The sequence below is a fragment of the Symphodus melops genome (assembly GCF_947650265.1).
Source record: "Symphodus melops genome assembly, chromosome: 1".
NCBI lineage: Eukaryota > Metazoa > Chordata > Actinopteri > Labriformes > Labridae > Symphodus > Symphodus melops.
In genome coordinates, this window is record NC_136691.1 from 36,100,000 (window position 1) to 36,239,100 (window position 139,101).

Consider the following 139,101-nt stretch of genomic DNA (forward strand, 5'->3'; position numbering starts at 1 on the left):
CATTTAAGATTTAAGACCAAACTTTTCTGGATAGACGGGAAAAAAACATCTTCATTGACCTCTGCTTGTCAACAAATGCATGTTATCTATGAAGGGGAGGCGTAACAGCTCTATTAGCGTTTTATGACAGTGTAGTTGTACTCGGTGGGTGTTAAAGTGCACCAAACTGAACTTGCACATAATGTTTCTTCAAAGCGTTCTGGTTTACAGATTCTGTTACCCCAGTTGAAACGTTTACACAAAGCTAAATGCTATATCTTACACTATGTAGATTTGGTAGGGAAATTTTGAAGTTGGAGAAGTGAAACAATTCTATAGTTTCTGAACTGCATACACAACTCAATTTAAAAAAAAACACTGTTTAAAGCTGAAAACCGACCAGGAGAGTTATGGTTCAGGTTGCGGACCTCCCACCATAACTTCTCGCGTTGCATTTTATCTCCAAACAGTGTCACAGTGTTACCACATTTTCCTCTGAGGACAGTGTGTGTATGTAAGAACATATACCACAGAATCTGGACACTTCTCCAACTTTCACATTTCTCTTCCAAAACTCCAAAGTGCACTTTTAAATAAAATGGGTAATTATCTTGTGAAGTTATCCTTAAGATTAAATTGCTACAAAAATTCTCTTTAATCACACACAACATATGAGTGAGCCTTTTTGTTTCCACTTTTTGCAAAGCGTGTGAACTTAAAGTCGGAAAAATTACTTAGATTCTCATAATTGCAACTTGAAAAATAATAAAGTGTTGCATTTTTCGTGATTCTATTGTTGTTCTTGTGGTCACAGTATTCAGGTGATATGCTTGGATTTAATGTGACATGCAGCAAAGTCACATTTAATTGAAACCCTATACCATAGAGTTTCTGGAGCTGAGGTGAGACCACCTCTGGAGATAAGTACCACCACTTCCCTCACTGTTGTCCACAAAAATGTTCATTAGTACTTCAAATTACACAGAAGATGCAAATTAAGTGTTCTAAAATTGTAACATACACACACCAGGAAGGAGAGGCACCGTGCAATCTAACTGTTAAGGCTTATTACAAAGATAATGGTTTAGGAAACTGCTGATTTAGTGTGATTATGTGCAGGAGGCAGGTGGAGTTTGATTTGATTCATGAGGACAAGAAGTCTTAAATCCACGTTTCGTCTGAATCTAGCTGCTTAAACTTTGTGTTTTCATGTGACTCATGGTTTAAACCAAGATTCTTTTAAGACTTCTTTTAAAGAAAAAAGTTTTTCTCTGGCAGAAAATTGCTGAGTTGCCACATGAAGATGAGGGAGGGGAGCATGCATCTGTGTGTCTGTGCCACAATCATTCTCAATCTGTCAGTCAGTGGCCTGGAGCACTGTTGTCTTTGGAGAAATGTCTTCAAGGTACAATAGAAATGCAATATTTCACCCGCAGCACAACATACTCCACAAGATGTCTGACACAGTTTGATACGGTGATGACGCAAATGAGGGGAGCAAGAGTCATAATAAGGCACACATGACAAAGCACTCCTGCTGCAGCTGTAAATCACTTCTATTTTTAATCAGACAAAGAAGAAAAATGAATTTCCGCTGCCAACAACTGCACATATAATTCATTAAGCGAGTTCTTACAGTGGGGCAACAAATACAAAGCTGCATTTAAAAAGTAATTTCTTATTACATAAAACATAAAACTAAAGCTGTCGTTTGAAATCAGCCCTGTCCCATTTTGTCTGTGGTATTTGGGCTTTGTGAGGGATAAAAGCAGCTGGTGAAAATGGATGGGGGATAATGGAGCAGTTGGCTGAAAGAGAAGCAAAAAGAAACACATCAGATCTAAATCCCTCCTCTCCAACTCAAATAAGGCCGGGGGGTTTAACTTGCCACAACAATCCAAGCCCTTTATAGCTTACATATGCACATTTTGACTTGGCTCTTTGGATGCTCAGGGGCAAACGGACACAGTCAATGTGAAAATATGACCTATCGGAGAGAACTAAACCGTGAAGGGCCAACAAGGAAGCAGCTTCTATCTGAGTTGCTTACCCACCTCTTTGACTTCTTGGACGTTAAAAGGAGGCTAGTAGCTGTGTGTTCTACCGCTGTTGGCTGCTTGTTTAATCCGCCCACAGGTCAGTCAGGTTCAGTTTAGACTGGTGGGACAGTCATTAAGACTTGACTTCAGCCCAGCTCTGCACAGCTGAACAGACTCCCATGCCAAAACCAAGTTTTAGTCCTAGTGCGAAACCCTTATTTCTGGACCAAAGCAGTATCTCCGACGCCCTTAAAGAAAGGAGGATAAAATTCATGCAACAGTCTAGACGGGACACTCGAAGATCAAGTTTTAATCAAGTTGAATAATATTTCCAGAATACTCTTGGCTTAGAGTTGGTTCACCAGATGGTTTGCTACTGTGCGATCTCTACCTACAGATTCCACATGTGCATTTTGAATTTGTAGGTGCAGGACCAGATTTTGGTCCACAACTGTTTCAGCGGGCATTTGGTACATGCTGGAACACAATCACGCAAATTGCTGTAAAACAATCCCAGAATTTACCGGCAGTCATCTGACAATAATTTGGTGCAATTGATTACCTTAAACAGATACCTGCATAACAATTCAGTCTTGTGTTGTTTCTCGACACCATTTACCTTCTTGATTCTCAAGTCCCTGGTCTGACTGTAAAAGCAACTGATGAAAAAAGGAAGCAGTAGAAAGTCCTTTATATTCTGAGACTATGTGTGTGTGTGTGTGTGTGTGTGTGTGTGTGTGTGTTTGTGTAGTAATCTGAAACCACAGTTATGCAGTATCTGGTACTGAGATTGCCAGTCAATGAAAGAGTTTGATAACTAACCATCTTAAAACTAACCACCTATTTTATTTTATACTACTATTATGTATCATTTTAAAATGCACTCATACAGAAGGGGTACTTGGAATATGCCAGCACTCAAGTCAAGCCCCACCCTCCATAGTTGCTGTTACTAGTTACTAGATCAACACGAGTCAAATCTCTTCTCAATCAAACTGAAATCCAATTTTCTATAACAGTCAAAACTCCTGTTGTTCTGGAGCAGGTAGTTTTGGAGATTATTTTACATCACCAACAAATTGAGGCAAGATGGAAATGTATTGATAGTAAAGTAAAACCTAGTGCCAGATTGCTTATTTACAGAAACAAAAACAATAAAATCTAGGAGGTCAAATATGTTGAGGCCGTGCGAGTAGGACTACACAAGCGACATGGTTGGAATTGGCTGTAAAGACACACTCTCCATGACTGACCTGCTTTCAGGGAATAACATCCTGGAATGTGGCAGCTACACTGACAAACTGCTATATATATTTCACTTGTTACAGAGACAAGTCAGATGACTATATATACATGTTATATGTTAGCATTGGAATTGTATTTCCTTTCCACAACTTCAAAAACCAAGCCTTTTGACCAGATGTTATTTTATCAAAGCAGCAATTATATCAATTGCTTACATGATGTTGTATATCTCTGAATGCAGATGTGCATTATTTTATTATATTGTACTTGAGTGCAACTGTGCAATTTCCTTCACTGTGACAAGTCATGGCAAGAGTTTGGTGTGGCATTGCAAATACTCCCACTCAGCAGGGTTTGTAGCCTTTCTGTGTATGTGTCCTAAAGTTATTGTGTGTGTGTGTGTGTGTGTGTGTGTATGTGTGTGTGTGTGCTCATGTGTGTGTGTGCTCATGTGTGTGTCTGTGCACAAGTTGAGACAAGGGCATCTAAACACAACCTGTTTACCCACAGCTGTGTTGAGCAACAGTTCAGAGATGTGTGTGTGTGTGTGTGTGTGTGTGTGTGTGTGTGTATGCACGTATGTTTGTGAGTATGTGTGTTTTGGAGAGTTTCCTCGCTAAAGCCTGAGGCAAGACAGTGGCTGCAGAAAACAAGAAGCGCTGTCAGAATGTGTCACGGCAGACGAGTCTGACTCACAAGTCTGCCATCAACAGGAGCCTTTAGGCACTCTGAGTGATGATACATTTTCCAATCATTTCACAGGCCTCTCTGAATTTTTAAAAGATTTCCATCGAATGCATGAAGAGCTTCTGAAGCACCATTTAGCTCTTCAGCAGGGTGAATCTTTCAAAAGATGAAGTGGTTTTCACTTTGGATGCTGGAGCAGAAAATATAATGGGATAAAATGTGAAGAATTTTCCTCCCTCTCATTTCCAGACACTTTCAGTCCTTCATACAACTGTAAAGCTGGGACTGAAACTGTATCTGTACTTGTCCTCTTTCAGATGTCACACAGGAGGCATGAAGTTTGACGTGCTGGAAACAAAGATGGACGCACGGATGTTAACTCTCTCAAGCCTAATATGGCAACCTACTTCACAAGACATGTCTCTGCCAGGAAGGAAGAGAGCGAGGAAGGAAACATCAGTCAGTGGAAAGAGGTCCATCTCTAAAAGGTCAGAGGTCGACACTTCATTGAAGAGGTAATGTCAGACTGAAGATGGAAAAAGAAGGTGTGGGAGTGTGAAAGAAGTGAATGAGTGAGTGAGTCCCTGAGGAACTGGATGAGTGGTTGGGTGAAACTAAGTGACTTCATATGAGAATCTGAATCTGAGAAGAAGTCAGATTTTTTTTTACTTCAAGCTCCTGTGAGGAACAACAATATGACTTGTCTTTTTGTTGTAACTAATAATGAATGCCAACTGGTAACAAATATGATTCTGCAGTGTTTTGTTTATAAATTCATCTGACACCTGCCCCCCAGCTGCAGCTTCAGGCATTAATTATAACAGTATAGAAATAACCTGTCTTGCTGCTGTCTTCTATTAGTCATGAAGCAATATCAGCATTCATTTAAATTTGGTGCTTTTGGTGCATTTATTTTTTATGTATAATTATGGAGAAATTACTGAAAAACAAAACTGTAAAATTTGTATTAATAGATCTACAAATGTGTGCAAACATTCACCAGTGGTGCCCCCAGAAGACTGTTTTAATATTTGAAAATAAGGCAACAAATAAAGAAGGGGGGGGGCACATTTGGAAACTATATGAGATATTTTCAAGCCATTTTTGACAGAAATATAGATTTAAATGCCTGAGAAATGTGTTCATCAGTAGGGGAATTAATATTAAACTCACCATCCACATTCACACAGAGACATGACAACTCCCCGCAGGTTATCTTCTTCTGATTCTGGAATGGGAGCATTTAACAGATTTTCTTCTCAATTATCTGATAATCACCCGTTGTCATTCCATTAAGTAACATTAGCTGGTCTTGTGGGGTGTTGGTTTCATTGAAATTTCTTTTCAACAAGTGGCTAACAAGTCGCTGGGCATATAAAAGCAAACCACTGTTAGCCTGTGAGCCCAAGCTCAGGACAAAATAAGATGACAAAAGTTGCCACACACATTTGTGGGTTGCCTTAACTATTTATGGATCACCATGTTTGTTTCTGGATCTGTACACCTATTTGTGGCTCTTACAGATGCAGAAATGTAGCAAAAGTCACGAGTAAACTGACCACCAATAGAAGTGACAGCCATCGCTATTTCAGATCTGTTCACACTTTCTTTAGCTTCGATGGAGGACTGAGTTAGTGAGTGGGTAACTGATTGAAGGGCTGAGTGAAACGGAATGGCTTTGAATAATGCAAAAAAGGATCAGAGACAGAAGAAGGACGAAAAGGACAAATTAAGATTGAGAAAAGTTTGACTACTTATAAACTTACAAACATCAGAAATTCCTTGCAGTACAAAATGAAAGTCTGTAAATTAATACATTTAGAACATTTTAACACAGCTTCCTGAAGTGTGGGGAAGCATGAAGCTCCCCACACACAAGGCCTCGTGAAAGCCTCACCCAGGATGCTCAAGAAGTTGGAAACACATGTATGGCTTTGACGCTGCCGAAAGAAACACATGGGCAGCAGTTTGTACCACTGGAAACGAACCGAACCAGGAAGTGGGTTTCTCATCAGGCTGATGCAAAAGGTACTCTGTATAGTAGATCTCCTGACTCCTGGAGAAAAGGCACTGTCAGTGATTATAGATCCTCCGTGTAACATTGTACCCAGTGAAAAAATAATTTGTCAAGGTTCAGTCTGAACTGAGATCATATTGTATGAATTATTTCACTACCAGTTAGCAGCCTCACTTTTGGTCAGCTCTCACTTTTGTGAAACCCCCTTCTGCTGAAAGTAAAACACAAACAAATGGCTAATTCTTTATACCACCATGGCTTTTACACTACTTTACATACATAGTATATAAACAGTTGTAGCAACAATATGTCCCATCTGCTGCACAGAGGGTAATGCAGCAGCTGACAACTGTGTGATACTTGAATGGATCAGAAACATGGACCACAGCAGGAACCTGAAGGCACCAGAGATACATCATCAGAAATGCCTGCATTACCTGCAAATATATATATATTTAAACACTTTTCAAAAAGTGTCCAAGTGCTGCATCAACATTGAAATTACCTAGAGATCATTGTGATTTTTAACTATTTAGACTGCTGAGGACATTTTCAGAAATGTCACAAAGAAAGTCAAAATGACTGTCGGCCAGGAACACCCCCATGTCTGAATGTTTGTTGCAACATTGTGTTAGTGAAAATAAAAAGATCAATTATCAGTTATTATAGCGTAATCACTGTTAGTTACTCTAACAGCCTTCAAAAATAAAGGTTCATCACATTGGCTTAAGAGCAAGCATGCCAAACATAAACTTGAGCTTAAGGTTTTTCACACACATGCACACAGACACACTGAAGCTGGGGGAATTCCTTAAATAACATTGAGGCCAAAGCAGACATGGGTGGTCCACACTTGTCATTTTATCCCTGCAGGCTAGAAGGCAAACACAAAGCACCATGAGAAACACAACCTCCCCTGATGACTGGGAGTAAGAGCAGCTCTAAATCTGACAGAAGACAAGCCATGAACTCTGAGTGCAACACAAAGTACCTGGAGATGAAGGTTAGGTCTATGAAGTAGTCAGCAATTAAACTCTCTGGCGGGCATAGAGGACACTTCATTGTAAGAATATAATGTGAAGAATAAATCTTTCTGTCACTGAAGAGGAAGTCACATCCTGTTTGTTCTTCCTACAACAGTGCCGGTCATATGGTGTAATTGCAGGGTGATAAATATTGTGTTTCTGTGGTTAGCAGCCATCATGTTGACATTAACCTAATTTTTTTTGTTTTGTTCTTAAGCTATAGGTTCCCAGCTAACACTCAAATCCAAACCCCAGTCCTGAGCAAACACCCTGAGCAAACAGGTCAGGCTGATTCAGACCCCAAAAGTGGGACTTATTTATGCTTCACACCCACAGAGAGCAGGTCAAAGGGCAGGGCCTTTTCTCCTTAAGTGTAGAGATGAATCCATCTCAATGGAGATAAATGGGAAAAGAAACAAACAGTTCTTATCTCAGTCCTCTACCCCTGATGTGGCCTTTTCCCGTCTTCTACGTTCACTCAGATGGCCATGTGTGTTCCTCTGCTGAGCCTGACTGTCCCTGTGACCACTGTACACTTTGTTTAGTCAATAAATAACACTGAGAATTGACGTACTGAAACAAAGCACAGACTATATTTACATCCACGTTTCATTTTTCTCAGGATTCAAACTGTTGACACTCCCACTCCCTGATATTTGTCTGACATCTGTGAGTCATGTGCACCATCCATATCTGCAGCAGCGGCCGACTATTGACCGTCTGCACCGAAAGTCGATTGATGGCCTGACTGAGCATGTCATGAAACCCTGTTATCCACATATCTGACTGTTACACATTAAACAAAAGCCATTCCTGTGTTTACCTATTGACGGGTCACACAAAGCTGTAAGGAAGTGAAAATGTCAGAGGAAGCATGTGCAGGTGAATCACTGATTACAGCTCAGAGTGAATGAGCTGCTAACATGCGAGGCTAACAGCTGTGCAGCCTCAGGGAAGTTTCAGTGAGAAGGTCGCAGTGTGTGAAAGATACGTTAAGAAACACATCATATTCTGTGACAAAGGTTTACACAGGTAAAATGATGGAAAACTGGCCTTCATGTTTCATCAATGTTCAGCAGTGCATCAGATTAAAAAAATCAGAAACAAGTTTTTAGCCAAAGGGGCTAAAGGAACAGTTTTGGTTTCAATTTGCATCCAGAAAAAGGCGCTTTTAATAAAATACAACAGAGCGTAAAGTTTTGGTCTTAATTCGTAACCAAATATTCAATTTATAAAGGCCTACAAAATGAATAGACCATAGGAGATCGAAATGAATCTTCCCCAGATTTCTGCGAATTTAAACTTGATTTCAATATTTCATTCTCAAGAGCCAGTGTTTCTGCGTCGCTATTTTAGTTCAGTTTGGTAGAGCAGGCACGCCACAGACACTTATCACACTGGTTTTCAGGTTTCACTTTAAATCCTGACGCCATTCATATCATCCTTGTACTCTGACGTCCCCCATTTCAGGCCCGTATTTTCAAATATATTTTTGGTAAATGTCTTTTTATATCCATCAGATATAATCAATAAATTAAATACATTGTATAAGAACTCAATTATACTGATCTGAAAGACCGTCTTTGACCAGAACATTCATATTTTCAAATAAAATATGAAATCACTCCAAGTATTTTGGAGGTTTCTTTTAAAGAGGACATAGAATCCCCCCTTTTTTCAATTTTCAAACAGCCCTCTGTGCTGTGCTTTGGTCCAAATATAACATGAATCAAGCACCAGAGGAGGTTTGTGACCCTCTATAAACCAGCTCTCTTAGAACGCTCCGTTTTGGTGTGTGTGTCTCTTTAAATGCAATGAGACCCCCCAGAGTTTTCCCAGAAGACATCACTCCTTTGCTCACAAGAATAAGAATGGCGGACTTACTCAAAAGTTCTGTTCCAGGCTCGGAGGGGAGTCCATGGGTGGAGATACCAGGGGAGTGGAGGTTTTTTTTTTTTTTTTTTTTACCAGAATCCCACTGTGACATCACAAGGAGAGTTTTCTCTGTGTGGTAAGACAGATGACAAACAAAGGACTGGATGGGTTTATTTTACATTGTGTGGGTCGATAGACACTCAGGATAACCAAATATCTGTTCACAAACACTGTAAAAGTGACATTTCATAATATGTGTCCTTTAAATAAATGTAAAGATTGACCAAAAGCAAGGGGGTAAGTAAATAATCAAAAGTGCACGATAAGAGGTGTTTCATGAAGAGAGAAAAAAGTCAGTCAATGACTTGTTTTCAGATCAAACCATGCCTGGGATGTTGTGATGGATGGAAGCACTGGACCAACTATCTCCACAAAAGAAGCTTTTGTAAAGGACTAGAAGAGAGAAGGCAAAGACCTACACATATTAAAACCAGATGCAGCTGTCTCTCCAGATGAGAGGAGCATTTAAGGCTGAACCTGAAGGTCTGGATGGCATATTAAGAATCTGTCAGACTCATCCATCATCAGGTAAAAGCATGTTCATAAGTCTTTTTCAAACAAGTCAAGAGGGAAAAGTGCAGAGGTTTGAGGGTCAGGTGAGTGTGTTTATGTGTATGTTGTGTGAAAAGCAAACTGGAGAATGGTCACCTATCTGTGAAATGGAATAGATTCATGACTGGGAGTCTGAAGAAGAGGATTGTGTGTGTGTGTGGAGACCACAGTGACGTCCCCGTGAGCTCAAAACAACCTCCCTGCCAGGACCGGCCTCTCTGTGGTTTGTTTACATTGAGAGCTATTCCAGACTGCACATGCACACGCCTGTGTGCACAACACAGCACACACACCAATAAAATGCCTGAAACTGAAAACACAGACTTCAGAAATCGGTCAAGGGAGCGAAACAAGGGTACTGTTTTCTGTGTGTTTGTCTCACTCTCTCTAGCACGCACAGAAAAAGACACCTGAAATACACTTCTTCATTCAATACGTCTGGCTTGGTGAGCTACAGAGTGCAGAGCAGGAGGGCTCAATTTCTCTCTTTGGATGTGTTTTAGAGTCAGCATCTTTGAATACATGTTTGTGTCCTCATGTTTTTCTCTGTCTTATTTGTGTGCACGTGTGTGTGTGTATGTGTGTGTATGTGTGTGCGTGTCTGTTAGTGGCAGGATGTGAGCTATCACCCTGTGAGGGAGAAGGATGATGAGGCACAAAAATATGAATCATCAGCAGACGGCCAGGCAGTGCTTCCCTCTCTGTGCCTGTCTCAAATCCTCCTGGGAGCTCAAAGCTCTCAGGATCCTGATTGCAGATCTCCTCAATCAACTCCCGCACTACTGAGGCAGATTCTTTTCCATAAGGTTTCTTAATGACCTTTCATGATAAAAAGGTCAAAGGTGTCTAATACAACTTTAAAGTAACACTACAGAATAAATGAGAAGAACAAAACAAGTATGCTAACAGCCATGAATGATTGCAGTTTGTCTAAGAATATTTAATCTCCTATAACTTGTGTGAAAACATGGGGAAAGCTTTAACTGAGCCCAGCTAAAATAGGATTTTCTTGTTTATTAAACAAGTTTACTCTCACTAACCTTTGACCATCAGAACAATGTTTATACATACGTATCACATGCAATCACATGTTGACTTTTGGCTCTTTCTGTTAACAGAAAGAGAAAAGCAAAACCGGTTGTGATACCAGACGTGTTAAAGATTGAAGGAGATGACCCAAGGGAAAAATAAGAGTATGAGATGTGCCAAATATAAAATTATGAATTATAATAGTTGGGGGGCGTTTGGTTTTTCTTAATTGGCTGCAACATCCCAGATAGATATGGCTGGCTCTGCCTGAACCAGCCCCTAGTTATACTGCTAGACTGCCAGGGGATCTCGCAAACTGAGCTGCTATGTCTTCCCGATCTCTCCCTCTATCTGTATGGATTCAAATCACTTTACCGCATGTCACTCATTTTAAGTCTTCTCGCACCATTCAAGTTTCTAACCATATCTTCATGAGAGATTGTGAGCCTGCCTGTCTCTAACTGCTACACCTTTCAGTATCACTCTCTACTATCATTATTACACATTTTACTGTGAATCAGATCTACTCAACCCCACCTGCTTTATATTTAAACTCGTTAGACTTCTTTTTTATTGTCATTATAATTGTAAATGTTAATATTAAAGAAATCAGTCAAGTATCAAATATAACTGTCCTGTAAATAACATACATTCTGTTAAGATAATAACATGGCATTGCAGTGAAACCTTCATTTTATTTGTTGTTCCTGTTTGTTCGTCTCATTCTGAGCCCGGTTCTGCTTGAGGTTTCTGCCTCATGAAAGGATGTTTTGTTGAATGCTACAAAGAGCTTTGCTCATGACGGATTAGCATTGGGTCTCAGTAAACAATATAACAGAGTCCCTTCTAGACCTGCTCTTTTTGTGTCTTGAGATAACTGTTTTGTTTTCTACAAATTCTGTAATCAAATACAGATTTATTGAGTGATTTACTTCTGTGTGATTATTTTTGGAGATGACAATAATGTATCTTCCCTGCAGTCTGCTGATGGGTTGGGAGAAAGTTGGTATAATAACAGATGATAAAGCCTGAGAGGGTTTTAAAATCTGGGCCATGCAAAGTATCAAAGACCGGGAGGGGAAACCTTAAAGGTCAAGGCAAAAAAATCAGGTTAAAAAAACCCAATGTGCAATACAATGCTTCAAAGCAAACAAAACAAACTAGCTGTTTAATTGGCTATCAAAATGAATTCCCAGCATGGTCACTCTAGTCATTTTCAGAGCTCTCTGGGTTCTCCTTCAGTGATGATGAAATTAAGAAACTTTCCAGTCTGCATGCCTATACCCACAACACACTCATCATCTGTGTCCCAGTATGTTTTGGCTAATCTGTACCAGACCTGGCCTATAATCCCTTGATTGCCCGAGGATCAACATGATGGCCTCTTTAAAATGATGACACAAAAACGCACCTGACAGAAGGAATGGCAGTAAAACTCACACTGCACTCTACGACTTCCTGCTGCAGATTTAGAACAATAAGTCAGAGGAGGGAAAACATTTCTCAGCAAACAGGATTACAGCTGCACAAGTTTAACAGACATGTAATTGAGGATATCTTCCAGACAACAAAGCAAACACAGTGTTATCTTTGAGTTTTTACAAGAGCTGAGAAAATAAAAACATCATGCTTGATTCCTTGGCAATCTGTGGTAATCACAATGGAGAGCTGGTGGACCATCAAAGATACAATCAAGTACTTTAGACACACAGTCAGCTCTGTGCAGCTCTTATTTAGGCTCTCTTTTCTTTTTTGGCAGAGCTGCTTTTTGTAAGATTAACAGCATGAACAGCAAGAACCGGCGTTATTTAAAGGGAGCGATCAAAAAGGAGTCAATTCTTTCTCTTCCGCCTGCTGCGATGGCTGCTGACGGCTCACTCAGGTCTTCTGCGACTGCTGGCTGTGAGTCTGTGTGTGTGTGTGTGTGTGTGTGTGTGTGTGTGTGTGTGTGTGTGTGTGTTTGTCTAACAAACTCTGGTTTAGTTCTGGTGGAAGTGCAGCGATCCCACCCATCTCCACCCAGTCCTGAAATACACCAGGCAAGATGGTAACAGACACCGATCCACTGACAGACTTCTTGAAAGTAGCTGTTTAAATCCTTTAATAATCCCTTTCGAGATAAATTACTTTCTAAACCAAAACGAGTGTATCCACATAGGCGACTGACTTGTGATTTAACAAAAGGCTAACAGTAAACAAGGAGCATTATCATACTATTACAGGGGTAGAAAACGCTTGGATAAAGACTTATAACTTTCAAATTGTTACTTTTAGGTCATACTATTTCTCAAGATGAAATCTATCCCCTTTTGAGTTATCATACTTCAGCCACTGTCGATTTTACAAAAAAATGTTGACGTGAAAAAAAAAGTGAAGGTTGTGAATGATAGAAATTTGGGGGTGAACTTAATTTTCCCAGACTTTTTAAAGGAATTTAATTTAGCTGATTTGAATGTTGTGTACGTATATCATGTAGTACATAACATCCAAAACACAACAAAAAGTTCATATTTTTAGATGAAATCGTGTCAACAGGACTTAATTACTGGGGTCCTTTCAGTGTGCAATTTAAGTTGCATTAGAAGATTCCTCAAATCAGCAACATGGGAAATAGTTTTATATTTGTGTATACACATATAGGCCTATGAGATATGCAATATTGATGATTGAAAATGTACTTTCTACCTTTAATATTTGTAGTTATGCTGATGATACTGTTTTGTATAGCTAGGGTGCTTTACTCAGAAGGAGTAACCTACTAGCCTACTCCTACTTGAGTAGTCTACTCAAATCGCCTGCCTGTGATATTTATGTTATATTTACATGTTTTTAATTCCGGACTGAATGCATAATGTACCTAATGATAACAAAATAAGATGTTTTATTTGGTCATGGTAGAAGTGAACCAACACGTATTTAGGATATTGGCACAACTCCGGGGACTCTAGTTGTTATTTTATTAGAATGTTTCTGCTCCACATCGAGGTACCGGTAAATCATTCGCTTACAAGTTGAATATGGAAGGTGCGATCTGACCAATAATTGCATTTTGGTTTTCACTCAGTTGTAACCAAAAGTGGCCTTTTATTCACTGCTAATCTCTAAATTAGGCTAATGGCTTGACCTGCATGAGAGGTAGTATTTTGCTTTAAGCCTTTTCAGCATTGATGCTGTTTAAAAAAAACACTCACGCCACCGTACAGCAGGAGCTAGGAGGACGTGCACGCCGCTGCTGGTTGTACATGGAAGTGATCCAAATCATGAGGGCTGGACTGGATCCAGGTGCAAAAAAAAAGAAAAAGCCTGGCAGGATCATTAAGAGGAGACACACACACACACACACACACACACACACACACACACACACACACACACACACACACACACACACACACACACACACACACACACTGAAACACAGTCAGAACAGAGCAAGAGCCGAGCAGAGCAGAGAAAGGCTCTCTCAAGATCGGTGCCAGACGCACGGAGGACTTTTGTTTTTGCGCGACCAGATCAACCTTTATAAAATAGATATATGTATATAACAATATTGAGAGTAAAATATAATTTACTCTGGTGTCAAGTGTGGGCTTTTTTAATTCTGTTTTTTACGCTTATTTGGAATATTAAAGTTGGATACTGTCACGACGCGCAGGTAGGGTACAGTTTGGAGAAATAAAGGCTAGGATCATATCACTTTGTGGAAGTTTTTATCCACAGTGAGTGGGCAATGTATATACGAATATTTTCTGATTTTTCCTTATCTTCTTTGCTTTCAGAAGTCATCCAAGATAAGTTCCCCCAAGGATTGTGTCTTTTCGACCGAGGAGCGCGCAGCAGCTGCTCGCCGCGCTTCAACAGCGAGAGATAGACTTGTCAGTGCGACTTTGTCCGGGCTGATTTTATTGTACTGAGCGGTCCCAGAAATGGTGGGGCACCTACATTTACAAGCGATGGATGATAGCCTGAAAGGAAAGAACCGAGAGGGACTCCTCGACAGTCCGGATTCGGGTCTGCCCCCCAGTCCCAGTCCGCCCTTCTGCTCCCTTTCTCCGGGTCTGATCGAGTCGCGCTCCGGCAGCTGCACGACGCCCGTGGAAAGCCATCATGGATTTTATAAAAAGGAAAGCAGAGAAGGCAAACTGGTGAGAGACTAATCGTTGCATTTATTCTCTGTTTTCAAACATATTTTGGGATCTGAAGCAGTGCTTCTGTTCTGCTTTATGTCCTGAATAATTTCGTCTTCAGTCACTTATTTGACAACCAGAACGAACGGATAAAAATATTAAAATAATGAAGCTGCCGTGAGAAAAACTGAAAATCTGAGAGCAGTTTAGTCTTAGCAAGAAACAGTTTAGGCTTCAAACCCACTCACACCACATCTGGAAGCTCTCTCTCTCTCTCTCTCTCTCTCTCTCTCTCTCTCTCTCTCTCTCTCTCTTTCTCTCTCTCTCTATCTCTCTCTCTCCTCTCTCTCTCTCTCTCTCCACTAAATTCCTCAGCTGCAAACTTTAGATGTTGCACTTGTGTTAAAGATGCCACAGAGTCCTTATAATGATGATAGAAAAGAAAAGATTCACTCTGCAGCATAACTGCTCGGTTTCAGAGGGGTCAGTGGGTTGATTAGGCACAGTTGAGTTTCCAAGCAGGGGTCCAGGGACTCCCAGGGGTCTTTGCCAGGATTCAGGGCCCCACTGCAGGCTTATTACAAGTGGACTTAATCAACCCAAGTTTGTAATGGTTGTTGGCATGTCTAAGAGTTCAGGTACATAAATATGAGCATGACTATTGTGACACGGTAATGGTGTTTGATTAACATGGGGACTGTTCAGCTCTGGGTTAGTCTCTATGGTGTGTCATTTCAGTCATATCGATTAGAAGACTGAGTCTCAGTGAAGTTATAATCAGCACTAAGCAGGACTTTCTACTATCTTTAAATAAGCCATCTGCTGCTGATCACTCTCTTGTCCTCCTTAGAAAAAGAAGTATGCTTAACTCTTAATTATTAGATCAGTAGACTAGACTGTATAGCCAAGTGAAGCAATGTTGATGTGTAACACCTTCTTCAAAGCGTTCGTATGTGTTTGACTAAACTTGTAAATATTTCATCAATAAAAGTGAGTACAGGCGGGATTGACTCCAGCCCCCAACAACACCAAACGAGAACAACTGTAGAGATAATGTAGCAATAACAAAGTGATGAAAGTCACTTATTAATCACCTTGTAATCCTTGCTGGAGCCTGTCTGAGTTGATGTTGTTGCATGATGGTCCTCATGTGTCTCGCTCAGTCTGTAAACATCAATATTAAAATTCCTCGATAAAAAAATGCTGAAATAAAAGTGCAGGAAGCAGAGAATCATTGGCTCGAAACAAATGATCGACCACAGCTCAGCAGCGAGATGCCAGGATCATAAAAGTATTGTTCAGCTCACTATGACAGTGGATGGGTAAACAAAGTAGAGCAAGACCACCAATCAACAAAGAAAAGTGCCACTGTTCTCAAATCCCACCACAGAAACGACTAATTTCAAACATAAAAATGAAGCATTTTGATCAATATATGGCTTTTCTTTTAAAACCAAATAGATTCTTTAATAATACCGTGTCAGAGTTAAAACTGCTCAATATCTCCATTCATTTGTGCAAAAAAACTTCCCATTAAATGGACCAAAGCAACCCAAGCCATTTATGGAGAGCATGACAAATCACAAAAATATAAATGATTCCACAGAAATGAATGCTAATGAATGCTGCTCCCAACCTTCTACCTTTCTTACCCTGCAGTGATTTTTGTGGCTCATGTCATAACGATGCTGATTTGAGTGAAAATAATTTCCAGGTCACTCCCATCTTCAAAGTCTTAAGAACATGTCTGCACAGGTCAGGGTGGTTTTTAAAGTGTCTGAAGGAGGCCTCAGAAATGCAGTGCTGCATCCTGGGAGTTGCGTGACATTTGGTGTGCTGAAGTCTGAGACAGAAAGAGGGAGAAGTCCTCTAATCCTCTGGAGGTTCAGAGAAGGAGGACTGCCCTCTTTGTGGTTTTCCCTTTTTAATGATCAGATCTGATAGAGGTTTGTGTTTCTAATCCTGTCTGTTTGCACGACAAGAGTCAAACTTTCCACCCTTTTTTGTTTTTTTAAAAGTTTGCTTGGTATATGTTTCTGTACATGTCTGTTTGCAGCGTGTGAGGGAAACCCTATATGTGATTATTTTAATCGCAAATATATTTTTGTTTTGTTTTTGTATGCCACCTAAGAACAATCCCCAGGGTCTATTTCTGGGGTGTGGGGACTTGTTAGGGCGGCTGTAGAATATTGCATAAGTGTTTGATGACCTCTCACTTCTAAATTAGACCTGGATAAAATGCTCAGACGCTCTGTCTGTTTTCAAACATGGGTAAAACTTATGCAGGATAATTTATCTAATATAAGCCTTAACATATCAAATAACAAGAGTGGTCAGATACATGAAAAATATGAGTGTGGTCATTTCATCTCGGGTGTTTCAGTGCTTTATAAGGTTGTTAACGTGTCCTGTTTAAGGATAACGGTCAAGTGTCAGTGGATTAGACAGGAGGATAGATCTCATGACTCTTCTTAAAATCTGCCTCTCTGGGTGATATTGATGCTGCAAAATTAATGTCCTTGCAAACTCAGGATGTTTAAATTCTGAGGCTTCACTTTGCAAACAGGCAGCAGTTGGAGGAGTTGTGTTTGTGTTGGCGTTCGTCTCGATAGCTCTGCATTGTGCTTTGTACACTGTGTGGGTCTCTCAGCTGCAGACTGTTTTTACAGGGCAGAAATGTGCTTCCAGGGGGGTAAAGCTTTGTGTGCACACCAGGGGATCCTAGAGGTGACCTGCCAGCAATTCACCAGTGTTTGCATTGCAGAAGTTGCCAGAATGCACTGTGAAGAAATACCGGTGATGCTCACCATGCCCGCACAATATCAGCAGGACAGACAACAACATATTTGTACAGTTTCTGCAGGACATGAAGAAGACACAGCAGAAAACCAACAGCCTGCAGATGAAGTGTTTAAGTCCTGTATGGTGAAACTAGCAGCTGTGAAAGTTCAACTCCACTGTGCTGATAGTGTGTGTCAATGATCAGGTTATAGGTAAGACGAGCCGCCATGCCCTTGGCCTGTTCTCGCTCGTTCCATGTAGTGGCATGTGCCTTCGACTGCGGCCAAACCACAGCATGTGACAGCCTCCTATGTGAAATGTGAGAGGGGCCGGAGCTGTGGACGGTGGGCCATTTGATTCACAGTGGCCAGTATGTGGAGACTAACGTGTAAACATCACGATCCATAGTGTTGGAAAGGTTTTTTTTTTCTATTGGTAGAGGTCTGTTTGTCAAAGATCAGGGGTGGGTACTTGGTAAACAAAATTGGTACATACAGTTTCTTCGGTGCTGATATTATCATGAATAAAACATATTGTATCTGCTGTCCGCACTGCTTCAAACTGACCCTCTGAATCCCCTGAATTCATACAAAGATCTGTTAGAGCTGAAACAAATAGTCAAAAAATAAATCAGTGATCAGAAAATGTGTTGCACAATGCAGATACAGCCCAATGAATAAACAGAATGGCTTTTTTTTCTAAATGCATTGAAAGAGAAAAGAATCAGCAGATTAATCAATTACGCAAAAAACCTGTATTCGTATCCCTCGGTCATATTAACAGGAGCCTCCGTCAAACAGCAGCGATATCACAAACACGTTCATGTTTTTGTTCTGATTCTATCTAATGTGACAAAGACTCAGCTTGTTTATGTGATTTGAATTATGTAGTATGTTCCCATAAGATCTTTGACCTCTTGGCAGAACTGAGTGCTAGACAGGAGCAACACAAAGATCCACTTCAAACATGAATTATAAGGTAGTTTAGTAAATCAAGATGCCCACACGTCAAAGTCCTCTGCACCTCTCTCCGTCTGGTCAAAACAGTTGTAAGATTATTTTCACAGGCAGGCAAAAAACACTCGGGTGACAGTCGAGAAATGTTGAGTCATTAGCTCTGCCAAACAAGTGGTTATGGTTTTTTACTTTGTCCAGCCATTAATCCTTCACCTATTCTTCTCGTCCTGTTAGGGGTTGTGGGGGTCTGGAGCTTACAGAAGTTGTCTTTGGATGAGACCTGGACAGGTCACAAGTCAACCACATGGCTGACATATAGCTAGTCACACCCACATTTACACCGATGAGAAATGTAGAGTGACTAATTGACCAAACAAGTATTTAGTTGGGTTGTGGTCGCAAGCCAGAGTACCCAGAGGGTTTACAGTGAACGCACAGAAGGAACATGCAAACTCCTCACAGGAGGGTTCTGCTCCAGCAACGAATTTGAACCAGGAACCTTTCTGCTGTCCAGCAACCTGTCTGCCTGGCTACCCTCCATTTAAATAATTTTACCTGAAAGGGATGAATTAAATGTAATTTACAATGCATCAACACTATTTACTTCAAAGTATTCATAACAGGAAACTTGTTACAGAAAGCATAACTAATGACTACTAAGTTGCCTTTTTTTTAACATCATCTTTTCTCAGTTTGGATACAGCTGCTCTGTAGACTCATATTTTAACAAGTGTGTTTTACTTTTCTGAAACTACTGTGGACCCAACATCTGTGTCTACACACACACTGATACTCCGGCTGTGAGGGTCACACGTCTCCAGCCGGCCTGTGCGGCAGTGAAACCTTGCAGGAGAGACATTTACCACCAACATGCCATTTAACTGGAACCACACAGCGTAGTTATTTAGATTAAAATGGAAGTGTTGCCCCCACTGCTGCATTTTTCTGTCTAATTGTTGTTGTAGAAATTACCATGCGAGTTCTGATGGGGAGCTGATCAAGGAGTGTGTTTTTCTGTCGCGGGAGGGGAGCGATCTGTTTTTCATTTGTGCTGCTGGCTCAGCTAGAACCTGTTAAAACACTTGCATTTTTATTTATTTTTTTTGCCTTTAACGGGAATTCCTTGAATGGACACGTTGGCACGCTGATTACGTACAGTTCAGCAGTTCATTGAGGTGTGTGTGAGATTGTGACTCTTGTGTTTCTTTTCTGCACAGCTGCCCTACCTGCTGCTGAACTCCACAGGGACAGACCCAAAGACTCGCATGCACCCTGTGTTCTTTGGAGAAAGCATTGAGGTCAACCCCAAACCAGAGCAGGAGATCAAGTAAGAGAACTTTGACATATAAAATGAAGAGTTTGTTTAGCGTGGCGCTTGTTTTGATTAATATTTTCTTGTCAACACTGCCCCCTAGTAGTACACTTTGGAAGTTTTCAAAGAGCTGCCACTTTCTTTTCTCCAGGTGCAACTCAGAGGTCAAGTACGACTCTGACAAGCATTACCGGGACCAGGTCTACTGTGCACCTGTTCCAACTGCGACTTCCTTCAGTGAGACAGTGGTTGCTGTGCGAGACTGCACCTGGAGGAGCTACAAGTCCCAAGTGTACCTGGAGCCACGGCAGAAGCCCATCAGCTACCGGACCACTACCATCATCTACCCGAAACACGCAAAGAACACTTACCGCACTACGCTGAACTACAATGCTACTGGGTCACGCCGCTGGTTTGTGTCCACGGTGCAACTGGAGTCAAGCGAGGATACAAGTCCCTGTATTATCTACACAGAGGACCTGTAGAGCCCAGACTAGAGACAGGATTTCCAGGTCTTCATCTTGCTTTTTTTTTTTTGGAAGACGAGAAACTTTGAAGGCCCGATTTGAAGGGGAAATACTTTAAATAACATCTGGATTCTCTACCCTGTTGATTACGGAGGAAACTCTAGTAACCCTTTAGTGATTCTTCACCTGAGTATATTTAGACTCTCTTCTGATGCAGTCTTTAAAAAGGGGAGGAGGTCCTCGGTCTGTTTCAACAGTTAATGTCTTATTTAAAACAAGAAGTGACAAATTGGTGGTCTTTGCTTTCCTTCCAGTTGGAGTGTGAGGGCAGAAACAGATGTTTTAATATGGAGAAAAGTCATTATAGTATGCGTTGTGGATTTAAGATGAGTCACACCAATGCAAAGCTTTCTAATGTGGCTTTATTGCACTTGTTTTCTGAATATCAGCAGTCCTCTCAGGGGACTCGACATTGCAGGAGATTATTTCAGTGCTGCATATGAAAAATTGGACCAAAGATAGTTTGAACAGTATTGCTTTTGGAACATCTCGACATACCGAGACACAACACTTTGAATCAAACATTTGACTGAGCTAAAATGCATTTTTCAATTCTTCCACAAGCAGAATAGTCTCCAGGATTAGGACTGGTGTTTAATCAAAAGGATGAAGCAAAATAAAAGATTGCATTGAAAGTGACTGAAAAAGAGAATCTTTTCTATCCTGTAAAAGTTTTCAACGTTTCAAATCTTAAAGGTTCAATGTGTTATAATTAGATCTATTTGTGAGCTGAATCATTATCTTTATATGTTTCCTTTGTGTATAATCAGTAGTTGTTTGTAATATTGTTCAAAGAAGCCTTGAATGAACTTTAAATTTAACAATGGTTTAAGTCACAACCTCCTATAGCCATTAGTGTCTCTCTCTCTAACATTGAATATTAAACTGGGTAAGATAAACTTAACTTATATTTAACACTTTGATTAAGAGACTGTTACATTTAAGGCTGTTCTTGTTCAGAGGGGTTGAAAAGCAACAATCAATGTAGTTTGGGTAATAAAAAAACAATCTATTCTTTTTATTTATTAAGAGTTAAGACATTCAGTTAATCTGCTTAATTGGGGCTTTGGGGGGACTTAATCCTCTGCAGTTAGAGGATGATGAAAACAGTTTTTTTTTTTTTGGGAGGGGGGGGGCTTTAATGATGACAATCTTTACTTTCTTTTTCAATCAGATGATGGAGCTGATCACATAAAAAAATGCCTGAAATTGTGGGAACTATCAGGGAAAAGTTGTTTTTACTTTTTAATACTTCTTTGTTGAACACAATTTTTATTGCAGTTGGATGGATTAGTTGTACAAGTATTTGATGACAATCTGTTTCAACTTCAAAATGATGTGAAAACTGTTCTGGAATAAGTTTGCACCAGCTGTATGTGAAGTCAAGTTCTCTTCAATGTCATTTCAATCAACAACAAGATGAGATGAGATTGTGTTCTGTTTGTGTTCAGTCTGTAATGCTACAAACTGTAAGACTAAGAATTTAGAGGTAGATACTTGAGATTATGAAGTGACAAGAAGGTGGTTACAACTATGGTAGAAAACAAACACAATCACAAATCACAAACACAAGACAAAAACAGACGAGGTGAAAACAAAGAACAATTTAGGTTGAAATAAACAGTTCAAGTGACACGTTGTCACGTAGCTACAGTTTGTGCATGGTAAAGATTAATCAATAGTTTCAGACTGTGAAGATAAAAGTTGATACACAAAACATAAGAAATGTTACAGCCAGTACAGACTCCATGAACTCATTACGTTTATGCTAAGCTATTTAGCATATCAATGTAGCAATTTCCTCCATAAATAAGACTTTAAGGAGGCAAACAATATATAAAACTGAAGTATCTGTTCTTCTTAATGTACTTTTTTTAATAACGAATAACGTGTTGGAGTTTAAGCTAAACGAGCTAACATCGTTTTTTTTTTGTTATATTTGTAGAACAAATTTTTCCTTTAACACACTTTACATTTAATATGTTTGCGAGCTAACATTAGCTTTGTCATTTGGTCTTGTCAGTGTAGCTAACACCTGCCAGTTATTAACAACAAATACTTATTCATTAGAGCCAATATCTATTCATCTCTGACTGGTCGTTTGGTTTGAACTTAGCTTGAAATTACAAATAGCTGGTGCAACTGATTGGTGAATTTGTTGTTTTCAAGTACCAACAGGTCATCACATCAGGCAGTTTCTACTTCAATGAATAACTGACTTGTAAAAAGGTGAGCAGTGAAACCTGAGTTCCCTGCTGAAGATGTAAAATGGATTTTTTATTGAACGTTTTCATGACTTTTAGTTGGGTCTCTCTTATGCACTCCCCAGACACTCCATGAGCTACAACTGTACCATTTCACATTTAAATTTAAAGAATTTAAACTGAAATACAAGCACTGCAGAGAAGGAATTCACAGCAGAGCAACTCACATCATTAAATTGTCCATTGGAACCTAATGAAGTAGTTGGAGATATATACCGTTTATATATAAGAAATATGATTACTAATCATGGCAAATATTGAAACTTTGGAATTTACCTCAAATTGTCTTAGATATGAGTTTTATTTCTTTACAAACGTGTTTCCTGACTTTCACTCTTGGTCTTGAGTTTGAGTTGGTGTTGTTTTTCAAGATTTTAAATGCCCTGCGGTGACACAAAGATGAGGTGATGCATCAGGACTGTAAGACAAGATGCTGTTTAAATGAGGGGAAATGTAAGTGAAGATTAAACAAGAGCAAGAAGGGAAAAGCGAGATCAGCTGCTTCCGAAGAACATTTGGAGTTAATTATTTGTTAGAAGGCTTTTAATGATAAAATGGTTACGTTCTGGGTGAAGTGATGGAGAAGGTGATGTTGAGAATTGTTGTGTTGATGGTTTGTGAGATGTCGGAAAGTGATGAGTGAAAGTTGATGGGTGTTTAAAATGTTGGTAGTTTTATGAAAGATACTTTGTGTTTCTGAACATTTTTGTAACTGTAAAATATTTTCCTCTTGTATATGTGGCATCGAGGCACTTCATAATTCTCTTTATATTTTTGTACGTCAATCATTGCTCCTGTTCTGATCCAAGGACATAATTTAAAAAGATGTATATCCTTATTAAATAAAAAAAAACAATTCCCAAACTCTAAGCTTCTGTGTTATGTGCATATTTTGTTTTATTTTGATGACAGGACATTTTCTTTTTCTTTTGAGCACAAGCTTATATTTTATTGTTTCAGAAAAAATGGGAAAGAGGAAGTTCTTCAGACATAGCAAGGACCTCTTTTCTTTGGTCTGTTCTTGTTATTTAAGCCAAAGCCAAGTTCAGATTTATTGAAACACAGTCCTGGAGGCACCCTCTGTGGTTTGGCCAAACTTTTGCGGTCCAATCAAAACACCTGATCAGTTTGCAGTTTACAAGCAAGAGAGAAGAAAACATGTCTATTAGGCACTTATACATCTTGTTTAAAAACAGCTAAGTAAGACCATTTAAAGGAAGAACACAGAGTACTTTTGGGGTTGGAAGTAGGGTTAAATTAAACTATGTAAATGTAGAAGAGAAGCCTAATTAAGTTCTTCTTATACTTTCATGTGTACTTTTTGTTTTTAAAAGGCAGAAATGTGTCTTTGACGTGCATGTGCATACATATGCAAAAACATCAAGTTTACATAAACACTGTTTATCCATTACTACTTTGGATAAGTATAGCGTTATATTATGTATGAGGTAGCAGGCTGACTCCAAAACCTTTAATGGCAATAGGGACAGTTTTTTATATATATTTTTTAAGGGGACTCCATTGTTTTGAAGGCAGACGTGGAAAGCAGTGATATAATGGATGAGTGTGGAACTATAAAATATTACTACTTGTACTTATGTGTTGAGAATGCCTTTTCATGAATATGGGTCATTCTGTTTGCAGCCCGTGTACTATGCTGCTTCATTTAACCACCATGTAAAAGCTTTGCCTGACGTAGTTTTAGGACGGATAATAATGGACCCTTTTTAAATGCATCTGCATTTAGGCATCTTATTTTGACCCTTCTGCTTTCCACGATTACATGCTGCAAAGAATCCAATTTGATCAAATACATGATAATACTGCCCCCTGGTGGTGCTTTACTTTCATTACTTTGAACCTGTTTTTTCCCAGGAGGATAAAATAACGTTTTTATAAATTTACAGACAAGAATAAATAAGACTCAGAGACTATGAATGGCAATAAGCTTTTTATTTAAACATTAAGGCAGTGTCTTTTTTGTTTTCATTTTTACACTGCTATCCACAAAGCTTGCTGGTGGGCATGTAGAATTAAACCATGTGAATATTTCTTTTTCTGTTTTTTTTTTTTTTTTTTTTTTTTTTAATCGTAATACCAACCTTAAAGCAAGCCACATAAATATTTACATCTCTTCAGTTTTATATACAATCCTTGCTATTATACAGTGGGTTACATTTAAAAAAAAAAAATCATTATGCACAAAATGGTTGAACAATGTTTACTGTTTATGTCAATCCCACCCTACCCCCCCGCCCATCTTTAGACAGTCCAGAGAACACGTCAGAAATCAAGGTTCACGTATTGAATGACTGTTTCTGATTGGTGACATGACGGAAATCAAAACAAGCTGTATGCACAAACACAAAATGATGCATGTTAAAATCTTATCAGTGTACTTTTAAAACAATGTACTCGTCTGTCATCGGTTTAGGGAGCAGCTGGATATGGCTTAGTTTGTTTAACGGTCACATTCTTCAATTTGATCATGGATTATTAAACACTAAGAGATCGATGGACAAACCTGGCTGTGCTTTTCCCTAACTGGATGAAATAACAAACCGCCTACAGGGGGATAAAATTCAGACCTAAAAGCGTTTTCTGCAGGTGTGGCATGCTTTATGATCAACGATAGGACAGGTTTGATGGAAGAGGGAGAGGAGGTAGTCGTATAACAGTCATGTTTGTGTTATGACAAAATTAACTACAGATAACAGAGGTTAGTCTTTATAAAACATGTTCTCAAACATTGTTTCAGACCGGTCATTGAGAGGACGAAACCTGTCCCAACCCGTTGCACAAAGTCAAACGTTAATCTGCAACATTAAAATAGAGAAAAAATTTAACACGTGCCCAAATGTTTGATCCGAAAACAAACAGAGAGAATATCTTCCCATTAACATCGTCTAACCAGAAGAAGAAATGTGCAAGATGTCTCAGTGGAGATAACATGAGATGCAGGCCCTGGTTACTGTGATACAGTATTAGTTTGTTTGAATTAGAAATCTAAACAGTTTAACTTTTAAAATCTAATGATTTGATAATGGGATGACAAAAATGCACATGACAAACTTTTTTTTTTAAAAAGTGGACGTTTTGTTTACTTGTTTTCAGATTTCCCTGCATGGATAGTTTTTGCCCCGTCATGAGGGGCTTGAACAAAAAAAAAAAAAAAAAAAGGTTGTGCATCACTTGATAACTTCAGTTCTGTATATGTAAGATAAATGGCACTTAACACTAGGACTATCTCATAATGTACAAAAACCTGCCTGAATAAGGAGTAAGGTCTTAGCTCCTTCCCGAGGCAGTAAGAGGTTAAAGTCGGAACGTCACAACGGTTCCTAGATGGGATTCCAGCAAGCTAGCTGAAGCCGATGTTGCTTTGGACCGAGAGTTATAGACCGATGGCTTTTTTTTTTTACGTCACCACTTTAATGCGAGTAGACTCCAAGTGCTGCTGTGGAGTTTGTAAGCAGCTTTAAGGTTGCTGTGCACCTGCTATTGTCGCTTTGAGCGAGGGAGCTGTAAAGAGCAAAATTAAACCGATAGGTGTGGTAGGATATCTCTGTGATGAGCTTTCTATTCTTAAATCCATTTTCTCACCTGCCCCAGGAAACACAGTCTTAAAAATGCCATTGTGAACAGATTGACAACTAAGTGCTTAATAAAACGGTTTCAACAAACACAGACATGGTTAATATAAAAACAGTGAGAAAGTGTCACTGGTTTCAGTGCCATCCATCTGGCAAATCATCTCTCCCCGCATGGACGCCTGAAGTCAACAGGTCTTCCCCGTTCCTCAGGACCCCTCCCTCCCCTAATATATGACATCAGCATGAACAGCATGTTTACCCTGTAAACCATGATATGACCCTCCCGCATAACAATCTCTGACCCCCGTCCGTTTCCCCCCAAAAAAGATACATCATTGCAGATAATAGACAACAAATGACACCATCAAAGGTTCACCATCAAAATGTACGACAGGTCTCAGCTCACGTTCCAAACACAGGACTGGACTGAATCGAAAAGAAATAACCAAAACACAAAAAAAAGGAAAACAGGATGTTAATTCTCCTCTCGTCCACTTGACTGAATTCTTGTAGTGTGAGCAGCGCGCAAGCCGCCTGCACCGGGAGTCCACTGTGAGGAAACATGAGAGGGTCCACCGCTGTGTTGGTCCGATCTGCGCTCGAAATCTCACTCGAGCCGTCGTCGGGTTCACGATCGGACCAACAACCCGACCTCAGAGCCCCCTACTTGCAAAGTGTCGGCACATTAGAGCGCTACACCTAAAAAGTGCAGGTCCATGTGTCTTTATTGTTAAGGCCAGTGAGGAAAAGTAGTAAAGTTAAAAAAAGAAAAAAAAAGAAAAAGAAAAAAGAAGTGATTTGTCCTTTAGAGTAGTTCTGGAGTGAATGCACAAGTGCTAACACACACTCGCGCACACACAGACTCACACCTTGAGCAGCAGTGTTCCAGCTCAGTGTTGTTGACATGATGCTTGCTTCATGCCTGACAGAGGAAATTCAGAGGAGTGGAATGGCGCAGAGAGGTTTGCAGGTGCCAGCAGGTGTGTGAGTGTACGTGTGTACGTGTGTGTGTGTGTGTGTGTGTGTGTGTGTGTGTGTGTGCGTGTGTGCGTGTGTGTACGTTGCTGCAGCAGCAATGAGTGGATTGACTGTTAGCAGGTCCTGTGGTACGGCAGATGTTCGGGTCACTCGCTGTCAGACAGGGTCTCATACTGAGACATGAGCAGAGGTTTTGGCTCCTCCTCCCAGGAGCGGCCCTGTCCAGGTGCTAACCCAGCTCCCTGGCCACCCGGCTGCCCCGAGGAAGGAGAGGGAGCGGACACTGTGCCGCTGGGGAAACGCATTATCAACGGGTTACACGGGAATGGGGTAGGAGTTGAACCTGCACAGAGCAGAGTGGAAGAAAGGTTTGATATGTCTTCACAGTTTGTCCTTATTTTGAACAACAACTTCGATACACAGATTCATCAAAAAGTGAAAAGGGGAAGTGAATCGAAGAGTCTGATAAAAAAAGGTTTCTTACCGGTGGACGAAGGCCGATCCTCCCACACACGGTTTGTGAGAGGAGTTCGTCTGTTGCAGTCTCCCTCAGAGTGGACAGAGGACACGGAGGACGGTCTCTCCCCCCCTGACAGGCCTGGTCCTGGAGATTTGGCCTTGCGTCCATTTGAGCGTCCGCTGCCCTTCGAGGACTTTCCCCCACCTGCAGACAGAGGAGTCGGAGGTTAAACCCACAGTGAAAAACACACCTGGTGGCTCAGTTTTAGAGCTGACGCAGAAAGAGGTCGAAGGACAGAAGAGTTACTTTAATGTTATGTGCAAACTCAGTGAAGGCAAATCATCCTCAGTATTTCATTTTTGAACTGTGTAATAAGTAAGTTTGACAGAGCTGTTAGAAAAGGCTTCAAAGACCACTTAGAGGCATATTTGCTAAAACAATAAGCTGTCTGTCTTTACGTCTATAAGCGACGACTCTTTGACTTTTTAAGTAGAAAAAAAAAAATACTTAAAAAGAAACGCTGAGTAGACAGATCTGATGTTTTCAGGCAGATTACGAAAGGTTCAGTTGTGTTCTGCACCTAAAAGCCAACTGATCCGAGGCGAATGATCTGAGGATCATCACTGAAACTCAAAGCCTGGTGAAACCAGAGGAACTTGAAAAAAACACTTTAAAATACTCCAAATGTCATTTCAGGATGATTTGAAAAAAAGAAGAAGCTCAAAACAGGCCGTGTTCGGAAAGACTACCCTGGTGTCAAGATAAAAAAACGAGCGTCACAGGAGCTCTCACCTTGTGAGAAAGAGTCTTCACCGCGTCCTTCAGGCATATTAGAGGACACGCTGGAGCTCATCATGCTGGCAGCGTTGGATGGCGGCCGTTCCTCAGACTGTTCATCATATTTGCCCATTAAGGCTTTTCTAATGATGGCCTCAAGGCCGATTGAGTTGCCGGGGGTCTCTGGGGTCGGGTGGCAGCGCACACTCACAGGTCCTATGAAAACGAAACAAGTAAAAAAAAAAAAAAAAAAAAAGTTAAAAGGAAGAAAGCGAGTACAGAGAGTGTAATCACACAGACAGGGTGGGAAGGGGGCGGAAGAGGCAGCGTTACACAGTGAGTAATGACGGTCACAGAATTACAGAGGAGTCAAAAGAGAGGCTGAGAGAGAGCGGAGTCCATGGTGAGAAGCACAACATAAAACATCCATATCCTCTACACATGAACACATGCTGAGTGTTCATGCTGTGGCTTTGGAAGCAGTATACGTGGATCTACGGTTTTTCTGTTGATGACTGTAAACATTGTCATTAACATTGCTGCCTGCAGATAAACATTGACAACACACATCATGCTGATTTATTTTAGCTTCTTTTAAGCTCTATGCTGATGATCATCACTGAATTGAAATGGTAGATTGGTATGAGGATGATGTGTTTCATCACAAAGTGACAGTTACCTTATATAACAAACAGTTAGCAGGAAACACTCAGTGTTTTATAAAGGGATCCCTGCTGAGGTGTAAAAAGAAGATTACCTGCAGTCGTAGACGCTGGCATGTTGAAGATCTCTGTTCCAGGCTGACCTGCATCTATAAAAAGGAGAACAGAGTTCAGAGTCCGTTTAGAAGTCAACTCTCTCCATCGAATCAAATCCAGCATCAGCCATCGTTCTGAAATGGTCACTCTGTGGCGTCTGTGCTGAGCTCAGACTTACTGAAATCCCCCTCATTTCCCACCACAGTCATCTTCTTGCTCATCTCTTGTTTCTTCGACTTGACAATTGCTGACGTGTTTTCAGTCAGCTTGCTGAAGAAAGCTGGAGGCTGCGAGGTGTTGATAGGGGAACGGGAGCCCATCCTGCAGAAGTTGAAGGAGAGCCAGGCGAGTGAGTAAACACACTAACAAAAGCCTGAGATATCCCAATCGTTTATTCAATGTATTTACGATGTTAGGATGAAGCATGTTCTGTAAATCACTCCTGACCAGAGGCGACAGTTGGAGCAACAACTGGCGGGTAAAATGAAACTTGCAAAAAATAGGACCGCCTCCTGACTCCCACCCTGAAGGAGGTAACAGAGCTCACCCTGCCTGGGAAAACGTGTCTAAGGTTTCTCAGTGGGACAACTTCATACTGACAGCACCCACTTAAGTTAATACAAGCAATAAAAACTATTTGTGGCGAGCTCTTTCTGTAGACATCTACAGTAATATAAGCTGTTAGTTACCCCTGATCCCCCTGCTCGTTGGGGTAGGAAGCCCCTCCCTGGACTTCAGGCTCAGAGTTTGCTCCAGCAGGAGACACGGGTTCAATTCCGTCATTTGAGACTGGGGAGGACTTGAGCTGAGGGGGAGATCTGCAAACAGAGACAGAAACACTTAGAGAAAGATTCTCCTGTACCCAAATCAGGAGACTTGCCTGTTCAAGTGACAAAATTTTGACTTTTAGCATCCTTGCTTTCCAGTTCAGAGCTACACAACAAACGCCTGAATCAGCCTACAATATATTTACCAAACATGCAGGCCTCACTGATAACTTTCTAATATTTCATCAGCATATGAGATGAAGTCTGTTTGTATCTACTCTCTAAGTGTCAGAGAGACTGATTTTTCTACTTGAAACTACAATATTCAGTGGTTCTTCTTGGTTTGTTTTGGAGGCTTTGAGACTTCTTAGAGAACACTGACCGTGTTCAGTATGAGAGCTAAATGAATCCTAATCAAAAAGACGAGTTTAACAACCTCAAGAACAACAAGCTGGAGATCCTCTCATAGACATTGAGCATCAAACTTTGACTGTGAAACTGCAACTATTACAGATTTTACTGGCTATAATCACAAGATCCGAGTCCATGATGACTGAGCTAAGAGTGCAATGATTAAAGAATTTGCTCGTACGATTACAGTCTGAAGAATGATCTCGGTCTCACGATTGTTATGCATTTAATACCACTAATGTTTAAAATCTCATGGACAGACATTTTAATCTCAGTTATTGCTGCCTTTAGAAACAGAACACAGTTGTCAATAATATGTGTTTGTACAGAGTTCTGAATAGGTTGCACAAAATATAATGCTCTGTCCCCTTTTTCTTTCTAAACAGAACCACCTGATGCAGCAGAGCCTCTATGGTTAACTAACTGGGATGCTTTAAACTGTGGTTAAGAGTGTAACCAGTTAACCTTAACATGCCCAGACTGACAGCGCTCCCTCAATGTGACAAACAGATGTTTCTGTAGATTAAGAATGGATCCCCACCGTTCTCTGATTCGATCTCCACCAAGGCCGTCCACATATCGGGGCCCTGGAGCGGACTCCTGTGAGGTGGGAGGGGGCTGGGAGGCACTGGGAGGACGGGTCAGGTCCAGGACAGGAGAGCCGTGGTAGCTCTGCTGCTGCTGCTGTTGACTCTGTCTGGTGTAATCTTTAGTTATCACCTCCTGTTTACGTAAAGACAGACAACATCAACATTTCATGAGCAAACCTGTTCAGCACTTTAAATACTGACTTCTCCATTACTAATACAGTATCTTGACTCTTGGTTTGTTATCTGTGACACTTTGGTCAGTGGGACGTACGCTGATGTGCTGTGCCAGGGTGACCACTCTCTGGCTGCCTTTCAGATGGGGAGATGGAGGCTGCTGGCCTGGAGACAGTCTGTCCTCAGGCGGAGGACCATAAAGACCATGTGGCTCCATCTTCGGCTGACCTGAGAGTCAAATCCACACACACACAAAGAAACAACAGCCACACAATGATACAAGTTAGATTGTTTTTCACTCTGTGGGGACACAAAGAGCTCTAAAATATGTTCTTGTAAAAAATGCAGAATTCAGAGATATCTGTCCATCCATCGGGGCTCAAGGCAGATGGGGAACTTAAAACTTGTTTCATGTGGCATCATTACATGAAAACTACAGAAATATTATTCATTGAATCAAAAAAGCTTCAAGCGTCTCCAACACAGACGATCCTACATTCACGGCTGTGCAAACAAGTATGTTTCAGACCTCTTTTATTTATTTGTTAATTGCCATGAGAGAGAGAGAGAGAGAGAGAGAGAGAGAGAGAGAGAGAGAGAGAGAGAGAGAGACTCATCTCAGGAGGTGATGATGTAAGCAATGTGTGTGTGTGGATGGGGAGGGTTGGAATTAACTGTATGGACTCTAAGGAGGGAGGGGGGGGCGGTCCCCGAGAGGACAGGGTGCTGTGGTAATTGTTGTTAGCTAGCAAAATCACAAGATACTACAAGGTTCATTTCAACAGCGGCTAACAATAGCTTTCATTTCACTGTGATTTGTGATTGCATGCCAACAGCAAGGTGATGATGTCCTATTAAAAGGTTTGCCTAGCAGTCTTGTCTGTTATGAGAAGCATGCTTCCTGTTGACTTAAACCACAACACTCATCTGGACTTAGCATGCGGTTTGTACTCGCCCCCAGAGGCTTGTCATTTATAGAAATTAAACGCGTTGCTCTAAGAAGCAGAAACAACAAAACAGAATCACATTCCAAATGACGGACACACTCCCAAAAGGCTTGATTGAGAGAGATGTGTTGAGCGTGTGGCACGTGTGAGAAAAACAAAACAAAAACTATCAGCATAATTTACAGTGAGCCATAAATAGGTACATGCAGAGACTTGTGTGTATGCATGCGTGTGTGTGTATGCATGCGTGTGTGTGTGCGCGCGCGCGTGTGTGTGTGTGTGTGTGTGGGGATGCTGCAGGACCCCTCTCCACCTGGATGGCTGGAAGTCTTTTTCCACGTCCCCTTTCCCACCCTCCTCCTGTGAAACACCGGTGCTCTCTTGGACGCCGGGGAGTCGGTTGGGTGGTTGGTAGTGCTTTCAAAGATGCTAAATAAAAAGGGACTCGCACCAATTCTCTATTCTACTTCAGACTTCTGGGTTAATAAGAGCCAAAGAAGGGCCACCGGAAAATTCAAATATGCCTAGGAGTATAGACAGGAAGGAGTGCCTCCGTGTCTGAATGACAGGAAGTCTTGTTTAACATCGAAAGAAGCTTCCGGCTATGAACTGCCTTTAAAAAGAGTGTGAAACATTCTGTCATTGCATGTGGAGAAATATTTGTAAGTATGCAGCCGAATGGGAGGGAGAAGGGGTGCTGCATGTTAAATTCAAGTCACATCCTCTACAAAAAGAAAACCAAAATAAGCAGCAAAGGATGCTCTGCCTTGAAGTCCCACCAGCTTTACTACCTTAAAAAAGGGAAACTTAAAGGACACCTAGGACCTTCTTCATGGAAAATATTTGCTTTTGAGTTATTCAATATCAGCCAGTCAGGTCCAATTTGAACTGGCTAGGTTTGGTTTTCCAGAGGGCACCCTTGGTGGTCTTTAAGTCTGTAAATAAAAACTAATAATACAACTGGAATAAAGCAAAAAAAAAAGTATAGCGTTGAAGGAAAAAAAAAAAAAAAAATGTAAATGAATTGAGCTGATTTGATAATGCCAACCACCACAGCGTGCAATAGGCCACAGACTGACGGGGGAGGGTCTTGGTGATGAGAGGGGGGGGGACCCTGGGATCCAGAGCGTCTTACCATCAGTGGCGCTGCTGGCAACAAGCGAGCCCGTCTCTGGCATCCCCGTTTCACAAGAAATTTGACGCATAATTATCGCGTTTATGAAGTTGGCCGCAGTCATGGTGGTCTTACCGAGTGCTCGGAGCTCTTGTTCCTGAATGGACATCGGTTTGTTTTGAGTCTTTTCCCTACTAGGGGTACCGCTTTCTCCACGGCCAGATGGGTTATCCAACTGGTGGGGTAGGAGGTGTTGTTGCCGGCCTGAAGCCGAGGGATAGGGACCCGGGTACATCCCTCCTGGACTTGGGCTGGACAGCTTGGGGTCAGATTTGCTGGAGGGCCCGTGCTGGTCCTGTACATGCTTGGGTAGACCTGCCCTGTTTTTTCCTCCATCCCGACTCTGCTCTTTGGCGACACCTGAGTCCATGGCAGATGGGTAGGCCTCAGGAGGCACACCGGTCCTTTGGAGGTGGCCGGGGTAAACTTGGTAGCGGCCCTGCCCAGAGGACATGGTCCTGGAAATCAAACAAAACACACTAAGGAAACAAGACCAAAAAAAGAGCCTCCGTTTTGAGAGTCCCTGGATCCTTGTAAATGTACCAGTGATACAAAAACAGATTTTACCGAAACACAGAAGAGCTGGGGTGCTCGCTGACGGAGAGACTCTTGCCCCCGGTGTTGTGCAGGACGCTCGGCCTCTGCTGCACGTTCTCCTGGGTGCGCGGGGACACTGGGGAGTGCTGGTGGCTGTATGGCTGGGAGGAAGGTCTCACACTGGCCAAGCTGTGCTCTGTACCTGAGAGGCACAAACAGGTTCATCCTATTACACAAATCTTTATCTCTCCATTAAACTGGTGTTTTGCTGCTGGTTTGTTTCTTTGTAATTTTAGATTAAAAAAAAGAATAGTCTGTGCCGTACCTGGTCTCCAGATTGGTGCATGCTCCACATTTCCAATAGACCCGCCCTTCTCTCTGTCTCTCTCTCTGTCGCGGTCCCGTTCCCTCTCCCGCTCTCTGTCTCTCTCTCTTCCTCGATCTCTCTCTCGGTCTCGCTCACGCTCCCTCTCTCTCTCCCGTTCCCGTTCACGTTCCCGTTCACGTTCCCGTTCTCTATCTCGGTCCCGTTCACGATCGCGATCCCGCTCCCGCTCTGAAGACGAGGACGTGCCCGGCATCTTGTTCATGTGTGACGACCCGACTGGAAGAAAAAGCAAGGAGAGAAAACAACATTACAAACGATCTAAAGCAGGGCCAACATTTTAAGGCTCTCGAGCAGTTGCTGGTGAGAACTGAACTGTACCTGGTGAGATGGGGGAGGTGGTGTACGGCCTGCCGGGGAAGGCTGCGCTTCCCCCGGGGATGTAGGTGATGCGGTCCATGGGGGAGCCGGCTGCCCCTGCAGAGGGAGGGACCAGGACAGGTAAGTGTGGCACCTGAGAAAGATCGATGATCCCTAGAGAACAGAAAGAAGGCACTGTTGAAGGGAACAATAAGACAACAGCTGCTTTTGTTCGGGTCTCACAGGATAAATGATTACAGCACGAGATATCTGTTAGTCATTAGGAAGGATATGGTCTGAGTTTAGGCCATGGTAAATATGAAGTTAACAAAAAAAACCTGTTTCGTATAAATATCATTAAAAATCAAATTTGGAGTAAAAAGAAATAATGAATCACCTCCAGGGAAGAATGTACCCGCTGGTTCAAATATGGAAAATGTTTGATCAAGACAGAAAGATGAAGAAACAAGATGGAAGTGAAAACAGAGGCCTGTTTGATACCACAAGACTTCTCTATAGTGAGTGGTTCAAATCCAAGATACTAATGTCACATGCAACCCATGTTACTCTTCATCCTTACGCTTCCAGTTTGTTGACGTCCATTAAACTTAAATCTAAACTCACTGACCCTACCTGAAAACATCTAACCAGGCTCCACGCAGTTCTTTCACAAATGACATCTATTGATCCAAAGCCCAAATAAAGGCGGACAGTGACACTGTGTTATTTCTGTCCAAGGCTTCTTCTTAACTTTACTGTCACCGCTTGATTGTGCCAGACAGATACAAATCCATTATGGACATGCCACATGCAGATTAAGAAAGACATTTCGATTCAACCAAGAATGAAGAAACAATGGCTCATGGAGCAATGCAATCAAATATCTATGAAGCTGAATGCATCAAAGTTGGTGGAGAAATTTTACAATGTCAAATAGAAATCCTTGAGAACCGATGATCCACGTTACTCGCGGTGTTAGGAAGAGCATGAGCAGCACTACGCTTCTCTGTGATTCAGCAAACAGATGCCTCGATTATTATAAGAAAAAGCAGTCAACATGCACCGCTGTGCTCTGACTGAGCTCCCTCTGCAGGTGTAGCACGCTTCAAGTCTGTGCTGGAAGTGTTTGGCATCGATCAGATGATCGCAAAATATCACAAAAAAAGATATTTTTTCGCCCAAAAGTAAGCCACAATGTGAGTGGAAGATGCCGTTTGGATGGCTGCTAGTCTTACCACGTGGGGCTGCAGAGTAGGGCATAGGGAGTTGCTGGTCTCGAGGTGTAAGACCCCTCAGCAGGTCTGAGCGCTGGGCGGCCATGGCAGCCGCTGCAGGCCACTGGTGCATCTGCTGGGAGGTGATGTAGTCGTTGAGCAGTGTCTGGCGGTTTTCCAGGGCCGCTGTGTCGGGAAAAATTCGGGTGAGGTACGGGTAGGGATGGGGGTACGCTGGGTTGGGGGCGAGGTGACGAGGCAAGTAGTAGGCAGCTGTGTGATGAGAGAAGGAAACGTGTGTCAGGACATGTAGTGTCAAACATATTGAACTTCAAAAATCATTCGACATGCTTTCCTTATACAGATGTTTTCTCATGCCTGTGTGGGCGGGACAGAGTTTGATTGACACCTCTGTTAGCTACAGTTTTAGTAAAACTAAATGAACTGCCAAGAAGATGAAAAAATAACCAGGAAGTCAAAGTTATGTACTCTTTTGATATGAATGACTGGTCAATGTGGTGGAATGCTAGAAGACCATACATTATGTTAAAGTGAAAATAAGACTGTTTTTAGGTTTCAATAAAAGACAGGTTGCATTTTTTTAAAAGCAAGTTTTACTCTTTGTCTTTTGGATCATTAAAACAAAGTATTTTGTTGACTTAACATCTACTTCTACTTCACCTCCGCAAAGCATCGGTCTGTCCATGTCAGAATGACCATCAACACGTCATGAACTTCTCACGTGGCTGTTGCGCAGAAAAGGGCTAAGCTATACTGATATTTACTTTGCTCAATTTGGGATGTACCTGGGTCAATGGGGATGCCGCGGGGCAAAGACGCAGGATCAAAGGCCAAGGGGATTTGACGGTACACGTCCGCTGCTCCAAGATTCTGCAGCAGACGCTCGTAGCTCTGCTGATCAGTAACACCCTGTAGTGGTGATTTGGTAGCAGTCATTTCTCTTGGGGATGGCGTAGCTTTGCGCTCCTGGGATGGATTCTTACTTGAGCCTGCAGTACAACAATTACGTTAGACCTCTAATGTTAGACATTTTTTAAACATTTTAGATGGTATGGTTATAGTAAGAAAGACAACCACAATAAACTCTTAACTAAATGAGCGGCACCCACCATCATGCTGCCTTTGGCTTGCCTCCCTGGAGAGGGGGGAGCCTCTATGCGAGGGCCCAGGGTAAGGGGCCCTAAGGCCACCTTTGTCATCATAGCCAACCGGACTATGATGGGCTTTGCCTCCCTGATCGGACCCCAGTGTGAGTGGAGAGGAGCGGGCGATCGGGCTGGCAGTACTAACAACAGCACTGGGCCTCCCTTTAGGTGCCTCTTCATAGCGTCCTCGCTCTGTACGCATCTCCAGGTGGGAGGGGCTGTTGTGATAGGAGCGTGGTGAGCTGGCGATGATGGAGCGAACGTCATGGCGTTTCCCTGAACCGGCTGCCTCCTGCTTCATGGGTGTTCCCTAAAGAAAAGCAAAAAAAAAAAAAGAATGAAAAAAGAGTGGAGTCTAGAGAACACAATACATTTGAATGAATCCAGAGGCCAGCATGTATTGTTAGTGTGAAGTTGAAGTTGACAACCTTATCTCTGAAAGTAAACAACCTGTACAAACATTAATGAATTTGTTATTAAATCTGTTGGAGAACTTGCCGATTATTTTACTCAAACTGTCTGGGTGATTGAAACAGCTACAGATAGCCAGGATTTGAGAAATGTAAATACGGATAAAGGGAACTTGGTTGGACCATTCTCCCTGGAACTCAAAAAGCATTTGATACCATAGCATTTCCAAACTCGTTCACTTTCAAGCCGTCAAAAATGGCTGCAAAGAGACGGACCGAAAAAAAGAAAAATAATCGTAAGGGTTACAATAGGGTCCTTCGCACTGGTCAGTGCTGCTCTAATTAGAGTTAGCTATACATGCTGTGGTACAGTGCATTGGAAAACTGCTGTTTCATTATTTATCTATACTGCACCTATCTTGCCAAACAAGGATTGTATTTGTTTCTATAGATACCTCTTTTCCAGGCTGTCTGAGCTCCTCTCTGGGAATGAGGTGGATGGAGCGCCCGGCCTCCTTTACTGTCGGCACCATGCCCTCTCTGCCCTTCATCGGGTCTGACAGTGAACCAGGGCCTCGGAGGGGGGAACCTTCTCTCTTCATCTGCTTAGCCTCCCTCCTCAGGTAACCATCCTGAGAGTCCAGATGACGAGGTATGCCTGAAAGAAGAGGAATACATCATCGTCATACATCCTTTACCTTTAAACAAGAGTGTGCAGCACATTTCAGCTTTCTTGAATTCCAACAGATAGGAACGACAGGAGACAAAGAAAGTTTTCCGATATGATCATATCAACCCAGCTGAACAAGCAGCTTCATCTTCTACTATCTCTGGTGAGATAAGACAAGATGGTTATCTGACGTTTGCTGCTTTCAGATAAACACCAATATTATCGTGCAGTTTCCAGCAGGCCAGGTCTGATAAACTGGTACAATCTGTTTCCTGAAAGGAAAAATAAGATAGAATGCAGCTGCAGCTCCGTCAGAGAGTCAGAAAAAGAAAGAGCACAATGACTAAGGACCTTCAGGAGAAATACAGAACACAAGAATGCAAACAGAGAGGAAGCAGGATTTTAAACAGCGCTTTCTGGCAAGCAGGAAGGATTTAATCTTTGAGTCCTGTTGTATCACAGATCAGCTTGGCCTACACCTTATATTATCTCTCAGTCAACTGTCTATGAGTCAGTGATACCTTTGTCTCCATGTTTAAATGCTTTTTCATTGAACATTCAGTAGAACAAGGTTTGATTTTGACACTTGTTAGACACAACAGGAAATGTGTGTAAAGTCTCCTATTCCATATAATATTCAGTGTTTCTCTTTGAGATTTCATCCTAACCTACCTTGTGATATGGAACCACGGATGTGATGAGCGTCCTTGAAGGGTGCGTGGTGCGGACTGTCCCTATCATGAGGCATGGCTCGACTAATCAGACCTGAGGTAGAGGAGGAACAGTAGATGTTTCATTCAGGAGTTTTTCCAGTAAAGGTGTTTTTTTTAACAGGGTGTAAATTCAGAAACTTTTCACAGAAGCGACGAGAGGCTTAACGGGATTGTCTCTTACCTTCACAGTTGGGTGCAGATAGTGAATCCCTCAAAGGCAGTCCTCGAGAGATGCCTCCTTCCATGACGTCATAAGGACGCTTTAGGCCAAGAATTTCCCCAGGCTGCCCGGAGCCTCGGCCCTCATCTTTGGGGGTCTGGGAAGCTGAGCCTACAAATGACAAATATGTCATTACAATGACATAAATCAGAAAACCCTTTCCAAAGGGGAAACACGGTATTTGTATTTTCTGTGTGTCAGTTTTAGTTTCACTTGTTGATATTCATGCAGGTATACACAAAGCTAAAGTCTGAGACGTATTCTTCACTCTGTCTCAGTTTTTCATCCATTTGTTGCTTTGTCGGGTATTTTGTGGGAAGCACTTTGTGTTGCAATAACCTTTGCTTGAAAATTGCAATCCAATTAGAATCTGATTATTTTGATTTGATTAAGTTTTGTTGTTGCAAGTAAAAATCATTGACTTTCTTGAACCAGTGATAAATAACATTGATAGCTACCTTAGCATGTACTGTAGTCAAGCTGCTGTACTCACGGTCATGGTATGTGAAAATCTGTCCGCTGATGCCCTCGTAAACCACATGGCCTTTCGACAGAGCCTCATCCCGCTCCCTCTCAGCTCGGCTGGCGCTGTCCTCTGTAATCAGACGGGTTATGGTTCCCTTATACAGCACGTCAGCCGGCGTCCCCTGTGGAGAAGAGAGGGAGAATGACACCTGCTCTTTTTCACTGCAGAGTGCTACAGTACAGAAAACTCTAAAGTCTGATTATGACGCATTTTATTTGACAAATTGTCAAAGACGTACAAGAGATGTCAAAGACTTACAGTCTGCACCTTTTTAAGCTTTACTTCTTTGACACATTACTTCATTCGTGAACCACCCTTTACATACCAAATATTCCAAACAGATAACTGGACAGACTCCGAGCAGCAAGCAGCTACCAATTTGTCCGCTAACAACTACATTTTAACTTTCAGTTGCACATGAACTTAGACACAATGACCTAAAGTGATCTAAAGAACCTGAAGAGCCAGCAGAATAAGCAGTGAGTAGTCTAAGATAAGATAAGATAAGAATCCTTTATTCATCTCGCAAGCGGAGACATTTACAGTGTTACAGAAGCAAAGCAGGATCGCAGAAGAAAATCACACAAGAATTAGAATAGATACAAATATAAGTGTAGAAAGACGCATCAGAAACAATAATCAAAGAGCTAGTAAAAAAATATGCATCAATTAAAGAGCTAGTAGAACTAGATGATTTTACTCTTCTTGTCTATAGTCCTCGACTAAAACAGTTTCATGTCAACACGGCTCGACAACAACACAGCCAGCGTCTTGCTCATCATAGACAGTCATGACTCAGGGAAACATTTACAGAAGATATACTGGACTTCTGTTGTATTTATTTACATGCAGAATGAATTAAACTGCAGGTGATAGTAAAAAGTATTGTTTTTTCTGACTGTAATGTAATTACAGTTTATTAGAATGCATATCAACGATCATGTTAGATGCAAAGCGTGTAACGGATCAAACAGATCACGTAAAAGAAAACAATGGTAACAGCTGACGAGGACTCCCCCCCCCCCCCCAAATACACAAACAAACACAGCAGTGACAAATACAGTCGGAGTCCCAGAAGAAGCGGGGGAGAGACAACTTGGCAACACTGAACGACAACGCAGCTTTGTGAAAAAAAAAAAAAAGAAAAAAAAAAGCTTGACTCACATCACTCGTACCCTGACTATGAGTAATATTTCTATACCACTTTAGAGTGAGAGCGGAGGTGGAGGGCTGAGTGGGAGACAGAAGTGCCTGAGATCACATTTCTCATCTGTTGACTGCAGCTTTTTCCAAGAAGACACAGCTAATGGTTGGACTAGTACAGGCTTATATTTACAGGATCAGATTGCCCTGTCCAAAGCAAACGCAGTCCTCGTCTGCCCCTGACATTGCCATATTAAGGCGTTTACAACAGAACTGATCATGTTTTTAATGCTCTCCCCTTTCATTTCTAATCTATCATGTTGGATAACAGCCCTCTAAATACTTGTTTTCTCTAATGCCAGTTGGAGGTGATATAACAGTGGGCATATCAATGACTGGATTTGGCCGGAGTCTAGAGTAAAAACATAAATTAAAGAGGGAACAGATGCGGTACAGTGTGTACCTGTTGCTAAGGCGACAGGGCCACTCAGAGCTGTGGTTATGTCACAGCAGCAGGGAAATCCAGCCCTTACAGCACTTTGCTCGCCTAATGACGTCTTTATAGCTTTCTTTCATCATAAGTACACACAGCCAAGGCCAACACAAAGAGTGATAGTTTGACAAGAGGGGCTATATAAAAGACAGAACTCATATGAGCCAAATTGCTTTAACCAGCAACAAGGTCAGGAAATTGAAAAAACGCGGGCTGTCTGTGTACCAGCCATTTAAGCTTTTACGTCAAACCTTGACGCAGTTTGTCAAGCCGTCAGTTTAGCAGGGCTTCATCAGTCTCCTGCAGCGTGCACTATTAGTTGCATTTTATTTCTCGTTATTATGAAATAAGCAAAGAAACAACAATGCACAACAATTCTTTTGTGTTAACAGGCAGCACTTCGTCACTCAGAGTTTGTACATTTGACCCGTTGGATGGAGTTGATTGGCCACGCTTTCACAATATTTTGATGCAGTTATTTAAGCGAAGGCTCGCAATCAGCTCCCCTAATTTTTGCAAAGTAGAAGGAAAGTCTTGCTCTTCAGTCAATCTACAATCGGATGTCGAGAAGGACCTTAGACACTCAAAAAAAAAAAGATTCAGCAGAGTCCGTTTCTCAGACAGGATCCAAAGAGAACAACATTTTTGCTGCACACAAGTCATTTATTGACATAAATACATGAAGTGATTTGTGTGCTCCAAAAAGGTTTTGATGTGGATTTTGTCTGGGAGAAGGAGTCCCCTGCCAAATAAAGTAGTGAAATTAAATGCTGTGAGAAGTCAAACATAAATATGAAGTTAAAGCTAATTACGCTGATTATTTTTGGTTTAATTATCAGACTTTATGGCTTACATTGATGTGCTTGTGTTAAAGGGCATGGCTTTTTTTGTTTTCTCTCAAATCGTGCAGGCCTATCTCTAGACAAATGCAATCACATTAAGTTGAGTGTGCAGCACCTGAAAGAACCTCTGGATCAAATGTCACCTGATCTATGAAAACAAGCGTCTCCTGTGAATAGCAGCTCATCGACAGCAGCTCATTTTCGAGCCTTACTTATTCTAATGAATGTCAGGAGGTTGTTCAGAGGTTCTCCAAATAAAGAGGAAGATAACGGTTTACAGCTGCGTGTCGTAATGCACTGCTCAAACTTTAACACCGTCAGCAAGATATTCATAACTGCATGCTGTTCTGCACACAGAGCAGCCATGACGATCTGCACAAATATGAGATCCTCCTAACGCCAGAGAACAGATAGAGTGGCAGAGAGAGAACTGTGATTTCAACAGCTTCCTCCACTATGCCACCGACAACAATGTGAAAAGAGAAGAGCCCCTGCGACAAGAAACTATGATATTATTATGAAAAACAGTTAGCCTTTAAACTTATCTAGACTTGATCTAATGTAGATCTTTATGTATGAAGTCATGTGACATTGTGGATTCTCCATTCTCCTCGGACAGGGATCAAGAGAGTAAGCGGACAAACAAACAATGAAGACCGTGTGACGCGGTAAAATGACGGTTGTCCGTGCTCACTTGAGTAATGGAGCCCCCTCTGTAGGAGATTGAGGAATCAGGGTGCATTCTGGTCCCCGGGATGCCCTTGGTGATACTTCCCCCCTGGACGGCTGGAATAGATGCTGTGAAGAGAAAGAGAGAGACTTTGACATTTGTAATACAGGTTTGCAGAAAAGTCTGCTGAATTGGAAAAACTGCCACCGACATAAATTCTTGGTTTAAATATATTTAGAGTTGTAGTCATAATTCTGTCAGTCATTGCTGGCAGCAATTACAGCCTTTGATCATCTTGATTTTGGATCTAGCAGCTTGGCACACAGATTTGGGCAGTTTGTACTTTTCCTCACATCCTCTCGAGCTGTGTCAGATTAGATACGCTCCGGTGAACTCGACTCCCCACCGATTCTACGCTGAGATTTAACTCTAACCCTGGACAGTCAAGTGCATTTGGAGACTTGTTCCGGAGTCAACCCGGTGTTGTCCCTGCAGTGTGCCGGTGGCCACTGTCATGCAGCGCAGGAAAATGTCATCAGCAGATCAAAACATGGGGAAAAAAACCCCCCCATGATCTGACTTTATCATTCTAAATGTGGACAACTTGACTGATGGGGAAAATGTGAAAGGTTTCACATAAATCTGTGATGCAACACAACTTAGACTAAATGATTCTGAATATTCTCTAATAGGGCTTACACACTTCTGCCAGGCCCCTGGTATTTTTTCCGCAAAAAAAAAAGTCCCAGTGAGTTGATGTGAGAACTCAGCAGGACGTAATCCAGAGAATTAACTTCAAGCCGGAGAGAGGGAGTGAAGACATTTATATCCTATGACTAGAGCATGATGCACGCGACCACTACGATCTCTGTGCAGGCGAATCAACTGCTGCGATAGGCTTTTAGTTCAACAGTGTGTTCTTTCTTCTTCACTCTTTTGTTGACAGTGTAATTCAGTTGAAATACGCACAGCATTGATATCCAGGTAGACTTTCCCACTATAGTGTCTTACAGCGCACTCTGTTGTTTATGGCTGCCACTCCCGTATCGTTTTATTAAATTATCTCAATATTTTCAGGATTGAATTTGTGAAAACGGTTTCATATGCATTGTTATTATTCTCATAAAATACGCAGGACACTAGAAACACAGTGGTAAAGAAGCTACACCGGTTTAGTGTACTGTATATAGAAATAAAGCACAGGTGAGTAACCCACCGCGTCCAGCTGCACCGTCATGAGACGGCCCCTGGGTGGACAGGTTGTCCGGTTGGGATGAAGAGCTGCGAGGGGACAACTGTTCCTGCTTGACCACGGGGAAAGGTCCTCCTGCAAAGCGCGGACATTTTTGGAAAAGCATTGGAGAAACACATGTGAGAAAACATGAGTCAAGTCTGTGATGCAAATGAGGAGGCCTCAGAAACAAAGTGTGAGAGCTAAAAATAGAACATGATGACTCTGTCACTACTTCCTCCAGGCAACTTCACTTACCCACTTTCCTTTGGTCCATCCAAGACAGACCCATCTGTGTGGGAGGTATCTTCCCATGGTCTAACCCATGAGCTGGGCTGTGCAACTGCACCGGGGTGCCCTTAAAAACAAAAAACAAAACAAAAAAACATTATCATCATACTGTTTCTACAGTGCACAATCGTTTGTTTTTTTTCTTGTGTCAGATAGTGTAAATTTGTTATCAGCTGACCTGTGTGATGGAGCCTCCTGGCTTGGAGGAGGAGATGAGTGGTGGGGGCTCTGGCATGGTGAGCGGCCTCACTGCTGCTAACCTACCACTGTCCTGTGGCAGGCTGGACAGTGAAGGGTGGCCTGTTTGCTGGAACGCTGCAAGAGAGGAAACGATACGAGATTCAAATCGGACTATTTCCATTTTCTGGATTTTATTAAGGAGAAAAAGAATACAAAGACACGACAGAGAGGAGGACTCACAATTGAAGTGGAGCAGGTGCTGGTCGTGACTGATTTTGGCCATGTCTCGTGGGGACATGGGGTAGGGAGAGAGAACTTGCCGACCCAGGTTGGAGGTCCTCAGGTCATCAGGGCCCAGCGCTTGCTTCTTGGCTTCACCGTGTGGAGAGAAATCCCGGGACTTTTCTGCAACAACAAAAACACACAAACCGAGTGCAGGTTAAAGCGCAGCCCCTTCGCGAAGCGTGAACCAATCAAAAAGCTGTCCTCCAAGGCACTGCTCACATTTTTTCATCATAATCATCCAAAAGCACATAACACCCCCTTCAAAACCCTTCCCAGGCAGGGTGATATCATCCCTTAATTATTACGCAACATACACAAAAAAGCCACGGCTAAAATTCATTGGAAAGTAAACACAGTGAAATCCCCCCGGGGCTGGTGATCACCCTGCAGTGTGGTTAAGGTGCGATTATAAAAAAGGGAATGGTGTGGCAACTGGTGAACCTACTTAATCCCTGCAGGAGGATCAGTAACCACCTCTCGTTGCCTTCCAGCTCTGAAGGGACACAAACACACCACAGATCATCGCATCCTTCTCTACCTCAAAAAGCTCTAACATCATAAATACTTTACGACTAATACCACATTTTGCCTGACTTTCCTCTTCAACAGCAGCACAAGTAAAGGTTACGTGTAGCTCGTAAGTCTGCTACATCCACCTCTGTGGCAGGCACTCTATGAAATGGGTTTTTGTTTTTTTTCCTTCTGAGTTAAAAAGTGGTTGCCATATTTCACAGTCCACAGCTGCTCTGCCAGTTGGTTATAAAAGACCTTACCTCTGACTGGTGTGTTGCTAAAAAATCCTACTCCGTGTTCTCGCATCCCGCCAGCTCACAGTAAGTGCACTGAACTAGACTGTATTCCCTTCTGGGTCAATAGCGATACCAAATCATTTATCAGATCTCTCTCCAAGAGTGTCCCAGAAACACCTCAACACCCTGAGCACCGGAGAAAACCGGCTCAAGGTTAGCGCACGTAGCAAGGACCAACTAAGTTTAACTAGATCAAATGCTGCTAAGACTGTGCAATATAGAACACTTCTGTCCACCTCCGTGCACGTTTTCAGCATTGCAATAAGCCTCAGTTACAGTTTTCATCTCGTCTCCTTGAACCCATGCGTTGTGCACAGGTTAAGAGCAACAGCAGAGTGCCATGTCATGCACACATGCAGCCTGCGCGATGGTAAAACAAGGGCTCATACGGCCAACGATGGGGCGTGAAATGGAAAAGAAATAAAGCTTTACATTAGACAAGAAAATGCTGTGAAAGAGTTACCCTTACAGTTTGAAGATGATTTACTACTCTAAACACAATCTTTCTGGTTATGTAACAGCATGACTGACAAGGTGAAGATTGACGGAACAATTTCAAAGTTTGTGACGGAGGCGTTCATACCATCCTTGTCGCTGGCGGAGGGGCTGCGTGAACAAACACGAGGGCTGCTGCTGCGAAGCGCTTCCCTCTCTCTTTCTCCCTGGGAGCTGTACGGCTGGGGTTTGCCTGGCTGGCCTGAAAGTTGCTGCTGCTGTTTGACCTCCTGAGAGGACTCCCCATGAGCCATGGTGATCTGCTGCTGGTACAGTGCCAGTGCGTGGGGGGGCAGTACTGCCTTACCGCCCCCAGCTCGCTGACCAGCCTGCACTGAGGCTTCTGGCATCTATGAGAAGAAGAGAAGAAGAAGGGAAGGTTACAATCACATTTTACACATAACACAAGCTGACTCCAGCCTGGTGTTTGACATATGGTTAATCCACATACAGTATCTCATAAACATGATATCTAATAAACATCTCTTGTTTCCTGGTAAGCCAACGTTCCCCTAATGCCGGGGATCTTATTTCTTTCCCATGCACTGCATCTCAACAGCCTCCATCTGGCCTGCTTATCTAATACAAATATGACTTAACAATTTCACCTACTTGATTGTTCTCTCTGTAAGCACGGAGACAACATAGCATTGATACTACTGCAAGAGAAGAGATAGTGTGTGCAAATGTAACAATGTCATCTGAGCGAATCAGCCTCCTGTTACAACCCCCCCCCCCCCCCAGACTTAGTAAAAGATGCATTTGCAAGGCTTCACTTTGCTGTTTATTAAGATGCATGCAGTTGAACTTTTGCCTCACCATGGACGGGATGGCAGCAGCCCTCTGCTTCAGCTGTTTCAGGTCCAGGGGCTTCTGCAGCGGCGAGGATATGACCCCATCGTGAGTGTAGTTCAGCAGGCTTGGCCTCGGTGAAGTCATCCTATGGAACCAGATGTACGTGACGTCATTCTTTCATTCATGAGCCCATGGTACTTTTCTGATAATCTTGCCATGTTGAGTCGAAGCAGGGCAAGTGATGTTTCATGTTCACAACCAGTGCATTCCCTCAGGAGGCGTTGGCACAATGTCAAACTCTCACTTCCTTAAATACTCAAATATTGGGGAAATACATTTGGTGTACGTTTGTGTGTGTGTGTGTGTATTTTGTGGGGTTATACTCTTATGTATTGTGTGTGTTGACACAGAACTTATACTGTGGAAACAAACTGCAAGGAAAAATCCATATCCATGTCTCGCGCATCTGTCGAAAGCGCAACCATGCACCGAATCACCGACGGCCACATACGCACTTCGATGCACACGACACAAAAAGTGTGCGCACACAACTAATACACACTCGCTCACTCCCTTTTGTTTGCTTTGGCAGAGAGGGCAGCGTTTCCCTCGGCTCTGCCAGTACATGCAGTCTGCTGTCATGGAAAAAAAAAAATTGAACAAATACCGTGCAAACACGACTAATCACTCCTCCCACGCACTTTGACACCCATTTCTTCTGGTCTCATTCATAAACACTCGCAAAACCTTGGTACATGCTTGTGTGTGTGCGTGTGTGTGTGTGTATATATGGATTTCTACATTAACTTTCATAAAGAGTACAAATAAAATCACTGTTTGATAGAAAAGAGATCTCTGTGCTGGAGATGTAAGTGGGCTGACAAATAAGGCTTCAATGCTTCACTGGGTAGCTAGGCAACTAATAACACTTGAAAACGGTCGCTGCTTTGTTTTCTGATGTCTGCAGTGTAGGACCAGAGAAGTAGGACATCTATTAAACCACTGCTCAGAAAGCACAGGACCTTTGACACTAATAATCTCCAGCAGATTGAATGATGTCATCCATAATACACAGAACAGGACACTTCATTAAATGAATAAGGTTACGTTTAGTTTTTTTTTTTTTTTAAGGGGAAGATGATCGAATTTCAACCTCATGTTTTGCCATGAGTTTCCTACCTGCTCTTCTCTGTGCTTTCCGTTTCCTCCACTTCATCGGCACTGCAAGTGGCACTCGAGTCGCTGTCCCCATGCGAGTCTTTTTTGGCCCCGTGCTCCTTCTTGGAGCTCTTGGTGGAGGTTTTGACATCGTCTGCCTCTGCCGAAGGAGGTTTTTTATCTGTGGCATCGCTGGGTGCTGTTGGCTGCTCTTTATTGGGCTCCCCCGTCTCGGTTTTTATCTCCTGCTTGATTGCTAAGTCCGCATCTTCCTTGACAGGAGGTCTGTCGTCGCCTGGCTGGCCCATGTCGGACCCGCTGGCCTCTTTGTCGCCGCTGTTGGAGCTCGCCTTTGACCGGCTGGAGCCTTCCTCCTTAGCCTTGCTGTCCTCTGACGAGTGTGGCGAGGGCAGGCTCTCGGTGTCAGAGCTGTTGTTGGCTCCACCTGGCATTACAAAAGGACACACAGATCAGAAGACAAGACTGCGCTTACACTACTGTAAATCATGTTACATGTCCCTGTCCTTTTTTTTCCTCCATCTTTATCTCTTTCTGCTCAACCAGATTCTTCACAGTGCCAGTCTTCTGCCTAATCAGGTTTCAGTGTACAATAAGGAGGAACACAAAACCAATTGGGATGATGGACGAAATCCCCCGGGGCTTCAGCGCTCTATTGTGGCAGTACGGCCTACACAGTACACTTCTATCAGGATACTTTTCTGTTTCTGTCATTGCAGAACATGATTCTTCAGGCTAACGGGGAGCTGCTACCAACGCCACACATCCACTCAGTCATGAATGCTACGTTTACAAAGATGACAGTGACCAGGTGGAGCACGCTCGTCATCCGCTACAAAAATCAGATGTTAGTGAATTTAGACGTATTCAACACACTGCCGTACAGTGCAACAGGGCGGCGCACTAAGACTTCAGTAATGAACATTCAGTCGGATTACGACCTTTGGCTAAAAGCTACATTTTGTAGAAGTCGAGGACTAAGTACATCACATAGTCCAGATTTGGGCTTCACTAAAAAGAATCCAAAATATTAAAAAAGAATTTAATTCTTCTTACAGCATTTAATGCTGATAAACTAAACTATTAGGACACTAAGAAACCCTAAAACGTTCTTTCTACCAAAATAAAACAGCAGCATCATATTATAATCATCTTGAATTTCCCTCGGGATCAATAAAGTATCCATCCATCCATCCATCAATATATATATATAAAGAGTAAAAGAACAGAAAACTCCTCCTTCCCTATGCTGGCATAATATGGCTCTTTATTAAAACAAGGTTGGTTTTCATGTTGAGTTCATAGCTCTTTGGAGTACCTTCTCCATCTTCAGGAGCCTCGTCTTCGTTGCCACTTGCTCCTGAACCTTCCATTTCCTCCTCCTCTGCTGCATACGTAGCACTGGTCTCCTCATTCTGGGAGGATTTGCCCCTGCGACGGGCCTTTCGCTCTTTCTCCTGGGTCAAAACAAACACACTTAACAAAAACAGCCCACGGAACCAAAGGGCTTAAGGAACAAACCTTACACAGCTTGACTGTGCACAAAAAAAAAAAAAGAAAAAAAAAAAAAAGTAGGAATGGCTTTGATTTTCCTGCATCAAGTCTCCCTGTGCTTACCGATTTCATTTTATGCTGCTGCAGAATCTCATCCAGTTTCTGCCTCTTCTTGTAGTTGAAGTAAAAGTTCTTGCACTGCGACACAGTTTTGGATCCCACCATCTTGGCGATGGCGGACCAATTCCTACCATACTGGAGAAGGCCTGGAATAAGCAGATGGACAGGCAGAGGAATTAAGACGAGGAAGATGGATGACGTCGATGTCATCTTGAACAAATTCTTCATATGAAATTATGTTCTTCATTCATTTGTAAAAAAACAAACAAAAAAAACATGTAAGCTTTGCAAATAGCATGTTGTAAAGATTGTGAATTTAAGAGGTTGTTTTGGTTTATATACAACAAACAATATCTCCAACTGCAATCTCTGGGGGCACACAGCATGAAGATCCTCTCAAAGCACATCAGTAATAAGAGTCGTAGAACAGTAAACATCTGTTTCTATACAGCAGTCGTAACTTTAGCACAGCCTGGGAGTCACAATGCTGCGTAGACACACTCTCCCAGCAGCAGCAGTGGCGGCGGCGTGGCGTGGTGCCACATGCAAGACAGGAAAGAGTTAGAGAGTGTAAGAGAGAGTGGAGCAGCGGCTGAACGATCAGGCCAATGACATCACGAAAAAACAGGGTCACTCTGTGTCAAATTCTGACTGACTTTGATGTGACCCACTTCCAAGAAACCTTGGTCCCTCACCCAGTCAACCACATGATTGTGCCTTACACAAGAGTCTACATGCACCCTCTGGGGCTGAGCTGTGATAGATCAACCTGTCAGGAGAAACACACACACGCACACACACAAGCTCAAAGTATGTGTGGTAAAAGAAGACATGTAGAGAGCAGTCTCTGCGTAAGAGGCAGTGACTGAGTATGACAGATTTTGCTCTGGTGTCCCCCCCCCCCCACCAGAGTCTGCTGTTAGCTAAAGGCAGCTCATTAACAGTGTGTGTTGTAAGAGGCTTAGCTTACACCACCCACTTGTTTCCTGTGCCAGCCTGACAGGTCCTGGCAACAGGACAGCCTCTCAAAGGGTTGTCAGGGAGGGTGGTGTTATTAACGGGCAGAGAGCCAACATCTCCACAGGATAACCTTGGACACGGGTTCAGAGGTCTCTGTCTCTCATCACTTAATGGAGGCAGTGGGACAAACAAGCACAAGTCCTAACCCTGGCCAGGAGGACAGGACAGCTGTTTACAGCCCTGTCATTTCAGCTCCTCTTGTTAATCAGAGAGGCTGACTCCGACTCCAAGAATTTAACGAGTTATGTTATTAATGAGTAATAGCCGCAACTAAGGCTGCTCTGTGAGCTAATTTCAAGAGTATTAATCACGCTTCTTAATTTAATCACGTGTACAGGGACTCTTATGATCAAGCTAAAGGGCGAAGAAAAAAAAAAAAAAAAAGTATCCCATGATACCCATGTATCTCGACGAGTTACAATTCAATACAAACATTACAGCCCCATACTTTGAACAAGGCAGTATAATGGCATTTAAAGGAAAGTGTCATGGGGTCAAAATAACCTTTTTTGATGTTTTAGGAAAACTTTGTATTCATCACAGCCCTTGTACTATCCATTATCGTAGCATTACTTTGTGCTCACTTTGAGAAAAGGATTGAACAGTTGGCCATTTTAGAAGAGCCCGACCGATAAATCGGCCAGCCGATATTAGCATATCCAGTGACTATCGGTATCAGCTAACTTTATCGCAGACAGCAGCTCTCTTTCACCAGAAGAGTGCGTTATCTAGATTACAACAAACATCGTCACTCTCCAAAGGCGGTGATACATCCACAGTTACTTTTTAGTTGGTGACCATCAATGCAATAAATGTGTATCTATCTCTACAGGTCAAACACACATGTCAGCTTGGAAAGATATCGGCCAATATCTTTGTATCTTATTTTTTTCCTCCCCAATATAGCATCTGTTCAATTTAAGTATAGACCCCAAAAATCCCATATCGGTAGGAAGAACCCCACATTCTAGTTAAGAAATTAAATCTGGGCTTTTCATCTTTAAGTAAAAATTTCGTCTTCTTTTAAGTTGACAGTGTCGCAAAAAAAAAAATCATTTAGCAATATCAAAGTGTTTAAATATTTTCTCACACCTCCGTTACTACGACGATACGCATCAAAAAAACAAAACAAAAAAAAAAGGAGCTACCAAAAGACATTTGGCACTCTAAAACCGCTCAAATGGAATCATCGGCTATGTTCATCATTACACAGATATAATTCAAACACTTCCCCTGTCACACAAATCAGGTGATAAAACAAAAAACACTTTTTCCAAAGGAGCTGGAAAAGCTCTCTATCATCCAGCAGATGTGAGATGATGAATAATATTCACAGTCGTGCTGAGATTTTAATCCTGCCAGTGGAAAAAAAAAAGAAAAAAAGAACAACCATAACAAGCAAAGGTGATCTTCCACTCTGGGCTACTGCTTTCTAAAAAAGCGACTGCACACCTACAACCTGTCAAGTAATAAAACTTTGCTCTTTTTTTTTTCCCACCGCTGAGGCTGAATGCATCGCTAGGAAGACTTCCCAAAGAAAGAAAAAAAAAAAAAAGCAGACGGGTAAGCATGATGAGCTCCAAAAGGACTCAGACACGTGACCGACACCTATTAACCTTTTACAGCTGCCTCACAAGAAGGGAGGAGGCTGAAGGCAGACAGCCCGACAAGTCAGACTCCCTCTGACCCGTCAGAGTTCACATAAACAAGCTCTGACAAAACAGATACAAGCAGTGGTCACACACATTGAAAAACCTAAGATCACTTTGCTGCACCCACTGAACCTAAAGCTGTAAATGCAAATCATTTACAGAAAGCCACTTTGTTATGGCCTCTTGCAATATCTAGTTTATTCCATCACATGCAAGCTTGTAAAAAACAAAATCCAAAGTAGCTCTGCTCGACTCTGGGCCTTAGTCGCAGGAGCAAAAACACATGGAACAAACGGCCAATCAGCAGAAGCAATACTAAAGCAGGTGGTATCCTCACACCCAATCAGGACACTGTATTCCCGTTAGCTCCTCCCCTGGAAAGTGCAATCAACACCTGGTGCAGCCAGATAGTGGTTGTTCCTGTCTGTCACATGCCTGTCACTGCGAGCGCCGTGTCGTGGCCCTGTAATGGATAACACTATCAGACGGTCTGATCTCTAGAGGGCCGGCCGCTCTTCAGGGCTGGGCCTTCCGATCCCGAGCAGAGGAGATGAAAACAGCTCAGTCTCTGTGCTCTTCCTGCCAGCTGGCTTGATACTTGAGCCGGTGTAAGGTTGACATGCTCCAAAACAGCACATGCTCTTTTTTTTTTTTTTTTTTTTTGCCTCTCCCCTCCTTGTACTCTTCTCACTCTGTCCTCCCGTGCCTCAGTTCGCGCTGCTCTGCTCTTCTCTTTGCCGTGTCTCTCCCCAATGGCGGTCGTCTGGGAAGACTTCCACAGGAAAGTGGGACTGTGGGGCGGCGCTATGTGCTCTGCCTCTCTCTCTCTCTCCCCTCATCTGATCTCTCCTCTATCTCTCTCTTTTTTTTTTTTTTTCCCTCCCTCCCTCACTCTCTCTCCGTCGGTCCGTCCCTCCCCCTACTTCACTCTGCCAGCAAGCACAGCGGCACGAACACACGCACACACAAACGCATGAGTGAGTACACACACTCACTGGAACCCTCCCCTCCCTCCCTCCCTCCCTCCCTCCCTCCCTCTCTCTCTCTCTCTCTCTCTCTCTCTCTCTCGTTAATACCCTTGCACACAGACGCAAACGCACACACTCAGGCAGTCTAAGAGTAAACAGAGAGCGAGAGAGATAGAGAGAGAAAAAGAGGGAGGGAAGAGAAAAAGAGAGAGAGAGAGAGAAGAGCCGCTGAGCCAAAGAGACAATGGAGAAAAGGAAAGGATACAGAAGTGGAGAGTAAGCGAAGAGAGAGAGGGGGAAGAGGGGGTGGGGGGGTGTTTGATGTTGATACCATGAGAAAGCATAAAGGCTTTCACATTTTTCCTGACTGACCTGCTTTTCATCTTGAATGTGACCTCTCTCCAGTCTATAACAACACCGAGAGAGGCGAGAGACAAAGTGAGTGGGGGGAAAAGAGGCACTTGCCAAATCTTCCACAGCTCTTGCCAACCTGGACCGCTGCCATCTCCAATCCCGGAGAGACGGACAAACCGAGAGACGCAGATAGAGCAACAGTGGAGGAGAAAGACGGCGGAAAAGAAAATAACGTGGCTTTTTTTTTTTTTTTTCTCTTCTCTCTCCTCCTCTACCTGCTGCTCTTTGAAAATGGGTTTCTCCAGCAAGCAGGGAGCAGGGGCCATTATCCAGCTGCCTGCCTGCACCCGAGCAAAGCCTGCCAGATTAGTGCACTAACGTGAACGCAGGCCAAGAAGGGTGCACATGCAAACACACAGCTTGGACCAAGTTCGACACACAGGCACACACACACCGGCAGGCAGGCAGAACTGGTGGATTTAAGAGGGAGGTTTTGCAAACATTGGCTGTCCCTTGTTAGAGGCTGCCGTCTTTATGAGCGGTGAAGAGAAGAGTGATCCATCTCCCCATGTGGCCGTGCCATCCTCGAAGGCAGCGCTGGCTTGGCAGCTGCCTCGCTGGAATGCAGATTTCCTGCCAGGCTTCATAAATGCCATTATTCAGATCTGTTTAGCTCAAGGGGATGCACACATTAGCATCGGGACACCTAAGCCTCTTTAAAACATAGACTGTACATGTCAGGTAGCTGCAAAGGGGGTTACCTTGACGAGCTAATTAAATACAACGCGGAAATTGAGGGTGCTATGAACCTGAAGCATACAGTCTTTGAAGGGGAATTCCTTCTGGCAGGTTAGTTGGTGGTTGTTTCAAGTGATGAAGAAAGGCAAGAGCGGCTCCACCTCTTCGGCCCTGGGTACTGTAGCCGGGGCTCTGTGGTTGTGGTTACATAAGCCCTTCATAGAAGCCCTGCTCCCACTGAGCCGCCAGGCTAATCCTCTGGGATGGAGAGCCCCACTAATCCCGCTGCAGGAGAATGGAACTGAAGACATTAACCAGGATTACTACACAGGGCCGTGTTCGAGCCAGGCCAGCGCCAGTTATCATAAAGTAACCCCTTAACACACAAATCAGAAGTTATACTTGGACCCCAATGTGCGGGAGACGCCACACACACAAGCAAAGGTGTTTTAAATATCACATTCAAGCTGCTGATAACTTGTGATTTCAGAGTAGATTGAAGACTTGTTTTGTTTTCTTGCGGGTCAAATGCAGCAGGTCGTGGTGTTTGAAAGTGATTTATTTGATAAGGTGGAGTTTTCCATTGAGACAGGATCCCTCTGTAATCTGAAATAACAGAGTATCAAACCTTGCTACTCATACTCTGATAATGCATATCGAGTGAGTAGTGAATTAATATAAAGTTACTTTGTTCTGGTGGAAATCACTTAAAAAGGGCGACAGGTAGCCTTTGCTATTGTTCGGTACTATGGCAGCGCATCTCCGAAGAACACCGGCAAAGACGATGTGAAAAGTCAAAGGACAATGTCGACTGGGTCCGATATTTCTGGCTTCGTGCTCGGTCGCCCTCTCTTTCTCTCTTCATCCATTATCTTCCTCTTCCATGCCTTAGCCCTAACTTTGGTATCATACTGTTCTAAAACTGTTTCGCTGAAGGCTGGGTTAGTTACATAGTGCTGAAAACAAGCGGCCAGGGTGCTCTGAGGAAACGGCATAGACAGAATTCTCTCTGTTGCTAGTTTTTGTATTATTAGTTTAAATTTGAAACTGATGTTTCAGGGTGAAAAAATAAAAGACAAATTGTTGCTCTAAATCATCACACGCAGAACCTTGAAGACACGTCATGCACTTGTATTTCTGAGTTTCCCCATTGGGGATCAATAAAGTTATAACCCATGGCCAGAAAGCGACTGTCTTGCAGTGAGCTGCTTTGAGTTGTGAGAACGAGAAACAAAGGTGCTAAGACCTGGCTTCTTAAAATCCTGTTCACATTTTAATACACAGGTCAGACAGACAGTCACAAGTCAAAGATACCGACTCAAATGCCTGAAGCATCCAGAATCCAATATCAATAACAGATAAGAAGCAGATCTGCCTGAGGGGAATCCCTCTGCAAAGAGAAGTATGTATTGGATAGCGTTGTGGGTTAGCAGATAGAACCGCAACACACTCCTGGATTGCACGCATCACACACTGTCAAGCACACTCAGACAGAGTGCCGGTGCTAGGAAAATAGGCAGAGTGTCAGTGACCTCTGTGAATCAGCCACAGGCTTCTGGGTAATCTTCAGTCAGAGACAATAAACAGGCTGAGTTAATGACTGCTGCATTTACAAGGGCTGGCTGATAAGAGGCAGACTTTACAGCCTGCTTGATAAAAAAGACAGGCTGCCTTGACCCAGAGAGATGGGGAAATGGCTCCAAAGAGCAACGGAGGCAGTCCAGGCAGACTGACACATACTTGCATAGACGCAACGTAGCAGCAGCAGCAGCAGCACGTGGCGGTTCCTGTCTCACTAACAGGAAGTAACAGCCGCATCACACGTCTATGCTTAAGAAAAAGAACAAGAGTGCTTTCTACAAGTGTCGTCTACTTTTTGTGTCTCTTTTCATCGAAACAATGTTACTGACGATGAAGTTACACTTCGCAGGGAAAAGACAGGTTTACCTTTTTTGGCAGTTTCCATCTCTTCTTCAGTCCAGCGAGAGCTCTCATTCATCTCCAGATTGGCTGTTAAAAAAAAAAATTTAAAAAAAGAGAACCACAAAGTTAGAGAAGGCGGCGGGAGGGGGAGGGGGAGGAGGGGGGAGAGTGGGGTGGGCAGTTGTCACAAAGTCAGTTAGGGAGTGACTGACAAGAGGAAAGGAGAGAGAGAGAGAGAAATTAGAGAAGAGAAATGAATAACGGGGAGGGGGCAGGGCAGATTGTGCTGCTTGCCAGTGAGGCATTGCAGTGTGTGTCGCTGTGGACTGTTTGTTTTAATGGAGGAAGCAGGAAATCCAAGGAGAGAAGTCAGTTAATGATTATAGACATAACAACTGGCTTCTGTCCCTGCACAGGCCAGAAGCCAGGCCGACTCCGGCCCTGCCTGGCAGACAGCAGAGTGGAAGCCTGAGCTTGTGTGTCCTCTGTTTGGACCTGTGAAGGGCACTGTGGGCCAGCGAGCCCTGCTGCCAGCAGGGGAACAAACAATGGCTGTCGGGAGGAGGGGGGGGGGGGGGGGGGGGGGGGGCTACAGCCTGGGTCACCTGGGGATTCCCTGTGAATAAACCTGTGCTGCAGGACAGACTGCAGCATATACTCACAACTTGCTGACACATCAAAAATCTCTGATAGCCTGCAGCAAGAATGTCAGTGTGTTCACGGCTGACTTACAATCTGCGAGGAAACAAAGAGCTAAGTGGGAGGACACTGCTGACACGCTGACTATTTTGTCCTTAAATTATAGTTGAGTTTTGTTTGTTTTTTTTGCCCACAGATGGGACTTAAAGATTTTCTCACTGTTTTGTTTTCTTCTGATGCCATTTCTGAGGCAGAAGAGTCGTGAGCACTGGACTGAATTAATGAAACAAAGGAACAACAGTGCACCCTTGTGGTGTGGGTTAGGAGCCGATAACTAGGACAAAGGTAACAAAGTCAATGCCACGTGATGTTGCTGAAATACCGGTGTACTGTTACTTTCACACCTACGGCTAGAAACGATTGGCCCCTACATTATTGGCTGTGGTTCCTTTAAGTTAATCTGAATAATTTATGCAAAATTCAGAAACAGAGTTTTTTTTTTTGGGTATTTCATTAAAAAGTGTGTTTTGACTACCATACAGTCCCAGCACCTAATTCATAGAAGAAGAGGAGCATGGTTTTGGAGACTGACCGAGCTCATTGTTGAGTGGCGGTGTGGTGGACTCCTCTACTTCACTGGTCATGGAGCGGGTGATGCGGCCCTTGCGGCGCCCCTGGCTGTTGGCTGTGCGTCGACCCTTGAAAGCCACAGTGGGCTCTTTGTCCTCTGCATCTTCACCAGAGGTGTCATCCCTGTGTTTGAGAAATGTCAACACAGTCAACAAAAGACTCAGTGCGTTTGAAGGTGTACATTTAACGGGTCACAGCCTTTCACAGATCGGTCCAAGATTTAGAGCCACATCGTAACAGGCTAGTTTTAATGTAGGCTTTTTAATGAGTGTGTTTCACTGGATCAGACTGAAGGTAAAAACAAACAAATAAAACTTGGCAAATACAAAGCAAAACGCTTCACCAAGTAAGATAAAGTACTGATGAAGAGATGACTCAGCAAAGAGTCGCAGATTTCCGGCTATGCTTCACAAAGTATAATGACACCGTAATTCTAAAAGTTTAAAATGGTTTAGTAAACTGATGCAAGTGTAAACATCAGAAAAAGTAACACTTAACAGGGTGTAACGGTTCACAGAGGTCATGGTTTCAGTTTGTACATCTATGTTGGGTTGACCGCGCAGTAACAGGAAAAGGCATTTTATAAATTTTTTTTTAAAAAAAACCTGGTTGCATCACTAAAATAATCAACGTGTGATCGCACTGTGAACCCAACATTTTCCCCACCCAACTCATTTAGAGAAACAGACGGGTCTTGCTTCTAGATCCAAGTGTCACCTTGTGTCTTCTTTGTTTGATGTTAACAGTTAAAAAAAAAAAAAGAGGGGGGGGGGGGGGGGGCAAACTGTATTCGTCCCTGGGGGGAAACTCACACAGAGCAAAATGAAGGACAGTGCAGCTTTTCTAAACTCACACAAAGAAAATAAGGTGTCAACATTTAAATAAAAACATTTAAATTAAAGAATACAAAGTTAAATATATCAGAAAAGAGTGGAGGTATAAGTGGACTGTGATTGGACTAAAGACGTAAACAGAAATATATACACGGTAATGAAGAGAGGTAAACAACTATTGTGCAGTAACTGGAAACACATAATATACATATCTATACAGAGCTATGTGCGAGTAAAACAACAGACTAAATATAAACTAAAGCTATGCAAAGGACGAATACTAAAGAGTAAAGTGACCGTAGTGCAATGATGGATAAGATAAGAAACTGATATCAAAGACAATAAAGTGGAGTAGTGCATTAAGACCAAATAAAGCATCAGGCGGTTAGGGTGCAGCATGAGGAAAAACAAAAAAAACAAATGCACCAAACCTTATTAAACCTTTCTCAAATCTGCACTTGTGAAACATGTTATTTTTTCATGGGAATGTTTCATCTCTCTCTCCAGATAAGTTTGAAGCCATAATGGTGCAATGTCAGTCACCAAGTCTCGGACTCTGAGTGAGTATCAGGACAGAACGTTTGGTTTCAGGACATCTCTTCCTATGATGTCCTCTGTGCCGTCTTGCCTCCAAGCTTCATCTGTGTTAGTAAATCCAGTTGGGTAGTTTGTCTGCATGATGACAGTCAATACGCGGATGCTGCAGAGTGAACCACAAACTTAGAAGACTGAATGTGAACGTGTGCAGGGCGACAGCCTTTTTTTTTTTTTTTTTGTTCCCTGAGATAATTTATTGAGTGTCAGCGCAGTGGCATGTCAGGAGACAGCCACGGAGTTTGAACCCACTGCACCTCCATTCATCTTCCCTGCGCTCCATTAATCTTGCTGAGGGGAGCCGGTGGCACCCTAAATATAGGCGAGCCAGCTGTGCCAGGGACAGGCGGGCAGCGGGGTGCGCTGGGAGGCACAGAATCCCCCCGGCCTCGCCTCGGAGCAGGGAGGCAGAAGGCAGTGCTTCATCATCATCTTCTTCTTCTTCGTCGACACAACGGTTAATAAATACGAGCAGCCATAACTCCAATCTGCTTGAAGTGTAGCGCCTCAGCAGACATCATAATACAGAGCATAAATACAGACTCGTTTTATTTTCAGAGGTTACAAAGTAGTGATAGTCCGTCTGTTGTTTTGTATCCTTTGCTGGCTCCGTGCCTGAAAACACCTCCTCCACCCCTGCTTACCAACCCACACACAAACACACACACACGTGTACGTACACACACACACACACACACACACACACACACACACACGCACACATTCCTGCTTGCATACTGAAAACAAAAAATTGACAGCGGGGTCAATCATTCGTTTTTGGTTTTTTTTTTTTTCTCCCCTTTACGAAAGAATCCCAGACTAACAAAATAAGCACAGCATTTTAAATATGATACTTGGCATGCTGTGTGGAAGGGGAGAACCATAAACAGGAAAACAGCTGTTTTAATAAGGGGAAAGAAAGGGAAGCTAGACTCTGCTGTAGGTGGAAAGTCTGCCTGTAGGTGAGGGAGTGAGAGCTCAAGGGTAAGAGTTTGATTAGATTTCCAGATCTGCTCCCCCTGGCCTGAAGTCACTCCTACGGCGCAGGAACAATTCTAAAATAGTGAGTGGAAGAATTAGAGAAAGGGAAAAGATTGCTCCGGCTGTACAGGTTAAGGCTGATGAACAGCGTGCACGAGGCTCTCTGTCAGCTGCGTCTTCACTTCTCAAACCGTTCTGTGCTTTTCTAAAGAATGAGCGACTAACGCAATCTTCTCACAGGGTTACCAACAATGTGTGGACGTCACATCTGGTGCGTGCACTCAATGGACGAAGACGTCTCACTAAAGAAAACAAAGGGGCAAGTCACCTATGGCGGGAAACACGGCCAAATCCAAGTGGCAGTCAACTCCTGCTAAATGACGAACACAGGAGAAGCAGACGGGAGAAATACAGCAACATGAGGAGGTGGAGCTAGAAGAGCTGTGTGCTTTGTCATCGGAAACTCGTCAAACCAAGAGGTGCCATTCACTCATCAATCATCACATTCAGACAACTTTATTCCTCCCTGGAGGGTGATTCAGTTTCGGTGAAGAAGCGGAGACCATAACAAGGAAACAGACAGTCAGATGTTCACAAGCTACCTGACCACCACTTCACAGACGGACAGGTCGCCGCATGACAACCTAGCAAATCTAGAAATGTATCGAATGGGGCGCCGGTAGCCTTGCGGTTCGTGCTCACGCCCCATTTACAGAGGACAAGAGGGTGGCCCGGGTTCAAATCCGACCTGTGGCTCCTTTCCGGCATGTCATTCCAAACTCTCTCCCCGATTTCTGACTCTATCTTCTGCCCTACAGTATGGCGCAAATAAAGACGTGAAAATCCCCCCAAAATAGACCTTTGAAAAGGTCGAGACATTTCTCAGCCTCTTGAACTGGTGACAAAGTTGACCTTGTCTTTGGCTCTTCTATTAAAAACAGCCGTGTTTGTTCAGAATGAGTTATGATGCGTTTGAGTATGAAAAAAAAAGAAAAGAAAAAAAAAAAAGAGAGAGAGACACTCACTTCATTCCATCCTCTTTGTCTTCAGGTTCATTTTTCTCCTCATCCCTCTCTCCCTCCTTCTCCTTCTCCTCCTTCTCCTTGTCGTCCTGGCTGCTCCGCTGCACTTGTTGCTGTTGTTGCTGCTGCTGGCCGTGCTGGGACAGAAACAAAACAATGCACCGTGTCACAAAGAGAAGCCCGGGTAACCTGATCTACAGACTTACTAACAAACACCCTGACCTCTCCTGTAACCTGTACACCCAATACAGACACACTCTCGCACAATGTGTGCTACAGCATACATGAAATATAGATGCAGTGAACACATACAACATGGTGGGAACACTTTACACTCCAGTTACTGGCTCCATGAGCCCGATAAAGATAAAAAATGTGAATTTACTGCCAACGCCTGCTAATATGACACGAGCTGGGTGTGTAAAGACTGCTTCAGGTTGTGTCGGGGACGTGTGTTGGTTTTCTTAAATCTCTGTCGACAATTACAAACTCTCTCATAACCCCGAGTGTGACACCGGTCTGACACCTCAAACATCATTCAGACTTTGTGATGTGATGACACACACATCATGTTTTAATAAAGACAAAGAAACAGCTCCTGCTGATTTAAATGACTTAGTGTTGTTGTTTTTTTTAATACAGTATAGATTTAAGTAAGAGAATTATTTTCCTTTTCTGCACACTTCAACTGAAACAGGATGTGAGAGTTACAAAATATGCTCTTTAAGCACCAGTGAACCACTTCCTTACTGATTTCCTGCCTGTCTGGCCTTTTGGGGTTAGAGTTCAAATGAACGCAGACATGCAGTCTGACCAAAACATTAAACCACCACTTCACACTGACAAAGCAAACGTACGTTTACGGATTCTAACTTCTTTTGATGATCAGATGTATATTCGGCTCTTTGCCTCTGAGTTACAGGACTGCTCCTTTGGTGATCTCTACCACATGTCTGCCCTACATAAAGATGTTACACGAGGCTGCTTGCAAGGCAACATAACAAAAAAATAACAAACAAAAATGAAAGCGAGGTAGCATACAAACGAAGAGCAAAAGAGCAGAGAGAAAAGAGAGACTAAAAACACTCAAAGGGTCAGCTGTAAAGACAGAGCAGCGTCTCTTAGCATTTAGCTATTTACTCGTCCTTCTTATCTCTCCGACACCCAAACATGATCTCTATCAGCATATGCAGCTGCTCTGACACACATGTATAGAGCTGCGCTTTCTGTTCCTCCTCTGTAGTTGCCTCCCTCTGTTTCTCTGAGCTATTAGTGCAAGCTGCTACTCAACTAATGAGCAAAGGGTGTTTTTTTTTTCTTCGGGAGTGATGAGGACAACACCCTCGTACTCCCACAAAAAGGTCACTGGTAAATTAATTAGCAGTTCCTAAAGAGCCAGTTTGTATGTAGTCGAGCAGCGAAGATCTGATTGTAGACTCAGTTAAGACTTGGCGCTCACTGGGAACAGAAATTGCTCCTTTAGTTTTTTTTAAGACAATCGTGACAATTGTAGCTCATGCTTGGCAGGGCTTTTATTAGCGTGACACTTTTTCTCGTTTTAGTGGAATGTTTGCGGCTCACAGTACGTCACTGTTCGGCTCACACGGGACATGTTCAAATCAAATATAAATGCCTCATTTTCTGCTGGATGTGAAGTGTTGAAGTCAGCTTTGGTGCCATTTTTACGCCCGCTGATGCCAATCACTTCTCTCAGTGTGCATGATCGGCCGAGTGCCCTGCTGCAGCCGAAGCTGCAGAGTCATGTCTTAACGTGACACCAGACAGAAGAGGACATAAGAGGTGGTAGAGCTTGACAAACGTGTTTGACAACAGAGAAAGGCCGCAGGACTCCAGTAAAATGACTGACATGAAAATCAAGTGCGTCTTTAGCGAGCATATGGCTCAGTGACTGACAGCAGCTGATTTCGCGGTTGCCTAGCAATAGAAAAAGGAGACATCCAGTAATTCTGCCTTGTGCGGAGCTCCTTCAAACAAACGGTTGGACGGTTATCCTCAGATTTTCAGGCTTACACAGTTTGGAAAGAACTTCAAATGTGAGAGTACCTGGCTTCTTCCTCTGCGTCTGTAGTTCCTCCGCACTATGTTCTTGTAGTTTTCATTCTTTTTGGTCAGGTAGTAAAAGAGCACACACTCAGCCACCGTCTGAAACAGGAAAGAAGGGTTTGTTGAATTGCATAATGTCCCGAGTCAACGAGGGGGGGAAAGTGAGTGAAATGTAATGATTACCTTTCTCTCCAGGAAGGACGCAATCAGACCAAAGTTTTTGGGGTGCTGGATGAACCTGGCGGGGAGCAGAGCAGAGAAACTCTTACAGCCTGATAAAAGAAGACTTCTAAAGGACTGACGAATGACTCCAAATGGAGAAGCTGACTTCTGTTCTGGCAGAGAAAAATACACGATGAAATGTTTGACTTGAGATCTGGACACTTTGAAAATGAGTGATATTACCAGATGAAACTGAAGCTCTTACTCTGCCTGTGGGTTGACTTTCAAAGTCACTGATTTTCACTGTGTGGGCTTGATCCAATTTGGCAGCTTGTAACGCCTCCACTCGATTCTCACGAAAACAGAAGCTTCACTTCCTCACCAACAACTTACGAGCCCTTTGTTGGTCATACAAACTTCACAGGAAGTAAAAGAAATGATCTGGTTTTTTTTAAAAAGGGAACTATTGAGCCCTCTGTTTGGATGAAATATCTGACCATAATATCATCTTGCAAAATTCTAAGCTTGAATGTTGAAAGTAAAGTCTCTTCAAAGCACTCTGATGCCACATGTGATATTGTTCCAGTCGACAGTATTATAAGGTATATTTCTGACCAACACGCAACCTAAATGTTAGGAAACGGGGACGAAAGGAAGAGACGAGGAAGTGATGTCAGCCACTGTCAGTCACAGTGTTTTTCTTACTTTTCTCTGAAAGTGTCCTTCTCCTGCTCGCTCCACATGTTCATGACCTGCCGGTCCTTGTACACCTTCATGGGGTCGTCCATCAGGCCATTCATGTTGATGAACTTGATGCGTTGCTGCTCAGCGTCAAACAGCATGGGAGGGATAACGGCCAGCTGTCGCATTTGCTTCTCTGTGTTCTGATGTACAAGTGGCAAACACAACACACACACACACACACACACATACAAACCATCATGTTGGAATGAGTGGGCTGGCCTCAAAGGGAAACTATCTGACAACATGGTGCTCACATTAGCGTGCTCTTTCTAAAACCTAATGTGGTAAATACATTCGGTTTGGAAGAAGTTTGTGGAAGAGTTCAGGAAACAGGACAGGAAGTTAGAGGTGTCTCAGCAGCTGGCTCCTTGATTTTAATAACTGACATCTTTTCCTGTTACACTTCACAAGCTTGTACTAAATAAAAACGGAGAACATCTAAGAACGCTCACGTTCAGACTGTGGGATGGAAGCTGAGGGCAAGGCGGCGTGTTATCTTGACAAGCCAACGAGACACACTGCTCAGTTGAATGGGACCAGAGGCCTGAACTATGAGGCGAGATCTGCAAACACCCAGGGTGTGTTTGGGTTATCTGGCATCACGGACACTGGCAAAAGGAGGTCGAGCGAAGTGTTCTCATGAAGCCGGTTAAACACGAACGCACACGTAAAGGTGCAGCGACAAACACGAGAAGAACTCGTGTGAGATCACTAAATGATCATCAGAGCACCTGAGCTCTGGATATAATTCACAGGCTAACCTTAAGATGTATGATGTGCAATCGGGGTCGCCGGTGCGCGATCCCATGTATTGAGGCTATAGTCCTCGCGCGGGCGGCCCGGGTTGGCGTCCGGCCCATGGCGTCTTTCCCACATGTCTCTCCCCACTCTCTCTCCCTGATTTCCTACCCTATCCACTGTCCTACTCTACAATAAAGGCTTGAAAAATGCCCAAAATAAACCTATTAAAAAAAAAAAAGATGTATGATGTGCAATGACACTGTTTGACGATGTCTTAAGCCTATTCCAACAAACTGAATTATTTCAATAAGTAGAAAATCCTTTTTAATGTAAATACCTGGACATGTTGAACTGGACTAAAAATGTGGGAATTGAGAGATTTTACAAACTTAAGTGTAACTACCACCAAAAAGCACAACGTCGTGTTTCAAGTCAATCCCTTTTCTTTATGTCGTCACTGACTTACATCCAAAAGCAGCGTGAACATTTGTACCACATTAAGATCCATCACAGAACTAATATACACAGGCAATAATTACTGCTGCACCCAGAGCAGACAGCACGTGACAACCGCACACATTAGAAATGGAAGACGGAGAAACAGGAAGAGACTGTAAAAACAAAACAAAGAGACGGGCAGTAAAAGCAGCCAGAAGCTTGCAAAGTTTTGGAAACCTTCTAATTAAAAGCAGCTGTGCTGCTGAGCGTGATGCTCGGCTGTGGTGGCCTTACAAGGGCTAGTACTTAGCGTTGGCTAGCCCTGCTAGCTTAGCTACCTCAAATATTCCTGTGGCATACAAAACCATCTGCAGAACATCTGCTGTAAAAGGCCAATATTGGTGGGCATATGCCTTTACTAAGGGACCTTTAGTGCAGAGATTTAGGAGGGCTGGGGTCACATTCTGCAGATTCTATCATCATGATGTGTGTAATTACAGTTTGAATCATTTATACTGTAACATTCATTTATATTATTATTATTATTGGGATTTTTCTACACAGAAGACTCAATTATTCATTTTGTAGCCACGCGGTCCATCTAACTTCTGTTCTTCATTCTCACTGTGTGTGCATGTCGTTTCAACAAATTCAGACAGGCTTCGTCCAGCTCTGATAGCAGTGCCAACCCTTTGGGTCGTGTGCCACGGAAAAATAATTGGACAAACAAATGTCTAGCAACACAGCAATGAGAGGTTCAACACTGTGAGGGTGTAAAATGAGGCAGGGCAGAAGGACAAGAAGAGGAGTCGAGCAGTCTTGCAGGAGAGCTTACCTCGTGCTCCGATATCCCGTCTATGATCTCGGAGACCTCGTGTTCACTGCGAGCTGCAGACGAGGCCAGCCCACCTCCTCGCTGCCCGACGCGGCTGCAAGGACAGATTCAGAGAGGCTGTCAGTGAACAGCTACCCACACGGTGCTGTAACTACAACACCCACACGGTGCAACAAAGCAAATGGCAGTCTCAGTAAGTGCTGTTAATAGGCAACAAATCAAATAATCAGGTGTGATCCAGAACTGACCCGCCTTCCACTCTATCCATACAGTGAGGTTTTGGGTCTGGGGGGGGGTGTTTAGTTGTGAAAGAGGAAAAACTCTCACCTCTGCATGCGCTCCTGCATCTCTCTTTGCTTGCGGATCTCTGGGAACTGTTTCTCGTAGTACTCCCGCACCTTGCTCTCCTTGGCTCGGCGCCGCGGGTTGTTTTCGATGCGCTCCACCTTCTTCTCCCAGGCTTCCATCAGCTGGTCATAGCGCTGGCAAAATTTCTGTTCCTGAAGCATCGCAGACAAAAAAGAAGACAAAAAAAGAAGAGCTCAGTATGCTGCAGTTGCTACGCACAGAAGCATCGAAACTATCTCTTCAACATTGAATATTTACCGTGACCCATAACATCCCCAGTGGCACAGAGTAACATTTAAAGTTTTCACACTGTAATGTTAATATAATATGTGAGAATGTTCCATCTTGAAAAGCCTACTTTTCCAATTAGCACTGCTTTGGTAATGACTATTGAAGCTGTCATCCTAATAGAGCCTCCTTGAACTTGGTAATAAAGACTGCATTATAACCCAATAATCCTGTTCGACAATAATTATATTCAGCTATCTTTTATTGGACTCGCTCTTATGTCCAATCATGTGCCGCTCTGGATGTTTCGGGGGATAGACAGCAGCTGGTAGCTATATTCTGAGGAAGACAGAATAACCTTTGTGAGATACTTCCGGCTAATCCACACATCATTAGCAAGTGACCTTAAAAAAAACAGACTCTTTTACTACATTATTGTAAAGGTAAAACCTCACTATAGACATGAAGTCACAAAAATAACACCAGTGTTACATAATGCCAAAGTTGGATTGTAATCTGCCAACGAGGAAGGAGGAGAAAGCGTCTAAGGAGGGAGGCACGCAATGATTGCAATCTTCTATAAAGTGTCTTTGAATTTGTCATCAAAGGACTGCACTATCTGTCTATGAAAGATCTTTTTCCAATTAACCACATGAAGGGAACCTTCTTTAGCTGTCGTTTGTGTCGTTTGGTGGGGGTGGTGTTGGTTTTCTATGGGGAGTCTGGCCCGAAGCCACGACCCCTGGCAGACGAAGCCCACTGTTTTCCCAACGTCCTCGCGGGCAGATTGTAAAGCGAACCGTTAAACCTGGAGGAGACGCGGCCCCCTCGGCAGCGCTCGTAAACCACAGGGCGACGTCTCCCGCCTCTCTGCCCACGAGGAGCCCCACCCCCACCCACCCCTTTTAAGACTCAGCGAGAGAGTGAAGGCTGGACACTCGCCCACACCTGACGCAGGTGCTGCGTTTCAACTCCGTTTTTTTGTGTGTTTTTTTTCTTGAACTCGCGTAAACTTTCAGAACAACAAACGCAGAGCTGCGAGAGGGCTGCTGTTGGCACCAACTCATCGGTTGAAAGATGTCTTAAGAGAAAAAATATATTTTCCCACTCGCGGGGAGCCGAATGCTCGTAGTAAAACTGTGGACTTGATTTGTTATAATGATTTTTCTGTCAAGCCAGTTGATTTTTAAGATGTCTGTCTGGCTCTAGCATCAGAGCTCACCCCAATTGATCCCAGCTTCATTTATAGTCATGCTCTTTGGCTCCGTCTCGCTCAATCACTGCCAGCACAGACTAACCCTGCTCATTAGATGTGCTTGGCTGACAGTGAATGTAAGTATAAAACAAAATGTTGGGTTTTCTTTCAAAGTATTGTGGGAGACTTTTTTTTTTTTTTTTTTTTGTGGGGTAGGGGTTGTTGTTGTTCAAAAGCAGACACTACCCCAGGGCACAGGAAGAGTACTGACAACAGATCATGAACCAGAGAGCTCTCTACTCCTCTCATGTTTGTCTGGAATGGCCACATACTTCAAGAGGCAGCTGGCCCAGTTTACACCAGTCATCTATCAAGGGCTGATTCCCGGCACAGAGAGAGAGAGAGAGAGAGAGAGAGAGAGAGAGAGAGAGAGAGAGAGAGAGAGAGAGAGAGAGAGAGAGAGAGAGAGAGAGAGAGAGAGAGAGAGAGAGAGAGAGAGAGAGGAGAGAGAGAGAGAGAGAGGAGAGAGAGAGAGAGAGAGAGAGAGAGAGAGAGAGAGAGAGAGAGAGAGAGAGAGAGAGAGAGAGAGAGAGAGAGAGGAGAGAGAGAGAGAGATGAGAGAGAGAGAGAGAGAGAGAGATGAGAGAGAGAGAGAGAGAGAGTCAGAAATATGGGAGCTCGGTACTCACCCACTGCTTACGAGCATGATTTCTCCTCTTGAAGTACAAGATGAGCTTCTTCCTCATCGCCTGGTTTCTGTGAGGGATTAAGAAAGGAAGAGAAGGGTGGAGGAAAAAAAAAAAGAAAAAGAAAAGAGGAGCAGGGGGAGAGAGACAAAGGATAAGGCTGGCTGGATAGTGCTGCCGGCAGCTTTTATCACATTTATCACATAATAAATTGAACAATATTCTCGCTATCCTTCGGTTCACACTCTCCAGCCTTTGCCCCCCGCCCCTTCTTCTTTCTCGAATAAATAAACTAAAAGCCACACAGACGCAAACAGTGCCTGTCCCCATCTGACATCTCTCGATGAAGTGAAAGTAGCTTCTGGGTGGAAAGGCCAGCGAGGTGAGCCAAAGTTATAAAAGGGTGTTTGCGCAGGAACAGCCAGTCACCCCGCTTCACATAAAAGGTCAGGGCCAGTAATCTCCTTAGGCTGCCTCTTTCTCTGCTGCGAGACCGAATTTTACTCCTGACACTTAATCTGTCAGTTGTAAGGTCACGTTCCCTGCTGATGAATGTAATCTTATTCTACATTAGTCACTTCAGCTGAGCCGCAGAGCCAGCCGGGCCACAGGCAAGGACGGAGGACGAGAAAGTGGGCGACTCGTGGTAGAAAGGCTTTTTAAGATAGCGAGATAAGTGTATGGATTTAGAGGGATAAACATGGAAGATGACCCTCTCTTCATTTACCAAACACGCTATCTGCAATAACAAACCCCAGTTCAACTTCAACAGCCTTAACCCCATCGTACGTAAACACTCCTACACGAGCAAACAAGACGCAGGTCGAGCCAAACGTTGCATCAGAAAGGACGCGAGCAGCCAAAATCCTGCTCCACACGTTCCATATCTGCACCCGTTGAGCCCATCACGGGCGAGAAATAACTTGGAATGGCAACAAAAAAAAAAAAAAAAAAATGTCTGATAGATTCAAGACAGAGATGGCATTGTGCTGTGGACACCAGATGGTAACGGGAAAGATTAGGAGGCCTGAACTCCTGCGGAAAGGTTCCCTTTGTCCTGCGTTAGGCCTGTGCCATACTCGCTCAAATTTAGTAGATTACTTCCAAAACATTACGGCTGAAAGACTCTTTGAAGGCACACCTTCCAATCCACGTCTCGGCTGATTTAAGCACACTTTAAGAGCGCTTCCTGGACATCAGCGTGTGTCCATCATTTATGTTTGTATGATGCATTTCTTCATTTTTTTCCCCCCCTCATCTGAGCGGAGAGATGAACTTCACGTGCAGGATTTAAAGGCTGAGCGCTCCACAGAGACGGAATACCGCCAAGTTTATCAAACTGGTTAACTAAACAAAGAAGTCAATTGTGCCGGGTCAAAATCACACGGTGGGGTTTTTTTTTAATGACATGCGCAGAGCGAGAGGGGAGAGTTTGCAGTTTTATCCCTTTGAGGCAGTAATACTGATGAAACGGTGCAGAGATCAAAAGGAGTGACGACAGAGCCGTGTGTGGTTAAAAGAGGTCGGACGCGTCTTGTGGTATGCTGCCACTGTGCCCAGACCCTCAGTGCCAGCGATGGAGACGAGCTATTATAACCTTCCCTCAGCCCTTTGATGTGCCTCAGTGAATGATGCTACTTAAAAGATTACAGATGCACATAAGCTGTACTGATAGACGTGGCTTACTCTTGCCGCAGATATCCACTCACACGTCAAAATGTATTCATCGTTCACTTGGCACGACCTTGAGAAAACCTTGTGTTGAGAATACTTCAGGGTCAACTTTTTCATTTATGGCTAATTTATTTATTGTTTGACTGATACGGCTTCAGTTTGAGAACACGCTCAACTCTGTTAGCCGCAGTTCAACATAACTATAATCCAAACACGACTTGCACTACTTTTACATCTGTCAGTGTACATGTAGATACTTCAGACTTGAAGGGGTTGTTCATGTTTGACATCCTTCTCTTCCTGTAAATATATACCATAAATTCCGGACTATTGAGCGCACCTGGATATAAGCCGCACTGGCTAAAAATAGGTAAAAAAAATGTATTTGTACATATATAGCTCTTGTTATAACAGGTGTCCACGTTATAACAAGAGCTATTTACACAGAAAGACGTGACACAAAAACATTGTTTTAACTTTGAATTAAATACGTACTACCGGTAACATCCGCAAATATGAAGCCTACTGTAAATCCTTTATCAAACAGTGTCTGTAACACGGCTGATGAAAAAGATTACCGTAATACATTTCACAGGAAAAAGTCCATCCATTCACTGCCTCAGAATGACTTCACTCACGTCTCTTTTTCGTTGTCGCTGTCAGTGTCAACTTTACGTGCAGCAGCTCTGTTAGCTTCTTTGACAGCCAGCTCGATCGCCTTTAACTTGAAAGCTGCATCATATGTATTTCTCCGTGTGTTTTCCATGATGAGGGTGCGTGCATGAAGCGCAAAATGACTGATATTAAGATCCGATGTGACGAAGTCAAATGTTTTTGCGGCACAAGCTCATTGTCCCGCAAGAAAAATCCATAAATAAGCCGCATCGTTTTAAAAGCCGCAGTGTTCAAACCGTGACCAAAAAGTAGCGGCTTATAGTCCGGAATTTACGGTACATATAGCGGTAGGTAGATAGATGTGTATGTATCACTTTAGCCTCGTTTCCACCAAGCAGCACAGTTTGGTTCAGTTTACAAACACCAGGCTGTCTGGAGTTGGACATGAGTCATCCAAGATTTACAAAAAAAACGAGGTAAAACAAAGCAGCAACACGACCGATGTCTATGAACACAGGACAAGAAGTTTTGTGAGTCGTCTGTGCCGGCAGCGAATGACGCCTTCATGGTCACTCATCGAGCTCAGAAGATGATAAAAAAACTTCTCTGCTGTATTCTGTAAAGACTTGTGCACGTTTAGTGTGTTTGATAAGAGAGGCTCCAGACAGCTGCTCGGTGAGTCACGCTGTGTAACTCCACTATCGTTCAGTACAGTGTCTCCACTGCTCCAGTCATTTAAAGATGTAAATAAGTTATAGGATCCTTAAAATCTATGCGTCTGCTGTTATTCTCAACGATGTGTGCGTCTCTGTCTGAATGTGTACCATACAAATCTGTGATACTGTGAAAAAGAATTTCCCTAAGGGGACAACAGATACACTAAAAAGAACAGCTGTTAAAGGGAATTCTTTGTCGGACATGGTCATGATCGAAAACTAATGTGTATTGTGCATAAGCCCAAAGACCTCTGTACATACACATGTAACCAGTTTCTTTCTTCTTGTTTGGGGGATTATTGTATAGAGAGGGGAGGGGGACAGCGGGTGTGTATTGTAACCGATGTCTTGTATTGTAACCAATGTCTTGTGTCCTGCCTGTCTGTATACTGCTACTGGATGACCTGAATAAAGTATCTATCTATCTATCTATCTATCTATCTATCTATCTATCTATCTAATACCAAGGCCTACTTCGCTGTCATCCATTTTGCTGTTGTATTTCCTGTTACCATAGAAATCAATGTGGATCACACCACGTCAACAAGGACAGGCAGATCAGATCTGGTCAATTGCAATTTTTTAATGTGGACAGTCAGATTGCATTCTGATCAGATATGGGGGGAGAATTGGATTTGGAGGGCGGTCTGAAGAAAGCCTAAGTTGATTTAAAAGTGTCAGAGGGGAAGAGGGAGTTGTGGTCAGATCAGCTGCAAATATCTGAAACAACTACTGGGAAGTAACAACTGCAGAGGGTAAAAGGTGCCTGTTCTGTTTGTAGTGGAGGTCATTTAAGTGTCACAAAGAACGAGAATGTACTTTAAAGAAGAAAAAAAAACTCTTCATATAAAGTTGTCTTACAGTACAAAGAAAAATGCCCCTGGTGCACCGGTTAAGCTGAGCTGGTAGAGCAGTGTCCCGTACACTGAAACCTGATTCATGCTTCTTGCGGTCGGTGCGGATGGCGGAGTCGTTTCATACTGACTGCGGTCACAGCAGATCTCTTCCAACCCCTCCATTTTTTTTTTTTTTAAAGCTCCAAACATTTTGAAGTACTTTCAGGCTCTGGAGCCAATCATTGCAACGAGGTCGGCGAGAAGACGTCCGCGTTGCTACAAAATCTTGGAGGTGCCCGGCTGGGTGCTCAGACGCTCCTCGCGCTGGTCGCGTCTGCCGCGATTGACCGCTGACCGTCCGCACGAAGCATGAATCAGGTTTGAGGCTACAGTCCTGGTCGCACTGGTCACAGATTCAGCTTTGGTTCCTGGTGCTGTTCTCATGTCATCCCCCCACATCTCTCTTACTCTGACGCACTCAGGTCTTCCAACACTTGGTTTGGTTCAAACTCTTTTAACGAGAGCACCAAGGCTGCATGACATGATGATTTATGAGTATATCAACTATTCAAATAGTCTCCTCAGAGGAACATGTAACAGGTGTGTGGGCATGTGAAGAGAAAGACTCACATCTTGATGTTCTCATGGTACTGCTTGGTGTCAGACGGCTGATTGTACAGAGGCTGCAGCACACAAACAGAACAGAAGAGTTAGGCGTACATTCAGCTGTGCAGGTTCGAAACAGAAACTGAGAAATGCTGCTTAAGTTTCAACAAAACGGATTTCAGGACATTGCAGACATTAAATAATATGAGAGACTTCAAATCCTGACAGGCATGAACAGATGTTTACATGTCATTTAGATGAAGTGGGTGACTGTGTGTTTAAGAGGATGTAGGATGACAGCACTGGAAGGACTGGAGCTGACTTTGGATTTTAAAAAACAAGCTGTAGAAGTATTCAGAGAATTCTTTAACAGAGTGAGGTGGAACGTTATCTGCAGGGTTGAGTTTCATTTACTCAGCAGGTTTGGGTACGAGCGACCCATTACCGCTGCTCCCTGGTGTGATTTCACACAATGTTCAATATTGCTTAACGGAGCTTTAAAAATCAATCAGATAGTTTCATTATTTCACGTCCCGGATAAGAAAATTAGACTTTAGGCGAAGCAATCCGCTGGTCTTAAAACCAGATTTCCTTTTTTGTATGTTTTACGATGCCGAAATCAAAACACCTGTGAGCAGCAGACACAGAATACAAAACTAGAAATCTGACTTAGAATCCAAACATCCACTCACCAGTTCTACCCGGGGTCCCAGTCCCTCCAGTATCCTGTGAGCCTCTTCTGCCTTTTTCTGGAGAGGGAACACAAACAGAGGTAGAACATTAGCCGGCTGCCTGCCCTTCTGCCATCACCACGGCAACACAGTGAGGCACCGAGGCTACACCGGGCTGCATCGCTGGATGGGCGAATGGCTGGAGGTATGGAGGGATGGATGGAGACTATTATTAGAGCTTTTAAAAAACCCAGGCCCAGCCACAACTCCTTGTCTCAGCTCCCTCTCTGCTCCGCCAGAAAAAAAAAAAAAAAAAAAGATTTAACTCGCCTCCCCTGAGCGGAGGGAGGTAGAGAGAAGAAAGAGCAGGCAGCCAGGATAGCAAGTGGGAGTGGAGGAGAAAGTGAGTGGGAGAGGAAGAGAAAAAAAAAAGTCAGGGAAAGGAGGAGGGGGCTAAAGGGCTTTGGTGCTTATCTCATAAGAGACAGAAGATTTGACCTCCAGCGTTCTACCTACAACAATCAGCCTCAAAACGTGAAAATCCTGGCTGAGAGTGTGAAGACAGGATGAGGTGTTGGGGAAGGGAAGCTGGGCAGTAAATTCACATCTGTACCCCCCCCCCCCCTTCATAGACTTATATTTAGCTGGAGCAGACAAACGTGTGAGCGGTGTCCCAGACTGCCCCTCTCCATGTTCGCTCCACTTTTTTTCCCCCTCGTTTCACTCTCTCTCTCTGCTTCATCGATCAAGCAGACTCTCCTTAGTGACACGCCACATGCTCCGCTGCTTTCTATCTCACTTCATTTCCCCTCAGCGAGGATGTCGGAGCTGACACGTTCGCAGACAGGGGGGGGGGGGGGGGGGGGGGGGGGGTTAAAAGCTGATAACAGAGATCGAACCTGCCAGAGCAGTATGTGTGCACATCACCAGCCTCTCTGTCACGCTGCTTCCTCCTCTCCTTCACTCTGTCTTCATCGTGGAGGTAACGCAGGGAGGTGTTAGGGATCTTACTTCAAGGCTCACGCTAACATACTTGGATGTAAGACCCCAGAGCAGCTCACGCTCTCAGATTAACTCGAGTCAGTTTACCAACTGGGTCACATTTAAGAAAGAGCCAAATCACTGAATGACTTAACTTTAAAAACATTTCCGATCATTTCCACTTACATTTAAGAGCCTCACATTTTAACAATTTTATGCAACATAATAGTGTCATTCGTCTTCTTTTTACTCATTCCTGCTGTTCCTCAGCATTGTTTGCATATATACTCATATACATATGACTAATATACTCTGCATTAATGTGCGATGAGAATAAAGATGCTTTACGTAAACATGTCAATCAGAGAGACCGATCAGATCCAGCTCATTCAGAAAGATGATTCATTCTGGACGTCGAGAGCGGTGCTTTATGCCAATCATTGTTCAGATCAGTATCCATGTACATGCTTGATTTGACCGTGTCTTCCTTCCTCGGGATCAGAGATCAATGTCTCACAAGCGAGAGCACATTTCGACACGTTTACAGGATGAACGGCTTGATTTGCTGCTGTTACAGACGGGCCGTTCTGCGCATGTCACGAGGCTTTTATTTGGATTAAATGCTCGATGCATGAACACACACACACACACACACCATACCTTGATCATTCTATGCAGCGTCTATGTCTATAAGGGAATTGGAATTTCAAGTCTGAATGATTTGAATGGAGAGGAATAAATGTAGAACAAAGCTGGTGAGAAGGTGGAAGTGTAACAGGCTGCAGAGTGTTGCCTCACAGAGCTCAGTCACTACAGCAACAGTTCACTAACAGCACTATTTAAAAAAAACAAAAAAAACAGCCTGACTTCCTCAGGGAGAGCTCCAGGATTTACATTTACTTTCATTTTTCAAAACTGCATGTTACTGATCTTAAAACCCGAAGTGCGGAACATGACACATTTGGCAACGAGGAGAGAGGTTAATGAGATCCAACAGAATCTGTGCAGAGCATTATCTTTACTCTGCAAGTGTGGATAATTAGACAGAGAGCAAGCACGCACGCACGCATGCACGCACACACACACACACACACACTTCATTATATGAACATGCTGTCTGGCATACCAAAAAAATGTTCTCCCAAGAAGATTGCATGATTACTGTGAGAACTTGGCACAAACCTACAACAATAACCATGTGGATGCAAACGCCACTAAAATCGCACAACTTTCACTGTCTCCATTTAGACTGAAAAAAATAAATAAAAAAGAGACTGAAAAAGAGATTAAAATCTAATACGGCACAGACAAGAGGATTTAACATAGCTCAACAGATTTATGAAAATGATGTCTCACTGGAGCCGTCGTCTCTTGCGTTCAGCCAATGTCCCAAACATAAGAAGAGTGAAGTGGGGTCAAGCCGAGCCCGGGGTTCGACAGAAGGCTGTCAGTGGAAATGTGAGTGTAAAATCTGTCTGTGAGAGCTGGGGACACTGATGACAGAGAGGGGACAGGACACACCAGCGTAAAGGCAAGCACAGGCTGGAGCATGCACGCACGTTCGCTGAAGTTTGATGAACCGAAATAAGATGCAGAGTGAAGCTAAAGCAGCGGATTGTTCTGATTCGCATCAATCCAGGGACATCGAGACGGATGTAATCGGGTGTGGGATCTGGAAAGTGGACAGGATTTATTTTGGTATCTTATATCTTGGTGAGATTCAAAAACAGGAAGTGTAAATGAAGTTTAATTAACGTCGGTTCATGTTATTGCACATGGAGAAATACAAAAGCTTTTGGGGTTTTTTTACCCACAAGTCTTAGCGTGAGACAAAGTTGGGGAAAAAAAGAAAGAAAAAAAGTTGAAGATTCAAGTTGAGTCCAGGGTAAAAGGAGAAGGGGAGAAAGAGAGCGAGAGTAAGAGGGACAGGCAGTAGGCCAGAGTACATGCAGGCAGTAAGAGGGAAGTGGAAAGTGTTACAGAGGTCAAGCTGCATTGTGGAGTAAGCCATGAGTCATTCCTAAACATCAAGCCTTTCAAAACGCTTCTGAGCAATCTGCAGCGTTCCTGCTGTTACATAAATATGTCGTGATTTAACTGCACTAACAGTGGGGGGGGTCATGAAGGACACTCCCTGTGCCGTGCCGTGCTCAGGACACTGAGGCGGTTATCTGAGGACATGTGAGGAGGTTAGAGTGCTGTGTCGCTAATTCATCCACACACCTGATATAGATTTAGTCTCTCGCTCTATGACACCTAAAAACAGGTCGCACAAAAAAAAGGTGATAATGGGGAAAATGACACTTTTGAGGGGGGAAAAAAAAAGAACGACGCAGGCAGGTGGACTCAGGTCCTTAAACTGGGTCCTCCATTGGCTTCTATCTTCTCTTCACACTACTTTGCTTTGCTATTCTCTGAACTGATTTGCTTTGAATGTGTCAGAGAGGCAGCTTTTTTTTTCCCCCTCTTAGCTGTGAAGATTTAACATTACTCTCAGTTTCCCAGCGGGGTTCGTTCAAAGCGGCTGAATCTGGGCTGTGATACAGTGAGAGAGGAGCTTTCTGCTTTGAATGCCAATTCCTGTTAAAAAAAAAAAAAAAAAAAACAGGAAAAAAAAAACAGATAAAAAAAAAAAAAAACACTTGCGCACTTCACCACCAGGGGGACTGAGAGCACTGAGAATCAGTCAACTAATCCTCCTGCTCAGCTGCATGGAAGCCTTTCTGCTGCGAGGACTCCGTTAACACATTCAAACGTCTTTGTTCGACCTCTGAGCTGTCAGAGCTATCTCTCCTTGAAGGAGCAGGGAATGTGCCATTCTTGCATCGCTGATAAAAGATCGGTCTGAGCTCGTCTGTGCGTGTTCTGTGTGCGAGTGTACACGCGTGATTCATCATGCCTGCTATGTTGACCTTTAGTAGCCGTTTCTGTGAGGCAAGAGTCCCGCCTCCCATGACAGTAACGAGTGGGAGGCTCAGGTAGGACACGAACACTCTTTGGAACTCCAAATTGTTGACAAAGGCTTTTGAGGATTAGAGGAACAAAGGGAAAGAAAAAGACAGTTTTCCACTCTAATACAAGGCACAAGAGTCATCCTTATTAGGGCAGGGACTAGTCATTATGACTGATGAGGACTAACTACTCAAATCTTGATCGATATCACGATTGATCGATAACGATAACTGGCTAGAGAGAAGACGAGGAGTTGTGTAGTAGTGATTATTATGTGAAGAACAAACGCCAACACCTTGATGTCGTTTTCTCGACGTAACGTTTGAACACATCATGACGACTTTGTTTAACAGTCATGCCGCCGACTTGACCTTGGACGTGTTCTAACACATCATCCAGTCAGCTTTGATCCTGCCAATGTCTACGTTTGTCCTGCTATATTTAACTAACAGGACTGGTTAGCTTTGAGAAGAGTTCTTTCTAACCTGAAAGCGTTTCTGCTATTTGTCTCCCGTGTGATGCACAGTGTCGAACAAAAAAACAACAACCAAACCACGGTAAAAAGAACCAGTTCTCTCTCTCTCTCTGTGACATTTACTTGTGGTAATGAATGAACTCGTATATGTGATCAAGTTTAACCACCTTCAATTAAAAGGTACTTTCGGCTCACTCTGGCTGAGTGCATGTGGTGACGTTGCGTGGATTTTACTGACCCTGTTCTCGTCGTAGATGATCTGCACCAGGCTGCGGTGCTTGGCCTCGCTGGGTGGTGGTGAGATGGGTCGCTCCGGCTCATGGGGCTTTGCAGCCTCCTCCTCCAGCTGTTGCTGTAACACACACACGCACACAAAGATGATGGTAAACACTTTACAATTCAGAAAAGGGCCGGCTTCTTCCAGTCAGACCTGTGGCTAAGCAGCTCCTATTGGAAGGTTAGAGGGAGTGTGTCTCCTGCAGGGACCAGACTAACTGTCCTATTAGCTGTAATGGCTATTAACTCCCTGGGGCCTAGTTAATCAAAGAGTTACTACAACAGGCTGTAAACAAAGCCAAAGCCTGCTGTGAGGCTGGAGCATCAAGTGAGAGAGAGAAAAACACAGAGAGAGAGAGGAAAAGGAAAACGTGGGAAGATAAATATCAGACAATGATCAGAAAAGAAACGTCCTTTAAATAACTAATCCATCTGCATTGATCGTCTGAAGTGCTTTGAAACTGTGAATTTACTAGAACTGTGAAAGAAACATGGACGTATTCATGCAGCATCAGGCGCCTCACTGCACTTTTCCTGCCGGTGTTTGGAGCCGGGGCGGCTTTAAGAAGCTGAAAGAGCCAAATGTAAATAAAACCATGATGATTAGAGAGTGTCCAGATGATAAACAACTCTTCAATACAACAGTATGATTGATTGGCCGACTGTACTATTTAGGTATCAGGCACGCAAAAAGGGTTTATAAGAGAGCAGACACTCAGCAGCAGTGAGCTGTAGTCCTCTTCGAAAGTAGAACTCAAGTTTTTCATCGTCTAACCAGAAGAAATCCACAGTCATGGAAGACATCTTTATGTCTTCATAGATTAAACAGTAAAGCAGAAAACGAGTCAGCAGGATTTGGATGTTAACACTCTCTGCTATTATTTGGACTTTACATTTTCCAAAGCAAAGTGAGAAACAGTAGTTTGGATGATGATTGTCATGAAATTGCTCCTTGAAGTATCTTTCAGCTCAAACTCAAGTCGTTAGCTTTGTGCTGCTAACCACGTGATGTGATGGTCAGCAGCACCTGTCGCGTTCAAACCTTGGTGTCCCACATTTCAGGTAATTAAACAACAAGAACAATTCATGTGTTGAATTGATTTCAGGTTGAAAAGACTCCACTTGTCGTTACAGGATACAAACATCAAGACGAGTAAAAGTAAATGTAAAAGTAAATTTTAACTTCATGAGAGAAGAAATTAAACTTTGCATTTTAAAATATCTTCACAAAGAACATTGTGACTTAAAGCGCCTTCACTGTCTGAGTGAACAGAACGCTCTGACATCAAAACCTGCCAAACTCAATATTTGGACACAGTGATTGCACAGTCCGGTCTTTAATCTTGAGGCAGCAGCTGAGTGCGTCGCATCATGTGGAGGATCGACAGTAAAGACTCCATTTACTCCTCTGCAGGGCTTCAGCCCCCCCTCCCAAAAAATCAAGAGGATCCACCAGAGAGCGGAGCGTGATGGAACATCCTGCGTCATGACAGGCCTGGATAAGCATCTTGTGAGAGAAACGCAGACATTCCCACAGAGGTCTCCCCCTCCCCCTCCCCTCCCCCTCCTTCCCTTCAAAACCCACCCCGGAGTAAAACTAAATAAACCATCCTTGGCTTGGCAGACACGACACAGGCTGGCAGTAACTTTAGCCGTTACCCCCGCTGACTCTGCCAGGACTCTTTAAATAAAGTTTTACCGTGACACTTCAGTCCTCCAGATGTTTTAATGCTTGAAGAGAGCCAAACTGTAAGAAAATATCCGCATAAACACCGTGTGTGTTTTGAGAGAAGGGGGGGGGGGGGGGGGGGGGGGGGTCTTGGATTGTGCTTGTAAGCTGCAGGCCTTGGCCTCTCGATCGTTCACAAGGTTCAACCTGACATTTTGCAGCTTCGTTTATTTCACGCTCGCTCCAAATCTTTCCAATCACCGGAGGGCAGCGTTGCTTCTCAAAGATCGGGCGAGCGTCCCTGCATCAGGGGAAATGAGTCGGCTGGCTGATTTGATCAGCTGAAGCAAATTTACTTCAACCAACCAAGCTAAGAACAAAAGGCGGATCGATTAGTTCATCGTGATCAATATCGTTTGCTCATCGAAACATAAACCCCTATAGTGTAAGATTCATGGCAGCTCGTCATTCTTCTTTGGACTCTTTCACGCTGCTGGGATAAATGGAGATTTTCTCCCGTCCATCGTCGAGTCATTGAAGGCAGCTTTAGCTCGAGCTACGACACCAGAAAGACGTCAGAAGTCGCATGTGATTTACAAGAGTGCAGTGCGAGCTGTAATCGTGTGTGAATGGTGATTTCTTATCTTAATGATTGAGTAAATGAAGAGGGTTTTAATAGAACAGCGTGCACGGTGGGGGATTCAGTCAGGCTCCAGCACACAGCGCTTCTGAAAGATGGCAGGCAGCCAAAAGTGAGACTGTGTGGCGGGGATATGAGTGGTTTAGCAGTCACAAAACCTCTGCCATAATCCTCCTCCTCCCCCAGGGAAACGGTTATTTATAGCCTTATATATTTTTAACCTACTTTCCTCCTGAATAAAAAAATAAATAAAAAAAATTTAAAAAAAAGCAAAAAGAGAGCAGGGGAGAAAAGGGGGAATGCAGCCGCCTGGAGGACTGTGTGGGCAGAACGGAGCGACAAACAGCCACAGAACTTGAATGCAGCGATTACAACACAGCAAAGTCTGTGAAAGACTTCAGTGCACTGATGCCAAGTGAAGGGAAAAGTCACACTAAAGCACACGTGACGGTTTCTAACAAGTCACACGCTGCTCATGAACCAACGCAACTACAGCCATGACTGACACACGCAGTGTGCGCCTTTAGGAATTCTGTTCACCTGTGCAGAGTATTAAAGCAAATCATTAAGGCCCTGTGTCCACCTCGTGGTTTTTTGTTCTTTCCGTGCCAGCATCTTTTTTCAGTTTTCAACGGGGAGAGGACGTTTGCAGAAGAAAAAGGCCGCCTGGATGAAAAGCGCAGCGCCCAGCGTCTTTGCAACAAGCGCCCTCCCGCTTTTGTGCGACCGCTCCGACCTGCTCAGGTTGAAAATATTTCAACTTTTCAAAAAAAGGTGATGTCACCAGGGTTTTTTTCAACAAATCAATCACAAGGTTGAAGGGCCAGTAGTCGTCACCTTGGCAACCAAAAACAATGGTGGAGAAGTTGGTCGATTTAGTTTCATAAGCCGGAGGACTGGAATGAACCGGACTTCATCCAGTAACAACTACCTGACGAGGCGGTGATATTCCCCATATTGTTGTCTCCTCATGTTGTACCCACATCCTCCTCGTTCCGAGGCAGCCATTATGAAGCTCCTCATCCAGGCAAAGTAGGAGGGCAAGACTATCCTGATTAATGCTCATAGTAAAGAGAACAAACAATCTCAAATACAATAAAACATGCAGTAAAAAGTAACGGAGCCATGTTGTTCATACAGCTGCCGTTGTCAACAAACTGTCGTCATGGAGACAAGGCTGACGTGCAGCGTTTTTTCCTCTCAGCAGATAAAACGCTCGTGCGAGCGCTTCCGAGCGCACAGCCAGAGCTTTTCTGCCCGGGAAAAAACGCCAGGTGGACACGGGGCTTAAATGGTTATCTTTTTTTTTTTTTTAAGATTTAAACCTTTCTGATTTCCCAGTGGCGATTTCCAAAGACACAAGACCTCACATGATCAAACGTGACTTCAGAAGGGACTATAACGGCACTCGTGTTGCTCCCATGTTTCCACTCTGAACAGGAACCGGTTATTTTTTCGGTTCGCGGCCATGTTTTTGATTTGTCAAAGTATGTTACATCCAGTTGGTGATTTCTCACGCTCTGATCGCTCTGATTGGCTCTTGCGGGTATTACATGGGCAGCAGTAGAACAATGGTTCTGACACGACACATCTGAACATTATTTGGACAAATCATTGTCACCACAAGCCTTCAATCGATTCCCACAATCCTGATCGTTTGGGCGGGGCCTAAATATCAGGCCTAAAATGTGTAGCCAGCTTTATTGTACAAAACAAAAACACCACAAGAAACATGACTGGAGCACACAGACAACGTCCTTCTGTTTCTTATTATTCAGATTTCACAACCTTGGAAGTGGAAACCCTCTGCTGAACTTCACCTCACCAAACACATCAGGCACAGCTCCATGAAGTTTGTAGACTTCATATTTTGTCATGTAGGGTCAAAAGGTCTGTCAGTTGGACGTGTTCCCAACAACAGATCAATCCAGGACTTTAGTGGCGTTACGCCTGTCATCAGGACGCTGATAGATAAATCAGTGATCGGCCTACACATTTTAAATGAGTGTGCTGACCTGTTTCTTGCGAAGCTTGCAGATCTGCTGCTCCACCATGGTGATCTCCCGGTCCACGCGGTCCATGTTCTGAATCAGCTCCTCCTTGGAGAAGCGAGCCGGCACCAGATCCAAGTCAGGGTCCATATGGACCGGGCTGACAGGGGAGACCGGCTCCAGCTTTCCCATGGAACTTCCACGCTCCTGTTGAAGCACAGCAGAGAGGAAGATTAGGAACATACGTCTTCTCCAACAGTACTTTTATTTGACAGTTCATCAAGAGTCAAACACAGTACGATGGGAGAGGATAGAAGGAAGGAAGTCTCTGGTTTAAACTTCAGCCCTCCTCTGATTGTAAGGTCTGTAAGGTCACTCTACAAGAAAAGGATCCAAACACTCTGTGCATCATTTGGAAGGTAACGCACGGCAATAATTAAGTCCTCTGGGTGATGAGAGCCAGCGTAGTGTCTCCGTGTCACTCGACCACACTAATGAATATGAGGTCACAGCCTCCCTCGCCAGGATTATGCATGCATCTTATTAAGCCCTGGCAGCTGGCTCTGTTTGAGAGACGTTGTTTGAAAAGTGAAATAAAACGCTTTTGGGCTCTGGGGGGGGAATTCAAAGGCCGGTACTACATGTGTGCAGATAGAATCCAAATTGTAATAGTCTGCTGGCAGAACAAGGGAAATGGTGTGTGTGTGTGTGTGTGTGTGTGTGTGTGTGTGTGTGTGTGTGTGTGTGTGTGTGTGTGTGTGTGTGTGTGTGTGTGTGTGTGTGTGTGTGTGTGTGTGTGTGTGTGTGTGTGTGTGTGTGTGTGTGTGTGTGTGTGTGTGTGTGTGTGTGTGTGTGTGCGTGCGCGTCAGTCAAACGACACACAGGGCGGCTCATCAACAGAGCAGTCGCAGCAAGGAGTGATGCATCGAAGCGTTGATCTTTTATGGAGAGTTTTGTACTGCACAGTCGACGCACACACCGTGAAACAGAAAACACTCGTCATTAAACCACTGAAAAAGAACAGCGTGCAACTATTTGACTAATAGTTTAGAGAAATCTCAAAAAAGTGACGTAAACAAAGACTTCATGTTTCCAGTTTTAATCTGAGGAGGGTTCTATCTCGGCCCATCTGGTGACCATAGTGAGACGATTTTCCGCCTGCTCGGACATGATCAGTGACCTGCTCTGATATACACTTGATTTGATCCCCATCTCAGACTGGCACACAATGTCGAGTTTTATGCAAACACTCAATACACAAGCTAACACGGCAGCACAGTGGGTGGACATGAGGCGGCTGTCAAGAGATGAAAACACATCTATGATAATTATTGACGTAGGGCTGAACTGACCACTGTCTACAGTCTGTGTTCACTCTGCATGTCAAAATGTACGGGCTACAGGGGGCGCTGCTGCACAAACCACGACACGCCACTACAGGCAGACCCGGTGCGGATGTGCCCGCTGATCATTTACTTTTACCGGCTCAACCTACAGCGCTCGCAGCGAAGCGTCAACTCCACTGAACAATGGTGACACCTTAATTATTAAAAAAATATTTACAACAATCATTCAACAAGAGCCGCTTTTCAAAACAAAGACCAGATGATGGTGATCTGAGAGTCGATCAGTGATTATACAAACAATCTTACAACAATGTGCGCTGTGTTTTCAGTCACGAGATGGAGCAGGACTTCATTTGATATTTTGCCCAGGTGTGTGTTTGTGTTTGTGTGTGTGTGTGTGTGTGTGTGTGTGTGTGTGTGTGTGTGTGTGTTTGTGTTTGTGTTTGTGTGTGTGTGTGTGTGTGTGTGTGTGTGTGTGTGTGTGTGTGTGTGTGTGTGTGTGTGTCATCTAACAAGCTGACGAGTCTGGCCAAGCAGCGAGTGACTGAAGTCTGTATGGTCTCATCACAGCAGTAACTGCTGAACGCTCAGGCTTCGTCTCTCCTTCTGTAACTTGATGGTTCAAAATAAAGAAATGTACAATTCTGCATTCACTGCTGTAGTTAATTTGTCTTCTTGTACCAAACTGGAATCCTAAAAAGGAAGACTGAGCCCCCCCAACAGTAGCACCTACTACACCTGCGGCCCAGTGAGAAAAGGTCAAAGGTCAATAGCTAAGCTGCTAGCCTAGCACGGCTTACAGCTTATACGGCCTTGACGAAGCGGGTCACATTTAGAACATACCGTCGCATGTCGTCTCTGGCTGTTCATGTGTCAGGTTTTTCCTTATTTAAATAACCTCCAGTGTATGAGGAAATGTGTTCTGTTTATTGAGCACCAGCCTGTCTAACTGAGTCACGTACTGTGAGGATTCAACACGGGGAAAAAAAAAAAAAAAGCTGTTGACATCTTGTTTTTCAGACTCAAATGTGCACCTTTAAGTTCACAGTGGTCCCTCCTCGTTTTAGACGTCAACCCCGCTTTGAAGCAGAGAACAGCAGGAGCAGGAGGCTTATGAAACAGAAGCACCTTTACAGCTGCTGGGAGGAGTTCAGCTCATAATTAATTGAATACGGCTGTACCACTACAGTGAGTTATTCTATATAGTAATAATTCTGATGCCAGAGATATGTGCCAGGCAAAGTGTTTGACTGCACTCTGCTGAAAAAGCAGGGTCCAGTTTTGAAAATTAAAGACTTTTTTAATGAGTGATACATTTGAATGTGAACGAGAGATAGAAAGGATTAATTTGAAAAATGGAAGGAAAAAAAAAAAAAACATTGCCACTTTAGTCCTGTCCATGTGTAGGTAAAATGTGTCCACAGGGCTTACCTTAAACTGACGGAAAGTGAAAGTTCCTCACAGGAGCTTGAACAGTTTTCATTGCACAAATGATTTGTGTACGTTTTATATTTTGGTAATAAAGTGAAACATTTTAAAGTTTAACTGCAGGCAAGAAGTAGTGATGCACTAAATGTCAGCACTGCTGCGAGTAGTTTTACTTCCTGAACTGAACCTTACCTGTTCCCAAGCAACCTACAAACTCTCCTGCGCGATTACTTTGTTTGTTACCATGGTTACCACGGACCAGCTAATTAGGCAAAAACACTGCAGCGAATCAACTGACAAAAACATGATATGACTCAAGGTCTTCTCGCCTCATGACACAATTATCAACTTTTTAAAAAAAAACGCCAACACGAATTCCTCCGTGATAATCTAATACTTCCTTTGACGGCCAAGATCATCTATTAGGTCTGGCTCCTGTCACGAAGGACACTATGTTAGCTTTCACAGAGCCAGTCACACACACTTACAACAGTGGTCTGATCAGGATTTATTCAACCGTGTCTCATGTCGAGAAGTTTGACTCTTCTGACTCATATAAAGCTAATACTGCTTCATTCATGATTTTTAACAGTGACCAAGTAATGCCTGGTTCACACGGCAGGATAATCACGCCGATTTTGGCCCCGATTCTCCCCTTCCGATAATCTTAAGGACGCCCCGATCATCATAAAATAATCTTATAAGATCATCCTGCCGTGTGTGGTGTGTTCAGAACGTTCTCGTCTGGTCGGAAGAATGTCGGGACCGCTCCGATCTCAAATCGGGGATATTCAACATGTTGGATCGTTTTGGCCCGATCTCTCATCATGTGTGGTGTTCCCCGAGGAGAAACAAGCACGAGCCTGTTGACTGTGACGCGTAGCCAATCAGAAAGCGAGGTGACTTATTAGCGAAAACACCGGTAGCAAAACAACTGCTACTCACCTCCATATCAACATGTAGCAAGTAGAGTTCATGCTCCCGTTGTCTCCACTCCTTTGACCGACGCCTCTTTTTAAAACGTGTTTTTTCAGATAAAAACAGCACAAACGATCCCTATAACATCCTCTTTGTCCGTTTGTTGACTCTGGAATCACGTTTGATCGAGAGGTTTTGCGAGATTTCCAGTCTGATCGGGGGACGTTCGCGAGTGAAATCGGTTCGTGTGTGGTGTGTTGATGTTGCCGTGTGGCCGCACACCACACACTGTACGACCGAAACTGTAAAACCTCCGATTATTTATCGCCGTGTGTGTGGTCTCTAAAGTTTGGGAAATCTGCCGACAATTTTAAAATCCTGCCGTGTGAACCGGCCTTAAGCCAATTCTCTTCCTCTGCTGTGAGTTTGCACCTCATTCCCTTTCTTACCACTAAGGGTCAGATCAGGCTCATTGCACGGTGCTCACAGTATCTAAATGTTGCTTTTGTCCTTCTGTGATTCATTGTCAGTGAGTCATAACACAAGCACAAGCTTTGTCTGATACTACTGGCCTGTACTCCCTCTTTTCCTGTTGCTCTTTGTCTCTTACTCCTCCCTTTCCCTTTTCTGCGTTCACCCTTCGCCTCATTCTCCGATGCAGCTCCCCCCCCCTCTCTCTCTCTCTCTCTCTCTCTCTCCCTTCTATCTCTCCGTGCACTTGTTCCATGCAGTGATTGCATCTGACATGTCTTATATAATGGGTTTACAGCCCGCTGTGCTCGGAGGGGAATTACTGGCATTCCTGAATATTTCCCTACTAGCTTAAAAGTCAATGTTTTTTTCTCTTTTTTTTCCTGTACCCTCTGTTATTGGTATATCTATTTACCATTCCTTGGCTGTCTGCCTCCCCTGGCAGTTTGACGCACTCTGTGTGATGCCTCCCCATCAGTGCTTCTACACTGCAAGCAAGTCCTTTTGATGTGCAGCTCACACAATTTCATCCTCAGTCTTTAGAAATCTAGGTCAGCTCCATTATTTATTAATTGCTGTTTCACAACTCCCTTAGTCTTCCCACTGCTGCTCACAGGGCTCCAGCTCCGACAAAGCAGAGGCTCGTGTCTACTACTTCTGCTGCAGCAGGTCTAATAATAATAACAATAATAATGTGTGGGGCTCTGAAGGAGGCTGCCAGGATTAATCAGCCACAATAAGTGGTCAACATATCTTTATCTGTAATTAGTGACGGAACAGAAATAAAGCGGTGCTTAAAGGTAGAGTCGGTGGCATTGTTCACTGCAGCGTGTGACGTGAGGGATGTAACGGTAATGTCATTTTCACGATATCACGAGTTTAAAAGTGTCTCAATACGCTATGAAACGGCAGGTGGAGCAGAGCGGATGGAAATGGTAAACTACAGAGACCATCGTCCCATGCCGCAATCATCCGCTCGCTGCCTCCGTGTAAGGGAAATGGTCGACCTGGAATGGAGACCTTTTTTTTTTTTTTTTTTGCAATTTTAGATGCGACAGAAGCTTTTAAATGTGACGTGTGAAGGCATTTCAGTTTCCCCGAGTCAAGAAATGAGAAGGTGAGCAAACAAACGGACACGGTCAGACTGCAGTACTCACATGTCGGGGGATGAAAGTAATATGAGAAGCGAACTTTGTAGAAGTCTAGATTTTATTTTTGAGGAAAAAGCCTCTGACTCTGTTAAATCCTCGTCTTTATTAAACAAGTCAAAGTTACTTTTGCTTTGTTTTATTGTATGCTACTTTTATGTCTGAATAAATATATACTACTATACTACTATATACTACTATACACATTATATCTGATGTTGTGATGTTTCATAATAAGAGCGTCTTGCTGTATATCACTAATGTCACAAAGTGATACTGTGATATTATCATTGTATCACACATGCTGTTTCATAGCGTGGACACAAACATCATACTCTGTATTTTACAGGACTACTGACCTTTGCCATATCGTCAGCCCCTCCCAGAGGCAGCGGCAGCCGGTGGGATGAAGGCCTCATCAAAGACTCTGGTACCATGTCCAAACGAGGCCTTTTGATGTCCGTGTACTCGACCTCTGATTGGCCGCTGTGCTCTGGCAGGTAGAGGTGCTCGTAGCGGATATGCTGCTCTTGTCCTCTGTAACACAAACAACAAGAACGGAAACGTTTGAACATGTACTCATGTGTGATGAACAGCCTTGTTCCGTTGAATGGTCTGAGACCTGAAGAGGTCAAAAATGGTGAGACAAATTTGATCGTCTGAGTGGAAGAGGAGAGTCAGTGTCGAGTTAATTAAAACAGAGAGGCCAAAATGAAATCCCAGTGGGTTGCTGAGTAGTGGGAAAGAAAAGAAACTGTGTAAGGTGACAGCATGAGGTGGAGCGTGTCTTGCCAGGCGGTCTACAGTCGCATATATGAAGGCGAGTGCTTTGTTTGGAAGTGGAGTTCAAAGCTCAACTATGGCGCTCCCTTTACGGGACCCCCAAAACTACAAGTGATCTGGATGGGCGGGAATGTGAATAATTGCACCGACAGCCGTGTTATGGGGGAGGGGGGGGGCAACGCGCTGTAATGTGATCGGATCAGGATCCAGTGTGTGTGGTGCGAGTGTAAACCACACTCAGCAGTTCATCACATTCACTGAACTCACTAGTTTACCGAAGGCCAGCGTGTGAAGTGAAAGGACAGCTCCGGAATTTTAACTGAAACGCTATCGTGTAAAAGGAGGGAAGTGTCCTCTCCGACTGAGCCTGCAGCCAGATGCCACCATGTCCGTGACTTTGCAGCCTGTGTTCAAATGGAAGAGAGAAAACACAGCCATAATTGCTGTTTCCAGACCCACAACAGTCCTGTGTGTGGTACCCGTATACACCGAGACCTGTTCTCTGCACAGCTGGTGGCGTGGCGCTACAATCACGACAATCCCCAGAGATTCATGAAGGACATAAATGGCTACTTATGTAACGTGAATAAACATGTTCAAATGTGTCACGGGCAGCGGAGGGAGGACACACGGATTGTTCACGGTTATCCGTGTGATTGCCTTAGTTATACCTTGATCAGATGGTGTTTTGACTGCTTCCCAGAGCACATTTCTCTCATTCATTCAGTCACACACTTCCTCATCTTCATTGAGGGTTGGCACTTACATAATCAGATCATCAAGCACTAGCCCACCCCCACATTACCCCCCCCCCCCTTCCTTTCTTTCTCCCCATCCCTCTTGTGAGCGTGCTAAATAATCTGATCCCCAGCGAGGATTTGTCTGGAGGGTGACAGAAAGAGATATGTGTAAAGATGGTGGACTGGGACAACACAACACCCCCCCCCCCCCCCCCCCCCTCCACCCCGCCTGTTATTTTCTTACTGGTTTTGGCCCCATTAGGACCGAGCAGGGATCATGTGAACCCGATAGCAGCCCGTTATTATAAAAGCACTACGGTGCTTGTGCTGCTGCCAATCTCTGCATAACTCCCCAGAGGAGCAGCTCCACAGCTGTGCACGATACACACACACTGCTAACAGCAAGCTGCAGCACAGCTGGAATGAATGAAACAGAAGAGGGAGGGGCGTCGGGTGGAGTCGACAAACTTCATGCAAAATGGGCTTTGAGCGCTAAACTTTTGTCTTCCTATTGCTGAACAAAAACCACGATAAGTGTTTAAAGCAAACGAGGTATTTACAGCTACATCCTTGAAATAAACTGAGATGAGAAGGTTACACATGGGAATGGTCCGGAAAAGTACTGGATCCTTAGATAGATCACATATTCATAGTTGGGAATTATATGAATGACTCTCTGTGTGTCTAAATGCTCAATAACTGTGAAAAAAACGGCGATGTTTCTTTTTTTCTTCTCAATACAGATCGTACCATGGACTTGTTATAGCAGTATTATCATATTGTGAGATTTTTTTTCTTTTCTTGTTACATTCACTACTAACACTATTGTTATGACTGAAGGCATTTAATAGTAAGTTTATGTCTCTTACTAACAGACAAAAGGGGCGGAGGAGGTGACGAGACACTGTCTGAACTGCATGAATATAAAACACAGCGACGTTTAAACATCCAAAAAGGCGACAGGTGTGTGAACATTTATGGTCATAACTAAAATGTTTGAAAAGGTAAATTGGCTGCCTGGGACCTTTCTTTTTGTAGCTGTGGTTTTAAATCAGGGAGCAACCTGCAAGCATATTTATTGATTGTTTTATTTCGGACATGTGAAGACAACAACAAAATAATAATAAAAAATAATCAACAAAATATATATATGAAAAAGTAACATATATATATAAAAAAATAACATCCAAAAAGGAGTAGTAAGAAGTATAAACATATAGAAACGGATAAAAGATTAACATTCCTGCATCATGACACCCCTGGTGTTAATATTCAGATTGGGGTTTTTTTTTTAACAACTATGCGAATGCTGAGTTCTCAACAGAAGCCCCAAGGATACTCCTTTGATATCCATTAACTTCATTATTCACAGTTCACATATCCATGAGTAGAAGAATCCCAGCTTGTTGCAGTACTGCAGCAGGTTTGTTTGCACTCTGTTGTGGCCTGAAACGACACCCTGTTAAGTGCTTACTCCGCGTTGTTACGCCTGCTATTAAATGTATTCTCTTCCTGTCTCAAGTAGCCGGGGTGATCTCAGACAGATGGGGAGAGGCGGAGTGTCTTCAAGTTAAGAGGGGTATGGAAAAAAAAAAAAAAAAAAAAAAACAGCGACGAGCTTAGTGGCTCACCAATGATTATTCTGTGGTGGTTTTCTGACTTCTAATTAGGGTTCACTGGGAACATTAACTCAACAGCAAAATGTCCTCTTGTCCTTAGTCCAAGACAAGTGAAGAAGAGATGAAGATGTAACCCACATCGCACTTCTCTGACTGCTTGTTTTCTCGCTCAGAATGTGAACAACCCTGAGCCCGCCACAAATGAGGACATGGTGTGCAGAATTACTGAGACTTGTGAAGAAAAGAAAAAAAAAAAGAAAATCTGAGAGCGCAATAGATTGAAGAATCGCCAAGACCAGAATCACGCTGACTGAGAGTGTAGAATAAGGGCTGTAAAACCAGATACTGAGCGCTGTGAAGGAATGTTGAACGCTCGATAGATCTGACTGAAAGACTCACCACCCACGGGCACCTGCCAGCAAGTCAAGTTTATTTCCCAGTCTGCACAAAGAAACTAACTGCTATTTCATATTCACAGTGCAAGTCGACAGGGCATCTATTCTGCAGAAACACCGCCAATGTAGTGACTGTCAAAGGCACCCGGCGATTGAATGAAGCTAATCAGTAGCTGCTTGAACAGTCAGGGTTTCTTTGTGCGTCAACACAGAACCTGATTTTCCGTGGCGTGTGTTGCCAGGGCGAAGCCAAGCGTTGACTGGACCAGCTCAGTGCTTTACAGTGAAGACCCTAATCCCATCTGACTGATATTTAAAGACGCCGACACAACATGCGACGACCACACACTGCTACAGAGTCATTCCACCATCTGCTGTCTGCTGTTATTACTCCATTGTGCTCCCGCAGGCTGAAGGTGCACAAATTGTCTGGCGTATCTTGAAAAGACTGGCGCTGCACTGTACACAACACATCGTACATCTAACAATCTTACAGCTGTTCTCTGAGTTTACTTCTGTGTATGTTTTTAAAACATCTGCCATGACCATAAACTGGGGAGAAGAAAAAAAAAAAAGCAACAACCTTGTGACTTATCCTCTCATCCCTTTGTGCATAATGTTAAATTCATGATCTTCTCATGAATCTTTTATAAATGCTCATCGAGACTCATCCTCCAGGAGCATGGCGAGATAAATAATAAACAGCCTTTGGTAGGTACAAGACGAGGGTCTCCAGAGAGATAATACTACACATACAATGCTTTGGCTGACTTACTATTGGTCTGTTGAAGATGGCGTAACCCTGCGAGCTTCATCGCCCTGCACAGCCGTTTAACACAACATTACAGAGGAACGGCTCGCGGATGCCAATTACATAAGGATTACACTGGGGGAGGGTGAACAGGTGGAGACGTTAGTAGAATGATAGTGCATAAAGATGCAGCCTGGATGACGCTTCCACTGAGCACGCTCTGCTTGGGATTGACAGACACTTCATGGAGACCCCACCACGACATGCCCATTATAAGGTAAAAGATACTGATGGAACGTAACATTGATGCTAAACACTAAATATTTCACTGGAAAAATGTGTGAAATCAAAATGTTTTTTTTTTCCATTTATCCTGATTTTTAATCCAGGAAAGTCCCATTGAAGTTAAAACCCTCTTTTTCAAGGGAGTCCTCACTCACAACATACAGACAGCATTTAAGATGATAATAAAAAACAGCTAAAAGCCATTAAACTTATAAAAAACAGTTAGAAAAATATTGTGCTTTTCATGTTACAGTACCCTGTGTTGTGTTTGCATAGTAAACAAACAATCAAAACACGTCGGCATTTTAAATAGTGGCCATTTCTTGAGAGGAGAGGAGACCGTGAGTTTGATGCACCTACCTCTCATTTCCAGGCTGAAACTCTGAAAGCAAAGACGGCCGACGGCGGTGGGGTTGTGCCAGGTGAGAGCTGTAGTCCCTGGCATGATGAGAGTGGTAGTCAATCAGTCCCACTTCCTGGAAAAAAACAAACCATGAGAAGTTGTCAGTGGGGAACAAGATATCCTATTTTAACCCGTCGTCTAAAAATGGATTTAAAAAAAAAAAAAATCTATTTATAAATCGGAGAAAAAAAAAAATCATTTTCAACATTTCTATGTCCTGCCTTTTTTCTCATGTAATACACAGTCCTTTTCATTCCAGCTCTCTTTTCTCCCTCTGCTTCCAATTGTGTCTCCCACAAGTGGGGAAACCCATGCAGCCGCTATAACTGTGTGTGTTTGCCAATCAGGGATTGTGGGACACAGCCTGTCAACCTTCATCTCCTGCTGAATGTGATGATAAGAGAGAGGAAGGATTAACTACAGGTGCAGCTTTGGGGATCCTGAGGGGGGGTAAGCCTTCACTTCTACCGCCAAACAAGAACAAAAAAAAAAGAGACCTGTGAACACTGGCGGTCTCTGAATGAACTTGTGCATCAGCTGGAGGCCTCTTCTTTGAAGCACAGACAGCCCTGGTACGTAGAGGAACATAATCTTGATAATTAGGTGATAAAAATAACGGGAAAGGCCTTAATGCGAGTCCATGACAACAACATGAACTTTCAACTCAAACACCTAATGAGGGAACAGTGTTTTGTGCACAACACTGCAACCTGGGAATGTTTCTGTTGTTAAAACATCAGCAGGGACCCCCGGGGTCACGCTCACTGCAGTGGTTCACAGTAATGCCACGTTTACACAACATCCAAAAAGTACATATTGTTGATGGCAGGAGAATCTCTTAAAAAAATAAAATAAAATCTCAGGCACGAGAGGTGGTTGCCGTTGAAGGGTCCTTACCGTGTGTGCCCGTTGCAGCTGCAGTGGTAGAGTGGCGGGGTTTGGCAGGTGCCGTGTATCCACAGTCCTCCGGCCCGGCGGTACGGACTGAGGATGAGAGGACATGCTGGCACAGCCGCTTCCTCTAAAGGCCGGAAGTGGGTGTGGATCCGGAGGAGATGCCGGGCATCATCAGCTGTTTCTCTTAGCCTGCAACCTGTAGAGGACAGAAAGGCATGAGTAGAAGAAGCACATTTGACAGCTTTGATATCTGTATAGAACGATGTATAAAACTGTAAGTAACATGTGTACCTGCTGCACAGAAACAACGGGCTAACACTAGTAATAGATGAAGCTGTGCATGTCTGTCTTCCCAGAGTGATATCACCTCCCTCACACAGCTGCTCCCCCCTACATCACGCTGAGTAAAGGGACGAGCGCCCCTGCACCTGCTAAGCTGAACTGCTCCTCCGTCGCTGACTGAATGGCCCACTGTCCTCACACTTAACACACTACACACACCAGCCAAGTCAAGCCGCTGGCCTGCAAACCAAAAATACTCTGGGTCTAATGGGGCTTTAGAGCAAACAAAAATAACTCATTGAGACTTAGACCTTGAGAGTCCTGCACTAGATCTCAATTCCAGCTGACGTTATGCAAACCAGAGTGGTCTTAACAAGGAGGGGGTCAAATATGAATCTGGATGATAAATGAGTCATATCAGGTGCACGCTAAGGTGTAGGATCACTAAATAAACTGAAGATGGAAATGTATGCATCACCATAAGAAACTTTAGCTTTACATGTCTTAAGAGTACTCCAGTTCTTTCAAAGAAATGGTAAGTTGACTCCGCATCCAGTTAATCGTAGCTACCTTGTCAACAATTCACACACCCGCTCCTCGCTCATTTTTGTTTCTTTGTCGAGATAGTAGCTTGTAACGCGTCTGTAGAAACACCATGAGCGTGCCAAAGCACTTTGGTTTCACAAAGTTTGACCGTCTGAGATCATGAGTTTAATTAAACACCAGGATCTGAAACGGCACATGTATTTGTTTCAAAGGGGAAAACAGCTTTAAAATCAACTGTGCAAATAAAACTCATGTCTTGTATGTTAATTATATGAATGTGTGGTCGCTCAGTGTTCGATGTTTAAAACCGCAATTATATCAGATCATGACTCAAGTCAACTATCATGATAATATCTTATCATGACTCAACTATCATGATAATATCTTATCATGACTCAACTATCATGATAATATCTTATCATGACTCAACTATCATGATAATATATTATCATGACTCAACTATCATGATAATATCTTATCATGACTCAACTATCATGATAATATATTATCATGACTCAACTATCATGATAATATCTTATCATGACTCAACTATCATGATAATATATTATCATGACTCAACTATCATGATAATATATTATCATGACTCAACTATCATGATAATATCTTATCATGACTCAACTATCATGATAATATATTATCATGACTCAACTATCATGATAATATCTTATCATGACTCAACTATCATGATAATATATTATCATGACTCAACTATCATGATAATATCTTATCATGACTCAACTATCATGATAATATATTATCATGACTCAACTATCATGATAATATCTTATCATGACTCAACTATCATGATAATATCTTATCGTGACTCAAGTCAACTATCATGATAATATCTTATCATGACTCAACTATCATGATAATATCTTATCATGACTCAACTATCATGATAATATATTATCATGACTCAACTATCATGATAATATCTTATCATGACTCAACTATCATGATAATATCTTATCGTGACTCAAGTCAACTATCATGATAATATCTTATCATGACTCAACTATCATGATAATATCTTATCATGACTCAACTATCATTATAACATATCATGACTCAACTATCATGATAATATCTTATTATGACTCAACTATCATGATAACATATCATGACTCAACTATCATGATAATATCTTATCGTGACTCAAGTATCATGATAACATATCATGACTCAACTATCATGATAACATATCATGACTCAACTATCATGATAATATCTTATTATGACTCAACTATCATGATAACATATCATGACTCAACTATCATGATAATATCTTATTATGACTCAAGTATCATGATAACATATCATGACTCAACTATCATGATAATATCTTATTATGACTCAAGTATCATGATAACATATGACTCAACTATCATGATAATATATCATGACTCAACAATCATGATAATATCTTATCATGACTCAACATTTTGGCAGACAAAGAAAACATGGGCTCTAAACATGGCACTGGTCAAAATGAAGACACGATTTTTAAGTGCTCTAGTGATCTGTTGCATGAACCCAAAAGCTGTCAGCACCGGGACAAGCAGAAATGTCACAAATACAAAAACAGAGGTTTAACACAAAGCTTAAGTGAAATAAATATAGGTGGAGCTTATTTCCAGATTTAATTATCAAAAAGAGAATGAGAAGATATAAAAGTTTCCATCTGTATCTTAACAATGGATATCTATCAAATAAGAAAACAAGCCTTCAGTGGGGAGCTGTCCTCGATGCTATGAAGGAGGTCATCATATAGTGGAGTAAAGGAAAAGGTCACGTTTACTGGCCTTGGATAAATCATAACATCTGTCAGTCCACATCTGTTGGATTATTTTTTTGTTCGTTTGGATCAGATAACAGAGCACAGAGTTGGAGTTCATTGGCATCGCGTAGTCCTTCATGTCCACAAACCAGGGTAGATCAACAGAAGTCACTGCTGGCTTGGGCACAGTGTACATGAATTATGTTGTGCCTTCTTCTAAGTGAAAGATAAGCTGGTGATAAGGTAGATAACTCCAGGAAGCAATCTACACTTATCAACAAAAACACAGCTTCTTTTTACAGAAGTACTGCATCTAAATGTACCTTTGCACCGTCACACAAAAAAACCGCTGTTAATCCCGAGCCAAAAGTTGGTCTATCAATGACGTAATACTGTAGTTTACTATCACTAATGACAGAGCAGCTGGTGCCGTCAGTTCCTCGTAGAAGTTCTTTGAAATGTCCAATCAAAACAGAGTCAAGTATCATTGGACAGTAATGGCCTCTCCAACCAATCACATTAAACAGATCACAACACCGCCCAGAAGCTACTTTATTTATTGACATGGTTTAATAGTGTGGGGTGCCAGTGTGCCAGTCTCCGTTGTCCGACTCTCGTTGGGACGTTTTTTAGGAGTACAAAGAGAGGCACTATCTGTCCTTCCTTCCTGCTCGACTGTCACAAACACAAAGTGTCACTTGATTTTAGTTATGCAAAGGGCTCTATTGCCAACAGCTGAACATTGCTCTGGCTTTAAGGAACAGAGAAGCTCTGTAAACACTGGCTCAGAGAGGCCATGAGATAGGGAAGCTCTGCTGAAATTCTCACACTGACTCGGGACTTTGTGTTTGTGTCAAGTAGCCAAAACTGCGGCTTCAAATATTTCCAAGTAACCGGGGCATTTTTCATGGTTCGATCTGACAGACCTAGACAAACAAATCAGACGACGGGAAGTGGTTCAAACCTCCAGTAGACCAACCTGGTGGTAAAAGTCTATTTTATAATTGACAAAGCATGCAAATATGTGCAGGGGGGAAAAAAGGGGCGAGCGAGAGAAGGTGAGATAAGCCATCCTCTGTGGAAGCCTCTCTTTGATGAGCGGCCAAGTCCAGAGAGATTTCTCTGAGGAGGACAAAACAAAATCTGAAGGCAGTCACAAGATCTGCTCCGGACAAAAAAAAAAACCTGAATCAAGACTTGAGGGGCCAACACAATGAGAGAGCTTTGACAAACTCTGAAGCGAGGGGGCCTTCCAGACAGGAGGCTAAACACATGCACTGGCACTGCTACAGACACCCACAGGCAAGTCGTTGGCTCGCAGCCAGCACTGCGAATGAACTCGCTCACCTCACTCTTCCACGCTTTTCCTTCTCCCCCCTCTCTCTCTCTCCTCCTGCTTTCGTCTTCTGCACAGAGTAGAGTGGGCCCCAGCTTTTAGCGGGGGCGAGCCAATATTTCATCCTCTTTACCCCTCCCCTCCACATTTTCAGGAATGGCTTGAGGAAATACTAGCGCACAGAGCGCACAGACGGCTTCCCACTTGCCAAGGAGAGCAGGAGGCCGACTTGAAAAACAACGGTTTAATTCTCCTGACATAAACAGCTCATCAAATCTGTCTGCTTCGACTTGGTAGCTTGACACTGAAGCTCTCGTCTCCGAATCAGAACGAGGGACCCAACAGCTTGTAACGGGTTTTTCGTTAGGAGCCTTCGCACAGCTTGGAAAAATGCATGAAGCGAGGGTGACAGTCGGTCTCCAAGAAATAGTTTACAGTTCTTTTCAGCCCATAAAAATATGTTCACCCAGAAAACAATCATATTAGAGCATTGAGCTGTCAGCGACGACTTCTGCGATCATATTGACAGCCAGAGACGAGAAGCTGGCTCGGTGCAAAATGCACGCAGCTGCTGCTACAAGGCAGATGAGTAAATGGGCATAATAATACTTGGTCTGGGAACAACTTGAGAAGTCTTTAAAGCAGAGCCAGAGAGAGCTGAGCTCAGGGGAGGGGGGGAGGGGGGGCTGCTAGGACTCTCAGTCTAGGAATGTGGCACCCTGTCAGGTCTCACAAGAATTTATCTGGAGCCTCTTTAACAAAAGGGCCCCCGGACAAGAAGGCTTTCGTTTGTTTACCCTCCATATCAATATGGATCCACTCAAAAAATCGCCACACATACCTTAGCTTGGAGATTGATTCACACGTGATGTTGATTTTGCGAACAGCGTGGGTGGTCCAGATCAATGCTTTACAACGAGAAGTGATTTAGTGGTGTCTGTTAAATACACTGGCAGACCAAGGTGATGTTTAATGTGGAAACAGCACAGCTTTCGATGCTTTAACGCAACTCTACTTAAAGCGATTTCTCAACTTCATCGCGGCGCTTTGAGCAGCCGCGACACTCACAGACCCTGTGCGTTGTTTTTAACAAGTGATGCTGCACTGCGTGACGACCCCTCCCGCTCCGCCTGCATGCCTGCTCGTCTCTCAGCCTTTGTCTTGCTCCTTCAGGTGCTTGGAGTGGAGTTGTTAAGGGTCACTAGCTGATACCTGCTTAGCGGACTGGGCCCTTTAGAAAAAGCAATAAACTGTTTGATTGATACTGTACTGACTGAGCCTCTCTCTCTCTCTCTCTCTCTCTCTCTCTCTGAGATGGGCCTGTCTCAGACTTTCCTTCCTTTGGTTTGCTGCACTAATCAATGGTGGCGTGCAATCCATACAGACATTATCCAGGGAAATAAGTACTTTAACTGGTCAGTAACTTACAACATTTTAATTTAAGATCAGTATGAAAAAACGTTCACCGTGATATTGACATGAAGAAATGTTGTTATAATAATATAAATTCTCCATATCGTCCACCACTACTTGTCACAAACATCTCACCACCTTCCACTCACCAATACATTTGCAACATGACTCATATCTCACGCTGACAGTATAATCACATTCTTGAGCTATTTGGTATAAGTTTAACAGAACACGTTTGACTGCTTCGTGTGTGTGTGTGTGCGCGTGTGTGCGCGTGTGTGTGTGTGTGCGTGTGTGTGTGTGTGTGTGTGTGTCGCCTCCCGGCCAATCAAATCCTTTCCTTCGACCGGGCACTGGTGTGTGATAACACAGAAACACACAGAGGTTGATACACCTTAGAAGACACCTTGTAGACGCTGTTAACAGCTGCACTTTAAAAGGAGCCAAGACGCCGTATAAAAGGTAGTGAAATGAGTCCTTACACAAGTTCGACATTTTGAAACAAGGCGTGAGGTGATTTTTAATTTAAACCTCTTACCTATACTAAATCACTTACACAAACCGTCTTGTGCAAATGTTGTATACTTCTGTATTTTCAGAGCACAGCTTGAATCTCTTGAACTCCTGCATTAGCTTCAATATCATCTTGTGTTCGTCACACTCCCCCCTCCCAAACTGTCCATCCACATTAAACATGAAAACAAAGCTCTTACAATTAATCCACCAAAGCTTCAGTATTAGAGACCAAAGAGGTCTATTAAGGTCAGGGATCAGAAAGGAGAGTAATCTGAGTGGTAAACAAGCCGTTTGGTAACCACAGTTCCTTAAGACTGATCCAGCAGGATCACTTTTCATTTCCATGTGACCTCAAATGTTTTCTTGTGTTCATCAGAAAGATGGTGTGCTGCAAAGCACTCCATCCACCCAGGGTACCATGCAAAACCCAATACTTTTAGAGTCCATGCAGTAAAGCCTCATTCTGTGGTGCTTTCACTAATCACTAATACAACTTTTCCGATCAGATCAATGGTTGTTTATCATGGATCGGATTTTTTTTTCTTCTTCTGACCCAAAAATAAAAAGCCATCTGTAATATTATTTTTCATATCCTCTGCCTCAACATTCGGTACAATCACTTCTTAGTTCTGTACTTCTCAACAGAACAGGCTACCAACGTCTGTGCACCTCCTCTAGAGACAGAGCTCAAGCTGATGGCTAACTGACTGACTAAATGAACGTGTATGCTAGAGATGCAACAAAACAGTCTCGTACCAGCAAGTAAACACTTCAAACCTCAGCAAGCACCTCAGCAACATACGGTCCTCCCCGAGAGAGAACACCACAGGTTAGCATAATCTCGCTGGCTGGCCCACTAGTAGCTGCTAAAAACGTTAGCTTGTCAGTAACGCATCAGTATCAAATGATCAAAAATCAAAACATGGTTGTTCAAAAGTGACAAATGTATGAAGCTACATTATGTGGGGTCTCATTCATCTCCTCTTTAAAAAGGTTGAATAGGGAAACAGCATCGGGCTACTTCATGTAACGTTAAGTACATCACCACCTTTACCTAAAACGTGATTTTACTAAATGTGGCCTTTTAAGAGAGATTACCAGAGTCTTATTCACTGCATAACACAAAGTGATTGCCCATGGCAGCCGTGTCATTCAAACGTGATCAAATCATTTGTTGTCAAGTGTTAATATATTCATATTAGACCCAATTAGCTTAGCCACTTTTAAGTACTTTCCCCATATAAACGACATTTACATGAGATATTTGAAATATCTTTGACTGTGTATTTTTTTTACACTCTTTTAGTCATATGTTGTGCAAAAGCCTTCGTCCAAATAAACACTGAATAAATATAGATTATTGTGACGCCGCTCACGTAGCCTAGCTGTTTTTAAAGATGAAGGTAAAAGACAAGTATCAGATAGCAAAGGCGGGTTTCGAGTCCCAGACTGATCTCGAGGTGCCAAACAATGGATCCTTTGGATGAGATTACATTTTTTTGAAGTACCCAGATAATAAACAGACTAAACTGTAGAGCTGTGCGCTGAATGAAACTGGTGAAATCTGCCGGGGGAGTTTCCCATCACAGCACATCAGCGTTTCACAATGTCAATCTACCCGTGTTCATTTCACAGTAAAATGTTTAGGTCTTAGATTAATGGAAAGAGACCGAGCACAGAGGGGGGAAAACATCGGCACAACAATCATCAGAAAGATGATTACAAATATGTTGTAAGTATGAGTGGCACGGTCACAATCACACGCCTTTAAACTGAGGAACGATAACAACCAAGACAAGGCTGACGAGGCACGTGGATGTTTTCCTGGTAGACATGTTCATCCTGACACTGAAGCAGAGGAATACAGATCACTACACTCACTTCTTCATTTTAGGTATAATGAACATCAAACAGCAGGAAAGGATGAGCATCAATTTCATAAGATCCAAACTAAAAGTCCGACAACTATTAAAGCAGGAAGAGAATGAGTTACCATGAGTCGTGCTATAAAAGGATGCAGGCGACCTGTGTGCACTGCAGACTTCATGTAGAGCTCCTGGCAGGAGGGCGGCAGGCTCTTTGCTCTGGGTACTAAACAGTGAAATAGATAACGATCCCTTGGAGCTGATCTTGCTTTACATACGCTTACCTTTCACCCTGGAAATGATCTGCTACTACACACAGTCTGTGAGAAAAGCATGAACATCCAGTCATCTTTGGCACGGCTATAATTTGCCTGACGGAAAGAGCTACAATCATCTCTGCAAACCACAGTCTGACGCACCTTTGTTTGAATCTGACAGAGCGGCACACTTCCCAAACAAAAAGTGAACGAGAGTATGATTAGCACGAGGAAAACTGGTGCAGCCGAGGGGAGGAGCGAGAAAAGACACTCAACTGGAACCAGAGACTGACGCAGCTTTAGACAAACACAGCATTTAAAATCAGTATGACAAGCTATCAGTAAAAAGTTAGATCAAGTATCGAGACAACAGGCCGGTCCATGGAGCTGAGGCCCGTCTGTACAACTTATTTCTAGGCTATCCTGTGTGTACAGCAGCAGGTGCGTGAGCTACGTCAGCGTCTTCAGTGCGCTCGTAGGCTCGTGCATTCTGCTGAGTGGGACCAACATAGCATGGAGGATGCTAGGAATAAAGGCCAAACGGTTTCCACGACAACAAGCTATTTCTGCTCCGCTCATGTTCAGAGGGGCGGCGGTGGTTTCACGTCGAGTTTAAACAACCAAAAAAGGAAGATGAAGCTAAAAACAAAGCAGCTGACTTGTGATGAGAGAAGCTTCCAGACTGTGTACCGTCTCCGGTGATGGTCAGAAAGCAACTGATCACTTCGGCACATTCCCATTATTTCTGAAGGAGTTCTGTGTGATCCCTTCAAGAACGAATGAGAACATTTACGAGCAGAGTTAAAGGGTGAAAAAGCTGAAAAGCTTCACCAAAGATACCTGGAGCTAATTGCCTTACAGCACAGGGCTTTGCTACAGGCTACAAGCTAAAAGATTCCCTACAGCTATCTGGAGCTTTAACATTGAGATGAAGCGCCAACATTACGGCGGTACCTTTTTTTATTGTACTGAACATTACATTTCAAGAGACAACAAAAAGGAAAGGGGTGGGGGGGAGTGCACAGCGTGGTCACATTCAGCACGTCTCCTCAAGGGCTCACTGAGAGGGTGAGTGATGAAACAGACTCTGGGTCAGATTGTAGCAGTAATTAACTTTAATGGAATACATTTAAAGTTGTCCACAAAGTTGGGAAAAGGTGATGCGACCTTAAACACAAAAGATTCCCCGTCTCATCCTCACCGTGAGGCTTTACTGTTTTCGCTCACTTTTGAAAATAGGGATCATTCGCACTTCCAAACTGCGCGCAGTGAAATCCTTGTCTGACACTGACACAGAGGCATTCGTTGACAACAGCAATAATCAATCAGTATTAGCTTGTTTCACAACCCGATAAAACTCGTGTGAGTGTGTAGGTAAGCCTTCTTCCCTCCCCAATTCAAAAACTGATGCTGTGTTTGATGTCTGTTTGCTGTAACGCAACAATTTCCCAGCTTAGGGTCAACACAGTACATCCATCCATCCATCCATCCATCTACAGGTGCTGTAAACAGCTTCATTTCATCAGTCAGGTCATTTGTTATGAATTGGTGCTGTACAAATAAAGACTGAAGTCACAGACTGTAAATGTTTCTGGCAGGACGTAGGAGAATGAGGTCAACAGGGCCAGTGATTGGCTGCTCCAGATGTGATCTTCCAGCTGTATCCATGCTGGACAGTAGAGCAGGTATTGGATTTCCTGACTGTTCCCCTGCCGCTTCAGCCACACTGTGAAATTACATAAGGCCCCTCCCCCTCCCCCCACGTCCGCTCGCTGGCGGGCTGAACACTGGGGCCTTGACACACTGCACTTCACACAGTAATTGTTCCCGACTGCTGACTTTTGTTTAGATGGCTGAGCAAATATTTAAGGAAAGGTCGTGACCATCTTGAAGAAAAAGAGGTCTTCTTTAGGTTAGTAAAGCAAATCTTCTTTAGGTTCTTCAGTGCAGGAGAAATTATTTAGCTGATTTGACTGGTCTATTAAAACCAGAGGTGGGCAGACTTAATCAAAAACGTAATCTATTTCTTTAACTCTTAAATGAATTCACAAGAATAATTGTCAATGTGTGAAACTTTCTCAAATAGACAAAGTGTCTGTGTCTTTTTGGCTCTGCGATTCTAAGAACGACACATGACTGACATCTCTCTTCAATCTCAACCCCAGCAAGGCCGACTTCTCGAAAACTAAATGCACGACAAACATCCAATCCAGTCAAGACGGTCAGACTGACCAACTGTACTTTAACATTTAACAGCTGAGCTTTGCTCGGAGCGGTTCTGTAATCCAAGCGCTCGGATCATTACAAGAACAAAAGAGACACACACACACTAAGAAGTGACTCAGAGAGCTCCGTCGCACCAAATCCCGTCAACGCTCACCCAGTCCACTCTACTCACTGAATCACTGGCAGGTGGCTAACTGGAGTTTTATTGCGGATAGAATTTGCTTTTCGGACCGATTCTTTGGACACACACAGTCAGTACATGCTGTTCAACTTTTGTAACGTAAGAACGTGACAGAACTATGGAGGCTCTGATTTGATGAATCAATCAATCAATCAGGGGTTTGTTTGTTTATGTCTACGATATCAACATAGATTTGTTTTTGTTTACAGTGTTGCATTAACGGGAAAAGAAAGCAGAGTCATGTGATTTTTTTGTGATGCAGCAACCACGGACAAAATATCTGATTTGAGAAAAAAAAAACGGGGGGGACAACTGTAAATTGTGGAATACCATTAACTGTTGGTGAATATGGGTGCGATCGTTAGAGCAAAGTTACTGCTGTGTTTCATTTAAAAGGAACAATAAGGAACATTTTCACCATAAAGTACGGTTTTCAAACTTGATCTTTTTAACAGGCAGAGGAGCCTCTCTCTCATGTTCACTGATCAGCCTGGTCACATCATCATCATGTTCATTTAAGGGCATGCCGCTTCTTTCCTCTGATGATGATGATCTGTTTTTAATGTGTAAGAGACAGGATGTGACTCACTCTTGTATTTTAGGTTATAACCATGTCTGTGTAGTTGGTACACAAGCCAATACACTATTCAATTATAATTCTGCATTTTGAAAGCTTTTTTTAATTTGAATTTTAGTAGAGAATAAATCTGGTCGTGTTGAAAGTATCAAAAGCATGTGCAAACATGTGCATTTAAGAAACAATAGTAGTAAAAAATAAAACCTTGTTTTCAGCCAGAAAAAAAGTATTTTAAAAGCCCTTTCTGAGCGACTAGTTAAAACAAAACATCTCTTGTACAATATGTAAAATCAAATGAGTCTGAATGTAGCACCCTCCCAGTGAGTGAGGTTTAAGGATTGTTGTGTTTCTCGTGAATAAGCAGGAATGCTGTACTCCTCTCCACCTGACACAACGTGCCAGCTTGACTTTGTGTGTGTGTGTGTGTTGCCTCGTACCTGACATTCAGCTCTCCATGCAGCGGGAACAGGAAATGAAAGTGAGGAGTGTACTCGTCTGCTGGCCTGACCTACTTCCTTACTGCTACTTCATTATTCATCAGCTTTGAAATGTTCTTCTGTATGGCAGCATGCACGCCCAGTGCCTCTGTTTGCCCCTCCTGACAGCAGCCATACTGAGCTTCAATTTAAATGCATGAGCGAGCGCCAGTGTGTGTGTGTGTGTGTGTTGAAGCCTAACGCACATAGATGTTATTTAAATAGACAACTTACTACACAATACATCAACATTTGATACACAGCTACTTTATGTGCAAAGAAGATTCTATTTAAAACCGAGGCTTCTCATCACACCAGCTTCATGTTTTGATTCAGAAGGACAGACGACTTTCTTCACCACTCCGGTGAAGAAAGTACGTACGCCGAAAACATACCGAGAGAAGAGCAGAGCATAACCTGTAATTACGCTCTGCTTAGGCTCTGCTGCTTTTCACTGTATGTTACTCATATTTCTACACACACATCATCGACCCTGAGGTGTGTGTGTGTGTGTGTGTGTGTGTGTGTGTGTGTGTGTGTGTGTGTGTGTGTGTGTGTGTGCGCGCCCTTGGCTGTGATTACAAACATGCTCGTGAAAAACAAAATAAGCTGCAACACACATTCTAGTAAAAACAAGGAAGGCTAATCAGGGGGATAAATCTAACGCTCAGGGAGCTGAAGCACACGCGCACACACACACACACACACACACACACGAGTAATGTCCTGTCATCTGTGTTGTGTAACAAGTCAAATGAATAACTTACCACAGAGCCAAATCTAATCTCTGCTAATCTGCTGTGTGCCTCTCTGTTACTGTGTTTAAACGTGGCTGACTGGTTGAACAGAAAGACACATGAATGAGAAATGATTTCATTATTTTAATTTATGAAATCATAAACACCAAACAACCGACATGCCACTAAAAGCTTTATAAATGAGGTGTTTGATTCAAAGTCTCTCAGCAGGTCACTGTTTGCTTTGTGTTGACTCGAGTCCATTGTGCCTGGCATGATTCTATAAGTGCTATTTGAAAACTAAAAGGAAGCAGGCGCTGAGGAACCCTTGATGATGTCACTAGCGATAATTATCATGATGAATGTTAAATCACTGATTCTTTCAAATTTAAAAGCTGCTTTGTGCTCGTGAGTGAAACTTGATTAATTAACGAGCTGCACTCGTCTTCAGATCGGTCAACAGAGCAGGTTACTGTTTTTGTCGGACTGTAAATATCCAAAAAGTCTGTAAACTCTGGAAGTTGGGCGTCCTGTCTGTCGCCTCGTCGTCGATCTCGTCTCCGTGTTCAGAGCTGGCAGGTTCAGCGCTTTCTTCTGCGTTGCTAATTTCGTCTGTGTTTTCGTTCCACTCCGAAAGTGTGTAAGCCCGCCTCCCCCTGTCCCTGCAACATGATTGGCTGTCTGACGTCTTTTTCTTCTTCTCTTTAATGTCGGGTGTCAACTAGCGTTCAATGTGCTTTAGCGCCCCTAATTTTGTTTACATTTATTTAAACATCGAATTATATTGCGATAATTGTTGTTGTTTTATTGGCTCAGACCTAAATGTAGTAATTAACAAGACGATATCACTAGAATTAATGACAAAACACTTAAGGTCTTTTAACTGGCCCAATTTAAAATGTGCAATCAGACGGCCTGGAGCCTTTGTATTTTACATTTGGACAAGTGGGCCAGCTCTCATGTTGAGACATGATGAAGAAAGTTTGTCAAAAAAAATCTCACATCTCAAGTTGTTTGACTTTGAAAGCGTACCTGTAATTAAAGCAATATTTATCCATCACCTAACTCAGCTTTCATTCATTTTTAGTGTTTCAAAATGACGTGTGCGTTTCATCATTGGTCGAGGTTTCTTTAACTCACTCTGCCTCATGTTCAACTAAGTGCAACCACAGTGTCCTCTTTTCAAAGAGGAAGGTGTTGTGTACCCTGTTTCACATCCCCATTATAAATATCTGATATGTACCAGTGGCTGCCATTTGTCACCTTATGAAACGTTACACAATGTGACACAGCGGACGGCAGGAGGCTCCAATTATACTGACTATATGGAGTTAATTAAATGCAACTATTCCGTTGAAAGGCCAATGGTCACGTTAACACACAACCCACCCGTGGTGTGACCTCCATCAACACGTGTGTCAATCACTTCCTGGCCCTGCCTTTATGCAGTTCACACAATGATTGAAGAGTACCTGATTCAGGCAGGTTTGAATCCCAAATTGGAGCCGCACCAAAGGTCAATGAAAGTCTGTCCAAGTTAATGACTCTGTTGTTATATGACAACAGAGCGGGAGAATTAACCACGCTGACTGGGCAAATGGAAACGTATCAGGAATATTGACTGAAACCACACGGCCACAAGAAAAGTGATTGTGAACATTTACTGTGCTAACAAACGATCTTTAAGAAAATCATTTGAAGTCTCGGGTGCGTTTCATTTAATTCTGTGCAACAAGGTGTGAATAAATCAGGAGAAACTCTGGTTACCTACACTGATTCTGCAGGACTTTTTAAACACTTTTTAAAAACGTCATCTTCCAAGAAGAGCGTTCAAAACATGCTTGTTAAAAAAAATGTGCAAAGCCATAAAATGTCAAAGCAGAGGTTAACCAAGTCAGTTGAACTCGTAAAAGCACAATTAAACAAGACTTTACTATACAACTGAAGTGCCACAAAGAATGGATGTGGAACTGGTTTGCTGAGAGCTGACTTGGCAGCTCTTAAAGACGTCTTACACACCTCAGTGGATTCAGATCAACTTTAAAAAGGGGAAAAACCGTCACGCTTCGCTTTAAACGTATGTTTCGTATCCTGACATTAAAAGAGAGATTTCCTCAAAGAAAGGAAACTGTAGTTCTTCACTGGATGTTATGCTGGAAAAGTGTGGTAATGAGAGTTAATTAGAAGCATGGTTTGTCTGTCGGATTTGTTAAATTCAATTATTTCAAGAAGCCTCGCAAATTCCTGGAGGGGCAGATAAATCTTGTACTTCTTTTGAGCGACAGCCACAAAAATCAGTCTGACCTCCAGACCCCATTAACCCCGAAGGCTCCGATATACGCCCAACCCCCCGTCCTCTGACGAACAACCTTTACAACTGTGACCTCAATATGAAAAGGGGAAAATTTAAGGATGAGGAATACATTTAAAAATAAATAAATAAATCAAGAAGAAAACGGCATCTCGCAAAATAATCGTATCAGTGATGGATCACTCAGTCCAGTTCAATGACTGGGAGTTTTCTGAGCGGCTTCAATGGTCCAGCTGGGTCTGATCATGATGTACCACACAGAGTCAGTGTATAATTCTCCACACACAAACCTTACCAGGTGCATTCCACGAGGAAGTAAGAAATGCGAGACAGCTGCTGTTACTCATTCAGTGAGAGGGACGCTGGGTGGGAGGAGGGAATGTGCCTAGGAGGCAGTATCACAGTGACTGCCTCATGTTTCCCTCGACCGTCTCTTGCGCGTTAACTTCAAGGGTTCAAGGAGTGCGTCGCAGCATGCCCAGGCTGTGTCATTCCCCCAAAAATTCATTGTTTCACACACAGTCGTGTAACAGTGACATCCGAATACAAACGACGAGGGATTGGCCAAAATTAAAGCTGCTCACCTTTGAACAGTCGGAGGCAGATTATTTACGTCTGTAAATAACAAGGCCAAGCAAAATGTTACCTCGTGATTGAATTTCAAAGCCACCCCATTAATCAGCTTTCCAAATTCTGGTTATTTCAACACAAATCTGCATCAAAAATCCAGACGATGTGATTTATGTTACCCTTTTTTTTTAGGCCACATTCAGGCTTTTTCCTGTTTGATGTTGTGGACAGAGGAAGACAGACTGAGATGACATTTCTGCACAATGGATGACAGGCAAGTTTCCTGTTTTGGCATTGGTATACACTTCAATATTCATGCCCCCCACTCTATTTGAGTTTCCACCGAGCGGTTCGTCTCGGTACGGTGCGCATTTTGCGGCGTTTCCATAGACTAATCCCGGGAAAGATTCCCAAATAACCGTCCGTACCATCCCACTTTTTGGGACCCTTCCGTTGGGGTGCCAAGAATGTGGAGCCGACCCGAAAAGGTGGAGCTAAACACTGCAGTCTGATTGGAAAGAATCGTCACTTCCCGTGTTACGTCGGTAAACAAAACTCTGCCGTGTTTAAACCATTGACTGTAACACAGCTGATTGTTTACGTCTGTATTTCTCCTCGCGGCACACAGCCTTCTCTGAAATAAAGCTTTATTGAGTTTTTGTAATAAAGAGTCACATGACAGTGACAGAGGAGATGAACTGCTGGATGTCTTCCAGCGTTGGTTTCGTTTGCGTAGCGTTTTTCTCCTTTGTTGAATTTATTAGTTAGCGGTTAGCGGCTATCATGTGAAGCTATTATGTAGCTGCTATCGTCATCCAGTTTACACGCCGCCAACCAAATAGGGCACGGGTGGCTGTGGAAACGCAAACAGGGTCGGGCTTAATGGAATAGTCGTTAGTTTTTTACAGTACAAAGGGGTAAAGACGATGGCCCATCATTACAGCACTGTTACAGGACAGCATAAAGGGAAACTAGAATGTCGCATTCGTGTTTTCAGGTGACGTTTTTTTTTTTTTTCTTCAAGTCGAGCAGACACTGAAGAAACAAAACTGGACCTTGCATTTCTCTACGACAATTCTTTTCCACTACAAATCTTTAGCTCAATAGATATCTGAATGAAAACAGGTACATAATAACAAAAAGCACACCTTGCAACCGTGGTGACCTGCTACAACGTCCTCGGATATGAATTTCCCCCGGGATCAATAAAGTATCTATCTATCTATCTATATGAAGGATTTTTAATAAACTTGCTTGATCATTTGCATTTTTTGCAGATTTGCAAACCGTAGTTAAAGTTTCTGATTTTTTTTGTCTTACCTGAGCTGTCAGGGGCTTCATAAAAAAAACAAAAAACTAAACATTTATCACAACTGGTGAACATCAAGTGGAGAGGCTTTCTGTCAAGATGCAGCAACACAGAGCAGAATCACATCCACAACAAGCAGCCGCACAAAACTTTAAAAAATAAATATAAATAATGGCATTACAAGTTTTGTACAGCAGACATCTCTGTCTCTCTCTGGTCACCTGCAGAAAATAGAGATCCATCAAATACCAGTTCACTGATCTTAAAAGCTGATCATATATGGATAGAAAATTACCATAATCACCTCATAAAGGTGCTTGACAATTTGTATTATTATTATCCTGAAGCTGAGAGGAAGATCCTGGGGGAAAGTGATTCAATGAAAAACACGTTCTTCTCTTGTCATTCTGAAAATGATCAAAACAGGAGATTACCAAGTTCACCGTTTCTAACCTAGATACCTTTAATGTAAGTCTGTTGTGATGAATGATGACACAACATGTTTTCGCTTCCCACAAGAACTCCGAGGATTCATCTTTCACCAACAATAAAACAAGCAAGCACTCACCCCTTTTCCAGTTTCATAACTGTGTTGTTTCATAATACGAGCAGAAATTGAACGAGCAGTAAAATGGTCTCCCTGAGGCGCCACGCTGAGCACGGGATTATCTTTGCCCCCATTCCCCTTTTTGAAAGCCGAGATATCTCTCCACAGTCTTATATAACTCTTTCAAACCAAAAAAAACACTCAGCTGACACTGTACTCGGCGCGCACAGGGATCAAGTCAGTGATCTCACAATCAGGGTTTACGTTAAACAGAAAGTTCCGGCTCTGGTTTCATGTGCATTCGTCTGGCAGGTGAAGATATCATTGGCCTAAATATCCAGCATAAATATCCACTTTTTTAAAGAGATTTGAGGTTTCATCTTCAAGACGAACCTTCAAGCGTCGTTTTTAAGTTTCACGTTCAAAACAAACGTTTCCTTCCTGAATGAATCAAGCAAAGGCAGCTTGAAAAAAAAAAACAAGCAAACCAAATAAACGTCCTCGCATCTGTGCGTAACTGCTCGAGACCGTCTCCATTAATGTGTGCTGAGTGTGGATCCTCTGACAGCACCGGACCGATTTAAGCCCGTCTTCTATCCGTAACTGTCATGTCAGAGACATTTTTACACGTCAAGGATTAGATCTTCTGTCTTGCACGAGGATGTAATGAGGAGAGTTCACGTGGAGGAGTGAGTGGGAGGGGATGGTTGTTGCTTCGTCCACAACTTCTGTCTTTTTACGTCATCTCTTACCTAAGGAGACCCCACTGTCTACCGCCGTGAGTTGCATATGTGTGAAAAACAAAATCAGGAAGATTTCAGGGGCTCCTGAAACACTCTAGAAACATTTTTGGTGAATATGTCTAAAAATAGCACAGGTTTGTTTTGACTCTTCGTCAGATTTCTCAGATTTTGAAACCTCATTTCTTCGTTCTTATTTATTTCTGGAGACTTTTGATAGGCACTCTGTCCTAAAACCGGACCTAAATAAATGTCAGGACATTGCTGCTGCAGAAAGCTTCAAACTAAGGCATTATTAACCTGTGCTGCTCACAGCTGTGGCTTTTTTTTCTTTTGCAAATCATCCTTTGCAATAAAAAAAAAAAAAAGCAAACAACCACGTCTCCATGACGACGATTAGTAACCTAAATCTTTTTCACTGAGGCTTTCCACTGTCTCCGTCTAAAGCATTGTGGTAGAAGGCCTTTTGGTGGCATAAACTGTGTGATAGCAACACTAATCAAAATGATCACAAGGTTTTTCTCAATGCTTTATAGCAGAGGTGCCTGAAATGATAAAGTGAATATTGTATAGGATCCCTTTAAGTGATACGAACCACCTCCGCCATTAAAGACAAGAACCGCCTCTGCTATCATCATAACTGTTGATAATCCTTTATGAAATAAAACATATGGGATAAGTGACAACAGTTGTAAATGACACAGCAAACGTACCGAGTGAGGCCGTTTGTTTATCATCAACTATTCAGAGGATCACAAGATCAGCTGCTTCAAGTTCGTGGCTTACTACCTCAGCCAAACCATTTCCTGGGGGAAACCCTGAGTTACGTAACTCAACAGGAGAGTTCACCACAGGCACAAGAAATGTGTCACTTATCACCAGAAGTATCTAAATATTTGTTTTAACGTTCCCAGAATCTGAGACATTTTCTCACCATACAAGCAATGTGAATTTACCTTCCCAGTTCCGGGGTTACAGATAAAACCTCATCTGTGAGTATTCCTCACACGTCTTTCAAACTTAATCTCATTTCTCCATCTGTTTGACTTTCATTTATCAGATATGTAGCCATAAACCCTGAGAGGGTTTGCCAATTTATGTAACAGTTACTCAGTGGCAGATTTAATGTGAACAGCAAAGTGTTGTTTTTTTTTTGTTTTTTTCGAAATGTGCATTAAAAGTGTCATTTGTTACATGGTCAGTTTGTTGTCCAGTTGTCATAGTTGTGAGAGAGTGACAGCTACGAAGAAGTGAATCATCTGATTGCTTATCTGCAAGTGCTTGAAGAGGTTGAGCAACGAACAATAAACATACTTCTACATCTTACACAACTATTCATGGTAACCTGGATCCTCTGATTGTACAACGTTTAGTCTTTCACAGCAAAACTCACTAAAAAGTTTGACAACATTAAACTCGGGCGAAAAAACGAATAAGAGCCTGATCAGAGCAGCATAACATTTACATGAAGTTAAAGCATAAGGATTTAACGTATGCCTAACAAAGCTCTCACACTGAACCAAACAATAAATCAATCCAGGACAACCCATCATTAAAGTCCTCTCAACATCAATCTATTTTGACAACTAGTAAGAAACATATTATAATCTAAATGACAACAAAACAATGTGTAGCCGGCTAACTTTAGATGAGCTATTGCTTTGAGTGCAGTTTGCTTTGAGTCAACTTTAAATAAAGACATTGTTTACAAACCTATAGCTTCTGTAAAGAGCCAGGTTAGCAGGCTAGCGAACATAGCCATAATAACGTTGACACACAGGGGAAAGTGGACATTATTTATGAACAAACTGTCATTAATGTGTGGTGGACGGAGGCCTTTTTTAATTATTTTCTCTGGGAGTACAAAGGTAGGATCAGTTCAGTTCAGTAAAATGTTTGATATCGTCTCAGCGGTTCTGACAGCTAGCTTCGGCAGCTAGCACCGTTAGCCTTAAGCTAGCTTAGCCTAGCCATGTAGCACGTGTTCCTGATTTATAAAAATAATTAACAAGCTGGCGAAAGACAGCCGCCTGTGCCTACTACAGTGATGTAAGCAACCAGGTTGTTGACTGATCTCTGGCACCGCGTTCATTTTGATCAAAGGATCGACATTAACCCGTTTATCGTACTGCCTGGTAAAAGGTCAACACTGTTGTGTATGTTCCTGCTCCAGAGAATAGCCGGACCCCGTCGCCCAACAACACAACAGAGACACACAGACCCCCCCAAAACCAAAGGACAGCCAGCAATGGAAGCTAACAAACCTTAGCGGCGGGGCAGCAGGTTATCATACAGTAGATAATGTCCTCGTCAGTCGCTCCGAGTCCGCCTAAATAGCTCCCCTCCTCGGCTGAGTGTACCTCCGGTAAATTAATCCAAATGAAAGGGTCGTTTTCGTTTTCATTTGATCCGCTGGCGGCATTCAGCTATGTCGTGTCTGTTCCTGCACTACACAGTGGTGTAGCACTACTCCCTAAGCCTCTGCTGCTGTTCAGACCATAGCAGGGCTGAACCGCCCCTCTCCCTCTCCCTCTCTCTCTCTCTCTCTCTCTCTCTCTCTCTCTCTCTCTCTCTCTCTCTCTCTCTCTCTCTCTCTCTCTCTCTCTCTCTCTCTCTCTCTCTCTCTCTCTCTCTCTCTCTCTCTCTCTCTCTCAATTCAATTCAAAGGGCTTTATTAGCATGGGAAACCTACATTAACATTGCTGTTGTTTTTTTATATACAAGAAAGAAAAACTAAATAAATAATAATTACAATTTAATTTAACTTTCTCTCTCTCTCTCTCTCTCTCTCTCTCTCTCTCTCTCTCGCCCCCCCCCCCTTACTCAAGGACTGCTCTTTAGTATTAATTACAATCCCCAAAGATAGTTACACGTTTTTTTAATGCTCAACACAAGTCACCAAAACCAAAAAGACAAACTTTATTTGTTCAAAGTTTCTGTTTATTTTTTTTTAGGTATGACAGTATCTTTAGGTATGATAGTATATTTTTACTCATATTAAGACATTCTTCTACACAGCCTTCTTAGACTAATTTAAGTATGCTTACTGTATTGTTATACAAGTAGTGTAAGGTTAGCAGTATGTTGGGAACTTTATCTAAAAATACAAAAAGCTTACAAACGCTTCATGTTGTGTCATTGCATGACTTTGTTCATGTTAAGCATTAAAAAGCAAATATTCCACGAAGTAGGAATATTTGTGAAGACAGACTGATGTGTTCAGATATACTATCTTCTGATCTACTACATCATTACATTTGTAAGCACATTATAACAAAGTTCCATTGTACTTCTTGTACCACAGTCATAAAGACGAAAGACAAGGTGGCTGTAAAGACTCCTCTGTTTTTCTCCCACACTCCTGTCCTGCTCCAGCCTTAATTTAGAGGGTCCAAAAGGGGGGTCAGTTCAAGCGTTGACACTGCAGGTAGTCTACATCTGTGCTGCTTGATGCCCGTGGAGAAGTACAAGCTGTGAATACAGTGACTCAACATTGAAGGATAGTATTTGGGAGATCACAATATAGCAAGCTGTGTACATAGTTGATGACTCTGTTGAAGCCATTGCCCTCTTAATGGTCTGAAACCTCTCTGTCTGCCTCTAAGCCACCCATACTGTGGATCTCTCAGTCAAGGAAAAGCATTCAAGTCAGTCAGCAGGGCTCGTTAAAGAAAGAAACCCGCTACTTTGTAATCCTGGTTTTGACAGGTTAATGTTATTACTTTAATTATATTTTATGGTATAGTTATAATTTTGTATTATGTCATTTTTCTTGGATGAGGCAACACCATCCTGGCTTTGCCATCTAACTATCTGGCACACTTCAGGCAGGCTATATCCTGACCTAAATTTCAGCAGCAGCCTTTCCTATGATGTCACATGGGATTGTTTTCCTTCCCCGTGTTTTTCTTTCTGCTCTGTGGTTTGGGAGACCCCCTCCAACCATCAGAATAACCACCATCTCTTCTTCCAGCCGTCACAGAGGAAGAGGAAAGAGAGCTGTTTATTTCAGCCAGGCTTTCTGGACCAGAGCACATATCGGAATAATCTATCCCCTATCTCTGCGATGCCCAATTTGTCAGCCCACTGACAAAGCACAAATGTTTCTCACTTGCCAGTTTTGATGTCAACAGCTGTGTTTCATCTGCAGCCAGAGCCCCTGTAGAGTTAAATGGAGCTGCAGACAAAGCTCAAATGGCCACATGTACACAACCAGTAAAACAAAAGTCATTATCTGGATAAGGCACACTTTTCATGATTAAAAAAAATAATTTGTAGCCTAACTTCGAGCTAGAAACACCTCAGCTTTCTCCTCTAGAGTTTCTTAAAAAGGATCCGGAGGAGAGTTGTTTCAGTCGACACAGAAAGGCTCCACAGAGACTGACTGCATCCGCTAAGAAGACTCGGACCTTTGAAGGCTGTCAGTTGATAGATCACTACAGACTGTCATCTCAGCTCTGGAATAAAAGATGAACAACAGAAAATCCTTGAGAACAGAGCAGAGGCTTGAGGGTAAATCCTCATCAAAACAGCACTCCTGCCATCGGGAGTCGAGCAGATTAATGGAGCTCCGCTTTGTAACTGATCGGCTTTGATTACAAATTCAAATAACTCTTTTGCTTAGTGCCATTTTCCAAAACTGTGCATGATTAGCAACACATTATTACACTGCCATTCTCAGTTTTTCATTGTCCTCAAGGGTAAGGCGTGTTCAGTGCACGAAGCACTAATTTCATTCGGGCACAATTAAATCAAACACCAAATCACAGATATAAAATATCTTGAGTGTTTAATTTATGAGGCCATTTTTAGATGACGGTGATGAATACAAAATGTCACGTTTTTCTATTTATAACGCTGGTGTAATTACATGCCAGATTCTTTCTTTGGCTATGATGTAAATTTTTAGCGGAGACATTTTTCATTCTGCCATGGCAGACATTTTATTATTGTCATGACAAGGCTCAAACAGAAAGAGAAAATGATCTTTTTCGGTAGAAATCAGAAGCAGAATGTGAAAGAGAAACCTGTTGTTTCTGCTTCATGTTAACACCGTTTACCTCATATCATTCACTAATTATTCTGCTTTACGATGTAAATTCATAGCTACCTAACTGCCTCATCCTCACATCAACATGAAGACAGCACTGAGAGTGAAAATGGCAGCGTCTCAGTGAAGAGTCAAACGACAGCCTGCATTGTTGGAATTCCAGCTTAACTTCCTGAGTCTGTCCACACCTGGACGACCGCCAACATGTGCTTTTCTCTCATTTTTTTTTCCTTTCCTCCCCCTTATCAAGATCATATGTAGACTAAATGTTACTGTAGAGAGACAAAAATATGAGTCTTTCCAACCTCAAAGAGGTTTTCAACCAGTGTTAATACAAAGTTGGATTGTGTTCCCTTTCTCTGTTACATCATTTGTCAAGAATTTAAACAGCTTTGGGTTTTTTTTGCTAGATTGTGTTGATCTCAAACTGTGCTGAGAAGAAATGTTTTTTATGTAACCTTTATATAACTGCAGTAATGCACACAACACAGTCCATCATATGTTTGATCATTTGTAAATGACGATGAAATCTTTCAACATGATTAAAGTCACACACATGGCGGTGTTTGTGTCAGTGGATAGTACAGTACACTATAGTACACGGTCCTATAAGATACATTACAATACAATACAATATGATAAGATGCAGTTTACTGTAGTTTATCATCCTCTTTGGAGGTTTGACTATGAATTTAGCTGACCAACAGTATTGTTAATAAATTAAAATGAACAACAATACTCATGTTAAAAATAGAATCATGTCCTCGTAAAATCACAGACAATACACATTATATTGTAGATTCCCAAATAACCGTCCGTACCGCCCCACTTTTTGGGACCCTTCCGTTGGGGTGCCAAGAATGTGGAGCCGACCCGAAAAGGTGGAGCTAAACACTGCAGTCCGATTGGTTGAAAGAATCGTCACTTCCCGTGTTACGTCGATAAACAAAACTCTGCCGTGTTTAAACCATTGACTGTAACACAGCTGATTGTTTACGTCTGTATTTCTCCTCGCGGCACACAGCCTTCTCTGAAATAAAGCTTTATTGAGTTTTTGTAATAGAGAGTCACATGTCAGTGACAGAGGAGATGAACTGCTGGATGTCTTCCAGCGTTGGTTTCGTTTGTGTAGCAGTTTTCTCCTTTGTTGAATTTATTAGTTAGCTGTTAGCTGCTATCATATGACGCTATTTACATAGCGGCTATCGTCATCCGGTTTACACGCTGCCTACCAAATAGGGCACGGGTGGCTGTGGAAACGCAAACGGGATCGGGCTTAATCGAACCCAACCGTACCAAACTGTACCGATCCGTACCGGACTGCTGTGTGGAAACGGGGCTTTTGCATCAGGGAAACCTTTATCGTCTGCCTCATGGGAAGAGCTCATACTCTGATACGACATACTGTACATGGTGGAGGATGTGCAATGGATCAGACAAATCCCTTTGGTTAAACTAAATTTAAAAAGAGGCCTGCAATGATGTTATGCTTACCCTGTTTTCATGCAGCAAACGCTTCTTTTATTTCTTCGGTGCCACTGGCAGCCAGGGGCGTGACAGACACATTCACACTTGTCCCATGTCCAAGTGCACCCCTGTAATGAATTGGCAAAGCATTGCTGGAGCTTAACGCAGTCAACCATCTGTTAGCTTGCATGGATACATACAGAGAAAACCGGAGTGGACCTTGTATGAACATGTACAAGTATGATTGTCATGACATCAATGTTCACCATGCCATGAATAAAAAGCACCATTCCTGTCTTTCTCTAATGGAAAAAGCACACGAGAGGGAGTCACAGCCTTAAACTTGGTCTCCTTGCTTTGGACATGATACAACATATATTAACATATATTATATGTGTGTGTCAGCGTTCACATATGGATCACATTTTGGCAGTGGTGAGGCTTTTCAGAAAAATCAAACAGTAAGTCAGCCTGGATACTTACTTTGTGAGCGTTTGCCACAACGTCTACAGTAACTGATAAAACTCGTGCCTTGTACAGATTTAATCAGATCAAGGTGTTGTGGATTTTTTTCAGTATGTTATTCTGAAATGTGAGATAAATTTTGGCAGCTGAGAAGCACTCTGTGATGAAAGTCAAAGGGGATCAAAACGGTATTCTGACAGCATGGATATGGAAATAACATGTCATCTCATCACCTTTTTCAAGCAGAGCAAAGAAAGTCTGTCCACCAGTTAATGGACATTTTCTCTGACAGAGGGATTGACATTTGATCCTGTGGTGAAGATAGTGCTTTCCACCGAGGACACATAAGGAATTTCTTTCTCTTGCCTCAAGGACAAAGCCCCCTTTGGCTGCAGTTTTCTTCACTAAGTGGCTGAGCCATAAGCCCAGAGGTGAATTGCTGCAGCAAAGCCAGCTCTTCCGTCTCTGCAGGAAGTGCTGAGCTGGACGGACTTGCACTGCTGCATGTAATGTTAAAAGCCTGCCCAGTACTCCGTCCTTCAACAACAACACCACCATCTTTCCAACCCTTTGTCCACTGCATGATAAGGGGCGGTAGGTTCGTGGGATGGTTACATGTTCACTCCCACATGAACTAGATTTAGCAGGGAATGGTTCCCAGGAAAATGTGTTGGAGGGAGAATACTAGGTTTTCCGGTAAAAGGCCAGGAAAGAAGGACAGGGGTGTATATGGGTTGCCATGGTACTATAAGGGAGTACGGAAAAGAATAGCAGCATTTTCAGAGGGAGAACGGTAAGGGGAGGGGTTCAGAAGAGTGCAGCACCCCCATAAATAAAGCTAATGAAATGGCAGTTGAGTCTGGAGAGAGGTGGAATGGCTGGTTGGGTCTTACCCAGTGTCTGATTTATCCTCAGTGTCCCTGTGAGCACAGCGGGGAGATCCATTACCTCACCTCATCAATAACATCCCATGGACAGGGAAAAAGGCCTGCTTTCCACACCAACTCCCACCCCAGGGACCAGCTCAGAAAAGGCTCACTCAGTGGGGGAGAGGAAGCAGGCGTAATGTAGTCACACATAGAGAGCAGAAATGTCTCAGGTGGGGGAGGGTTAGCAGTGCAGGGGGGCAGTGCAATGTACAGAACATACTCAGCACATCACAGCGGCTCACGCTCCCATGCATCCTACAGGCTGTGTACATTCATGCATTCGCCATTTTCAACACAGACGTGCTGCCTCAATTCTTATTCTGTGGGTGGACTCAGTAAAGATAAGCATTCATTCTCCGAGTCAGGTGACGCATGGAGCTATCATCAAAGGGAACGTCAGCACACAGACTCGTAAATTGTTGATAAGATTCTTCTAATTCATACACATTGCTTGTGATAAACTAGAGCAGGAAAGGTGTACGCATGCCTAAGATTATGATGTGCTATAAACAGTGCTCTGAATATAAACGCTCCCATAGGGCAGACTGAAAGAAGGAAGGAAGTATTTCTTCACTGAAAAAAATGAGAAGTGGATTAAAACAAGGCTTTTGATAGAGATAATAAAGCCTTGAAAGTATTTTACACCAGAATCGAGGTGAAATGTCAACCGAGCTTATGGTCTACAGGGAGTTGATATAAGAATAGCGTGCAATAAAGATAGCGTGATTGAAGTAATCTCTGTCTCACACACTGTCTCTCTCTCTCTCTCTCTCTCTCTCTCTATGTTTGGGGGTGATCTTTCTTATGCTTTTTACTGTGAGATCACAAGGTAGTGGCAGAGTCTGTGTCAAGGCTTAGTAAGACGCCCTGAGGGAAGGGCTTTCCAGCAGGAAGGAGGAAGCTTGACACTCAAACATGCCACAGAAAGACATCAAATCAAATGCTTGTCACTGTCTCGCAGTCCATGATTCTTTTTTCCAAATGTGAGACCAAGTGCTCCTTGTATCCAGATTTCTCCTGAAGATAAAAGCTGCAGTTTGCACTTTTAAAGCTCAGTGGTTTAAGCGGAGCAAAATGAAGTTGACTGGATCTCATGAAAGCTAAGCCTCCACACCGTGCTACGTCATTCCCTTCTATCTTTTCTGTGTTTTGAGACAACGTTGTGAGACTCAGCGGGGTTATTCAGAGTTTAGTTCCCCACTCAGTACTCAGCCGTGCCTTTCAACAAACAGACAACCTGATTAGGCAGCGTCTGACGATGAAAGCAGGAAGAGTCTCCAAGCATAAAACTGGAGCTCTCCAGTGAATTGCAACAGCCCGAGACTCAGACCCTGACAGGACAATGGAGGACTGAGCTATTTATAAGCAGTTCTGCTGCTGCACAGATTTAATAGTGTTACTCCCAGCTGTAGGTACATCTTCAGTGCTGTTGCTCCCTATAGACTATCTATATTGTTTTGTATGCACCAACAGCAAACAGAAGACAAAGAAACCTAAATATGATACACACACATCCAGTTGTTTTGTACTTCAGCCACTTTGGGCAGCAGACACACATTAAAACACAACAGTGCTATAGTGTCCTCTCTTACTATAAATTAATCTCTATTTACAGATTCTGCTTCTATCTCAGGTAAAATGGTCAGGGTGGATAAAAATAAACAGGCAGACTGTATTTCGCTATAATGACTAATGACAGATTGTTTCCATCTATAGTGTTCTTATGATGGGTCATTTGTAGAGAAAAAAAGGGCAGATTACTATCTGTCATAAAACATCTCAACCTGAGACATAATAGTGTTTAGATTCCCTGACTTCCTGAAACGCATCAGAGATGATGGAACTAACCTTTGTACAACAGGCTTGATGAAGCTTGGCTTTTTACATTTCACTTTTAACAAATCTCGAGAGTTTTTTCAGACTTTTTTTATGTAACAATAAAATAATTACCATTTACAGGCTCTCCATAAGTGAACATGAAATCTATACACAGGGGACACTACTACATACTTTCTGTCTGTTGCTTTTATTTTCTCTCTGCTTTTATTGTCTGCTGTGAAGCACTTACTTGTATTGAAAAGTGATATACAAGTACAAAGTATTATTAATAATAATAATTACAATACCATGTAGCCATGTTGGCCATGTCTGTTTTAAAAGTTAGCACATGAAGCTTTGCTCATAAGTCCTTGGTAAGCTGTTGACATCTTCATTGCAACTGATCTATTCTTTATTGAAACATATTCAAGTCATGCTATTATTTAAACACTCTGCATGGTTCAGTCTTGAGGGACACGTATTCAACAATGTAAAAGCACTCAAATGGTTAACTGACTGGAAAACATTGCCACATCGTTGCCTTTGAATTTGCCTTTATTTGCTACAAATGAAATGACATTTGCTTTAATCTAATTACACGATGTAGATCAACATGTTTCTGATTCCTGTTACTTACTATCGAACTGATAACACATTACTGTAACTTGCTGTAATAATGCATCTAAAACTGCTTCTAACACATGCATGTCATTGTATCCTCTCAGAATGGTCTGAAGAAACACAAAGGGAGTGTGTAGCTGTAAGCGTCCTTGAGGAAGAGGGAGATATCCTATTCAGCAGCTTCTGTCTGCTCTGCTGACATCAAGGTCAAAATGTACACAGCCCTGCTCGGGTAAAAGGGGAAATAGTCCATCTAATGAGCAGCGGACCACGCGCCTGCATCCTGGAAAGCGTTGATGCAGGAATACTGGGTCCTCTGAGAATAGAGGCCGCTCTGTAAGCATCCACAACCCTCCCCGAGCATTCACACTGTTTGTTCCGTTTTTCCACCTGACCTGCACCTCTGTCCTCTAACTCAGAGGAAACAACACTCGAGGTGTGTTAGCAGAAACCTCTTTGTCATGCTCCTGCACGCACATGCTCTGAAAACAAGCGTTTAATAGAATTCAGCACAGATTTATGTTCAGTAAACCACCACGGCTGTCAGATGGTGCTCATGTGAGTGTAATCAAACACTCATTTTAATACTCGGGGAATTCCTGTAAAACAGTGTGTTCTTCAATATGTCAACACACATCTGAGGCCGGACTACATTGTAGATGAATAAAAACCAAGGCGGTGGAAAGAGCTGAGTGGCCATCTTAGGAGAGTAACAGAAGAAGAATTTAGCCCTCGACTGCCAAAGCGCGTGAGTCACATCCGATCTGAGAGATTCTTGTCAGATGTGGGAGAGTGGGAGGTGTGTGTGGGCTGCAGAAATATGATATAGAAGCGCTGATCCAGCCTGCGAGCATTTTTCTCTCCAACACCCAGAAATTAATCCATCCACCTTGGAGAATCCTCGAGGCTTTTCACACTAAAAAGGAAGAGTGTTTGTAAGAGACCTATATAACCTAGTTTTTATTATCTGTTTATGTTAGTAGGGATGATGGAGGAGCCCAACAATACACTTTATCTGTTGAAAGGCTTGTATTAAAAGCACATTTACCATGTTTATTTTTATAAGTCAGTGGTAATAATATTCTCTGCTCATCCCTGCCTCTGTGCTGGTCTGTAACTCGACAATAACAGATCTAATTGCTGCCTTGAAGCAGTTTTGCATTCAGTGACCTCAGACTTCCCATCAAAGCACTAAAGGTACGGACTGTAGACTGAATAAAAGAATTGGATTCATTATTTAACTTGAAACATTGGCCTATAAATCCTCCTTTTGAAAACCTCAAGTTCAGGATCTTCTCTTCTTTTAAACCATCAGCAAATTAATGTTTCATTTGGCCACTAAAAACTGTTTTTATTGATTGGTTATTCACAAATGTTTCCATACTAAGACACTTAACAAAGGCCGCTCGCTAAATATCAAAAAATGTAAAATTTTATTGTGAGCATGTCGGTATTTTGTTTCTTGTTTTTTTTTTGTGTCCTACTCGACGTCACCCTTTGGTTCATGGAGCTCCCTTTTGAAGCCATACATTCTTGGTGTCAGCATCTTTGTTTTTGGAACATGTATAATCATATATCGATGACAGGTTGAGTACATAGTGTTGTGTGTCTTGCAGTGGTACTGTTGCAACTTGTAGCCACACCCTTTAGCAAACACTGCTTTATTGTTGGGTTTACTCTAAAAGGGACCAAAACTTACAAACAAACGTTGTATTTGTTAAAAAAAGATTTGAACATATGGATTCAGACCAAAGAACTCACAGATTAATATTTTAGACAAAACATATTAGCACAGTAAATTTCCATCTGTTTCCATACAAAGTGACTCATTTTTGCGTCTAAAAGGGAACTCCCTTTGGACCTTGAGAAAGAATGCAAGATTAATGCACTTATGGCTTCACTTGTAAAGAAATGGGACTATGTGCAGTCTATATCAGAAACATCCTAAACAAATCTTAGTTATCCCCCCCCCACCAATAACCTCATTCAGTAATTGGTATGCAGAAAGTAAACATTGAAGTATTCTCTTTTATTCCTCTTCGTTCCCGCTCTTCACTGTCTTCTCAGAGGAGCAGTCCTCATTTTGATCCCAGCAGTGATTGGTGCCCAGCCAGGTGGCAATAACGTGCCCATTCTACTATGTTTCCTTTCAGGGGTCAGGGGTGCTGGCTGATTAACACACAGGATGTGACCTTTAATCCACTAGCAGCTCCATGCAGCATTTAGCTCCCCCGCCAGCATTCAGCTCTGATAATGGCATGTTAATTAATGACTCTTTTGAGGTGACTTCAGCAGGCACTGGCAGCTCTAAGAGCTGCTTTACACTTCACACATGTTCTCAAGCAGTCATCTACTGAATATCAAATACAGACATGCACACACAAAACTCTACATGTGACAAACAGATGATACTGAAAATGTCTTCCCAGGGACCACTTCGACAAAGTGCAAATACATTTTCCAGCTGCAGTCTGTGGCTACATGATAAAATGTTCTATTGTTCATACTGAGAACCATTTATTTAGTTGTGAGCAAAATTAGTGTCACAGCTGATGTATTTGCTGTTTCATACACACAGCATAGCTCTGAATGAACGTTTTTGCAGGCAAAACGTCGACCCATTATCTCCCTGATAAAGACTCTTTATTCGGATTTGTCACAAATACAGACTTACGATCTACACTAACAACTCTCATGGTCCCTGCTTATTCAAATGTAATCAAATATTTTCACTTCCTTTTTCCTTTTTTCCCTGTTGGTGACAACTGGTGAAGTCTGGGCCCAGCCTCAGTTTAGTGTACTGGGTGAGTCAGGGCAAAGAGGAAGAGAGGCAAAGGCCAGACCTGTCACTGTCTGGGAGCAGTGACAGGATTTATGGATCTTTCGCCTTGAAGGGGTGTGTGTGTGTGTGTGTGTGTGTGTGTGTGTGTGTCTGTGTGTGTGTGTGTGTGTGTGTGTGTGTGTGTGTGTGTCCAAGGCATTGCCCATCCCCCACCCTACTCTTACTGACTTTATTGCAATGATTGTCCATTGGCATTGAAAAAGTAGAGCAGGCAATAAATATTAAATGTACACACTTAAAACATTCAGTTTTAATAAAAACTGCTTTGAGACTAGTTTTGTTTAAAATCATGTATGCATTAGTATTTTTCTGATTAAAACCATTCATGTCTCAACAGATTTGTTTTGTTTTTGATTTCGTATTCGTGCTTTGAGCAAAGACACTCCATTACCTACCGTTACCATTCATGCTCTTTTTCAGTGTAAATGAGTGCTAATGTCTGAAGACTGCCACAAATGTAGTTGACAGTCAAAGTATTGGATATGTACATTTTTTCCTGATGATGGTATTTGAAGAAAAGTTAAAGCGTCACCATACATTTTGATGACCCATCCAATAGGTGTTAATTCAAAAAGATAAAATAAAACTTGACAGTCATCAAAAAGTTACGAACATTTTCTGTTAGCAGCTGAAAGTTAAATGTTTACACTTTTTAAGTAGTTGACAAAGTGAAGGAAGCTGTTGGAGTACTTTTAGTGGAGAAGGATGAAATATTAAGAGAGGCTGAAGCATTCATTAAGCGCATTATGTGTATCTGCTAAAAGGTCGTATTCAAATGTATAAGCGGGTTGTCTGTAGTTATCTTGCTGTAAGTGTTATGTTTACCATGTATCACTGTTCATCCATCTCCTTTCAGCTGCCTTTGTGAGCTGCTGTAACATGTTAATTTCCTCCAATGGCTGATCACTAATGATCGTCACATCTTATTATGTCTCATCTCTTCTCATGTCTTTTCTCTTATCTTTAAAGAGTTCATGATTTGGTCAAACTTGAGGTAGTGAGATCTATTGAAGGTGTCATATTGGTATGCTAAGCTGTAAGTGTCAGCTGAAGAGTGAATATGAATTTTAAGTGGAACATTAATAGACAGAAGCTGTTGAATGGTCCGAGATTGAACGCAATGACTTCATTTGACTATGGTTTTCAGATGGCTTCCTCTTTAGTCATGCAGAGGAACATGGGATCACTGCTACTGGAAACAATACAACAGGTCAGACACACAGTCTGTCTTTATAAAGAGCACAATCACAACAAACGATTACAGTAATAACCATCCTGACACATCATGACTGTTCCAGACAACACAAATATGACATATCCTTCCTCCATCAGAGACTCCTCTCTTCCTCTCCTCCTCCTCCTCCTCCTCCTCCTCTGCAGCTAGTATCTTCCCCTCCTGTCTCTCCGCTCAGTGGTTTGAGAGAAGCCAATCTTTTGGCTGCTGGATCTGTTGGTCGGTCCTTCCTCTGTAACTTACTGGCCATGGAGCTGCTCTCCTCTGAGTTCAGATCTGGTCCCCAGCTGTCGTCTGGTCTGCGGCTGAGTCTGGCAGCTTCTACCAACAGTAGAGTGATGGAGCAGAGACAGAATGAGGAAAGCGGCCATGACACACAGGTACAGTTCTGTATCATGTTTTTCTTTTCATAGACTTTTTGAATCAAGTAAATAACTTGAAATATGTTCTTCAATGCACAGCAAAAAGAAAAAAAAAGAAAGTCATCCCCAGAACCAAAGGAACATTTTCTTTGTGTTTATTACTTCATATGCAATTACTTCCAATTCTGACATTTCGAGATTGTCTGCCAATCTTAACCTGTTAGATGCTCCTGTTTGCATGAACGCTTCACTAAGTTGCTGCATCAGAGCCTTGATTCTGAAGAAGCAGCCACCTGTTACTGATCGGATAGGTGTTGGCTATACTGTCAGTAAATACATGATCAGCCAAGAATGTATCTACTCCTTCAACCAACCAGTCAGTGCAAGTCATGAAAACCAGATAATGAGCATCAATGAAATTATTGTTTTTAATTTTAAAGATGTCAGGTAGAGTGCTAATTTCACAAGAATTAGCTCCGCAGCTCTAAAGATCTTTTGAGCTTGCTGATTGTTCTTGTTTTTGTTTCGTTACCCCTTATGGTTCAGTCTTAAGGCTTTCAGCATTGTTTTGAGCAGTAGATATGAAAATGTGATCAGACCAAGTACAAATTGTGCTCTATAGGCGTCAGAATCACTTATGAAGTCAAGGGCAAAATAATATTGTTGTGGCAGCCAACACACATTTTTGATGGGTTATGTTAGACAAATGATACGACTTGGACACAGGACATTTATGTCATTTGCGTTCTTTTGTGAGTCCAAAATTCAACACAAGACATGTTGCTGTAACCCTTGTTGTAGAGCAAATCACAAGATTGTTCTGACTTACTGGGACTCACAAACCAGCATTTTAGAATTTGCTTTCCTGTCCTCCAGCAGATCTGCAGCTTGGTGTTATTTCCGCAGCGTATGATTCTTTAATTGCCTCTCTATCAAAAGAAAATGTGTTTCTTTTGCGGTTGTGCACCGCTGTAGTAAGCCAGAGTGAAGCTTGTGTGTGACTAACTATTTACAGTACTGCAATGTCAGTAGGCCTGTGGTTGGATTCTGTCAGAGGTCATCACCCCGGAGAATATGATGAACCAAATACTGACAGCAAATACTTCAGTGGCATACACCGAGAATGTTCCAGATTTGATGTTGGAGTTGGACACAGAAACAATCTTGTGCTTGAATTTGTCAGAGTTATAATATATATATGAGTGATATTTTGTGTTTTATTTTTTGTTTCTTATTTACTTACAGTACATGTCAGAAAATCAAGTAAAACATCAAACATCAAACCCAGAAGAGCCTGGTATGAAGGCTTCTAAAAGTAATATAATCAAGTGTCCTCAACCCACAGATAATATGTTTCCAGTATTCAATAAGTCTCCCTTCTCCATATTATTTTTCTCCCCCCCCCCCCCCCCCCCCCCCCCCCCCCCCCCTCTAACATTTAAGTCGAGAGAAGAGGCCTCTGGCCCAGATACCAGACCCCCATCTCCTCATGACATAGCAGTACTTGTGCGTGTGAGTCTGTGTGTGTGATTTATGTGTCTTGTCCAGACTCAGTGGGAGCTGTGAGTATACCGACCCCCCATCCTCCCCCTCCTAGCCAACAAAGCTCTCTAAAATGTGTGTGAGGGGTTTGGGGGAGGTTTCCCTGAGAGGCAAATAGAATTAAGGAGCCGACTCGAGTCAGTGAAACTATGCTATAGCTCCTCAGCTGACAGCAGGAGCACACACCCAAACCAGAGAGTATTCCCTCTCACACACAAATTAGTATTTTTCTTCCTCATACCTGCACATTTAACACCACACTGCAGTATAAACTGTGATAACACTCTATCTGGATCATTAATATGACCGCTATTTCAGACTAAACAGCCAGAGAACACATCATTTGATACGCTTAATTATTATGCCTCTAATCTAACATGCTGACACAGGCATTGAATGAATCAAACACACACACACACGCACACACACCACACACACACACACACACACACACACACAATAGCACCACCAGAACTTCCACCAGCTTTAATCTCACACATGTATTCTGGTCAGTCTTCTTACAGCCAGGAATCCAGCAGGACATCTCATGTTGCATATCAACACTTCCATTTGTGCAGTGCGAGGCTTAAGTAGGTTAGAGGCAGGCATGCACACTCCACTTTCGTCTCCATGCCCTCGAGGCAGTAAACGATTCTGTCAGAGAGGCTGCTGCTCGTTATCGACATGCTCACAGGCTGGACGTTGCGGGTGCAGAGGCAGAACCCACGCATATTAATGCAGACTATGTGTGCCACACAGCAGCCATGATCGAGTACTTTATGGATCAGCTATAATACCATGCATCAAATCATAGACAAACCCATGGACCTCTGCGTACAGTAAATGTGTATTGATTCAATTGTAGAACACAGGAATTGATGGTAGAAGTTGCGTGGCTTTGGGCTGCAAATGGAGGGGTCTAATGGTCATAATTGCTTGTAATCAATGCTTCATGCAGAAGAAACATTTAACAAGACTTCCCATCTGTGCTTTATATTAGCCTATAAAATGTGGGAGGTTGTGCAAAATGACAGTGGTGTCATGCAAGACAACATTCTTGGTGGAGGTCTATAGTTAGAGAGGGGTCAGAGGAGAGGTTTCCTTCTCAGAAAAAAATGGGAAGAATGAGATTTTTCTGCATTCTGAAACATATACAGGCGAAGCACAAAGTAAATGATCTTATCAGTCTGAAAGGAAACCTCATGTCAATCATGTAACATTACTGACAAACACGCATTTGTGATGCATGATACATGGTATTAATGGAAGAAACTGTCTGTCTTCAAATGTTGTTTATCATAACTACATATTAAACAACTATAGGTTCAAATTAAAATGAAAATATGAAAAACACACAACATGTGCTGTATGTCAAAGTATTTTGTAAACCCCTGTTTATACAAAGTTTTATACAATTATATTATTATTATCATTAATATAATTATTAATGCTATGATCCTAAGATTTGTAAGGTATAGTGAGGATAAACACTAACTCAGTGAGCTTTTTCACATGCTAACAGTAGATATCAGATTATATACATTTTTCATTGTTATGCAGGAGACATTTGATTGCTAAATCAATACAACAAAACAAGCTTAATGTAGAAGATTGATGATGCAAATTTACAGAATACCTGTGACTGGCTCAATTACGTATAAGATAAAAACCTGATTGATTGTTAAACCCCATGTCCGCCAAGCAGTCTGGTTCACGACTCATTTATTGGCATTTCCACAGTAAGAACTACCAAAATAACCGTTCTGTACCATCCTACTTTTATGCTACCTTTCTGTTTAGTAGCATATCAATCCCACCCTAAAGGCTGGAACTAGATACATTACAGTGAACTGTTAAAAAAAAAATCATCACTTACCATGCAACGGTTCTAATTTAGGACAAATACAAATTGGGTCATGTCTAAATATCTTGTGGATTTCAAGAGAGTAATTTCAAGGCTGTTTGTCACACATGATATGAAAAGCAGGGATAAAAGGACTCCCTAAGGCCATCAGTGTTGGTACTTGGTGGTTTGGTAGACCTTGTAAATACAGCGTTTACCTTCTGATGGTGCTCGAGGAAAAGTAAACCGACAACTAAATCCTTACTATTCTTTCTTAAAGTACCACTCATTTTTGTGTGACATTTAAAATATTCATGGCCATCTAACCCACAGTTTCTGTGATATTTTAGTCTGGACCAAAGTGTTGGCTGAACTAACCACCCAAAGTGCCACGAGTGTGGCTGAAATTGTTAAATTCTGCTGCAGCTAAACCTCACATAGACCCAAACCTTTTACTGTATATGCACACGCTTTTCAGGCTGTAATAACAGGGATGTTATTAGATAGTTTGTCTGCATTCTTGAATCCTCTGTTCAATAGCTGTCCAGGGGGCTGAGCTGAAGATTTGTGGATACTGTTGGACCAGAATAACAACAGCCAGATTAATGACCCCTGTTCCTCTGCAATGCACTGACTCAATGTTGTATTTCACCAGAGTTTGTGGCCTTGTATTTGTAGCATGTTTGTAGTGTACAATGGCATAGGTTCACTGTAAAAGAGAGCGTCCTTACACACACAGTGGCAATAACACAGAGGAGTGCACAGTGTGAATGAGGGTGGAGGTAGTTTATGTTGTATGATCCATGTGTTGCACCTGAGTTGTCTGCAGCCCCCCAAAGACGTACATGTGACAGGGACTTCCATTATCTCCCACCAACCTCCTCAACACGTTTCCCATCATCGTGAGGACAATCCAAGTGTTGCACGGCATTCCACAAAACACATTTATCCTGAAACGCACTCGTCCAGATAGAACAAAGATAAAACACACTAAGGACACATCCTGGATTTCCATCTTTCTGTGCAAAATGTAGAGTGATAAAAGTAATTCATAAGGTGGTAAGAAACTTGTAGTTAACACATAGTTTCCATGGCCAATTTAAAACTACCTCAAACTGTCAAACTGGAGGTAGACGAGTTCCTTGATGTGATGTCTATCCCAGCTGTCTAACTGCTTTCTAATAATATCTCGTGAAATTCAAGTCCCAAGTGTTTGATAATTAATTTTCATTTCATGCAACTGTGTCTAAAAACTAATTTGATCAGGATCAAGAACCTATTTAAATAAGTGTAGATGGTGCTCTAAAGGCCAGAGTTCTCATGTATTTACTGTGTTGGAGTCAGACTTTTATTTGAGGTCACACTGGGTAATTACAGTTTTTCTCATTTACTTTGTCTTTATTCTAAAATGAGAATGTTGTTTTTTTTTAAGTTTATATCATTGAACATTTGTTAATCAAAACATTGTAGAATTTCTCATTTACTCAAGGATATTGCACGTTTAGTGCATAAGTACAAAAGATAAAGTAAAACCACTTCAACCACTTCGACCAAAACACTGTTCAAAAATGGTGAGAGGATTCTCAGTGAAACTTTTAAAGTCTTCACAACTTCTGAACTTTCTTTCATCATTTCAATTGTAGCAAGCAAAACATCCCATTCAGTTATCAAATTCAGTCAGACATGTAAGTATATTTCATAAATATCCAAAACATGGAATGGTTAAAGAGTCCGCTGGTTTGGCAAATGAGCCACAAGCTGAGAGCCATAAATGGGCCAAAAACATGGGAGTTATTTTGTGGCAAATTTTCTGTATCTGACTTTGAATTAAAATAAAACTTTTCTGTATACAGTTTATCAAACACATTTTTAAACAAACAGATTTACTGTATACTGTACATTCTTGTCTCTATGTGTAGTGCTGTATTGTACTGAATGGATTTTTCCCAGTAAACTTTTACCTAATGTTGAAATCTAAATGTATTTATCTAACTCAGTATGATACAGAACAAGAAGAAGTAAAGCAGCAGGTCGAAAAAGAATTGAATGGAGCAGTAAGCAGTGGTCAACATAAATGGTGAAAAAGCTGAGATTTCTTTGTATAAGAAACTTTTCCAGGGTTGACTGAGATTGTGATAAAAACATTGAAAATATGAAAAAGGCCTTAACATTTCACTTAGAACGCCTCACATGATGACAAAACAACTTTTCAAAGATTCTGTTTTGAAACAAGAATGAAATGTTTTGGGTGAATTATGACCTTTAGCAGACAGAATCGAGTTTTGATGTCCCATTAAGGCAGCTGTGCAAACTGCCCTTACAGTTTAGAGAATGTTAAGACTGTTCAGAAAAACATGATGAAGTGTTCTCCCAGTTGAGTCTACATAGGTTCAACATTAGTGAAATTAATGTGTAATATTATTAATGTTAATAATAATAATAATAATAATAATGTAATCAAAGTGTTGCATTTCAATGGTTTTTGAGGGAGATTTTGGGATTGTACTTTGAGTTAAGCAGTTTGAAGTCATGTTAATAATACTTGAGCTTCAAGTTATATGAAGTGTGTGCATATTTAAAGTTTTTGTATGTATAAATAGGAAAAACTGTCATGACCAAGCTGTTGCAATGCAAGATTAAGATGAGTAATTGATGATTAATCTGTTATTTCTGATGGAGCCAATATGCCACACAAAGTAGGTAATGTTTATAATGTGTGTCTTAATAATAAATAATATATTTTATAAAGTCTTCCCAAAATACAGACTGTCATTTTTCCCAGAACAGGCATCTTCAGCACAACAGTAGACATTTTCTCTAGTGATAGTTACTAACAAGCTAATCTGTGTAAAAAAGGGAACAAAACAAGTGGTAGCATCAGCCGCATGTTAGCATTATGATTGTGTCCATGTTAGCATTAAGGTGTTAAGGTTTAGCTTACAGTAGCAGTTCAGTAATGTGGCGAAGACCAAACAGAAGGGAAAAAATCACTCATGTCATGTCTTACTACTTCCTGTGGCCATGACAACAATTAAGCTAACATAGGTTTGTCCGAGCTGTTAAACATATCTATGTAATATTGAACAATTAGTGTACTGTAGCTTCAAGGATCCTGTGGTTACAAAGCAAGAAACAAAAGCAATGATTCATGTGTATACTCTATAGAGAAAATGGTCAATTGATAAAAGACACAAGGATTGCAAAGAGGCACACTGTCTCTAGCTAACAATACAACAGTTATGTGGCCAGAAGTGGAGGAGGTTAGAAAGCTAAATGTGTTGACATCAAACAAATCTTTTCCATCTTGTGAATAAATAAATTCATCATTTTTTGAATTTTTTAAGACTTGTCTCCACATATTCATATTTCGATCAAGGTTAATACATCAATACTTAAAAAAAAAAAAAAAAAAAAAAACCTGCTGTAGGGATTTGTTTTACTTTTTTGTTTCAAGCTTTCTTTGATCATTTTGGTTTTATATAAGACTTGAAGACTTTTCTGCATTAAGTGTATATATAGGAGAAGTGAATCCTAATGTTGCAACAAGTGTGATATTGGTTTCATGTTTGCCTCCTTAAACCTTAAGGTCAACCTGTATTTAATTTTTTGCCACCAGGTTAGATTTCACAATCGCAGCCTATTATAAACTGTAAAAAGTTATGACTTGTGAACTGACACACGTTTTTTCCACCCAGCGGGCACAGCAAAGCAGCTTATCCCATGACAAAGCTAGAGGCCATGCCTGGTATGTAAACAATGACTCACCTTTTATAACCCCTACATATATAAATCCCCTGTACTCAAAGGGGCTAAAATAATGCTAAAGCACTTTCTCAGCTCCCTCTGGACATGGAGCCAGGAGCAGAAGGCTCTTTACAAGATGTACATCATAGGAGGAGGACAGGAGGAGGAGAGAAGGCCTTCAGTGGGGGCGGATCAGGACAAGATCAATGGGAGTGACAGGGAGTGCAGGAGGCAGCAGGAGTTTCAAAGTGGGCCAATAAATAATATCCTAGAGAGACAGAAACTGCCCCCTCCTCAGACACCACTGCCCTGTTCCTCCCCAGCCCCCCTGGCCCCACCGACAGGGCCCCCTTGATTACTGGTCTCTGAGGGGGGGAAGGGGGCCCCGGCTGCACAATACAGCTCTCATATGGGGACCTCACTCACCCCTCGCCTCCATTTGTTGGACATTCATCTTTCAGCATGTGTGTGAGTTTGTTTAGGGGGTGGGGGCTTAGTGAAAAGATGAGAGGGGGTGGGGATGTGTGTGTGTGTGCGCGTGTGTGTGTGTGGCATTGGGGTCTTCCATGTTTTTTACATCTTCTCCAGTTTAACATACCCTCCCCCTAAACACCATACCATATTCTATCTCCCACACTACTGATGTCTGTGTTGTGGTGTCACTGGGTGAGCTGGGTGGTTTAAACATTAGCCACTTTGGGGTTTTTTTTAAGTCCAGAATAAACAAGAAGAAGAAGAAGAAGAAGAACTCACCTGCTCTACAGTCGGCTGCGATGCAGAAGCAAAAGCTCTATCAGATATATATTATTCACTTTGACTGAGAAAACAGAATCGACAAATAGCCCTGTAATATTTTCTTCTGATTTGAACAGGTTGCAAAAGTCAACCAAAGAATGTTATCAGGATAATCTCTAGTATGGCTCGAGATTGAACATTTTTTTAGATACACTACCTGTGTGGATTAAAATGTATGGACTACAGGACTACAGTATCCAAGACCTACACCCTGTGAGTTGCATATATGTACTTTGTAGAGAAAGGTCTCACTGATTAGTGATATGATGCCACCACACTTGATCATAATTGTATGACTTTTAGTGTGGCTTGTACTTTATCCCCCATGGGAAGAGTTTTTTTTTTTTTTTTTTTTTTCAAACAGGAGAAATGTCATTTAACCTGTTTTCTGACAGCCAATGCAGATTAGGAACATTTTATGAAGAAAGGGGCGCAGGCAGCATAGTGGATAGTGTGTATACCCCATGTAAGGAGGTTATAGTCCCTCAAGAAAGCAGACCAGAGTCAATCATCAATCTCTATCCACTGTCCTATCTCGACATTAAAAGCCCAAAAAGTCATCTTTAAAAAGAGCCTGACAAAAAAATGGTTCTTCTCTGACATTAAACTTCCACTTAAGAACTGGTGTCAGGCTTCAGGATAGCTGCATATTTTTTTTGCTGATCTCTTAGCTTTTTCTTGAGAGCCGTCAACAGGTCAGAATCCAAGCTTTTGAAATATTTTGGTGTGAGACACATTTCCTGTAAATCTTATGACATTACCATCTGATTTAGCTGTCGGCTACGAAGCAAACACATGCATGCTAGTTACAGCCCCTTTCACACGTGCACTTCTGATATCAACGCTGGATTGGAGTTATTTAGCATTTGAATGGTGTAGCTTAAAGGTTAGAATCTCTGCCTACTTGTTTGCTTTGTCCTAAATATTACCAACTGTGTTTCCACAGCCACTCGCCCCAACTTCTTGAGGAGTAAATCTTTGTTCTCAGGAATCTTCGTGAAAAGATTGATAGACATTTCCTTAGTTTGGGATTTTGTCCAAGACTTGCTCCTGTTTTATTTAGTCTAATTCATCTCTAAAACAATAATCAAGTTTCTGCAAGTAGGACACATGCAACAACCAAATACAATTCAACAAAACAGGGTTTGTTAATTTTTAAATACTAGCATGATTTTTGGAAGTAGCATTCCCTCAGTGCTCCGTCTACACCAACCCCCTCCCCTCTGTGCTCCCTCTGAAGCCCCACCCCTCATTTACATGCAGAAGCTCTGTTGCTCCTTCATCATAATACATGTAAAAGAAACATGAGTGTCATTGGCGTGCAGGCGTAGAGAATGAGCGGGGAGACGGGGGAAGCATGATTGGTTCTTCAAATTGGTACCTTGTGGCAGACATTGGTCGAAGGTTTCACAGTAGTAGAAGTAGTTTCCATTTACTACAGAAGACAGATTTTTTTCTGTCCTTTTTCAGAGCATGAGTTATTAATTTCTGTCAGGACCTAAAGACAATTTCAACCAAAAATCCTAAAAAATGTATCTGGAGTAAATTAACAACTTTGGTTAGAATATTTTGAGTTTTCCCAGAATTTCCAAGTTGAAGTTCTTAATATACAGAATCATCACATAAATGTTCCCATTCAGAAACTTTTTTTTTGTACGAATTTCTCAGAAACCACATCAATAGTCTTGTTAAAAGAAATTCTGTTTTAAGAAGAGAGTCTACAATGTCTAATGAAAGACGCTATTGAGTTGAGGGAATGAAGGATCCCGTGGTTTTGATACACGATCCATACTAATGACTGAAATAAAGAAAATCTACTGCTTCTACTCAACCATCCCTCAAAGGACTCCCTGCAGAGCTAATATTTATGAAGTGCCTCTTTAATATGTATGCTGGGTGAAAAAACAGGGGAATATGACTCATTTTTCACGGCATTAGCAGTTTGCCAAATTCAGGTCACTGTTCATAAAAATCAAACTCTTCATCATGCTGTATGAGAAGCGACAGTCTCAGTCTGTTACACATCCTGAGCGCTAAAGAGAAGATTATGATTTGTGCTTATGGACACAATTAATTATAGTAGATGACTGAATTTGGCACCTGGAGAAGGAGAAACTAACAATGAGAAGTGCATTTCAGGTTGACTTTCTTCCTATGCTTCAGTGAAGCGAGTCTAAATATTTGACAAGCACACACTGTACAGGGTGAGGAGTGGGGTGGGGGGTGACGGCTTCTGCAGGCAACCAGAGTGGGGCCACACCTCAGCCAAGGTTATCGACAAGACTCAGAGGGAGGACTACAGAGATCCCCTTTGTGGTTCACAGCCACTCGCTTACATGACTGTCATAGCACGAGGCATGTGTGGGGAAGATGAGAGCAGCCGAGCGTACTGAGCTGACAGAGAAGAGAGAAGAAGAAGAAGAAGAAGAAGGAGAAGAAGAAGAGGGGAGCTGTGAGGAAAGGAAGGAGAAGACAGGGCAAGAGAGAGAGAGAAAGTGAGCGAGAGAGAGAAAAGAAGTGGGATGTGGCAGACGTGTACTGTAGATCTCCTTGGTACATTTTCAAAGTGCTGTATGACACTTTCTATCACTGTGTTGGGAGAAGTGGAGCGTGTCAACTCTGGCGCTCTCTCAAACACCCCCCTCCCCCCCTTCACTTTCCCCCCCGAGCCACCATCATCACCATCATCGCCCCCTCCCTTGCAATTCAGAGAAATCAGCAAGCAGACCTGTGACTCATCATTTAGAGTAATGGGCCTGTCCTGTTTTCGCCTCAGGAGTCTTGTAGGAGGCTTAAGGAGCTCAGGAAGATGACTAACCAGAGAAAAGTCATGTCACCTCTCATCCTTATTATTATGATTCAAAGTAGAAGTAATCTCTAGATTCTTAATCTGTTGGTGGAACCAGATTTCGGTTCTTCTGTTTACAGTTTAAAGTAGGAGGATTAATGATCAGGAGAGTTTCTTCAGGGAACAGAGGTAAGAAGGAAAACAGTGTGTGGAGAGCAAAACAGGCTGAACACAATCCACCGTTGTGCAATCCAAACACATTGCTGGTCACCTGAAAATGATTTAGTTTTAATTAACATATTAAACCAGATATCAAGTGTAGCTTTTAAACCCCTTTTATTTCGTCATCACCAACTCCATTTTTGCTTCCAATGTTGCGAGTCAGACTGAACAATGGCAACATTAGGGAAAAAAACAAACCTGGGAAGTCGTTTGTGGCTAACAGCTAGTGGCAATAGAAGCCCGAGCAAGTTAGGCATGTCTCCCAGAGGCTTTAAATTGTCAGATTATAGCTGAAGGGTTTCTGTAGTGGGGGAAAAGTCAGGTCAGAAGAACCGTTTAAAGAGCAATAAGTAAATGCTAGAGTTTTTCAGATACTGACAGTAGTCTTGGTACGGGTTTCTGAAAAAAAAAGAAAAAAAAGAAAGAAGAGTATATATCAAAAATGTCAGTCACTGCACAGCACTGATGATATAATTTATGAGAACCAAAAAGAAATTCAACTGGAAAACGTGTGTAGAGGAAAAGGCTAAACGATAACTAGATGGGTTTTAAATGTGAGGTAAGATGGGTATTAGTTAGTACTCAGGTGGTCTAGGTATCAGAAGGAATACTAGAAGGAAAAAAATGATACAGATCGTATCCAGTCATTTCTAATTTGAAAGATATTGCGACAAAAAAAAATTGCCACTGACTCCCACAAATCATCACAGCATGACTCGAGGATGCTTGAGGTCACATGAGCAGCATATCAAATGTGTGTTTGCTAACGCTCAATAGCTGTTTATACACTTTGATTCCCTTATTTACAGAGAGACTGAACTGAGGCATGACCGTAGAGCTGTATGTGTAATGTGTGTGTGTGTGCGCCACATAACACTATTGTTCCAACAGCACTGTGGTTTTCACTAAAGGGGTCGCAGTGGGTTTCCATGGCAACCTTTCAGTATAGATGGCCTGCTGCTTTTCCAATTGCGGTGATCATGAGCATCACTGGAGGAGCATCATTAGCAAGCAGCTCCCCAGGGCGGTGTGATCAGCACCAGGCCGGGGCATTAGAGAGTGTGCACAGGATGACGGACGGAGGATTTGGCCTTTATCGTCCGCCTGATGAGCAAACCTCCACTGCTTTTGGACCTGGGCGTTTATTTTTTTTTCCACCTGCATCTCTTGCCCTCAGCCTTGCTCGTCTCTGCAAAGACAAACAAAGCCCCCCCCCCCACTGTTGTTGTGTCGACACACGCAATAATTGAATCATCCCTGCATCCTGAGGCTGTTATTCACATGGCTCCTCTGCTCTGCCACATGCTTAGAGGGGGCTCGTGTTCACAGCTCCCTGCAAAGAGAAGACAACACACGCGGAAGTGAAAAATCAACCCTCGCACATTTGACACTGCTCAGAGGCTTTAAAGACCCTCCTGAGGTAAACACTCACATGGTGGGAAAAGCTGCTGGTGTCTGAGCGGGGAGATGAAAACGACTCTGACAGCCACAGCGCTCCTCTTAATGCATGAATTTCTGTGGAAATAAAGAAATCCAAATAAAAGCCTGAACTCAAAAGTGCAGCCATGGGGGCTCCGAGCACACTTCTCCTCCAGCTGTAAACGTCTCACCGTCAATTCTTGGATCACAGTTTGCATTTCTTTTTCCTTAGTTTCAAATCAAAGTGCAAACACTGACTGAATGCATGTTGACACTTAAAAGGTGCACTTACACCCATCCCAGCCTTCCGTAAAGTGACATTTGAAATTAACGGTGGCTGTAGGTAGAGAGAAAGAGAAGAGGTTTCATGAGTGCTTGAATTTCCTTTTTATCTGCAGCACTTTCCATCAAATACACACATTCACAAAGGAGGAGGTGTGAAGCATGGTAATCTATGAATTAAAGTGTGTGATTCATCTCCTCTCCTTATCCGCAGCATGACAGCTCCTGTGCTATGAAGTCTGCCAGCTGTTCCTCCCTGAAGATAGAATAAAAGCACAAGACCATTTTATCTCCCTTCATCTCAGTCAAATGGTTAAAAAATGTCTCCATTCACAACTACTGTATACAAAAGTAGACTGTTTCTTTCAGAGTAAAAAAAGAAGAAAGGATGAGCACAGAGATGTAGAGATATCTGGCTATGAGAGAACCAACCCTGCCCATCTGCTCATCCCTCAGCCCGCTCTTTCCACCTCACCTCCCTTGTCTCCCTCGTTTAGAGCTGAATGTGGACACATCCAGTGCCAGCAGAGACAGAGGAGACGCAGGGTGAGCTCTGAGGAGCAGATGGAGAGTTTCAATGAGCTGGAAAATCCAGAGTAGTAGTAGGCCTTTCTTCAGAGAGGATGGAGAGTGATACT

At 42.6% G+C, this 139,101-nt stretch overlaps 2 protein-coding genes across 5 annotated transcripts; one reads left to right on the top strand and one right to left on the bottom strand.

Moving 5' to 3' along the window:
* Positions 1 to 13,895: 13,895 nt before the first annotated feature.
* On the top strand, positions 13,896 to 26,536 carry rflna (refilin A). The gene is made up of 5 exons (XM_079353995.1): positions 13,896 to 14,163; positions 14,288 to 14,653; positions 19,590 to 19,699; positions 19,836 to 23,714; positions 23,752 to 26,536. The coding sequence occupies exons 2-4, from the start codon at positions 14,435 to 14,437 to the stop codon at positions 20,167 to 20,169; spliced, it is 663 nt and encodes a 220-aa protein (XP_079210121.1). The 5' UTR covers positions 13,896 to 14,163; positions 14,288 to 14,434; the 3' UTR covers positions 20,170 to 23,714; positions 23,752 to 26,536.
* Positions 24,412 to 113,589, bottom strand: ncor2 (nuclear receptor corepressor 2). 4 transcript variants are annotated; one of them, XM_079353782.1, is made up of 47 exons: positions 113,305 to 113,589; positions 93,351 to 93,546; positions 92,411 to 92,526; positions 87,837 to 88,014; positions 82,191 to 82,373; positions 77,829 to 77,942; positions 73,204 to 73,260; positions 72,536 to 72,588; positions 68,068 to 68,134; positions 65,935 to 66,107; positions 65,608 to 65,701; positions 63,555 to 63,733; positions 62,871 to 62,925; positions 62,688 to 62,786; positions 60,627 to 60,760; positions 57,156 to 57,316; positions 55,949 to 56,011; positions 49,273 to 49,415; positions 48,974 to 49,109; positions 47,659 to 48,082; positions 46,504 to 46,624; positions 45,773 to 46,034; positions 44,826 to 44,873; positions 44,336 to 44,500; positions 44,094 to 44,230; positions 43,883 to 43,982; positions 43,610 to 43,720; positions 42,418 to 42,521; positions 39,213 to 39,366; positions 38,681 to 38,830; positions 38,459 to 38,551; positions 37,572 to 37,774; positions 36,671 to 37,016; positions 36,347 to 36,550; positions 35,562 to 35,813; positions 34,348 to 34,500; positions 33,967 to 34,245; positions 33,672 to 33,843; positions 33,180 to 33,562; positions 31,081 to 31,211; positions 30,761 to 30,942; positions 29,731 to 29,859; positions 29,220 to 29,362; positions 29,041 to 29,094; positions 28,299 to 28,499; positions 27,531 to 27,710; positions 24,412 to 27,389 (listed from the first exon to the last, which is right to left on the bottom strand). In XM_079353782.1, exons 2-47 carry the CDS (start codon positions 93,453 to 93,455, stop codon positions 27,193 to 27,195), a joined length of 7,188 nt encoding a protein of 2,395 aa, XP_079209908.1. In that variant the 5' UTR covers positions 93,456 to 93,546; positions 113,305 to 113,589; the 3' UTR covers positions 24,412 to 27,192. The 4 variants fall into 4 exon arrangements, with proteins under 4 accessions (XP_079209908.1, XP_079209910.1, XP_079209907.1 ...); XM_079353784.1 differs by having other exon boundaries at positions 34,348 to 34,443; positions 48,974 to 49,112; XM_079353781.1 differs by having other exon boundaries at positions 48,974 to 49,112.
* Between the last annotated feature and the right edge of the window lie 25,512 nt (positions 113,590 to 139,101).

Excerpts from the sequence above, each read along its gene's own strand:
- ncor2 (XM_079353781.1), bottom strand. The coding sequence starts at position 93,455 with ATGTCCTCTCATCCTCAGTCCGTACCGCCGGGCCGGAGGACTGTGGAT. Across the intron at positions 63,734-65,607 it reads ACGGGATATCGGAGCACGAG|AACACAGAGAAGCAAATGCG; the intron begins GTAAGCTCTCCT and ends CTTGTACATCAG. Across the intron at positions 57,317-60,626 it reads GACAAAGAGGATGGAATGAA|GGATGACACCTCTGGTGAAG; the intron begins GTGAGTGTCTCT and ends TCTCAAACACAG.
- rflna (XM_079353995.1), top strand. The coding sequence starts at position 14,435 with ATGGTGGGGCACCTACATTTACAAGCGATGGATGATAGCCTGAAAGGA. Across the intron at positions 14,654-19,589 it reads AAAGCAGAGAAGGCAAACTG|CTGCCCTACCTGCTGCTGAA; the intron begins GTGAGAGACTAA and ends TTTTCTGCACAG. Across the intron at positions 19,700-19,835 it reads AAACCAGAGCAGGAGATCAA|GTGCAACTCAGAGGTCAAGT; the intron begins GTAAGAGAACTT and ends TCTTTTCTCCAG.